A 121,896-nucleotide genomic window follows, 5' to 3' on the forward strand; every position below is an offset into this window, starting at 1 on the left:
AGCGCGATGCAACATCTGCGGCCCATCTATCACCTGCTGTTCTAACACACAACGATGGAGACAGCGATGGAGAGCGCGATGCAACATCTGTGGCCCATCTGTCACCTGCTGTTCTAACACACAACGATGGAGACAGCGATGGAGAGCGCGATGCAACATCTGCGGCCCATCTATCACCTGCTGTTCTAACACACAGCGATGGAGACAGCGATGGAGAGCGCGATGCAACATCTGTGGCCCATCTGTCACCTGCTGTTCTAACACACAACGATGGAGACAGCGATGGAGAGCGCGATGCAACATCTGCGGCCCATCTGTCACCTGCTGTTCTAACACACAACGATGGAGACAGCGATGGAGAGCGCGATGCAACATCTGTGGCCCATCTGTCACCTGCTGTTCTAACACACAACGATGGAGACAGCGATGGAGAGCGCGATGCAACATCTGCGGCCCATCTATCACCTGCTGTTCTAACACACAACGATGGAGACAGCGATGGAGAGCGCGATGCAACATCTGTGGCCCATCTGTCACCTGCTGTTCTAACACACAACGATGGAGACAGCGATGGAGAGCGCGATGCAACATCTGCGGCCCATCTATCACCTGCTGTTCTAACACACAGCGATGGAGACAGCGATGGAGAGCGCGATGCAACATCTGTGGCCCATCTGTCACCTGCTGTTCTAACACACAGCGATGGAGAGTGCGATGCAACATCTGCGGCCCATCTATCACCTGCTGTTCTAACACACAGCGATGGAGACAGCGATGGAGAGCGCGATGCAACATCTGTGGCCCATCTGTCACCTGCTGTTCTAACACACAACGATGGAGACAGCGATGGAGAGCGCGATGCAACATCTGCGGCCCATCTGTCACCTGCTGTTCTAACACACAACGATGGAGACAGCGATGGAGAGCGCGATGCAACATCTGTGGCCCATCTGTCACCTGCTGTTCTAACACACAACGATGGAGACAGCGATGGAGAGCGCAATGCAACATCTGCGGCCCATCTGTCACCTGCTGTTCTAACACACAGCGATGGAGAGCGCGATGCAACATCTGTGGCCCATCTGTCACCTGCTGTTCTAACACACAACGATGGAGACAGCGATGGAGAGCGCGATGCAACATCTGCGGCCCATCTGTCACCTGCTGTTCTAACACACAGCGATGGAGAGCGCAATGCAACATCTGCGGCCCATCTGTCACCTGTTGTTCTAACACACAGCGATGGAGAGCGCGATGCAACATCTGTGGCCCATCTGTCACCTGCTGTTCTAACACACAACGATGGAGACAGCGATGGAGAGCGCGATGCAACATCTGCGGCCCATCTATCACCTGCTGTTCTAACACACAACGATGGAGACAGCGATGGAGAGCGCGATGCAACATCTGTGGCCCATCTGTCACCTGCTGTTCTAACACACAACGATGGAGACAGCGATGGAGAGCGCGATGCAACATCTGTGGCCCATCTGTCACCTGCTGTTCTAACACACAACGATGGAGAGCGCGATGCAACATCTGCGGCCCATCTGTCACCTGCTGTTCTAACACACAGCGATGGAGAGCGCAATGCAACATCTGCGGCCCATCTGTCACCTGTTGTTCTAACACACAGCGATGGAGAGCGCGATACAACATCTGTGGCCCATCTGTCACCTGCTGTTCTAACACACAACGATGGAGACAGCGATGGAGAGCGCGATGCAACATCTGCGGCCCATCTATCACCTGCTGTTCTAACACACAACGATGGAGAGCGCGATAGAGACAACGATGGATACGGCCATGGAGAGCGCGATGTAGAAGCAGCATCTGCGGACCAACCGCAACATCAAAAGAAGCCATATAGAAGCACAAGGCCAGGACCCAAGTCCTTTACAATGTACATATCCACACGTAAATGGAGAAAGATAAGGCCTTTGCCGGGTAGCAGAAAATTGCAAAAATCATGGACACATGTCATTTATGAAAAATTTCGGAAAACAAATCCCTGCTGCACACTTGTTTTTAAATACCAGCACTTAAAGGTCACTCACAGTCGTAAGTATCGGTGCCCATTTATGACAGTTAATGCATCATGTTCCTTCAAAACTTGCAATGCGCATTATATTTTCCGTATTACACACAAACCATTGGGCTGTGACAAAAAAAATTCCAATTCAGGTGACAAGAATTGGTAAGGTAACACATTTGAAACCGGAGATAAGGTCCCGGCCAGCTAGTTACCAGAAGAGAGGCAAGATTGCCAAAGAAGTGGTACAAGGAGTAAGTAATGTGTACTACAAAAATCTCAGGGAAACACCAGTTCCTGAGTTGATGGCTGGAAACATCACTAGAAGTTTAAATAAAAACATACTCAAAGTAATTTCTAGTGAAATTAAAAAAAGCTGCAGACTGCATGATGATGTGATCCTGGAGTTGATGTTGACACAGAAAATTATGAAAGACACAGATCTGTCATACAGATTTTGGCCAGGATATGTCCAACATCTGCAAGTGGATCCATTTGGAGGGCATCTTTACACTGAGACAGGACTGGACATCCTTGTACAACATCTCAGAAAAGGAAATCCTGTTACCCTGTATTTGGATGATACTGGAGGGGTTGTGAGTCGAGTTCCAAGTCAGGCAAAGAGAGTGCTGTACTACAGCATCAACCTACCAGGACATGGAAAAGACAAGCCTCCTCTTCCTGTGTCTGAAATGATAACAAATGACCACACAATCCCAAACATTTCTTTCTGGTTGCATCAGACTGTAACAAAGTTACGGAAACTCACTATCTACAACATACACCGGGTTGAAACCGACTTTAGTTGGGCACTCATCCAGAGTGTCCTATTGTCTTTCAACAAACAAGATATACATACCTACCTAAAGGACAGCTACAATTTAGTTACAGGAAACGACACCATGGCAGACTTCAGGAGACTAACTATTCTTCATCTATGTTCTGCCCATATAATTAAGGCAGTCCATGGAGCAATTGGCAGAAGAACAACAGACAAGGGCTTGAAAGAGTTCGCTACTCACTGTGTTGCACAACTAATGAACACCACAAGTCTGAAGACGGCATTAGACATTTTTGAGTGCATGTGCCATGTCTTTTACACCAAATCAAACACACAGTGTGTAAATCAGTTTCTTCAAAAACTCCATGACCACATTCGTGGAACAGAAATTCCACAAGACGCTCTGGATGAGAAGCAGGCAGTGGATGACTACATCCCTCCAGAGGCAAACACAATATTGGCCAGGTCACCATTTACAAAAGAGTTTACTACTGTGCTTGACGCTGTCATGTCTATTCAAGATCCTGCGGAAGAAACAGAAATTGACAGTAACAAATATCATTGTCCAGGGATCCTAGATATACTGATGAAAGACTATGATATGCCAATTTTTCCACTCTGGTCAGGGATAATGCTTGGTGATTTGAAAAGATTCAAAGACAGAGAGTTTATCAGAGATGACCTACAGAAAACACATGACACAAACTGTCATGCTGAAAACTGGTTCTGTATTGTCAAAGACAAAATCCTACAGAAAAAACTGTACCATCACCCAGCAACATTCATACAACAAATGTATGCATCATTGCAGGGAAGGTACAGAGAACACATCCTGCAACATGACCTTCCAGACAGAATGTTACAGAAGCGTTTAAATGTGAAACAACACAGTTTGGAGGACTTTGAGGAAAAATGGGCCAAGAAGAATGTGTGTGACCGAAAAGAAAAAAACCCAAGTACTTTCATACCCCAGAAGTTATACCTTCTCCTAAAGAAAAGGTGAGTAGTATGGCCATTAATAAAGATTACATACATGACCATACAAAAACAATGTATTATTATAAGTATTTCTAATATTAACAAAAAAGTGAATTGTTACACATTGCATCACATCCTTAATTTCTGCCTGTCCTCGTAGGCATCAAAAGATTCTGTCAGAAAGCCAAAGTCGACAGTAAAGAAGACTGACAATGTCAGAGTTGTGTCTGACACTCCCCAGGTAAGACTAAGTCAACTTAAGGCAAATTCAAGGCCATGACAACTTTTTAAAGTGTATAAATACCCTAACATTAGTAAAGTTTTTCACAACAACATGCAAATGTTGCCTCTCTTCTGTTTTCTCATCATAGACATCAAAAGCTCCTGTCGGACGGCCAAAGTCGACCGTAAAGAAGACTGACAATGTCAGAGTTGTGTCTGACACTCCCCAGGTAAGACTAAGTCAACTTAAGGCAAATTCAAGGCCATGACAACTTTTTAAAGTGTATAAATACCCTAACATTAGTAAAGTTTTTCATTATCTTCTGTTTTCTCATCATAGACATCAAAAGCTCCTGTCGGACGGCCAAAGTCGACAGTAAAGAAGACTGACAATGTCAGAGTTGTGTCTGACACTCCCCAGGTAAGACGCTGTCAACTTAAAGGTATAGTGGAGGATCTTTCCGAATTTTAGATAAGACCCGCCCTCTCAACTTTTTGAATAAGTTTGATTGATTTACCAGAATGATTGACAATTAGGAGGACCAATAGTATAGGTGATCCACCCGGAAGTAAAAAATCCTCCACTATACCTTTTAAGGCAAATTAAAGGCCACGACAACTTTTTAAAGTGTATAAATACTCTAACATTAGTAAAGTTTTTCACAACAACATGCAAATGTTGATTATCTTCTGTTTTCTCATCATAGACATCAAAAGCTCCTGTCGGACAGCCAAAGTCCAGAAAGCCAGAAACGGACATTGTCACTGAGGCCACAAGTCATGTACGTAATGAGGACAGGGACGGACTGACAATCTGTGCGTTCTGGAAAAGTCCAGAACGGCCGTCCAACCGAAGGCCGTCGGCACAAAAAAAAAAAGTCTATCAAAGCAATATGAACCGTCAACAGCAGGGGCACTAATATGATCACTTATATGCTACGTGTAAAAAACAACAACTGAGGAAGAAGAGTCGGCCTATAGCCACTGACAGAAAGTTAGTTTTATAAGGCTGCACTTTTAAATTTGCTTACATTATATTTGAATAGCAGTGGTCTCCAACCTGGTGCCTGTGAGTTGCCCGCTAAACATTCTACAAATAGCCCTAACTTGCCGTCGGAGTTCCAGACTTCGGAATTTTTTTTATAATTTTGCGACCTTTTCAACTAAACGTTTCAATTTGAACTTTTGCCTCTACAAAATTACCCAACTCTTTTTGATTATACGCTGTCATTTGCGTTGCGTATGTGAAACATCAAATGGCAAACGCTCAAAAAGCGGAACAATGATCTGAGCAGCGCATTATTAGCTCGGGCCAAAAAACAGATCGCGGCCAAAGCAGCTGTGCGGGCTGATCTCGATCACGCGAACATTAGGCTATTACACAGAGCTGCGCGATCAACTGAGAACGAAGCATTTAAATTCAGCGCAGAATTCTCTATCTATATCTCTATTATAAACCCACAAATGACTATGTGATTTAAGATTGTAAAAAGCCAGATGAAACATCGCTGATATTCTCAACATATTGACGCAAAAAAAAAAAAAACAGGCGAAACATTGTTCCGAGAACAAACCAGTTAGAAGACATTTCACACCAAAACTTATGAATTAACTTTAGTAAAACAAACTTTTTTGGCAGAAATGTGCCTGTAGGCCCTATTCATATTAAAAATCCTGTTATATTAATATAGTAATATATTAAATGTAGCCTAATGCAGTAATGTTTTGTTTAGAAGTTATGGCAGTTTATTTATTTATTTTTTTCATTTATATTTATACTAAATGTTTGGGCTACTGTTTTTGATAACACATACAATAGGTTTATAGAAAATCAACAACAAAAAAAAATCAATCATGAATATTTTCATAATTTTTCAGGAATTGTTTTTTTTTTTTTTTTACGCTTGTAAGTCTGAACCAGAATATCAAGATATTTTATTATTTCCCATATGATGGTGAAAAGTAAAAAAGCTTCGCCATGTTATGTATAATAAATATTGGAGTATAACAAATAAAAATTCCTTCTAGATTATTTTATCCCTTGAGGTATGGCCCTCGCACACAAAAAGGTTGGAGACCCCTGGTATATAACTATATGTTTTATAATTACAAGTTTGTGTAATTTGGGGTTACTGTGACATTTCATTATTTGTATTTTATGGCATTACATTTTTTGTTTTTATTTAAAGGCTGAGGCTTCATTAATAAACACAACCCCAATTATCATCATTGGTTTTGAGATGTTACTTGCTGTGAATACCTTGTCTGATAGGCTACAGTATTGTGGCATATAGTATCAGGACATCCTGGCTATAGTGCAGTGTGCACGTCACACATGGCTAGAGGCGAATGGTCGGATGATGGGCCTATTTGGGAGAAAGTCCAGGGCTGTTTTTTAGCCCCAGTCCGTCCCTGCATGAGGACATTATACAGGTAAAACATAAAAAATGTGCATGTTATATTATGTGTATGTGTGAATGTACTTCTGTTAAGGGTTAATTCCACTAACATGAAAATGTAGTTGTCAACTTAAAATCCCTGTCTATGTTCCCTGTAACTGTTATTACCTCCGGCCGACACCGCTGATGTGTTTGTTTGAAACATTCACTGTTTAACACAAAACAACTTGATTACATCTCTGCATAAAAAAATAATATAAAAATACGGATCAATTATTGTCACTATAAGTATATACAAATACATTTTATTCAGCTTTGTACTTCTAGACATTAATAAATACATGATGTGTGGTTGTGGAACTTAGTATAAAGTAAGCAATACTTTATACAAAGTCTTTATAAAGTTAACTGTCTGTACTGTATGTGTTCATGAAAATGGACACAAAGTAAAACCAGCACAAAGGAATTTATTGGTGTGCAGTGAATCTTGATTCTTTTTCTCTCCAATCTAATTTTTATAGGCTTTTTGGAATCCGAAAGACAGCGAAGTTGTGGTTGCAGTAATTCAATCAATTGACAATGATGTCTCTTACACACTCCGTCTGACTGAATTCAAAAGCCTGAAACCACACAACTGGTTGAAAGGGGAGGTAATCATATGTCTACAGTACCAAACATTGATATACTCCAGTTACATAAATAAGGATTTAAATTAACCACCACTAAATGCCAAAATGGTATATTTTAACAAACATTTTAGGATGCATTTTAATATTTGTACTGGTAGAGTTTCATGTGAAACAACGCATGAAGCTATTTGTGTACTTGAAAGGACAATATACAGTATACAGAAAGTGATTAATCTTATAATTAAAATTACATGTTTGATGCATACTGTGCATTTATATATTCATGTTAATATAATGTTAAACAGTAACTATACTGTGCATGAAGTTTTACTATCACTACTGGTAGGCTAATGAGTAAAGATATTGACAAATATTAGTTTATTTGTTATAATACATTTTATTTTATTTAATAATTGCAGATTATTGAAAGTTACATCCAATCACTGTTGAATTCACAACCAAATGGAAGACATTTTTTCTTATTGAGCCACTACTCTGCCGGTGTGGTTGTGTTTGGGGAGACGTCTGAATTGCCAAGGCACAGTTTCCGAAAGGTTAGACTTTACAGTTGTTATTTAGTGCAAAATTAAAAAGTCAGAAAGACAAGTTTAATAATATTACATCTTGTTTACAGGTCAACTTTGACAAATATGATGCCATGATTGGCTTCATGCAAGTGCATAAAAACCACTGGAAATTTCTGGTGTGTAAAACCATTTCCAAATCATAGTTAATTACTTATGTACATAGACAAACTAACTAACTGTTAAACTAACCAAACTAAATGTTTTTACAGTATCTCGATAAGAAATTGAAGAAAGTCTTTGTGGTGGATCCCCAAGGGATAGATGAAGAAGAAGAATCTAAACTTGCTGCTGCAAGATTCAGGTATTGTATTATAATATTTCTCTCTTTTTTATGATCACACAGTACATTATTAAGTAGTGTTATTATCAACTCAGGGTTTTTCCTACATTGAATTTTTTTTGGCGGCCGCCAAAACGATTTTTTGTCCCGCCAAAGCCTTATTCGATCTGTACTTGGGTTTTGTGAGTGAAGCAGGCTACTGACGGAGTGAGGAGAGAACGATCACAGCGCCGCAACCGCGCGGATATGCATCGCGATGCGGACGTGGACGATTCTGAATCGATTCACAAATGTCAAAAAATCAAATCTTTAAAAAAAACGTAATATTGACGAAACGCAAAAGGCGGAACTCTAGCGGACGTGCAGTGCGCGTGCACCCAGCAAACACAGAACGTTGGCACAACGTAGCCAACCTTCTAACAACGTTTTAACAACATGGCCAAAAGGTTGCTATAACTACGTTGTGTGGTGAAGTTGTTACAGCGTTGTCACAATAGGCCTTTTTCACACTTCCGGGTTTAGTGTTTCCGGTGCTCACCGACGCAGGGTAAACTTACTTCCGGTGACTATAACAATGGCCGAGTCCAAAAATAAGTGTTGCTGTAGCGTCCCTCAGTGTAGCAATTCTAGGCAAAAACAACCTTATTTAAGTTTTCACGGGTATCCTTTGAACGAAGACCTAAAAAAGAAATGGGTCATCGCTATTAAACGTGATGAAGGGTCTACGTTCGTCATTCGGAGAGGCAGCACGTATGTCTGCAGTCAGCATTTTACCGCTGACGACTACATTCCAGGAAGTTCGCGGCTGAAGGTTGGTGCCATTCCCAGTCGTTTCCCTTGGAACAATTTCTATGTACTCCCTCAAAGACTATCAGCTTTTGAGAGATCTGCCGTTCGACTTGGCGCGGATGTACGTGTTCGGGAGCAGCCGGTGGTCACAGAAGATGCACCCAATGAATCCAGTCATATTGAGGAACATGACTACGCGGCACGCCCACCTGCCGGTAAGCACTTATGTTGACTTTTGCTTGTGTATTTCGGTGATATATATACACACACACAGTCTACACAGTCTACACACACATATACATATATATATATATATATATATATATATACATATATGTATATGTATATGTGTGTGTGTGTGTATATATATATATTATATATGTATATGTATCCATATGTGTGTGTGTGTGTGTGTGTATATATATATATATATATATATATATATATATATATATATATATGCATATGTATGCATATGTGTGTGTGTGTGTGTGTATATATATATATATATGTATATGTATGCATATGTGTGTGTGTGTATATATATATATATATATATATATATATATATATATATATATATATATATGTATATATATATATACACACACACACACACACAAATATACGTAATTAGTTGCTAACTATACTATTTTACATTTTTATAGGTGCATTAGATGAGGCTCTGCAGTACATTGGAGAGCTGGAGGCTAAACTGCAGAAAATGTCACTGGAGAAACAAACAACAATGAGCAGATTTTGTGTTTCTGATCACACAATTAAATACTACACGAAGTTTCCCTCACAGGAAGTTTTCCAGGTGTTCTGGGAATCTGTTTGTCCGTCTGCCAGCAATCTTGTGTACTGGACTAAGGCACAGAGGATGGGACAGGAAGCATCCCCAAGCCCTAGCCCTGCACGGAAGATCCAGCTCATAGATGAACTGTTCATGTATTCCTGTCGGGTAGCTGCTGGACTGAGGGAACAAGTAATCGCTGACATTTTCGGGGTAAGCGTGGCCACAGTGAGTAGGGCCATTATCACCTGGGCTAACTACCTGTTCTTTGTGTTGGGTTCAGTACCCATTTGGATGTCCAGGCAACAAATATGCTTCTCCATGCCAGAGAAGTACAGTTTGTTCTGTCCAAACCTGCGAGTCATCCTGGATTGCACAGAAATCCGCTGTGAGAGCCCCACATCTCTGACACTCCACTCAGAGATCTTCTCCAGCTACAAGAGCACTACAACATTTAAAGGTCTGGTTGGAGTAGCTCCGTGTGGTGCAATGACTTTCATCTCCCAGCTTTACACAGGTTCAATCTCCGACAAAGAGATCACAAAGAAGTCCGGCATTTTGGACCTGCTTGAACCTGGAGATGACGTCATGGCAGACAAGGGGTTCACAATCGAGGATATGCTCTCCAGTGTTGGTGCTAGACTGATCATTCCACCTTTCAAACGTGCTAAGCAGTTCAGCAAACAGGACTGTGATAAAACACAGGCCATTGCACGCCTCAGAATTCTGGTGGAAAGGGTCATTCGAAGGGTCAAGGAAAACCACATTTTTGATTCTGTTGTGCCACTCACTTTGTCAGGAAGCATCAACCAGATCTGGCATAATTGCTGTTTTATGATTAATTACCAGGGACCAATGTTTCTTGAGCAGTGAATGTATAGTATAATAGTATGTATAATAAATATTAGATATTTACACTGACAGTGTGATTGTTACAATAGTAATGGAATTGTCAGTCAGCAGTCAACAAAGCTGACTTCATTCCAGCCTTTGCATCCCATTCTACTCTCAGTATCCTGGGCTTGACTGAGACCTGGATTCGTCCTGAAGACTCAGCAACCCCCGCTGCTCTCTCTAGCAATTTCTCCTTTTCTCACTCCCCTCGCCAGTCTGGGAGGGGTGGCGGGACAGGGCTTCTCGTTTCCAACAATTGGAAATACTCAGCGCTCTCTTCTCTATGCAACAACAATTCATTTGAATATCATGCTATCACACTTACAACTCCCAGTAAGATCCATATTGTAGTCATTTATCGCCCCCCAGGTCAGCTGGGTAACTTCGTAGAGGAGCTGGATGTGCTGCTGTCCTCTTTCCCTGAGGACGGCACCCCACTTCTAGTCTTCGGTGACTTCAACATTCATCTCGAAAAACCACATGCAACAGACTTCACCTCTCTACTAGCCTCCTTCGATCTCAAACGACACATCACCACAGGTACTCACAAATCAGGCAACCAACTGGACCTGGTTTACACACGCAACTGCATCACAGACAACATTTTGGTGAGGCCTCTCCATGTTTCAGATCATTTCCTCATCACCTTCAGTCTACAACTCGCTACCCCTGCGCCACCAACCCCACCACCAGTCACCCTCAGGCGAAACCTACGCTCACTTTCCCCCTCCCAACTCTCCTCTGCCGTGTCTTCTTCTCTTCCCCCACCCTCACAATTCTCATCTCTGGATGTGAATACTGCAACGGATACCCTATGCTCCACACTAACCTCTACTCTAGACAAAATCTGCCCTCTCTCCTCCAGGCCAGCACGCGCTACTCCTTCTAACCCCTGGCTATCTGAGGTTCTTCGTGAACACCGGACCGAACTCAGGGCAGTGGAGAGGAAATGGCGCAAATCAAAAGACTCATCTGACCTGAGTATGTATAAATCTCTCCTCTCGTCCTTTTCTGCTGATGTTCATGCTGCAAAATCTTCTTATTTCCACAACAAGATCAACAGCTCCTCCAACGCACGACTACTCTTCAAGACATTCAACTCACTCCTCTGTCCACCTCCACCACCACCCTCCTCCTCCTTAACTGCCGATGATTTTGCAAACTTCTTCACCAACAAAACAACAACTATCAGCAGTCAATTCTCAGCTCCACACACACAGGAACCCAGACCGACCCCTTCCACAGCCAATACCCCTCTGTCCTCCTTTTCGCCGCTAACAGAGGAAGAAGTATCTACACTTCTCCTCTCCAGTCACCCTACCACCTGCCCTCTAGACCCCATCCCCTCACACCTTCTACAAGCCATCTCTCCCACACTTCTACCAGCACTCACACACATCATCAACTCATCCCTCCATACTGGCACCTTCCCTACAGCATTCAAGCAGGCTCGGGTCACTCCACTGCTTAAAAAACCAACGCTAAACACATCTTTTGTAGAGAATTACAGACCCATCTCTCTCCTACCATTCATTGCAAAAACACTTGAAAGAGCTGTTTTCAACCAAGTAACATCCTTCTTGTCTCTAAACAACCAGCTGGATGTCAACCAATCTGGCTTCAAGAAAGGGCATTCAACTGAGACTGCATTACTGTCGGTCACAGAAGCCCTACGGATTGCAAAAGCTGCTTCCAAATCTTCACTCCTCATTCTCCTTGATCTGTCTGCTGCCTTCGACACCGTGAACCATCAGATCCTTATGTCCAGCCTCTCATCACTGGGCATCACAGGAACTTCACTCGACTGGTTTGAATCCTATCTCACAGGTAGGTCCTTCAAAGTCGCATGGAGAGGCGAGGTATCCAGAGCACATCAACTGACCACAGGGGTTCCCCAGGGTTCAGTTCTTGGTCCCCTCCTCTTCTCCATCTACACTACATCACTGGGACACATCATACAGGCACATGGTTTCTCCTACCACTGCTATGCTGATGACACACAACTCTTCCTCTCATTTCGACCAGATGATCCCACAGTAGCTGCACGGGTCTCGAGCTGTCTGGCAGACATCTCCACATGGATGAAGGAACATCACCTGCAGCTCAACCTGGCAAAGACTGAGCTGCTCGTCCTCCCTGCCAATTCGTCTCTACAGCACGACTTCACCATCCAGCTTGATTCATCATCAATCACCCCATCAAGGTCGGTCAGAAATCTGGGAGTAACGTTTGATGACCAGCTGACCTTCACAGATCACATTTCAAAGACAGCTCGATCATGCAGGTTTGCGCTGCACAACATCAGGAAGATCAGGCCTTTCCTAACTGAGCACGCAACACAACTCCTCGTCCAGGCCCTGGTCATTTCTAGGCTTGACTACTGCAATGCTCTTCTGGCCGGACTTCCAGCATGTGCTACCAAACCTCTTCAGATGATCCAGAATGCTGCAGCTCGTCTTGTCTTCAACGAGCCCAAGAGGGCCCACGTCACCCCTCTGTTAATCTCTCTGCACTGGCTACCTCTCACTGCTCGCATCAAGTTCAAGGCATTGACGCTTGCTTACAGATCTATCACAGGCTCAGCTCCCTCCTACCTTCACTCACTCCTACGAGCCTACATCCCCACCAGACGCCTACGATCAATCAACAAGCGACGTCTCGTGGTTCCATCACAGAAAGCCACAAAATCACTTTCCAGATCATTCTCATTCACAGTTCCATGCTGGTGGAACACTCTCCCCACCCTCATCCGGAATGCTGAATCCCTGACAACATTCAAAAAACAGCTGAAAACCCATCTCTTCCATGAGCACCTAAACTCATAAAAAAAACAAAAAATAAAAAAAAAACAAAAAAAAAACAACATTTCCCTTAAAATCCCACTTATCATGCTTATGCTACTCTGAATAATGCCTGAACTTCGTATTCTGAACTTCGTATTCTGAACACTTCTTGCGTTGTTGTCTTTTGCCTCTTCATGATGACTCGCTTAATTTAGTCCTGATTTGTAAGTCGCTTTGGATAAAAGCGTCTGCTAAATGACTAAATGTTAATGTAAATGTAGTAGTGATAGACTTTCAATATTTAACATCATTAAATATCTTTTTACTTTTTTTTCTTTGTACTGTAGCATTTGATCAAATGTATATTGTCATTATTTATACTGTTTCCTGAAAATAATTTGACAGACACAATGAAATAGTTGACAACAAAATACTTTTTTTAATAAGAATTCATTAAAAAAAATGTCAACTCAGTTCTGCTGTTCATTGTTATTTCACACAATATAAATACATATACAATTAATAAATGTGTATGCATACATATAATCAGATATATTACACAAGATCAAATTCAAAATATAAGCATGTATTCACCATTATGTACATAAATATATATACAATTGTAAGAATAAATCCACAGGTCATGTACTATAATATGAACAGAAACTGTCCATTTATACCACTGAAAGATACACATCCATGTAAACACTATAATAGTACAAGTCTAGCTTGTCTTTCATTGATGCTATGAAGGCATCATCTCGCCAGATCCTCTGTATTGTGAAATCTGATTTTGTGTCAGTCACAAAGTCACACCACTGTAGACCAGTCACTGCAAGCTGGCCTTGAACCTGCCAGTAGTACTTGTGGGTCTCTTTGAGTTTGGCTTGTCCTCTTTGCAGTTTAATAAATGGAACCTGGGCAATGTTATCAGCAGATGTGCTTTTTACCTCCACTAGGCCAAATTGGAAGGTTTCAGATGGATCATGCACTCGTCCATCAGGACTGGCTCCTAGATGTGGTGCTTCTGGATTGATAATAAACCCACATGGTAGGACACTAACACTGGCTGTCTCAGAATATTTTCTCAAAATATCTGGCTCAAGTTCAAGGCCGCGTTTCATAGCACTTGTCTGCCTCGTGCCTTTGATGATTCTTACCGCTAATGACTGACCAGATGAATCCCCAACTACATGACAAACCTCCCTGAACCTGCTTGCAGTAACCCTTGATTGCCGCATTTTTCCCCAAGCAGTGCATTTTGACTGTAGTCTTGTGGCCTCTTCAATCTGACAAGCGGAACAATGGGTAACCTGTATAGACTCCAGATGAAGTGATTGATGGTGTGTGGGCACATATTTAAAATTACAGCCAAACTGATAGCCAAGCACAGGTAGTGGGGGGAAATTAACAACAGGAACATCTGCAGCTATAGGGGGACATTGGTATGAAAGTGGACTACCACGAGGTACAGGACCAAACTGTGAGGGGACCAACTCTATTTTTGACATGCCCTCTAGTATGTGTGCCAGCAAAGGCCGGGGATGGATCTGACTCAGTTTTGTACCAGAAGCCAAGACATCAGGATCTGGAAGGGGACCTAAAGAAATTAATACAAACTATTAGTCTTGAACACATTAAGTTGTAGCTGAGTACACGTGTACACATACAGTGTTGTGTATTACCTGTGTAAGCCCTGTATAGGGTAGACTTGATTCCAGTCTTCCCAGCTGACTTTGGCTTCAGGACAACAAGTTCACTCACTGCCTCTGGATGGACTCCCTTAGTATAAAACAAACAAATGCAGTGTTAAAGTATTCTGGAAACGCTTTATAATAAGGTTATATACATTGACATTAGATTATGCATTTAGTCAATATAAAATAATAATGAGTAATAACAGTAAACAGATTGTATTAATCTTGGGTGATGTTAATTTATACCTTTGTTACTTAATCTGCACTCTTGTGCATTATTAGTCCATAATGCTTTGATGTTAACATGTACTTAGGCTACTTGTTTGTTTGAGTTGATACTATAGTGTTCTTACAAATTGCAGAAAAGAAAAAAAATACATGCCTGTGTTCTTGGACGATGCCATCTCTGTGGCTCACTCGTGCAGGCCAGTGGTGGTGGGACAGACTGTAAATTCAGCTGCACATAGTGGGCCGTCTGATACACAAGTGCTGTCAGATGGTTGCACAACCCTTTACCAGCTGCACAGCTGCACATATAGGCAGAAATACAAACAATCTCTTCTGTATCCAATGACACCTGTTTGAGAAGACAAATAGTTTAGCTAATGAATTGTAATTTTATGCTGTGAGCTACATTAAAGGGATAGTTCACTTCAAAATGTAAATTAATACCGAAAAAGTTTATGTTGTCCTCATAGTATCTGTTACCATATTTGTCAACACCCACTAAGGCTCCTGTCTTGATATCATCACATTTCAATTATGTCTTGAATCCCATTGACTTCCATAGTAGGAAAGAAAAAAATACTATGGAAGTCAATGGGACCAGTAAACGGTTTGGTTACTGAAATTCTTCAAAATATCTTCCTTTGTGTTCAGCAGAAGAAAGAAATTCATACAGGTTTGAGACAACTTTAGGGTGAGTATATGATAACAGAATTTTCATTTTGAAGTGAACTATCCCTTTAAGTGCTGTTAATTGAAAGCTGCAAACAGCAGCAAAAGCAAGAAATACAGCTGTAGTCTGCAACCGCAGAAGCAATGAAAGAGACATAACTAAAAACCAACAAGGAAAACCTTAAGACAGGTGAAACTAAAATAAAGGGAAATAAAAATCTGCAACCGCAGTAACTTGATATCAGAACGATCTGACTAACTCATATAAGCCAACAGGCATATTAAATATAACCTCAAGTGTGTGGGGCTCCTCATTTTTCCTCATAGACCGAAAACATCTAGCTCTCACTACCACCTTGCGATCAACAACATTAGAAACTGAACACATAAAAATGGTTAGCAATTAGCATTCATAATGTTGCAAGTGCTAGCGCCAGAAAGTTGTCAACTTACCTTGATAATTGTGAATAAAATCCTCAACGAAGAATTTATAGCCCTTGCTCAGTCTTGCTTCTTTAACTGTTGAATGCCGCCCAACAATTCTGTCAACATCCTCAAATCTGAGTCGTGGCAGTGTCGAGAGAGAAGTTGTGAAATACCGCTCCATGTTCACTCTGTATGAAAACACCGTAGTTTCACCTCTGGCGGAAATCCGTTTACCCGGCGTGACGTAGTTTCCGGTTGCGTGTGAAAAAGGCCTATGTTGACATTAAACCATCGTTCAGGGCCATTGCTTAAAAGGTTGTGCCTAGGGTGTCTTGACAACCACTGGACTAGATAATGTACTCGTCACTGCCCTGAAGCGGGAAAATCAGCCTTTTAAATTCCAACCACCTGTTGTTGGGCTCATTGTGTTCTCATTCATCATCGAGCAAGGATACGTGAGTATTGCGTTTAGCCTACCTCAGCTATCAAACACAACCTACAGCTTTAATTTCTAATGTGATTAATGAAGCATCGCTCGCACTGTTTAGTTTTTCCGCAATTTATTAGTCTCATTCGTTTCTTTGCTCCTCTGGATTTGTGGATGTTTCCCCGGTGACACCTGCTCGGCTACTGTCTGCCATACAGACCCGGTTTTGTTCATTAAATGTTCTGATCTGCCTTTGCTTTTCATGTTTTATTTATTATACTTAAAATAAATGTGTATTCGTTTATTTCTTTCTTTTTTTCACAAATGTATGACTTTTGGAAGTGCAATTTGATTATATGCAATTTTAATAAAGTTGAATTAACGAAACCTTCTGTCATTTTTACTCTTCAAAGTGTAGGCTACACTTGCAGGTGTTGATAGCCCCATTAAATAATATAGATAAACAATAAACGATAAAAAGTATATAATTATCTAACAAAATACACCATATAAAAATATTGTCAGAACGTCGTCTCTCAGTTGCTGAATGTCGCGCAATAACGTTGCTACAGCCCTGTCACGTCTTACAATTCTACATTGTTACAATGTTGCGAGCACGTAGACAGCGACGTTGCCATAGCAGAAATGCAACGTGCCAGAGACGTTGCCACAACGTAAATGTGTTTGCTGGGCAGTCTGTGGCGCGCACATAACAGACTCGCGCACTTAACAGACGCATGATGGCTGAGCGCCAAATTCGAACGGCACCCTCTTCGTTAAAAGCTAGCGTATGAAAATTGGCAATTTCATTGTTACCTATTTAGTATTTTTTGTATGAAAGCTGCTTTCAGTATTTAGTTTTCACATCAATATACTGTAAACCGATCTGTTATACTTACGTTGTACTGCCCTGCAATATGTGCAATGCCAGTCACAAAAAGTTACATTTTGACTGTGCTCTCTGCAGATGTTCATTCACTTTTATAAGCTGTTTTTGATTGTGGTATACAGCAAACATTTCAAGTCGTAACTCTTTATTATTTAGTTGTGAATGTGAATAAGAGAGGCTTTGTATGTTACTACTTATTCAGAATATGCAAGTCCACAAGCATTATATGATAGCTTCTGGTACATAATTCTATATTTTTGAACGAAAACTGTTTGTGAATTTGCTACAGCAAAATGTTTTTTTGTCTGAAGGATTATATTGCTCATTGGAAATAACAAGAGGATGTTGGTTAGAAGTCTATTATTAAATGCTAGAGATTCAGAATATGCTGAAGTTTGTAATAATTTACTACAAGTATGCTGCTAGTACAGGCACACATTTATTTTCATGTTGGTTCTTTGCAATGTTCAAATCACTTCCATTTGTTTTATTAATAAAATTAATATAGGAAGATGTAAGTAAGTTCGTAATGGCTCATCATAAATACTTTGCTTCAAAAGTACCAAGTAAAAAATTACAAATAAATCGTTAATAATCGATAATCGTTACCCTCTGAATCGTAATCGAATCGAATCATGAGGTGCCAAGAGAATGAGAAAGTAAGTGTGCTTACCTCATTTAGCAAGAGTGTTTAGTAAAATTTAGCCTTAATAATCCACAGTATGTATAGGCCAATGACAATGTGTAGTAAATTACCTAAAAAATCACAAACTGTTTCTTTGTATTTATTTTAAATTTAACATTTATTGTCAATATTGGGCTTGCGGATCATGTGGGTACTAGGGTACTCTTTGCTGTGTGTGGATGACCATGTCGGTCAACCACCACCGAAGACCAATTTTGACCCAGGAAAAACCCTGACAGTTTAGTGAAATGATACCTGGTTTTAAATTCAATGACATACAATTCTCATACGCATGTAGAGAATACTTCAAAATGCGGCAGAAACTTCATGGTAAGACCGACTGTTTCTCAAAACAATTTGTGCAAATAGCAAAACACCATGGATTAGCCAAAAGCCAGTCTCTTGCTCATAATCCTTAGTTCGTCTCTCAAAAGTAAATATCTGTGTCAATGAACATGTCAGTGCCATCAGACAAGTCCTTGTGTACGGATAAGACAGTCAAATTGCTTAGTCATGTTGTTAATATAACAGTGTACTCTGGAGGGATAATACAATGTAAACTATGGCAACCATTGTGATGACAGTTACTGTATTGAAATTTACAAAGCTGCACTTCTGTATGTCATATATCCATTTGAAAAGTACAAATTTACACACTACGGTATGTGAGCTATTGATTGAAAGAGACTGGATAGGATTCACAGTTACACTTTTACTAGTGGTCAGGCAAAAAACAAACAAAAAAAAACATTACAATATTATTGTGATATAGAAAATAAACCGAAATAGGGGCACAAAGGCGAAAACACAACATTATCAAGGAAACCACAGGAAAGACCCCTTAGGCAGACCTATGCTTTTGCATGCAACAGCACTATGTGTATATACTTGAGGGTTGAAGTATATATTGAAGGTGCAACTTTGAGCTATTTCAGAGAAATGGTTTATCATTGGTTGATCTACATTATCTTCAACAGTGAAAGTCAAGATTCACCTGCAGAATTCATGGCACATTTACAAAAAGTATAATAGAAATGTGTAGAAAATATGCTTGTTTATGACAACTACTAGATCAACCATTTTGCATTTAATGACTTATACAATGAACTAATGACTAGATGTTTTGAGGGGGAGGACTATTGCACACATAAATATTTAATACATTTTAAGCAACATGGCATTAGCAACTGATAATGTAGGAAACCGCAGACAGTTGTACATAATCAATAGCATGACTGTACCAAAGCATTCACAACTTGTTCAAAAGAATGAGAAACTAGTTTTATAATATGAACAAGTGAATAGAGGATGTGGAGGTTGAACAAGTAGTTTTGAGAATTTCATTTCTGATCTGAGAAATGCACCAAAGCTGTGAAAAACTGTAAATAAAGATAAAATAGTTTCATTATTGTACATTGGATTACTATTTAATTAGATGTTTTCAAGTTGAAAATAATATTACTTTATTATTCATGTCGCAAGATTTTTTTTATTAAAGTTTATTTGTAAATGAATGTTCGACTTAATATAAAAGTATACAAAGTTTAATTGTCACAATTTTCCCTCACCAGATTCAGTGCAGCACATGCGAAAGGTGGTATCACTCTGTCTGTGTCAACATTACAAAAAGAGACATTCGAAAATGTAAGTATATTCTGTGGTTGTGTGCATTCTGTAGGTAAAAACTACAAACTCGCTTGAAATTGTACCTGTACAAAAAAATTGTTTACTCTTTTATGTTTTTTTTTTTTTTTTAAATGTTTTATGTTGTTTGATCAGTTTGTTCAATCTCCTCCAATTTGCATAAACACGAGTTCTGTCAAAATGGCTGTTGTCCTGAACAATTTTTTGGGGTGAAATCTCTGAATTTTAAATCAAACAGAATATATATATATTTTTTCATTTTTAGTTTAATATCAAGTCAGGTCAAGTACCCGTTATATATACAACACTTTTTACAATTCTGATTGTTTAAAGCAGATTTACTGTAAAATTCCTCGACTTAATGACACTGGTTTGATGTCTCTGTCTTGCTGCTGGACAAAGCTATTACAAAAAAAGTGTTAATTTTGAACATGCAATACCGATTTCCACCAGTAGGGGTAAAAATAGAGCAGTAGGGGTAAAGGGAGAGGTTGTGAAAGTTGTCCCCTGTCCTCCTCTTCTTAATGACCTTGGTTTGATGTCTCTGTCTAACTCATGGACAAAGCTATTACAAAAATAATGTTAATTTTGGACATGCAATACTGATTTCAGCCAGTAGGGGTAAAGGAGAGGTTGTTAAAGATGCCCACTGAGGCCCCCTACCGAACTGCACTGGTCTCATGTCAATAGGCCCTTTAAAATCAAAAAGCTATTACAAAAACACACCCTCTGCGTTTTCCTTAAAAACTAAGAAAAAGTGCACTTTCCCCACGGTCCCTTACTCGCATCTCCGTCAAGAGCGAGCTTTCCCGGCGAAACTCACATTGCGGCGGCTTTTGAGGGGCAGTGCTTATTATATAGAGCGAAAATACGGAAAATTAAGCTTGTGAAACATTGTTAGCCTTGCCTTTTTAGCGGCAATAGTGTTTCAATTTTTTTTGGCCAAGTCGTTTAGGAGGTATTGCCATTTTTCAGCGAATGTCTGGGGAATATCGAAAACAAAACTAACTTTACCCTGCTAACAAAGCGACTTACAAGTTAAAATGGTTTTGTAAAAGCAGTGGATGATTACAACTTAATTGTTTATCAAATGTAAAATACTGACATGAAAATCGACAGCCTAATATTAACGAATAGCCTAACATTTTCTAGAGTTAAATATCACAAATGTGTAAGTTTAATTAAGAAAAAATTATATTTACAACACAAGACAACATTGTATTATGTTCACTGGTTTAAGTTCACTGTTCACTGTTCACTGTTGAGCTGTTCGCGGGAGTTGACCTGGTATTCTTGTCGTCTGTGTTCTCTTAATATAATATCGGTGCTATCCACCTTCACTAGGTCAGAGTCAGGGAAATAATACAATGCATTTGGAAAAGACATGATTCCTGCTGTTGAAGTATCTGTAGGCTATAGTTGGAAATGGAATACACGACACGTACAGTAGGCCTTTCCGTTGCCCCGCCTGCCAAACCATTGCGGCAACTTGTACTTTGAAATGGCGTTGTACAATTACCTGCATGATTGGTTTGAAAAGCTTGGCTCTGATTGGTCTAAATGAATGCACTGCAAAAAAATTTTGAATTTGAATTTGAATTTGAATTTGACGCATGGTGTTAACCGGCACCGGAATCTGTTGGGGAAAAACCATTTGGCAAAGAAGTGAATAAATACCAGTGTTGGGGAGTAGTTAACTACAAGTAGCGACGCTACTAACTTAACTACATTTTTCAGTAGCTTGGCAGTAGCTCAGTTGCTTTTTAAACAGTGTAGCTTTTCCAGTTGCTAACTACTTTTTGCAGCAAGTAGCGGTGTAGCGCGAGCAAAAGCTACATTGCGTTTTGTCGAGCCTGCGCGAATCAGCGCGATGCAAGGATATTCTTCTTGTTAGATTACAAACTAATTATTTGCCATTACCGCCACCATGCGTGTTTAATCACGCATCTTGCGGCTAACGGTTCACTTACGTACAGAAGTGGGTTGACACACCCATTTTATCCATGATGGAGCAAGACGGCAGATTTGGAGGATGGAGAAACAACTAACGTTAATTACCCATGGCCTTATTTGTCCAAGTTCATGTCTCTCAAAGAAACGACAAGTAAAGGTTACACTTTTGTATGCAATCTTTTTAAGAAAATGTTCTACATGCAATTTACGTTGGATGTATATTTTGTTCTTGCAATGTTGTATTTGTTGCAATTTTGCACTTTTGACAAACAGTCTGAGATATTTGAGTGTTGTGTGTAATAAAACAATACTCTTTGAAATCATAATTGTATTGCATTGTTTTAAACACTAAATATTTTACTTAAAACATTCCTCAGACACTTATTTAGTTATTTATAATTTACGTTGTTCAAAAAAATCAAAAGTAGTTTCAATGTAGCTAGCTACTTTTTGATAGTAACTTGTAGTGTAGCTAACTACTTTTCCAAAAGGGTAGCTTGACTGTAGTTTAACTACTTCAACTTACGAGTAGCTTGTAGCTTGTCAAACTACAGTTTCAGAGTAGCTTCCCCAACACTGATAAATACAAAGAAATGAAGAAATACAAATCTTTCCTAAATACACAAGATGAAGAGATTCCGAGACCGACAGAAAAATGCCGCTTTAAGAAGCTGGTTACAGAAAATAAAGAGGTAATATGAATTTTATTTTGAATTGCTGTGTTAAGCATTTAATTTTCCTGCACTGTTTCAATACAACATTATTAAAGATTTATTATTAGATGTGCATACTATTTCTGCAGTGGAAAGATTTCCAAACTTCCATTTCCAGAGTTAGATACAGAATATGGTGGGGAAGCAACGTGAAAAAAGGGCACCAAGCTTCTCGTCAGAGGAACTTGAAGTGTTGCTGGACGAGGTGAGCTTGCACAAGGTGACACTGTTTTCCAGCTTTCAGAATATCTCGTGCAACAGCAACAAAAAAGAGCAATTTAATTTAATTTAAAAATAAAATAAAATGTAATATAGCCACGTCAGGCAAAATGTCAAAAGGGCTTGCCGAATGAAAAAAAAATTAACATGGACTAAATGGCTCCGCAGCCAGCGCCATCTTTGATTCAATACAAGGACACGTTGGATCGCTGCCATGTAGTTGGTCGCTTACTGGACACCACCATGCTTAGCCATTTAGAGCCTAATTGTTTGCCAGATTTTAATTATCAAAAGTGATTGCCAATTTAAACGCTTTAATGACATTACGAAGTAGCCTAGGCTAATTACCACCATATTAGTTCTGATACCAAATAAAGTCAACTTCATAAATAGGCCTGTATCCATTGCAAACATATTTTATTATTAGTCTTAAAATGTCCATAACATAAAATCATTGTTGAGCCACAACATTGTCAACATACCATAGTTTAACTTGTACTGCGCTGCGTTGATTTCTAAAGACTGCTGCACAGTGGCGGCGACCAGCGTCTTGAGCTCAAACTACACTAAGAGAGAGCTTACGAATGGTCCAGACCAACCTTACGAAAGTGTGACTTACAGAGGATATACTTAGCGTACGAACGTGTCGGGAATCGTCCCATAATGTTAAGAGAGAGGTTAAGGAATAGGTTAAGAACTACAACTACTTAGCAATAACAATGTTTTGGGGAACCAGGCCCTGTTTGTTTATGTAGTTATTCATTTATTTATTATATTATTTTGTATTTATTTTCTTACCGTAGAAATTAGAGGAAGAAGAACTCCTTTACCCAGGAGCACCTATCTCCAGAGGACAGTCTACTTCTTTTGATGTCCTTCATTTTGAGACACAACCTCACAGGGACAGCTCTTGAAGACCTCCTCAAATTGTTTAATGAACATTTCCCAGGATCAGTACCAGCCACTTCTTACCTATTTCATAAAGCTTATGGGCAGTATGGACAATATGAATCACATTTTTACTGTTCTGGATGCACCAACTATATAGGTAAGGTTAATGGTCAGACACAATGTTCTGTATGTCACATGTTGTTTGATGCAGACACAAATTAAAAAAATGGGTCGTATTTTCTGGTTTTGAAATTATCTAGCCAAATTAAGGACATTCTGGAAAATCCTAAGAATACATTAGAAAGAAAAATGTCAACTAATGGCATTATTAATGACATACATTCAGGAATAGAGTATGAAAAACTAATCAGGAGTGGTAAAATTAGTGAAGAGGATGTGAGTTTACTGTGGAACTGTGATGGTATCCCAGTTTTAAAGAGCTCCAATTGTCAGCTATGGCCAATTCAGTGTCAGATCATTGAACTTGAAAAATAATATCTGCATACCATGTATTTGGTTTGGAGAGAAGAAACCCAATATGACAACTCTGTTAACTCCATTTGTTGATGAGCTTCAAGAACTGGAGCAAAATGGAACTAAATGGACAGACACACAGAGCCAGCAACATTCATCTAAAGTGCATGCACTGATCTGTAGTTCAGATTCAGGTGCTCGTCCACAAATTCGAAACACGAAACAGTTTAATGGCATACATGGCTGTGACTTTTGCTACCATAAAGGTGGGGGTTCATACTCTTATATAAGTCCTGAACCTCTTCTCAGATGTGAATCTGAGCATTTTCAACATGCTATGGCTGGTACTCTTAAGCAGCCTGTAATGGGAGTGAACTTTCAGATGGTCAATGGGTTTGTGCCTGAATACCAGCACAGTGTTTGCCTATGAGTAACACGGCAGCTAATGACATTATGGCCGGATTCCACTAACCATGATAAACCATGGTACATGGGCACAAAAACCGAAGAAATTGATAAGCAGTTACTAGCAATCCAGCCTCCAGTAGAGTTAACTAGAGTCCCACGTTCTGTAAAAGAACGCAAATATTGGAAGGCCTCAGAATGGAGATCTTTTCTTCTGTTCTATGCTTTACCAGTACTTTGTGGTGTTCTTTCTAAGAAATACTGGAACCATCTTTTCCTTCTTGTTTTTGGCATTTATACTTTGCTTCAAGAAAAGATACAAATGGTTGATATTGATAATGCCGAAAAAGCACTGAAGAAATTCGTTATGGAATTTCAGAAATTGTATGGCATGGAAAATATGTCATTTAACGTGCACTTGATGACACACATTACTAAGTGTGAGAAACTGGGGACCTCTGTGGGCTACATCCACATATTCTTTTGAATCTTTCAATGGCACACTCTTGAAGTTCTTTAATATACCACACATGTCCAACAACAGATTGTCAAGAGATTCCTCAAGTGGAGAGACCTCACTATCAAAGCAGACAAGTACATGAGGAATGCCAAAGACACAGTCTATTGTCACAGTCTACACAATCTACTTCATTGGACTGTGGTGTTCCGCAGGGATCCATTCTTGCGCCAATGTTATTTTCCCTATACATGCTACCACTAGGGTCTATTTTTCGCAAGTATGGTATTTCCTTTCACTTTTTTGCAGATGATACGCAAATTTATTTGCCTATGAGTAAATCATTGGATTCCCTTAAAGTCTGCTTACAGGAGGTAAAAACTTGGTTGTCAAATAATTTTTTACACTTAAATGAAAGCAAACCTGAGCTTGTCTGGTTTGGAGGTCCTGCCTTGAGTGATCTTCCTATTTTAGGAGAACTGTACCCCTATTGTACACCAGTGGTAAAAGATCTTGGGGTAATGTTGGATTCCTCCTTAAAGTTTGAAAAACAGATAAACTCAGTGGTGAAATCTGCTTTCTTTCATTTAAGACTTGTGGCAAAGGTGAAGCCGTTTCTAACTAAAAAAAGATTTAGAGATGTTGATCCATGCTTTTGTGTTTTCAAGACTTGATTATTGTAATTCATTATACACTGGTGTCTCCCAAGCATCTTTACGTCGGCTGCAAGCGGTACAAAATGCTGCCGCCAGACTTTTGACAGGGACCCGTAAATATGATCATATCTCTCCTGTTTTGGCCTCCCTGGGCTGGTTGACCATTCGAGATAGAGTTGATTTTAAAATGCTATTCTATGCCTATAAGAGCTTAAATGGACTAGCTCCATCATATCTTTCCGAACTTCTTGAGGTCCATAAGCCCTCTAGATCTTTAAGATCTGCTGAGAAAGGGATTTATTTTTTTTATTTCTTATTTTAGAATTGCTTGTACAGCACTTTGGTACAACTTGTTGTTGGAATCGTGCTTTATAAATAAAGAAAGAAAGACAGTCAAAAAAGTAAGCAAGAGACAGCTAAATCAACACAACTTTCAGGGATGGTTAGGGTTTTTGGTAATCCTCATCCAGTGACCATTTCAGTACGGCACATGCTTGCTATACAGGATCTTTTTGATGTCAGGGTACAGCAATGCTTGAATTATGAACGTTTTATGATCGATGGTGTCCTTTATCACACAGAAACTAACAAACGGCTACAAAAAAGAAACAACTCTGTAGTAGAGTTAACTGATGGCACATTATGCAAGATTCTGAGCATTGTGGCATTTAACTCTGAAAGTTGTAATGAACAAATGAGCTGTGTTTTGGTTAAGGAGCTTTGCAGGACTGCAAGACACCTTTGTAGGGATTCTGACCTTAGAATTTCTTCCAAGTTCATTCATGAGGTAAAAGAGTCAAACACTATTTATGCAGTGCATACGCAGTCTTTAAAAAGAAAATGTGTGATGATTGAGTTGAAAGACAAAATGTATGTCAAATAATATCGAAAGGGACTGAAATCATCACAGTTGAATTGCAATTCAATACTTTAATTAGTGAAGTTTTAATGAAATGCTTTCTAAACTGTTTTTTTTTTTTTATTCCTTTTTGCTATTCATGTGTAAGCTTTGGTAAAATGTAAGAATTAAGCTTTAGAACGTTTTAATTTTATACTAGGCCTATGTATATTTTTTATATTGATGTGTGGAAGTACTGGTATTCACATTCAGGTTTTAAGTGGATTGTTCAAACTGCCTATTGTCATTACTGCACTAGTACTGAAAGATAAAATGTTATAATTAATAATAACTAATTAATGCACAATATTTGATATATATGTTTTTAAAGTGCAATTAAATGTTATTAATTATTTTTCAAAACTACAAAAAATAAACAAAAAAAATCTGATTTAATACTCCCAGATAATAAGTGCATTACTTAGTTATTTAAATTGTATTGCTTATCATAATTATAGCAAATAAATTGATTTAAAACAATGAACAGTTACACATAAAACACAATATAAAGTGTGAAATAAATATGCGTGCAGTTTTGCCAAAAGCATGGTAGTTTTAGCTATATTTCTTAAAAGCTTAACTTAGCACATATTTGTAATTACAGTAGGCAATAATTCTAGCCTTTGTAGAAATATATTAAAATTAATTTCAATACATGTTTAATTCACTTCATGTTAGGACTTGCATTTTTTAAGCTTTGCCACACAAAAGAAATGTGTTGATGTGTTATTTAAATATATTAAAATGTTAAAAATGTAATTCACAATATTTTTACAAACCATGCAGGGGTCGTATTCACAAAGAATTTTAAGGCTAAAAGTAGCTCCTAACTGGCGAATTTAGGAGCAACTCCTAAAAATAATGGGCGTGTCACTCGTAACTTTAGGACTCCTAATTTTTTTGACTAAGAGTAATTCACGAAGCATTTTAGCCCTAAAAGTAGCACCTAAGCCTGGGACAGCTTAAAGGGGTGGTTCAGGATTTTCGACATCGGACCTCATTTTCAAGTGAGCCTGGTTGTTATTCATCAGTGGAGACAGTTTTCAAAAAAATTCATCCAGTCCTTACTTTTGGATAGTTCGCCGGTGCTAGGCTAGCGCGAGTCAACGGTACACGTTAGCCTGCCATTAAAAACAGTTTTACCCACTCCGCAGTACACAAAAAGCAAATAAATTATAACGCCAGACCATCGATGTAAATGTCTATTGAGAGAATAATGTTAGAAATCAAAGTATTCTTGTATCTCAATTATCGCATTACATTTACAGGAACTAGTTTCCCAGCAGCGGCGGAATTTTACTTTGCTCCGGTTAGTAGTACTGCGGCGAAAAGTAAACACAGAACATAAGCGCACTACAGTCGGTAGCTTACGTCTAGCTAGCTAGTATTAGTAGCAGCATTCTCCAGCGATATTCAACATAATTTTAAACTAATAAATTGGCAAAATGGTAATTCGGTGTGCCTTTCGAAATTGTAAAAATAAACAAAATATAGATGGTCAACAAAAAGTTTCCACAAATTACCAATCAGAGATCAAGAAAGAAGACAACTGTGGCTTCTTGCAGCAGGCTTGGACAACGAGACACTGGCAGAGACTACTATACAAAAGTTGCGCATTTGTAGTGATCATTTTACACCAGAAGATTTTGTAAAACCTCGAAATCCAAATTTTAATTAAACAATTAACGTTACTGACAAGAAATGCTGTTCCAGCCATCTTTCAAGATGCACCACCAACAGCGACAGATGAACAGGTAATATTTTTTGTTAGGTTACTATAGCTATCTAATGAAGCTAGTCCCTTTCATAACTGATAGAATAACAATGACAACGTTAGTGGAGATAACCTTACAGTTCAATGCATTGTGGAGAGTGACAATAGTGTAACTAACGATATAGTTAATTTATAAATTGGTTCAACAGTCTGTAAAACATTGTAGGCCTATTGTCTTTACAATCCACTAAAGTTGTTTATTTGTCTTTATGTTGTATGGAGCAATACATTATATTTATATAAGTTATTGTTGTTGTTATTTGTAAAGGAAATACAGGATTTGTGCACTGTACCACAGTCCACCCCTAAAAAGGACTCCTCTAGACCAGAGTCAACTGAGTGTTCTGGTGCACTCTATTTTGCCTTCCGTCCTCTCCGACATTTGAGCCAAATTGAGGTATTTGTGTGAATTTATAGGAGTGTGTCATTCATATTGTAATCTTTGACAACAATTGTATTATAATGACGTTCATGTATTTTGTATAGAAGAACCAATAGTGCAGCATCAGCACAGAGAGTGAACTCAAATAAATACTAATAGTTGTATGACATGTATGACTTCCATTACATAGCTTTACATGCTTTGATTACACTGATGACAAGGATTATACGCTCTTATAAAAGGACAGTGCAGTATCTTTTAATATTTAACAATTAGTGTTCTGAATAGTGTAAGAAAAATAATCAGTTTCAGTTACTTTCATTACTTATCGCCCACCTCTACTTGCATATTTATTTGTTTTTTGTTGTTTATAAAGGAAAAGAAAGCTATAACTGAAGATGACAACCTACTGGACCTGAGTGGGAGCTCAGTTGAAGCCCCATCAAGTCACCCAGTTGACACCTCCTTTGTTCCACTGAGCAGCACCACTAGCTCCTCCAAGTCCGACATATCCTCCGCTGTAGGAGCCAATAACTGGTCAGAAAAAAAATGGATTGTCAACGAGTCCAGGCTAATGCAGCTCTTCACAACATGCCACCAGTGTGGTTTTTTAATTGAAGAGGAAGACAAGAAAGTGACCACTGCTGGGACGTGCATAGACATCAAGTGGAGCTGTTTAAATGGACACTCAGGGGAACGGGAGTCATGTCCTCAACTGTGTGGAATGCCAGAAAACAACCTGCTGGTTGCCTCATCCATCCTGTTCACAGGTTCAACTTACACAGAAATCTTTAATTGGGCTGAGCTACTGAATCTCCAAATTCCAAAGAAGACAACATTTTACTCCCTGCAGTCCACCTACCTCATACCAGTGATTGAGTACGCATACCAAGACCATCACAAAGAGATAATGAGAAATCTACAACTACAGACAATTGTTGGAGGTATTTCAATCTGCGGTGATGGTCGTTCAGATTCACCAGGATTTAGTGCCAAGTACACTACATACAGTTTCATGAGTGATGAAACAAAGGAAATCATCATGGTTGAGTTAGTTCAGGTAAATACCCAGCAATTTATATAATGCTTGTACTCTCATTGCAGTTGTATGCATTTATACTGATTGTCATTATAAAGGTAACAGAGGCAACCAGTTCACCAGCCATGGAGACACTGGGGTTTCGGAGGTGTCTGGAGCGTTTGCTTCAGGCAGGAGTTGTAGTGGATACCATCACCACAGACCGCTCTCCTTCTATCAGGAAGCTTATGAGAGAGACCTACTCTGACATCCAGCATCAGTTTGACCCCTGGCATGTTGCAAAAGGTAAGCTTTTTACTAATTGTAATCAGACTATGTAGAAGCATCCCCCACCCCCTCCTCTCTCATCCCTTCCCTCATTGGGCTTTTATTCATTAGGACTGAAGAAGAAGTTGACTGCGGCTGCTAAAAATAAGAAAAACAATGATCTGCTGCCTTAAGAGCTGCCTCTTAACCCTTAAAAGAGGTCTTAAGGTCAAAATTGTTAGGAGTACGGACGAGGACTTTTAAGAGGCTTAAGAGTTTCTTTAGCAGAGGAGAAAATGGCAGAAAGACGAAGAGGGAGAAGAAATGTGTTGCAGACAATGGATGACAGTGAGTTAATAAGATGCTATAGATTAGATCGTGCAGGGATCATGTCTGTGACTGATCTTATTAGAGACGCGCTAACATCTCCGACACAGCACAGAAATGCCATAGCGCCAGAAATTAAAGTAATCACTACATTACGATGTTGGGCTTTCTCGCCCTTCTTGGTTTTGATTCCATGTTTGATTCATTAAAACCAACATTCAAACCACCACTTAAATAGACATGCCAGCAATCAGTGTAATTGGAAAGAGTAGAACAATTTTTATCATTCTAAGCCAATCAAATACCTTATAGGAAATTAACAGCATGGTAAATAAAAAAAGGATTTATATACACATATAGGCTATAATGTGTGTGTGTGTGTGTGTGTGTGTGCGTGTGTGTGTGTGTGTGAGAGAACGGTCAAATAGGTCAAATAGGAAAAATTACGCATGTAATTTCAAAGTGAAGGCGTAGAATAGACCCTATACTTAAAATCACTTTTTTTTTCCTTCTTGGACAACCAACCAATCACAGTCTTCAAAAGATTGTGTCATACATAGCAACGGGGTCAACCCCTCAAGTACACTCAGAAGAGGCTACACTTCAGCTACAACTCTATGAAGGCACGTACCCTACTCTCTGTGATGGACCACAACGAGAATGTTGGCCGCCAGCAAGCAACAACTACTGATGGTAAGCCTACACATAATACATAACTGCACAACTCTAAGCCATCAGTAATTGATTATGTAACAATTACATTGTAAATTTGGTATGTTTATATTGCTGTGCATTTTTACAATTACTCCCTCAAGGAACTCCAAGATACAATTTGGTCTTTCCGAAACAAACAAAAAGATGGCTTGCAAGGAAGAGATACGAGACAACCAGGCAGACATTCAGGAAGGATCTTGTGGAGCGGGTCCTGGAAAGGCGCCTGGATCCTACTGTGAAGTTTGCAGATCCTAATTCTTCTATCAAGCAACCAGCTACTATATCAAAAAACATAGCTGACACTCCAAGACCGGACAAAGATGAAATTATTTCACAGCATGTCTCCCGATTTTCAATTACAAGCAGAAAATAAAACTGTAGCTTAGTGTGGTGCAAAATACTGTTCAAACATTTGTAAAAAGACAAAAGGTCATCATCAAACTTCTTTTTATTGAACCATTGATGTTACTGTAATTGTATTACTGTCAGGCATTACAACACTTTGTCTAAATTTACTCTTAGGTGTAATTGTTTATAATAAATAATAATAATAATAATAATATAATATTATTACAAAGTAAAATTAAAGAAAGTAACATAACAAATGTATGTGTATGTATGTGTTATTTCTGTTTGATATAAAGGATTTGGTTTATTGCAAAAATGTGGTGCAGTGGCAAATGTTTTCTAGCTGCCTACAGTAGTAATTTGTTCAGAACAATCGCAGAGCATCTTGTGCTTCCCCGAATCCAACATATTGCCCGGTGTCTGAAGGGTATTTGTTTCAAATGCTGGTCACTACACAGGATGGAAGAACACGTCGGTTGCCTCTTCCCAGCTGTGTTCCTTTCAACCCCCACTCGAGAACAATTCGGTAAGCCACCAATCGGTACTGCCTAAAATAATAAGGGGGGGGGGGGGGGGGGGGGGGGGGGGCACAGTGTTGAGACGCTACAGTATATATCATTTAATTATGTAATAATTAATTACATAAATAAGAACTAGGCAACAAGTAATTACATTGAGTTTGGATTGGACAAATTACACTTACAACATTGACAACTGGCCGTTGGGTCCAGCAGGTCCGGGTCTTTTTTTCCTATTTACTTTATCAAATGAGAAGAACGTTTCGAGTACTCCTCGAGTTAGAAGGGGTGGGAAGTCCGGGTGCTCTGTTACACACATTGGTCTGTCTCGGGCGGCGCTGTGCCCAGACACATCTAAGTCTTGGAAGCTAGTGTCCAGATCCAGTTCTGTCATCTGTGGGATAACTAAGTCCCACTTCCCTGCAGCAAAAACACTCGTCTTCAGTAGGCAATTGTAAACATTTTCTGCACTGACACCACCAGTCTCCCGATGTTCTGTCCCGGTTCTCTACGGCATCTTCTGTCTCTAGTCTCTCTACAGACATTCTTTCTCTTTCTGCCCTTTTTGCATCCATCTCGAGTAATTCTTCGTCTGTGTATTCCGGCTCAAACATATACGGTTCGTTGAATAAAACACATTCCTCGTCTTCATCGTCTCCAAAGTCTGAAACATTGTCATAGCTTTCAAACGTGGCCATAGTCCTATGTAGATATAGCCTACTCTGTAACTTTAGTGATGAGTGTCAGCGGCAGGTAAATACACTTGCGTGACTGTTATGTGGACCGGCTCTCTCGGTTTCCTAGGTAACCAAATATAACTCCGCCGCTGCTGTAGACTGCTTATAAACACAGGGAACAAATTATAACTAATGCAATGTGATGAAAGGGTAGTTTGATTTCTAACATTATTCTCTCAACAGACATTTACATCGATGGTCTGGCGTTATAATTTATTTGCTTTTTGTGTACTGTGGAGTGGGTAAAACTGTTTTTAATGGCAGGCTAACGTGTACCGTTGACTCGCGCTAGCCTAGCACCGGCGAACTATCCAAAAGTAAGGACTGGATGAATTTTTTTGAAAACTGTCTCCACTGATGAATAACAACCAGGCTCACTTGAAAATGAGGTCCGATGTCGAAAATCCTGAACCACCCCTGGAGTCGAGAGGACTCCTAACTCACTAAGACCTGTTCACAAACCGCTTTTTGTGGCATTTCACGCTGCGATGTTTTGAAATGCGTACGCGGCGGCTACAGGAGCTTCCAATCGCGAGGGAACAATTTTGCATTGTAGGCATAGGGATGCAATAACGCCACCAACAAGAAGCAAAACTAGGCTACTCATTGCATGTAAACTAATTGTAACGTTTCATTGTGAATCAAATTAAAATGTTCTTCTCTTTGCAAACGTAGGCAGAGGCATATAGTGACAGATTAATTCAATAATGTTGCAAAGATATTGCATCAATCCATATGTTTCATTAGGCTACTAGGCTATTTGTTTTGCCTTACTCTTTATTCATTTAGGCTATTATTCAGTTATTCATCATCTTCCGTCCTTCGCACTACTTGTGAAGCGCACGCTTTCTCAGACCTGTCACTCATCATCGTAGGGGAGGGGTTTGGAATCATTCCCGCGTTACAATCATCAGCCAATCAAGGTGGTCACTTCAGTCAAGCTCGTGCATGAGTAATGACGTCATCCATAGCAACGAAGACTCACTCTTAGTTTAGGAGTTGTCATTTTTCTTTATTAAGAGTAGGTCTGAAAGGCGTTGTGAATAACTTAAGAGAAAACTCCTAGCTAAAATCTTTTAGTGCGATTTAGGAGTACTCCTAGTGGTAAGATAAAATGCTTTGTGAATACGGCCCCAGGGCTACAGCACATGCTATTACATAAATATTAAAAATAGATTGTAGGCCTATACAATAGTTATAAAAAAAGGTATGTATAACCAACTAAAATATTAATCGTTTTGCTATACACACAAAGTAAACATAAATCAACTTTAGTTACACAAGTATGTTTTCTGTAAATACACTAAAACTAAACTAAAAGTATACTTGTTTTTATCATATTTCTTAAAATTATAATTAAACATATATTTATTACAATGTATTTCTAATACAGTTTTAAGGAATATAGTTTAAATATGCTTGTGTTTAGCATATTTTTTAAAAGGTGAAATTAAGCATATATTTATTACCAATGCATTTGTAATACTTTTTTTTTAAATATAATTAAAATGTTTGTATTTAGCATATTTCTAAAAGGTGTAATTAAATATAATTATTACCAATGTACTCATAGTACATTTTATAGAAATATATTTAAAGTATGTTAGTTACTAGTATATTTATTAAAAATACAATTAAGCATATATTTATTACCAATGTACTTCAATTACACTTTTTAGAAATATTTTTAAAGTATACTTATCATTAGCATATTAAGTAAAAGTGTAATTAAGTATATATTTATTACAAATGTAATACTAATACAGTTTCTAGAAATATATTAAAAAGCTATTCAATGTATTTTAAGTTCACTTTAAATAAGCATGTTGGAAATACAAATGTATTATAATCATACTATTTGTATTTTAAATATATTATGAATACATTTAATACTACGTCTTTTCCACCTGGGTCATCTGACTCGTCTCCCCCTAACTGGTTTGCGGCCTGGTCCTCTCTCTGGTGCTCGTGTGCTCCCCTCTCCTCCTCTCCTCCATTGCTGCGGGCAGTCCCCTGCTCCTCTCCAGCTACATCCACCTGCGCGGCCTGCGCCTCCTCCGCTCCCTCCGGTGCGTGGGATAGCGATCTTCCTCCGGTGCGTGGGATAGCGATCTTCCTCCGGTGTGTGGGATAGCGATCTTCCTCCGGTGTGTGGGATAGCGATCTTCCTCCGGTGTGTGGGATAGCGATCTTCCTCCGGTGCTGGGTCCATCTTCAGTAGCAGCTGGTTTAAAAAATCCGGTGAGCTTTGGTATGCTCTTTAGTAGATCTTTTTCGCGCAACTCCTTCTTAATACGTTTTTTTCTTTTCTGGGCACCACTCTCAAATGTCCTCCCTGACATTTTCCACTTAATGTCACTCAATCATAGAAGGACACGGACACACCCCAAAACTAACTATAGACATTCTGATAGGTAAACAAGCCTATAGAGAGCCTAAGTCCCTCCCCTTCCGGCCGACCACCATAGGACCTTAGTTCGGAAAAATATTGTATGGTAGTCAATGGCGAGAGACAACAAATATTTTGATCTCGTTTGAATTGTGCCCTGATTTACACATATGATGTTTGTCAATTTAAAAGATGCATTTTAAAGTCAAGAAAGTCGCAGCTTGATGTAAAACTGCTGAGGTATAAGACTGTGAAAATACGTAATTACAAAGACTACAAACCCAGAAGGCGCACATGGGGACGTCATACCTTTTTTCTCAATGAATGAAGCTATCTTTACTGAAGCTAACGCCTGACATTTTTTCTATAGTCTTACATTATAATCGTAACGTAACACCGTCATGCCTGAGTGTTTTGAGCCAGAATACACACATACGAGCAACGGATCTTGTGACGTACATAATGGGAGACGAGAGATGTAGTTTATTGAGCGATTTTCACATAAAACTAAACGTTACTCTTCTGTTTTATGACAAACTGCGACTTTCTTGACTTTCATAATTACCTTTTAAATTGACAAACATCATATGTGTAATTCAGGGCAGAGTTCAGACGGAATAAAAAGATAAGTTGTCTCTCGCCATTGACTTCCATACATATTTTTTCCGAAATAAGGTCCCATGAGCCGGAAGCGGAGGGGCGGGACTTAGGCTCTCTATAGGCTATATTTCAACTTTATGCAAATGAGAAGCGATTTTCGCGAGCGACAACCAATAGAAAAGAAAGCCTTTCAGTGGAGCTCAGCTCCCGTCACCGTCTCGAGTGCAGTGCAGGCAAGACAGAAGAGTTCGAGGGCGATTTCACTGTTTTATATGATTTGACTGTAACCACAAACATGGATATAATAAAATGATGCATGGAAAAGAAACTGTCGACAGTCTCAGTGAGTTTAATTCATACATTTATAGTTTGAGTGTTGTAGTTTTATGATGCAAGTTTAGCACTGCTGCAGTTCATTTTACAGTTTCCCCTGCATTATGTTGACTAATAGGGACAAGAAAATATATTATTTGTCAAATTCGGATGACGTTTTAGTAATTTATGACAGTATGAGTGAGTTTAATTTGTAGATTGATCGATCGTTAATCTAGTATATGATTTAATCCACTGAACACTGCTGTGTGGTAATATAAAAACACTCTCCCAACAGCATACTGTTTCTTTTGAGCCTAATTCCTAGTCAAATTAAAATAATATAGTTGTATCACTTGTGATGGTGTTTTGTATAGATGTGGCCAGACGAGCGGTCTAACATTAGAGCGACAGCACTAACAACTCCCACAAGCGACTTCACAGTATAGAGACTAGCGACATATAGCGACAAAATCTGACAAGTTACAAAACAATATGTACTTTTCAGCTCATCATGAACCTGAACATGGGAGGCCCCTGGGCTTCAGGCCAGGTAAGCCCGTGCATTAATGCGTCCGTGCTCAGACAGCAATGTCGTATCAAGATTTTGTGGCAAGGAAGGCTCCTTATCAACTACTAAAAGGAGAGCAGCATATGTGAGCAGGAATTTTACAGTGGTTGCATCAGTGGAGTATTTTATTGGTAAAGAAAAAAAATCTAGTGCTGTATATGTTCCGTTAAATGCAATGCTCCAGAAAATGTTGAACAGGGCAGACATTTTAGACAAAGCTCTTCCACAACAGAAGCATGTGCCAGACTTAGACTTTACACAGATGAGTTTGAAGTGTCCAACCCTTTAAGGCAGGGTTTCTCAAACTCGGTCCTGGAGGGCCACTGTCCTGCACAGTTTAGCTCCAACCCTGATCAAACACACCTAGCTGTGAGTTTCTAGTGATCCCGAAGACATTGATTAGCTTGCTCAGGTGTGTTTGATCAGGGTTGGAGCTAAACTGTGCAGGACAGTGGCCCTCCAGGACCGAGTTTGAGAAACCCTGCTTTAAGGACATCAAAAAAGAAACACAAAATGAATGCAGTGTATTGGGTTGCTAGCTAATCTGCCACCAAAATACAGGTCTACACTCCATTCCATTCAGCTTGCTCTCTTATGTAAAGCATCTGATATAAAAGAATATGGCTATGCTAAAATTTTCCATTCTCTCATTCAAGATCTGGTTTATTTGGAGCAAAATGGCATATATGTTGAGAAGCTTGGAGCTTGTATCAAAGGCACAGTGTTATATATGGCTGCTGATAACTTGGGTGCTCATTCTTTGGCAGGATTCTTCAAAAGCTTTGTAGTGGACAAGTTCTGCAGGTTCTGCTTGGCGACGAGGAAAGACATCCAAGACACAGACGTCTCTTCAGGCACCTTTGAAGCCAGAACCAAAGAAAGTCACAACAAGCACGTACAGGAGGTACGTCAAGCTCCCACTTTAGCTAAACAGTATGGTGTGAAAGGAGAATGTGTGTTGACAGACAGTCTGGAGCACTTTCATGTTGTTAATGGGTACCCACCTGACATCCGGCATGACCTTTTGGAAGGCATTGTTCCTGTTGAGTTATCACTCTGCATTTCAGCCCTGATTTCTAAGAAATATTTCAGCTTAGAAACTTTAATGCCTTTAATGACTCAACAGACCAGCCTCAGCCTATTGCACATGGCTTCTCCACCAAAGCGACCATAGGTGGAAATGGCTGTGAGAACTGGGCTCTAATCAGACTCCTCCCACTTCTTATTGGCCATAAAGTACCTGAAGGAGACAATGCATGGGACATTTTGTTGCTCCTTAAAGACATTGTTGGTGTTGGTGGTAACAACAAAGCACACTGAAGAGCCAATACATTTTCTTGATTGCAAAGTGTCTGAACACAGGGAACTGCTGCAAACTACATTCCCTGATTTCAGATTATGTCCAAAACACCACTTCATTGAGCATTACCCTCAGATGATTAAGACATTTGGTCCACTTTCAGATGTCTGGACAATGCACTTTGAGGGAAAGCATACATTTTTTTAAACAAGTCATTCGTAATGCTCACAATTTCAGAAATGTAGCTCTTACACTGGCTGTAAAGCATCAAAAAAAATGATGGCTTACTTTTCAGACTCGAGCTCATTTTTCAAGCCCTCAGTTGAAATGGACAAGGTTACTACTTCGTCGATCACGTCTTACCCTGATAATATCCAACATATTTTCTGCCAGAGAGTTCCTCAGCTTCCATCAGTTGCATCTTCAGTCTCTGTAGATGGAATAAGATATTGTGCTGATATGATGCTGTCTGTTGGTTCATGCTCAGGCCTCCCTAAATTCAAACAGATCAAAAAGATTGTGGCAATCAACTCGGAGATCCTCTTTGTGTGCAAAGAGATGACTGCATGGTACCATGAGCATCTCAGATCGTTTGAGCTCTGTGAAAGCACTAACCCTTCTCTGTCTGTGGTGCAGCAAAATGAGCTCAATGATGTTTTTCCTCTTCCAGCATACAGATTTGGAGATGATTTAATAGTGACACTCACACGCTATATTCTGTGTTAAACAGCCATAAGTGTGACAGATGCAGTAATTCCTAGTCTAAAGTGTCACATTTCAGTTTTTTTTTTAAATATATACTAGACCTGTCAGAAATATTTATGCAATATTACCATCCCCTATACCTCATTTTGCTCATTAATTTCATACTTATGTTGATAAGGACATGCATATTTATAATGAACTTTTTTTCTTTTTAAAGTGATGGCAGACCAGAAGATGACACTGAGGGTCATTCTCACTGAGGGAGATATAAGAAAGGTCACCCTGAATAGGAGGCCTGCTACAGTGGAGGAATTGATCAGCAATATTAGAGAATTGCTGGGACTAGATTACAACTGCAGTCTGCAATACAAAGATCCTGATTTTGATTATGAACTCTGCAATCTGTCAGATATTGCAGATCTTCCTGAAAAACCTACAATCAAAGTAATCCCTGTTCTTGAGCTGGTACCTGTCTCAGCATCTGCAGAAAGCTTGGATGACAGCCACAGTACAGGGGATACAGAGATAATCTCACAATCATCCCAGGAGCGACAAACACAGTGGCCAGAGCTAATTGTTCAGTTGATGTGGAGTATAGACTGAGGCAAGCAAATCTGCCTTATCTTAGGGATGGAACACACCTTAAAGTAAGAAAAGATCTTAAACACGATGTCCTTGAAAGATTGGCAGAGAGCATGTATGGCTTCACAGCATACCCAAACAATGCTCAGTTTGAGAGTGTTGCGGCAGCACAGATAGGCAAGCACCCCTGTCTCCAGGAAAAAGGCTCAACCAGTCGCTGTTCTGGTGGGAAGAACAGTTTAAAATATAAAATTGCTAACTACAGATCAAAGCTCAGGCAATCAGGATGTCTTGATGTTGTGGTAAATGCTGGTAAGCATGGAGGGCATTCAACCCCAGGAGAACCAGCTAACAAAAATATAAAGAAGGCAACTTTCCAGATGGATGTGATCGGACAGGCCTTGAGGATGCACGCAAAGTCTTGGTGGATGAAATGCAGAAAAGAACGCCAAATGGACGACTTGTGAAAGATAAGATGGACCTTATGTTTGCTCTAAGAAGAAAAGAGGTGGTGGAGTCCGAGTCTCCATAAGACCATTTGACCATCTTCTGACCATCATATGACCATCTTGGCCATAAGCCAAATGGTGGAACGCTGGCCTGCTCTTTTTACAGAAGATCAGGTATGTTCAAGAGTATTATAACTTATCTATCTTTCTATTATTATTTGATTTCATTGTTTAGTGTCATTTGCACATCCTTATGCTCTCTCAGATGTACGTATATGACTTACTTTCTTCAGATGAACACAAACAAATATTTTTTATTCAATATGAATTTGGAACTAGTTCCTGTCTTTGTGGCTTAAACTTTGTTTTTTGTTTAATTGCCATACCATTGTTTCCCCATTATTGCAGAGTGTCTGACTTATACACAGACATATCATATGATGATCTGGACAGAACTGTAGCAGAAATCCAGAACCTCTACCCCAACTCTGGCTACCGTATGATGCATGGCCACTTGAGCTCAAGACGTGTTAAAGTACAAGGTAACCCAGATAGCAAGGTGACATTGATTAAATGTTGAAATTCCATCAGAATCATAATTGTGGTTGAGGTTGAAAATTCAATGCTAAATAATATTGGATCAATGTTGAAAAATCAATGCTAAAATAATACTGGAACAATGTTGATAATTCAATGTTTTTCAGTGTTGAAAAGACAAACATTGAATCAATGTTGATTTTTGGTCAGCTTAAATTTCTCCACTGGTTGCCTAGACAATCCTAACATTGGTTGCCAACCACCAATCAGATCAAAGCGTGGCATAACGGTCAACAGATTTCAAGCGCGAAACAGACAGATGAAGCATTCGGGCAACGACAGAGTGATTTTTAGAGGTAAGTTAATCTTAAATCTCTAATCTTTCATTTCTCATTTTTATTTATCTATATTTCTTACAACTTGTTTGCTTTTCCTGGGTGAGTCGGAATTAACTGCTATGTTAAATTTATTAGTAACATGAACACAAACCAACGGCCGGGATTTTCCCTAATAATATATTGAATTTCAATTGGTCTTTTACCAAATGTCATCGTGGGTAAAACCAACAGTGGGTAAATTGTTCATTTTCATTCTAGGGGGAAATAACCCTTAAAGGTAGGGGGTATGTGATTCTCTTTTTTGTCCATTTTTTCAAAATCACTTGAAATCCTATTCCTAACCCACTTACAGCCACTTAGAAGCACTGAAATGAAAATTAAGCAATTTAATCATCTGTGGAACGGGCAGGACTCGAAAAACTCCAGCCAATCATTTCCAAGACCACCTAGAATCATTGGACAGTAAGTTCGTCAATCAAACGGTCGTACCATCCCCCCCTCCCCCATCCCCCTCGCGTGCGTGACCCCTTCGTGCGCATACTCACGGTGTTAGCAGGTAAATGGTGACGTCAGGCAAAAACTCCAACCTACGCTAGCCTGGCTCGCTCTCGCGCATCTGAGTTTTCCATGTTCTTCGAATGGGTGGAGTCAGGGCCAGTGTTGGAGGAAAGAAGGTAGGACCATTTGAGTTGTATATTTTCAAAATCTGCCGGCCGTTTTGCAAACCCCATACCCTACCTTTAAGTCAAAAAGGGCGCAAAGAAGCGGGAGTTCATAGTTGGGCACGCAAATGGGAGACGACGGGCACGACGGCTAATATAATTTTTGTATTCCAATAATAACTAGCTATTTATTTATTTTTATCCATGATGATATAGCGTTTCCACGACTTCCAAAAATGGGTAAAAATATAGAAATAACAGCTGTAATAGGGTCTATACAAAAAAGTCACTTGTGACTTCAAAGCTTGGGACAGAATCATTCCTATAGAAATGTGTAAATAATTTGTTTATAGTAATCAAGTAGTCCGCTTACCGTGTTCATAATGTGTGTGTTTGGTGTGTGTGTGTACATGCACTTGCTGTGCGCAGTTACGTGCCATGTGATGTTTTCCTCTACTCGCACTGCTGTGGTCTACAGAGTTATTTTGCCCTCCTGCCATCCCAGATCTCTCACAGCAGCAGGTAGGCCTACTCTGTTACGTGAGTGCAGAGTAATGCTTTAACCTTGACCATTCAGCAGGAGAGGTGTAGGTGTAGCTTATATTATTTTATATTACATGCTATTACTTTAGTAAGAGATAGTAATCTGCATAAAACATAAAGAAAACACATTTGGTTATAACAATCATCCGCTTATAGTGATTTGGCCCAGACAGATGTGAGATAAGCGGTTTCCACTGTACTGTCCTAAACAGTGCATCTCTGAAACAAGTTTAGACAAACACCAGGTAGGAAAAATGCCAGATTAAAGATTACTTTTAGGCACATCTACTTCATTTCAAATGTGCAGCTGATAGACAGGAAAATAGAGGCCAAACAGGGAGCGAATGATGTGTGACACAGGTCCTGATGTCTCTATAAAGTCAATGAATTACCTGACAGGGCAATTTGTGTCCATAAACATGAAATGCTGGTACGGCCAAAGAGATGTTGTGTGGTGTGCCCTTCCCTGATTTCTGATTGAACACAGTATGGCATCATTTTGAGTAAATGTGTCAAGGTCTTTTCTCAAAACAATAATTCAGTTTTACACAGAAAAAAGAAAGTACTTACATGCAAATGTGAGACAACAACACAGGCAATGTCATAGACTACTCGCAGGTGTATGTTCCTGTCCTCACATCTTCGAAGTAGCTCATCGATGACATACTATAGGCTAATCTATTTCAACACAAATGTGAATGATGACACTTTTTGCTGAGGAACAGTAAAAAATAATTATACAAACAATCTCCAGCATCAAATTCAATACCTAAATAATCAATAAGGGCACTCAAAATGATCCAAAATGTTTTCAATTTTTCTTATAATAGTGAAGATTATGGAAGGGTGGTAAAGTTCAAATTTTGTAATGTTTTGGAATCTCCCATATACATTCCATGAGGTTCATATTTGGTGACTGAAAAAAAGAAATAATAATTTGGCTTATGTTAGGGTTATGCTATTCTAAGCATTTTATGAATAGGTAGAATCAAACAGGGTAATTATCATTCTGGAACACTGGGTCAATAGTCAGAGATGTCAGTCACTACTGTGGCATAGACTTGCCGTTCTCCTTGGCTCATGTTGACAAACATTAGGGGCATTTCATGACGACAAGAGGCTCCAAACACTCCTGTAACGTCAAGTTTCTTTGCTTGTTTTTGTGACCTCAGCACGTTGCCAGCCTTGAAGTTACTGCAGTCCTAAAGATTTAAGGAAAACAGATTTATGGGAGGAATAATGATCTTTTTTCACAAGTTTAATTAATATTTCATGGACTCAGTCCATGAAATTCTGCAACTATGACTAACCTCGTGAGGCTTTGAGCTGTCAAGATGTGATAGCAGGAATTCCTCTACATCCTCTTCATCAACAAACATGCGGGTTCATGTAATGGCTCAACCACACTTGTACCGGAGCTTTGCTTCCTCACAAGGCCAAAGCTGGCATCCAATGTGACAATCATATCTCCATCCACCTGGAAAACAAACACTTACAGTAATACTGGTTTTGTATCTGCACCAGGTTTATACATTTATACTATTACTATCTTATTATAATACTATATACAAAAATTAACTAAGTTTGCAGATATTAATTCTATGCCATTAGGTTAATCAAACAAGAACCCCGGTGGAACTAGAACAAACCTTTGGACACGCTGGGCATATGGTTCCATCATCTAATTGTGGGCAAATATCGACCAAACTTCTTTGTCGGAAGTGGTGATGCCTAAAATGGGATATGGATTCTCCCACCAGGGCTCTGTAGAGTGTGTTAACCTCGGGTATAAGCAGCAGTCAGGGGAAACATGACTGTTTCGTATACTTACATCTGGTGATGGTGGTTTACTCAGAAGTTGTTATTTTATAGGAAAATATGAAAGAATACTTTTGCATGTACAATCCTAGATGGTTCCATAAATGTTTCCTTTTAGTTGTGATAATGATGTAGTACAATCAAGGAAGAAGGTGTAATTTATCAGAAGAAGGTGTAATTTTCACGTCAATATGGACTCATCAGTCTTCCATGACAGTAACTGAAATTTTCACTTGACAGACAAGACTTCAAACTATTTTCCAGCACAGGGTGTTGCAAAAGCCCTCCACAGAAACCTGACACTCCAGTGACAGACACACAGAAGCTCTAGCAGAGGATGGAGAAGCTGTCTGGGGCTTGTCGACTGTTGCTGGCCAGAGCTCATACCTTAGCAGAGTGCAGGTTTCTGGTTCACACACACACATATTGACTGTGGCGGTGCAGAGCCGTCCTGCCAAATATAAAGAGAGAAATAACATAAAAACATAACCTAGTACTACTGTACTACCATATCAGTATAGACTAAATCACTTGAGTGTGTCTGTCACCTATAACTTAATGTTTGTAATTATTGGAATCAGCAAACAATTTTTTTTCAAAATTGTATCACAAATTTGATTAATTCCTTATAGGAAATCATTAATCCACATGTAATAGGATTGAATTCCTTAACCTGTCAAGAAAATTAAATACATTAAGATTTTGTATCAGGTAAAATGACAAACCTGTGCTGACAATGACCTTCATGCCCCTTGTGTACACAGCATGGGTGCCATGGCCTTCAGGTAAATATAGGAATAACCCCAGGGAGGACGGCTCATAGTAGACATTCTGGAAGAAAAATTGATAGCTCTAATGTTTTTAAAACAACAAACTCGTGACACTAACAGTTGATACTGCATGCATAGTGCTAAAACAATTTGAAGTATCTAATGAATCAGTGAGTTTGCTGTCTGTATGCAAGTATAGCAATAGCAATGTAAGACTGCATGCTATTGTTCTTACATTCCACTTTTCAGGAAGATGTAGTGAATTTCTGCGAGTCCTCTTCAGGCAAACCTCACAAAACACTGCAGTGGCGCTGCACTCAATGCACCTATAATCAGCATGTTCTCGGCAGACAACACACTGGGTAGTGATTGGTGCTGAACATTCAAATGACACCTTAAGCATGTCATCCTTGACTGCATCCCAGGCATGAAGCTCTCTCTTCTTTGCCTTACTGTATGCACTCTCAGAACAGCTTGGTGTCGCATCATCAGGTTCAGCCTGTTGAGATGTAATAGAAGGGTCGGAAGGGTGTGTGTGTTTGGAGTTGGGCAGGGGAAGACCTTGACTAAGGTAAGAAACCTTTGCAGGACCAGCGATAGTCCTCCTCACCACCTTAATCTTAACGCTCCTGAAACGTGTGGTCTTCTTAAGTGCTTTTCCCATATCTGAAATCAAAATATTTGGCGATTATTACATAAAGCAAAGTGCAACCCGTACTTCTTATCACAGCCTAAAAGACAGAAACACATCAGTGAACATGGGATGCAGTCAGATGAGGGATATTTTATAAAAAAAAAAAGTATTGCATCACAATAAGTGTATTGTGATTGTCAAACCATTTTAGTAACTAAACTGAATTTTATTAGGTAGATATTAGGTAGGCTACACAAGATAGGCATTCATTTTTCTCAAGAAAAAAACAACTCACCTAATGCTGTAAACATACAGAGAGCCCTATTAGCTGGCAGTATTATTTAAGGTTAAAAATAAATCAAATTAAATATAATGTGTTTTTTATTATAACAACAACTTTATTTAATGATATAAGTAAAAATATAATAAATATGGGTAGTGTGCAGTAATTAACCTGTAATATAGTACACACATATTTAGCAAAATACTCTCTATAGCTCTCTTTTTCTAGCCAACTAACGTGCTGGCTTTCCTGAGGTAAATGTTATGTGACATAATTGTTCTCCAGCTGTTTTATTGACCCCTTTGTTTGATTGATTGGTCGATATTATGTATGAGGAATATACATTTCGGTAAGTTGTAACTGTTACTGTATCTTTCAACAGTGTTCATTCGTGTTTATTTACTATTAGCTAGAGATGATCGGTTCACGTGCCGATCTGTGGCGTCACATTTACAAGCGCCAAAACGGTATTTATTGTTTGAATTTCGTAATAAAATTGACAGAATCTGAGAGCTGAGATTTTTTCTATATCATAAGTACCTGCTCTGTCTAGTCTGTCAGTCTCCGTGTCCTCTTTGCTTCGCGATTTTTCTGTGAAAATGGATGTGTAGCGTGTGAAAAGTGTCACTTGCGTGTGTCTCACAGTGAATGCGTGAGAGTTGGCAGCTCTGTTTTATGTATTGTTTTCCCTTATTGGCTAATTAATTGCAGTTTAAATGCTCAGTTTTATCATTTTAATGGTCTTACCTGAAAATATCAAGCTAGAAATATCGCAACTTTGCCGCCCGCGTCATCCAGTAGATTTCCAGATAACCGTCGAGCTGGATTCCTGTGGGACTGGATCTGGAGTCTTCTGTATTTGTCGGTTAACCATGTGGATGGATGATAACAGCCTTCTGGAGGCCCCCTTCTGGCCCATATCTATAAGCTGATAACCACTGATAACGCCCATTCAATCGAGTGATAACGTTCGAATCGGGTGGTCTTGCAGGCCCGGTAGCGACGATTTATCCCAAACTTCACCACCAAAGCTACATCAACAACCAGTTTGTTGGCCAAGACAGAAAAGGATCCAGTTATGTGGACCAAAGACTGTGAGAAGGCATTTACCTTGCTAAAAGAAGAGATGTGCTCCAGTCCAGTCCTTCAGAGTCCAGACTTTTCCAAACGATTACTGGTGCAAGTCAATGCCACAAATAAAGTAACAGGGATGGCACTGGCCTGAAGGAGAAGATAAACCAGTAACCTACCTCAGTAAGAAGCTATTACCCACAGAAACCAGCCATTGAAACAGAATCTCTGGCAATCAAGTGGTCCGTGGAAGCCGTCCGATATTACGTCTTGGCCGAGAGTTTGATTTGGAGACTGACCATTGGGCTGTAAGGTAAACCGGACAATTTAGCTCAAAGGGAACTATTCATTAATTTATAGATAATTTTGAAAGAGTCACTTACTTTACGGCTGAGCAAATGACTCTTCCAGCGTTCACCTGAACAATATCCAAACTATAGTGAAAATACTATTTATTAGCAAGGTAACATAGATCAGCAGTTTAAGACATTAAATTCATAAGCACATAACACAAGAACCCTTCTCTTTAAAATACAAAGACTTTATTAATTATACTGACACATAGAACTAATACCTTACACAAACACACACACACACTTTCATACGAGTTGCAGAAAGAAAGAAAGCGAGGAAAGAATGAGTTTTAAGAGGGAGATGGTGAAATCCCAAGTTTCTCACAATAATATGCACTTATAAGACATGACCGAAACTAACCATCAATCATTAATTTAACCCTTCTATCGTTTCTTAGGCGGGTTATTACATTTTATATCAGCACCAGTTCAGCTAAGAGTCTGGAGGCTTCTTGCATTTGTCTTTGCTTTGGGGATTTCCTTTTGTTGGCCATTAGAAAAGGGGGTTTCCCGGGTTCATTGGTTGGTTGGCGGTCTCTTCATGTCTGGATAGATGTCTTGGGCGGCCAATCACGTGGTGTGTTGGCGGATGGATGGAAAGTCTTTGACGTTGCTGTCGAATCGTTGACTGAAACTTGGCAGCAAAACCTAACTTAGAACCGAGACTCTCAACAGAAAAGAAAAGAAAAGAAACTAAGTAAAGAAAAGTGAGACGAGAGCAGATGGATGGCTTGAAAGAAATTGTTTAACATGTTCTTCTGATCTTGATCTGAACTCGTTTGCCTGCTCATATAAAAAAAAAAAAGTTTAGTCATGATTTCTTATAAGGATACGATATATTTTACACAGATTTCAATCAAGCCAGCTTCTGAATTATGAGCATATGATCATACTGATAGGAAAAACGAAAATCTCACAGCAACAAAACTAGACTAAAATGACCAGATATTTATTTGACAAAAACTTGATTAAACAAAAACAGGACAAGGTTGACTAAATGTGATAAAAACTAAAAACATTTGATACAGGACTAAGACACTACAAGCCAGACGATGCTCTGCACTGTCATAATTCACACTTCACTCTTTATAGTGACTTGAATTCTGCTGATCACGAATCGGATAATTGCCCAAGTACAATCAGCCAGACTTGATCAGCGATACCGGATCGAGAAAGCAAAAGACGACATTGAAGGAAGCGCCTCATCAGACAAACACAAGAGTGCTTAGACATTTACATCACATTTAAACCAATTAAAACTTCCTTTAAGCAAGTACGGCACATGCGTTTCACTTCACCAGAGCAGGCGTACTGAAACATGCATGATGTGACGTAAATACCTGATGTCGTCACCCACTCTAACCGTAGGCATATTCAAGTCACGACTGAAACAATGTTCACCTGTGCATTCTCTCACTGAAGAGGACATCAAATAATTCAGTGCACGTTCTTTTATTTGTTATTTCTCCATTTACATTGTAGCATTTCACAGCAAGACAGAAGATTATCTGATGTATTGAACAACTGAATAAATTTAATTTCACAAACATTTGTTGGTGGCATAAAAAAGTGCCAAGACAAGGGTATCTGCAAGTATGATGGCTGAACAAGAACAAGATTTCACTTTCCCTCAGAGTAAATGTACAGGTGATTTTAAATCTCTTGGCAGACTTAGAATATTAAAGTTTCTTAAGAGAAAAGGTTTGCAAAGGACGTTTCAAGTCTCTCTGATAGGCGTCACACACTCTGAAAGGCTCCTCTCCAGTGTTCATTTTCATGTGAATCTCAAGGGTTGCTTATGTTGAGTCACTCCACAATAAAGGCACATGAATGAATTCTCATGTGGTCCTTAAAGAGTCCTTTAAGTGAAAAACTCTTTCCACACTTCTCACACGTGGACAGCTTCTCTCCGGTGTGAATTCTCATGTGAATCTGTAGATTTTCTTTTCGTGAGAAGCTCTTCCCACACAGATTGCAGGTGAACGAGTTTTCTCCAGTGTGAAGTTTCATGTGAATATTAAGGTTTGATTTTTGATTAAAACTCTTTCCACACTGTTGGCAGGTGAATGGGGTTTCCCCAGTGTGATCTCTCATGTGGACGTCAAGGCTTGATTTACGAATGAAACTGTTCCCACACTGTTGGCAGGTGAACGGCTTCTCTCCAGTGTGAATTCTCATGTGGACTTCAAGGTTTGATTTTCGAGCGAAACTTTTTCCACACTGTTGGCAGGTGAGATCACTTCTAGGTTTTGTCTTCACAGCTCTTTTTCGTGAGGAAACCTTTTTTGTCATTGAGCAACTAAAAGATTTTTCTCCAGTTTCGAAATCATGATCTTTCTCATACTGATTTTTAACTTCAAATTCCTCCAGTTCTTGACTCTCGTCTTTCAGCTGCATTGGGTCTAAAGCAAAACAAAAACAAATACAAAGTTAACCCTAGTTTAAAGGGACATAGCAGCAAAACATCAAACCCAACAAAGGCCAAAGGTTTACACCAGGTATTAAGAAGTGATAAACATTTAATATACACATTTAGATTAAATATGCCACTCTCACCAATGGAGTTAAACGCTGAAATTTCCTGAAATCATTATCCAGAAGTTACAACATCATATGAATTTAAATAGAAATATTGATGAGAATATGATATTAACAGAATATGATGCAGACCTGCCAACCTGTACGCATTTTGCGTTGTAGATTCGCATTTTGACATCAAAATACGGTGAAATACGATTTGTCTCTTTAAACTACGCGAAAAGCAGGTGACTGCTTTGAGTTCACTCGTTGACGTGCAGTAGCCGTCTCAGGCTAACATTGATGGTAGTAGGCTAAAACAGCGGAGCAGCCACAAGCATGCTGGAAAATCAAACTAAAGAAGAAGAGTTGGACCAATCACAGCGTCGGGTTCCTTCCTCTTAAATGCCAAGCGGGGATATCGGCTACTGATTATACTGATAGCAAAACGAAAGCATCAAATGCAAGTCTTATTCCTCTCTCATTCCCGTTTAGTTTGGTTGGTTTCCCCAAGGGAGGACGGTGCTTGCAAAGGTAAACGGGTTTGATGTAGAAAGGTGAAATTGTGAAATGAATGAATTTAATAAAAAAAATATTCTTGAAAAAGAATTATAGGAATCGAATAGTAGGCCAATTTTGGAACAATATGTGAGGCGATCTGGGAAAACCCACCACATGGTGAAATCTTACCTATTACAGTATTTATTATTTTATTATCTCATCCGCAACCGCATCACAAAACTCATCATCCGCACCAACGTTTTTTTTTAACCAAATTTCAAAGCTGCACCCCCGCCATCCGCTGATTGTTTTGCGGTCTATGGACGATGCAATGCTCTGCTGATGCGAGCCGCAAGAAAGCCCTTGTCTGTTCTAGAAAGGATGCAGCAAAGATATTTAATGCTAATGTATGAGGCCTACGCTGAGTTTCATTCATTTACGATGAGATGCGCTCTAGTTCACAATGCAATGCAAAGTGAACGTGGCGCGCCGGCGCCTCCATGTCACGGTTATTATATTGTCTGCTATACTTTTTATTTATTAAATACATGCAATTGGTTGATGAAACATTTATTAAAATGAAGATACAATTTGTACAAAACGAAATTCGCTTTAAAGAAATGCTTTCTACAAAGCAAAACTTAATGAAGCGGTAAAAACCATGTCTCACGATATATTGCGCATCTTATGATCCTTTCTTTTATTACAATTGTTTTTGAGCTAAAATGTAATACACATCATATATACACACTGTATATGTTTCTTTTATCAAACATGTTTGGGGCCAGTCAAGGGGTAATTAAACTGCACGAGTTATCGGTAATGATACGTTGTTTATTATTGCAAATGTTTATTGCTAATGTTTATTATTGCAAATGTTTTTCATTTGTTTAATAAATCTCATAATGATGGCACATCACTATATCATAGTCATAGCTTTTATTTCTATCTCAAATGATTGGCGGTCGCCGGTCGTTCAGGGGGCACTTGGCAAAGAATCAAATACAGTTGGAAACGACGTAGACCATTAATAACACAGACTGTTAACAATTGTTTTTAATTAGTATTTAAACATTCTCTATGATAAAAAATGTTTGTACAAAACACGGTTTTGGCGGTTATAGAGTTCTAATGATGGTGTTCAACTATAACCGTCGGTCTCACGGTTATATACTAACCGTCACACCCCTACAAACAATAAATGTTTTGTGATTCATTTTACATTAATTTACAAATAAATACATCATAAATTGTTTTGTAGAGAAGCTTATTTTCATAAATGAACTTTTTTTTTTTTTAAAGATGGGCTTAAATGGTACAGTGCCACAAAACGCATGCAAACTAGAGCCAACACAAGCTAACCTTGAATGAAAAAAACGTAATATTTCTCAATGTGGGCACAATGAAGATTACTATGATACTTAGTCCACAATATATTTAAGCTCCATGCATGTATTTGTAAACATATCTTACATTTTTAAAGGAAAACATTGTCTTTTTTCACCATTACTCACTGTGGAACAATTTAAGCCCACCTTATGCGTTTCAATGAGGAATCCCTCTAATTGCAAACTTTGATACATTTTCTGAAAGTGTTTAATGATAACATTTCTTTCTTTACTAACCTTTCAACCTTACCTACTACCTTAATTTACAACTATGTTTAGATAGGCCATCAAATTACACACATTCAGTCAAACGAGATAGAGCTCGTTTTGTCCTAAAGCCCCTTATGTATAACCGGGCATAATTCGGGAGACAAGCCGAGTTAAAGGATCACGCCGACTTTTAGGGACTTTAGCTTATTCACCGTATCCCCCAGAGTTAGAAAAGTCCATACATACCCTTCTCATCTCCGTGCGTGCCGTAACTCTGTCTGACGCACCCACCGCTAGCCTAGCTTAGCACAAAGACTGGAGGTAAATGGCTCCAGCTAGCATACTGCTCCCAATAAGTGACAAAATAACGCCAACATTTTCCTATTTACAAGTTGTGATTTGTATAGGGAATCACTCCGCAGAAGTAGCAGTGCTTCGCCTTCTGAGAATATAGTTCCCAGTATGTATACGTAGGGCTGGATGGTTAATCGAAAAGTAATCGAAACCGAAATTCAGAGCCTATAACCGACGTAATTTTACCAAGACGGTTATTTCGGTTATTTCCCTCTGTGTGCTAATGTACTTTCCCCTTAAAACATATTACCGCGTGTGTAGTCACGTGACTCCGCCCGTGAACGCGCGTCTATTTCGCTTCAAACTCGCTTACGCGCGCGAATGGATTCAAAATGTTTAATAAATATAAGCGTAGAACTAGATGCGATAGACGCGAATTTGACGCTCTATTCGCGTTTGGTGTGAACGCAGCATAATGAACAGGCTGCGATGTCAAGATTGCAATGCTGGAATGTGTGTGTGTGTCAGAGAGAGAGAGAGAGGCATGGGCGCGATCTAACAGTGGAAACATAAAAACATCATTCGTCATTATAACATCAACGTCAATTTGTACATACAGGACATCATTAAAACTGCAAAGTGTTTAGCCTACTTTTATTTGTGTAAAACATTGTGCTTTTGTCAAACTAAACTCTTGTCAAACTGTAACCTACAACTGTCACCCAACCAAAATCACACACACACTGTAAATTTTTTTAATAAAATTATCAAAAAGCAAAAATGATCTCATCTTTTGTACATTCATCATATTGCATTGGTTTTCATTTCTTGCCATAAAACAACATCTTTTTATTTTTAAGTTAGGCCTACACATTCTACATTGATTAAAAAATAAAATCAAATGTATTTTTAATGGTACTATTATTTTATACAGAAATTAATGATTTATAATTCAGATGAGAAGTTATTAAAGTTAATTAAAATTTTAAGGAAACAAATATATTGATCTGAAATATAGCTAATTAATTTTAAATTCATTCAGGTTACCAAACATATCTTAAGGCCTTTTGAATAAAGGGTGGCAGTCTTTCATTATCAGCTGTTGTTGTGGACTATATACTGGAGAAGTATTTGTTCTCCATTTGAGTGAGATGTTTTTATGTGGCTAATTGAGCAAAGTGCTTCCATATATTTTATTATTAGTAGTATAAGTTCAAGAATAAAATAAAGATATCGGATTGATATCGGTATCGGCAAATAGCCAAAGCTGCGGTATCGGTGAAAAAGTGGTATCGGGACATCCCTAAATCTTTCATTAGAAAAAATACGAACGTATTTACAGTATAAGCCTTGCCAGTGACATAGGAATTTTTTTTTATAAATAATCGTTCAATAATCGTAATCGAGATAACTTGTTTGATTAATTGCGATTATGATTTTAGCCAAAATCGTCCAGCCCTATGTATACGGATCTCTAATGTGACCACTCCTACGCGCGCACGAGCAATTCACATGCTAATCGTCCATGTGAAGGAACGCAGACCTGTAAACGCCCTCATAACCTCTAAATAAAGCATCAGACTTCATCATTCCTCTGCTTTCATAGAGTCTGGAAGACACGCTGCAAGTTTACCTTGGTGTGGCGAGCAGGACGAGGTCGAGGGTGGACGGCGCGTCGCGCATGTGTCGCTCATCAGTAATCACGGCATCGGCCTCCCTCGACCTCGTCCTGCTCGCCACACTTGGGTTTACCTCAGAATAAGAAGAACGCGATTAAAGATAAGAACGATTTTTAGGGTAAGAAAAAATGTATTCTTACAAATATAATATAAATTACCCTTCATGGCTTTATTTATACAAATACATATTATTGTTAGATACTATATGGGGTTTAATGTTACACAGAATAATAGTTTTGTTTAGGCTACTTGCATATTACTTTACTAATTTAATGTGCTACATATCATAGTAATGAATGCCCAACACGGAAGTAGGAGTTTCTCAGAGGCTCCTGAAGCAGCATTAGTATTAGTCTGATCATGTGACCTCAACAAACATGTCTGTCCACATGTAGCATTGTCTGAATAAGGGCCGAATGAAACTAACCTGTTTGTTGCTCGGTATCTTCATGTTTCACGCTGAACACTTCTTCGATCTTCAGGTCTTCACTTTCCTGTTTAATCAACGCCATCTTTATGATCGTGGATCTCAGATGCTTCTCCAGGAGTTTTCTTCTCTGAGTGCGTCTCAATCAGCTGTAGTTCAGTAGACAGACTGAGAGTTAATGGACTTAAATAAACTGATTAGACTAAAAACATTGAGAACTACAACTTTATAAAAGAATAAAATTATTCTTACACTTCTTATAATTTATAGACTAAATTAAATGGATAAAACTTTCATGAAAATATTGCAGTTGGTTTGTACAAGTGTGTTCCGTCTCGTCACCGGCGTTGCTCACGGCACAAGTTTAAACTACAACTTTTCAAGCGCCAACGCAGGCATCAACCAATCAAATAGCCTGTGCAAACAATTGACTCATCCCTAAGCTTTGATAAACAGGTACATTCTGTTAGGAATAGCTGTTATCAGCTTAGATTGATTTCTAAGCTAAACCCCTTTCTTAGTATTAAAGATCTGGAGGTCGTCGTTCATGCTTTTATTACGTCAAGACTGGACCACTGCTACTCTCTCTATGCAGGGATCGGTCAACGTCAATAACCCCTCCTGCAGCTGGTGCAGAATTCAAGTCTTCTGACTGGCACTAAAAAAGGGATTTTTACTCCAGTATTATCCTCTTCATTGGCTGCTGGTTCAGTACAGGATCGATTATAAGATTTTATTAATGATTTTTAAAGCACTGAATAACATGTCCCCAAATTACATTGCTGACCTTTTAGGGTCTTGCATATCAGGTAGGACATTAAGATCAATGAACCAATTTTTGCTGGCTGTCCCTTATTGTAAGAAGCAGTCAAAGGGTGACCGAACTTTTTCAGTTGTGGCTCCCAAGTTGTGGGACAGTCTTTCCCCTTCATATCCGACAAGCTCCAACAACAGAGATGTTTAAGTCTCAGTTGAAAACAAATCTTTTTAAGGTTTAGGGTATTCTGTTTTTTGAAGTAATAACTTACTTTTATTTACTTTTTTTCTCTCTCTCTCTCTTCTATACTGATCTCACTATACAGTTGTGTGAGGGTGCATGTCTAAGAGTGTGTAGTCATGCCTTAATTTGCTAGGCTTGGTAAATGTTTTTTATGTATGTTTTAATTATAACCGTGAAGCACTTTGGGCAACAACGTTGCTATTAAATGTGCTATATAAATAAATAAAAGTTGAGGGTGAAATACCCTAGTGCATACGTTAGCCAACTGCGTTCAGCGATTACTGATGAGCGTCCCACCGGCCTCGTATCTTACATGAACGGAGGAGCGACGACAGTGAAGGACAAGAGAGGGCCAGGCCTGGGCTTTATGTTGTGTTTTGTTTATGTTTTATTATGTGTGTGCGGCAGTCGTCCGTGAGGGGCTGCCGTCTTTACTTTCGCTTTGCGTTTATTTATTTGTATTTATTTGAACGTTCGCAAGTTCCCGCCTGTCTTATTCCTTCCTTCCTCTGAACATTGCTTTGCTTTTAATGTTGTAAACTGGTGTTTTCATATTATTTAAATTATTAGCATAATTTTGACCTTTTACTGCTATTTAAGTCGGTCGCACACAAGATGAGAAGCGGCTAATGAAGCACCCTTCTGAGGCCTAAATTGACGAATGGGACACCCTACGGTCTCACGGACTTAACGGGCACGCGGCCGCCATTGTAAGTCCACAAGACTGAAAGTGTGCCATTTGGGACAGGGCCATAGGTGGGCATTATATGCAAATGTATTTTCTAGTGAGGTAGAACCGTAAAGCAGAAGGATTCGATACACAAACGATTCATTAAAACAATTCTTTTTTTGAGGGAGAAAATAACTTTATTTATCGTGCACTTTTTACTTTATTGCAGAACGTTTAGGCCACTTTCACAAACAGCTCTATTACACTGCACTTTAAAAACAGAATATAATGGACTCATTGAAACAAATTAGGTTAAATATACCAAGAGGGTTACCAACGGTTATGTTTAGGGTTAATATTCATTTTCAGTTACGATTTACTGTTTCAATTGCTTACATTTATGAACACAAACACAGAATTGAACAGTAAGTGCTATAAAACTGCTAGTACAAACTCAACTAGTGTTTTAGAAATGCGGTCCTGAAACTGCAGGCTCTGGTATTGCAGGATCATGAACTCTTTTCAAGAGCTGCGAAACACTCAGTGAATCATTCTGATGTGCATTTGGTTCAATTGACTCAGTTTCTCCATGACAACTTTTACCAGAGACTGAATTCGTGTTTAAATTGATTCACGATAAAGAATCAATTTAATGTTTCTGCAACTTTATGTTTATGTGATGTTTATTTATTTATTTCGTGTTTGAACTGATTCACGATAAAGAGGGCGATATCAGACACACCTTTTCTGTTACTCATGTGTGTTTACTCACAGAAATAACGCTCATGAAAGTTTCATATAAAGCATTATATCACATTAAATAAAAAATTCGCAGTGCTTGTTAAACCAGCAAAATGGTCTGAAGGGACTAATGTTTAATGAAAACATTAAATGTCTTAAAAACACAAACCTTTCTTCAGCAGATTCTCAACAGACGCAGAATAGCGCGGCGCAGCCTTATGACGTCACAGCACCACACCAAAATAAAAGTCCTGGTCACAGGCTAAAATCACTAAAGTGCATGGAAATTTAGGCTAAAAACACAAGAAGTAAAGACGTGAAATACATGTTTAAATACATACTGTCCATTGATGTTAACAATATAAAACAAAGACAGACTGATTACTGATTGTTTAATGTAAGTTTATTATTTGATTTGGTAAGGTCAAATCAGTCCGCACTAACTGATGTAGAGCAGTGTTTTCCAAGCTGTGATACAGGTCATTCCTGGTATCCTTTTGAGCATCATAACATTTAGAAAATCAACCTCAGTTTTTAAAATAACTTGTTTAATAGGGAGATGTTAAATAGTTGAAAATGATTTATTTGAAGCTGGGGTAAATAACTTTAAGCATTTATTTAACAAAATGGTAATGCTTTAGATTACAGCCCGCAAAGTACTCCAGAAGTAAAACAAATTTACAGTTTACCTTTCAGTAATTAGAATGTACTATAAAAAACGTATGTGTAGGAATAAGGGAACAATATATAAAAAAGGGGAATAAACAGGTAACAATCGGGAAAATATAAACGTTTTCTCGTCATAAGGACACAGAAGCTCCATCTGAAGTGGTATTTAGACATATTTACATTGACTGTTTGCAGCTCATGGGTAAATAATGTATGAATCTTTTAAATATATATTTTTTTAATTTAGAAATATGTAAAAACTAAAAGTTTGGTATTTTAAATACAAACAGTCTATGTAAAGTGTAAATATGAAAAGAAATGAAAATAGAAAAATAAAACCGCCAGTAGGTGGCGGCAAGTCTTAATGTGTGTCATTTTTTCAATCGTTCAAAACGCAGGTTCATTCAAGAATCACCGTTGCTTGGAGATGCGCAATCGTTCTGGTGTGGCTTTGTTTGAAACACTTTTCACAGATTAGAGCAAAAACAGATATTGTGGCTAAACTGTTGTCACCTAATATCAACTTGTTTATTGGACTTTTGTACAAGATCAGTATCACAGTTGCAATCATGCCAATATTCTGAGAAACAGGAATCTTCTCGTGTGGTATTGCTAAACTATATATTAGGCTTGCTGTGACTGTTGGTTACTGTTGTTCAACCGCAACACCGGTTACACCACTTGCCCACCGGGGCACCCGTGGTTCAGTTAGTGAACAGACACTACACTTAAAGACTGAATGCATCTGCTCAATTCAGCATGAGCCGAACTAGAGTCGCTACACAGATCTGATCTGTCAGCAGTAATTATAATAATAAATATTATTATTATAAATAGCAATTTCACCTCACTTTGCCTCACTCTTGACTGACAAGACTATAATCAAAGATTTGGTTTCAAAGCGAAATTTAAAAGCACCTATTTACGTGAGTTTGACATTGTACTGTTTTGTTTTTGTGTTTTTCATTAAGAATAAGCAGACGGGAATGAAGATCCTCACACCGGGGCTGACGGGACTGATGGCCACTTTAGTGGAGCTGATGAGAATGGAGATGACCACTTCAGCAGAGCAGACGGGACTGAAGATCTCCATGGTGGAGCAGGCAGAGCTGAACAACCAACGCAAATCAGGGGGAACTGGGTTCCACCACTGAAGCACAAGACCACCAAGACTGATCAGGTCAAACTGTCACTAAGAGCACAGGGTTCTGGGTCGGTGTTAAAACAGGCAGAGAGTTAATGGCCTCTGTGGCCATAACAGGGCAGGACATTCAGGAGTGATGTCTATAGCCGCTTTCCGACCAAGTAGTTCTAGGAACTGTCCACTTCTAAACAGTTCTAAGAACTACTCTCCCCCAAACTCGGTTTTGCTGTTTGCGTTCGCACTGGCCAAGTGGCCATAGGAACTGGTAGGAGGGGTAAGGGAGTGACGCAAGCACGGTGACTTTTATTTTGACGGCGCGACGGACCTTTATTTTGGCGGCGCTGAGAACGCCAGAGCAAACAATGCTCGCATTCTCTGTGTTTATTAGTTAGCGATCTGTCTAACAGTACAGTTTAATATCTTATTAGATAGAACTGTTATAGAAAGTAGACAGTATATGAAAAAAGGTTATTAGCCTATGCCGTGTGGTTGATGTCCAGTGTTGCTAGCTGGGCAGATAAACATAATCATGTTTGGCTTGGTCCCCTCAAAGTTGCGTTGGATTTTCTCTTCAGCATAAAGGTTTAGAGACCCATCTATCACTGTTTTCCATGTTTGTATAGTTAGTTTATGGAGTAAATATATAGGCTATAATCTGTGTGTTTACATTCTAGCTGTTTTAAAAATGGCGGGTGCTGGTGTTCCGCGTGCGTTCGGTCAATCAGCGTACACTAACGTCATGGGTAGTTCCTATAGTGCTGGTTTAGACCCTACTCTGAAGTAGGACCCAAATTAGTTCCTACAAATGGAGTTCCTAGAACTAAAATCGTTCCTAGTTCCTGCGGTGCGAACACGCCGACATCCGGGTACTTTAGCCAATAGTTCTAGGAACTGTGAAAAGGTTCCTCCGGTCGGAAAGCGGCTAATGACAAGACAAGCAGAGTCTTCAATCGCGGCCTTCATGGCTGAAATTAGGGAACTAAGGACGGCTTCTCTGGCCAAGAGGAGACAGGCAGGGAGCTCTAGAACGACGTCCGTGGTTGTAACAAGACAGGCAGGGAGTTCAGCAGCCCTTTAGTACGGCCTCCGAAGCACAAGAGAAGCTGCACCAATAGCCGGAAGTGGCTGGAGCACCACAGGTGTAAGAACTGCTCATCCGCCAAGTTAGGGAAAGAGAAAAGGGTTATGACCTGTGCTCTGAAGGGGGTGGGGTTCACTTTAGGCACAGAACCGAGCATTGGCTTAAGTCAAGTCACATGCATAGTGCTTTTTACAATACAGATTGTTTCAAAGCAGCTTTACAGAGATAACAGGAAAACAATGCAAGAAATGTTGTTTCTGACAGGGGTCCCCAACTTGTGTCTAGATTTTGGACAGAGTTCTGTCGACAGCTGGCGGCGACTGCGAGTCTATCCTCCGGGTATCACCCGCACACTAGCGGTCAGGCCGAACGTGCTAACCAGGGTTTGGAGAGGGTCTTGCACTGTGTGGCCTTGGAGTTCCAGATCCATGGTCAAGTACGCACTTATAACTCCCTCCTGGTCCCGTCTACGGGTTTGCGTCCCTTCCAGTGCGCTTTAGGCTACCAGCTCCCCTCGCAAGGACGCCGTTGTTCCATCCACGCATGCGTTTATTCAGAGATGCCTCCGTACGAGGAGGATCGCCAGAGAAGCCCTCACTCGGACTGGCGACAGGGACAAGGTGTCGGCGGCCCGTCATGGTACCACTTCATGTGTGTGTGATCAAAAGGACTTGTTTTCTTCCTAAAACATCCCTCTCAGACTTCCCTCAGGTAAACTGGGACACAAATTTGTTGGACCGTTTTCTATCACTAAGGTGCTCAGTCCGGTGTCGGTTTCCGGTCTCGGTTTCCGGTCTCCAAGATCAAGCCATCATTCGGTCCCCAGACCCACTGGCCCTTTCCTTGCTGTTCTCTAGGTCTCATCTCGCTTCCCGTCCCGTGTGGGTAATCGTGGGTGACCTCCAAAGCCCGTGTCCACTGAACTCTGGAGCTCCCACACTTCTAGTTATTTCTGTTCACGTGTGTCTCTTACTTTGGAGGTTGTGTTACCCAAAGTTTAATAAACACTGTTCACTTTACCTCTGCATTTGAGTCCTCTGTTCACCGTTCCTGACAAAAGCTTTGGGAATACTTCAGTAACTTTTCACACCAAAAAAATTGAATAAATGACAAGTCTAGTTATTCAAGTCCTGACCTATTTGGCCAGTCTCTTCTAGAAAACTCCCATCAGTCAAAACAAAATCCATAAAAACAATGGATAATGTCCTGGCAGAAAATAACCAGGAAGTTTTTCGTTCAGATTACGGACATTTCCTTCAATTCAAAAACGTAAAATCCTGTAGAATTACAGTACATCCTCTATACCAGGGGTTTTCAAAGTGTGTGGGCCAAACTAATAATTAATTGAAAGTTTAACTATTATATTTAAAACATTATTTACAAATTCCTAAAAAATAACAGACAAAAATAATAGACAAATATTCTTCATCCAGAAGGCCGTAACTCTGAATCCGTTGCATTTTGGCAAGCCCGCCAGTACACTCATACCTATTAATACAATGGTGCGGTTTCTGAGACCATCAGATTCAAAGCCTTCAGTTTCAGGGCTTAAACCCAAAAGATGATGATATGATGATCAGTGTTTGAGTTAAGGATTTATGTGCACAGGACCAGCGGATGAACGTTTGTCAGGAGATTCTGGCTAATGACAGCATGAGACCTGCACAACTTTGGCGACACCAAGAATGCCGAGGTAGCAGGAAAACAGCCAGAGTTTTCCATAGAAGACTTCAATCCTTTTCAAGGTCAGAAATAAATTGTGGGAGATTGTTAAATTAAATGCAAAAGCCACTGAAGCGTCATATCGTGTTGCATTGCGTATTGCCAAGGCAGGCCAAGCACATACCATTGGAGAGACTTTTATGGTTAATTAAGACCGATTCTGTTGACCTCAGACATGGCACAGGACGTGAAGCTTGAACATGTTTACCACATCTATTCATTTCTGTAACTCATAAAACATTAAAATGTATGTTTAAACTATTAAAACTAGTGTAGGAAATAGCAAATGTAAAATATATTATAGGATTTAAATGATCATTTTGCCTCAAACGTAGCACATTTGGTATGGAAAATGTACACATATATATATATATATATACAGAAATACATTGCCATTTTACATAGCCATTTTGAATATTAGATTTCAAATTGAATATTGCTATTCATACTCCCAACCGTAGGCATATTCAAGTCACGACTGAAACCATACGTTTACTTGTGCATTCTCTCACTGAAGAGGAATAAAATAATTCAGTGCAATGTTCATTATTTTATTCAGTTAATGCCCTTTTATTTGCAATTTCTCCATTTACATTGTGGCATTTCACAGCAAAACAAGTTTATCTAACATTTTGATTCGGATGTACTGAACAATCAAATAAATTACATATATTAAAAATTAATTTTACAACGATTTTCTGGTGGCATTTAAAATTGCCAAGTGTATCTGCAAGCGTGATGAAAAACAAAAACAAATCTGACCCTGAGCAAGATTAAATCACTTTCCTCCAGAGTAAATTTACAGGTGATTTTTGATATTACTTTTTTTTCCTCTTGGCAGACTTAGAACATTTAGGTTTCTTTCCAGAATGAGTTTGCATATGATGTTTCAAGTCTCTTTGTTTTGTGAAACTCGTGTCACACTGAGGACACGCAAAAGGCTTCTTTCTAGTGTGATGATTTATGTGACTCTTAAGGCTTGCTTTGCTTGAGCATGTCACTCCACAGTGAAGACACATGTGAGGCTTCTCTCCGCTGTGTGTTTTTGCATGGTTCTTAAGGTGTTTACTGTCTTTGAAGCTCCTTCCACACCGATGGGATTTCTCTCTTGAGTGAATCCTCATGTGGATTTCAAGAGTTTGTTTACATCTGAAACTCTTCTCACACTGATCACATGTGAACGGCTTCTCTCCGGTGTGAATGCTCATGTGAAACTGTAGGTTTCCTTTTAGTGTGAAGTTCTTCCCACACAGATCACATGTGAACGGCTTCTCTCCGGTGTGAAGTTTCATGTGAATCTGTAGGTTTCCTTTTAGTGTGAAGTTCTTCCCACACAGATTGCAGGTGAAAGGCTTCTCTCCGGTGTGAAGTTTCACATGGACATTAAGGTTCCCTTTTTGAGTGAATTTTTTCCCACACTGTTGGCAGGTGAATGGGGCCTCTCCAGTGTGATCTCTCATGTGGATATTGAGGCTTGATTTTTGAGTGAAACTCTTTCCACACTGTTGGCATATGAACGGCTTCTCTCCAGTGTGAACTCTCATGTGGACTTCAAGGTTTCGTTTTTGACTGAAAATCTTTTTACACTGCAGGCAGGTGAACGGCTTCTCTCCAGTGTGAATTCTCATGTGGGCATCAAGGCTTGATTTTCGAGTTAAACGTTTTCCACACTGTTGGCAGGTGAAATCACTTCTAGGTTTTGTCTTCACAGCTCTTTTTTGTGAAGAAACCTTTTTTGTAATTGAGCAACTAACAGACTTTTCTGTAGTTTTGAAATCATGATCTTTCTCATTCTGATTTTTTACTTCAAATTCCTCCGGTTCTTGACTCTCGTCTTTCAGCTGCATTGGGTCTAAAGAAAAGCAAAAACAAATACAAGTTAACCCTAGTTTAATGGCACACAGCAAAACATCAAACCCAACAAAGGCCTTGTTTACACCAGGTATTAAGAAGTGTTCTGGTCGATCAGATCAGAAGTAAATAAGGGAGAAACATACAAGTTTACGCCTGGGGCCTTACGCATAAACAGTGTAAAACAAAGTTTAAATAATTCTGTTTACTTCACTTCCAGTATAAGAGTACGCACACCGTCTAGAGCAGGGCTATTCAATTAGCTTCATTCGAGGGCCGGATTATTAAATTTAGTCTATTTATTGAAAGATTATTTATTATTTATTTAAACATAACAGTATCAATAAATAAGCTTAAGTTAATCTAAAAAAAAGTATTGTATTTATTTTGAAATGTGTAACCCAACAGTATGCAGATTTTACAGCTGTGTACACTTTTCCTTGGAACAAACATATGAATTACATACAAGATCATAGCTTGTATAATTACTCCGAAGGACTCGGTCGGTTCTCTGACTGCCAGAATTGGCTACGGCGCTCAATGTACACCCTAAGGGCCTGGACCGTGTGCTTACTCATCCTCAGTAAAAGGAGAGCAGAGAGCGGTATGACTTGTGCTCTAAAGGGCATGGAAAGCACTTTAGGCACATAGCCCCTTCTTTATCTAATGATGACTTTACTAACATTAGGCCCAAAATCGAGGCAAGATGCTTCCTCTGAACGAACCAGCAAATCGCCAACTCACTTGACCGATGCTACATTTAGCAGAAGAGGCTAAATGTGTTCATCTCTCGGGAAAGACATGAAGTTTCCCATCAAGCGGCTATAGATGGAGGCTCCACAACTCGGGTTGGGGATGCCAAACTGTCCCTCCCGCTTGGGAGAGGAGGTCCACCAATGTAACTGAGCATGGTGCTGCTGATAGTGGCTGAACCATCCCGGGGAACCACGACTGGTTCTGCCAGTGTGGTGCCATGAGTGAAACCGAGCATCGAGCTGATACAGATAGGGCGATTTCCAGGGGACCAGGGCTTTGATGCAACCGTGGGTCACCCTGAAAATGAGACGGCCCTGATGCCACACTCAAGGTAGGACACCTTTAACAAGTGTTGTAGCGACAACCCCAAGTGAACTACTTGACTGACTTGTAGTCAAGACCGCCTAAACCAAGACCAAGACACTACCAAGACCAGTGGGTATCGAGACCAAGACAAGACCAAGACCAAGACAGACCAAGTCAAGACCAAGACCGAGACCAAGTCGAGACCGGAGGGAAAAAAAAATAGACTAGTGTTGAAGCTAAGCAATATGATTTCAAGAACAGCAGCATACTAGGGTTCAGCCGCAGTTTACATTCAATACATATTAGATGGTATTACTTCAACTACACAAGCAGAACAATACAGAGACAGACCATGTCATGTGTGTGACTGTGAGCTCACTGTAAATGTTTTTGCAGGGTGAGATCAACTATGTGTAGCAATTGCATGACGGCTGTTACTGCACTATTAGAGGATTGAGACTCCCTTAACTTTTGTGTACTGTTGAGGACTGACATGACTGGTACTGACTGGTTCATCTGACAAAACATCAAACACCTCCAACACCATCTTGCTCCTCCAACAACTGTCTAAAGAATGAGAAATATGTAACCAATTGAAATTATACTTTCAACATAACATCAAATTAAAGATACGCAATTATAAACTTGGATTAGGCCTAATGTTTAGTCAACACAACGGAGATATGCAGATGATATTTAAAAGACCATTTATTTAGTCTAACACCATCTTAAATACAATACTGTAATCAAACAACACACACACACACACACACACACAGAGATATCAAAAGACACAAATTCATCTAAGCAAATGCCTGCTGATTTCGGAGTCTCCAAATTAATCCATTCTGCAACTTTTAAATACATAATAAAATGTTTAAAAACAAAATTATAGGCTTAAGTGCAGGATCCGAAAGTTGGTCGTTTTGTCGCTATGGTTACACACACACACACACACACCGTTGGCGGTGCGCTCAAAGTCATCTGTCAGTTGTGCAGTTACCCAAAATCTCCTGAATGAAGTTAAAACCCATCATGTCACTGATATGTGTTTTTTAAATCAAGTGATCAAAGTGCTCGTTGCCGCTGCGATCAGTGGCGCGGATACAGTGTTTTCTTGTATATTGGGCGCACACGCCGCACTGTCTTCACTTGGACGCGCGCTTCAATCCGTTCCGTTGCGGATAATAATGTTGCATTATCGAACGTTGTGTCGTCGTGGATATTGTAGTAGCCTATTGTATTGCTAAATCCCCGACCACTATGTCGGTCTGAGACAGCGAGACCTAGACAAGACCGAGAGGTCCGAGACCAAGACAAGACCAAGACCAAAGACCGTCAAGGCCGTGACAAGACCAAGACCACGTAAAAGTGGTCTCGAGACCGGTCTCGAGACATACATCACTATGAACTACTGAGGAGGCTGCTAACATGAGGCCCAATAGCTTCTGAAACTTTTTTAGGGGAAGGCTGTCCACGACTCCGAATGACGCCGCCAACCTCTGAATTCTCAGAGAGCACTCCGGTGAAATCCAGGCCCGCATTTGGCCAGAGTCGAGGACTGCCCCAAGAATGGGATTTGTTGGCTGGGGGACAGTGAGCTTTTGCTTAGGTTGATCCTTAACGCCAGACTTTTCAAGAAGCTGAGGAGCAGAGATCTCTGCATGCATAGTTTCTCCTTCGATTGGGCTAAAAGCAACCAAGCTACAGTCGAGGTAGATACAGATGTATACTCCCATCTGTCTCAGTGGGGAGAGCAACACATCCACGTATTTCGTAAATGTGCGAGGAGCTAAGGACAGTGGTGGGACTGCAGATTGGTAAGACTCGTGAATCTCAAGAAAGGACTGTGATGTGGGGCTATCTGGATATGAAAGTAATTGTCCTTCAGATCCACTGATAAAAACTAATCCCCTGGGCAAATCTGCGAGAGGATTTGTTTCAAAGTTAAAGGATAATTCCGGTATTTAGCACTTTGAGTCTCTTTTCTGGTTTGTTTTGGATGAACTAGAGTGGTGGACACAGAAATGTTGACGATGGGTCCTGTCTCGACTTTTTGACTATTTTAGAATTGCCCATGACCGCTTTAGACTGGGAGTCTATGGCCATGCACAAACATGTCCTTAAAACAACCCTTAACGTTCATTTTCAAAACTGTGCAACTCATCGAGTGGTTAGTGGTGTTCGTTAATTGGTATGTTCTGTGATTTTTAAAGAGCATTTTTTGATTTAAAGTTGTAATTATTCAGTGATCATACATTAACAACTCATTTTTACCCCAAATTTATTATTATATGGGTAATTATGATTTTTTGGAACATTAAAATTCATTGTATGACCATTAAAACCTATTAAAAATTAATAAAATGCATATTTTTTGGTTAAACTGAACTGAGTTTGAATACTGTGGGAATGGCAGTGGTTTTTTTTTTCTCTGTTTACAAACAACGTCTGGTTTAGCAGGGTCACAGACCACAGCAGCTGTGTTGCTGTGAGGAGACTGAATAGGGAGGTTGTGTGGTTGTATTCAGAGCAAATTGGAAAAATTACAGTGCATTATGGCCAAGTCAGTGCTTTATGAGGCAGGGAGGGTGAACAGAGACAACATTTTGTCTTGCTGTTGCAGGTTTTCCTGAAATGGAGGATTTTTTAGCTGATGAGAATGTGAAAATCCCCATTCATTGTACAACTGCTGAATGTGACAGCATATACTTTATGTATGATATTGATGGGGTTGTTGTACAGCTGAAGGAGTTGTATGGTGTGCATGGTCGTGTTCACTATCTGTTCCTGCCGGAATTTCATCCTCATATGATGAATGAACATTATGACATCTTGAGGAAGCACTTCAAACTGAGCAACCTTACTCAGAAATATGTGAGTGCACTGCACAATTGCACTGGTTGGACGCTGGGCCATGTTGAGGGGGGCTATTTTATGAACATTTCTGTTGTTCCAGAAAGCAATGGGACAATAGACAATATGTTCATTGATAAATATGTAGCCAAGTGTAAGACTGCTGAAATATTAAATGCAGTTTTACTGGAGTTCAAGTCCGCACTGCGTGCAATGGCTCCTCGCAACGTGGATCGTCCATCCATAATGAAGGCGAATTTCCATGACCTGTCCCACTTTAACGTTCTTGCTGGGGACCAGGGCTTCTTGTTCAGTTTACTGCAAAAGTGCATTAACCAGATAAGTGAGGGGTTGAACATCTCAAGGGCACTTCGGGGGATTTTAAAAAGATTTAATAACGTAAAAAATGGTACTCGCTGTAAATCAAGAAAGAGAGATTTAAACAAAAAGACTATGTTGAGCTGTATAACAATGATTAGTTTTCTCTCTATGAATATATCCAAACAGTTGCTCACCAGCCAAATAAAACACATAATATATTAAGGCGCCTTTGGTGTTTCCATGGTTTCTACAGAATAAAACGAGGGTATGATGTCATTGATAGGCGACACACGAACACGGTCCGTGTCCTTATTAAAACTGCTTATTTCTCTGGATTTAAACATTCTTAGAAACATTTGGGATGATGTAAGTACACAAATCAACAAAATATATAACATTGTTCTAGTGGTTTTTGGATATTTTAATCCAAAAATCTAACATAGTGTGCCTTTAATGTGCTACATGTCGTAATATTGAATGTCCAACATGGAAGTAGGAGTTTCTCAGAGGCTCTTGAAGCAGCATTAGCATTAGTCTGATCATGTGACCTCAACAAACATGTCTGTCCACATGAGGCGACCCGGTCCATGTCAAATAAAACCGCTTTAATTAGGACACTCATTTGACATTCTTCAGAAATATCATTCATTTCTGTAGAGGCCGACATTTTAATAAGGATAAAAAGAAGAGAATGAAACTAACCTGTTTGTTGTTCAGCATCTTTGGGTTTCAAGCTGTACACTTCTACAATCTTTATGTCTTCACTCTCCTGTTTAAAAAACGCCATCTTTTATAATCACGAGGATCTCGGATGCTTCTCCTGGAGTTTTCCTGTGTGTTTGGACAAATTGTCAAGAAAGAAAAATAAATCCACAGTGAATCTCTGAGTGCGTCTCAATCAGCTCTAGTTCAGTAGTTCAGCGCACTGGTGAGGGAGTCAGTCAGACTGAGAGTTAATGGACTTAAACTATGAATTTACCTCTTTTCACATAAACCATGAATTAATGGACTTAAACTTCCTCCCTTCCATATGTAAAGTGCTTTGAGGTCTCAGAAAAAGCACTATATGAATGTAACGAATTATTATTATTAAACTGATTAGACAAAAAAAAAAAAATACAATTATAATGACACTTCATACGATTTATAGACTAAAATAAATTGATTAAACTTTCAATAAATGTGACCCGTGCTGGCAAAAGGAGTCGGAATGAACAAATTTTAAAACATTTGTTATTGTTATTTTTTCATTATTTCATTTTCTATTAAAAAACCTTCAAAATGATAAAGAATGACTGAATTACACCTGTCTGAAGTCGATAGAGACAGCAAAGTCAATTTTGAGAAAAATCGAGTTTTCTGACGGTTCCTGAACAGAGTCACACCAAATTTCAAAACCAATATCTATAGGAAACAAATATATACTCGACTTTTTCCCCCCATGATACCACAACTGTTTGATTACCATTTACTTTTTTACTATTACTATTTTATTTAACAGACAGCTTAAGACCTACTGTACCACACAGATCTTATATAATGTTACAGATCAGATGTTTTTTCCCAACAGTTAGGCCTAAACGTTCCCTTAAGACATAACAGATAATGTTTGCGTGAGACAGATATTTTGAAATACTGTAATTCTGTGTGTGGAGTACGCGTATATCGGGATCACGCGTGTCTGAGAGTCTTTGTGAGCGCACTTCGGATGTGTCTGTCAGTGTGAGTAAGATCGTTTTGTTTACATTTGAAAGTCACATTTCACTGGTTCAGACTCACGCCATTGAGAATTCACTATAAATATTCACAAAGTAGGAATACTGCGCTTTACAACGATACCAAACTTGAGCTGAGGGGAAGCGCCAGTCGAGAAGCGACATTTCTCATGGACAAAGGAAAGGTACTCCTCTCCGAAAACACACAAATAAAGATACTTGTAGATGTTTAACTGCTATTTGGAGCATTGGGATGAGGGATTAATCAACTAATTTCTGTGAAAACCTCAAAATCGACAAATTCACTTGTTTTACCTGTAGCTCGAAATTAGCCCGTGCGCATTCCGGCTCATTTAACTAGCACAGGTCACACATAGATAAACCTTTCATGAAAACATTGCAGTTGGTTTGTAAAAGTGTGTTTGTGTTTTCGCTGCATTTACAGCATTTCGACCAGCAGATGAAGGTCACAGTCGTGTCATCCTGCAATACCAGAGTCTGCAGTTTCAGTTTTATCTTTCCACATTAAGCCCAAAGTATACTTCGTTTTCTACACGTACTCTAGCGTATGTGTACAGTCGAACGCATGGTCTTTCAGAGTATACTGCATTTGATAGTGTGAGTGAACACAGGCGGTCGACATGCGCTTAAAGTATACTTTTTTTCACTAGGGTGTACTTCACTTCACGCATGTTCCAAAAAAAATATACTTTATTGTATATGAAATATATTCACTAGTACATTGCAAATTTACTAACAAAAATTGTAGGCTACTATATTTAAATATATTTAAAGTATATTTGCATCACGCTTTTACCTATTTTCACAATACAACTTTTAACACGCTTTAAAATAAAATTTAAAATGTATTTTAGAAAAATATACTTGAAGTGAAAATTCTGTTTATTTTTAAATGTGTATTTATTTGCACTTTATTTAAAATACATTTTAGCTATATTAATTTTAATATATAATTGACTGTATGTGCTCTAGTGGCAGTTTTTGAGACATTATTATCACTCATAACTTCTGGAGAGAAATAGCGCAGACACTGGACAAAGATGAAAGTTTCCAGAGCGCACGTGTCGACCGCCTGTGTTCACACACACTATCAAATGCAGTATACTTTGAAAGACCATGCGTTCGACTGTACACATACGCTAGAGTACGTTTTCAAAGACATTTTTTAAGAATATGTCATTTTTGGGGGAACTATCCCTTTAAGTCGGTCGCACACGATGAGAAGCACAGCGGCTAATGAAACACAAATCTCACTCCAAAATTGTCCTGGCCTTCACTCGCTAACTTCCCTCCATCTCGTTCACTCGGATGTACGTCATTGCTTACGTCATTGCTTACGTTGCACGAGTGCCCACTACTGGCGGAAGCTTTGCAATCGGCTGAACTGGAACGTGCTGAAGCCCTTGATCACTTAGAATCCACTATGGGGTTGTTTTTTTTGTTTTTGTTTTTTACAAAATTGTTTAAAGCTACAATATGCAAGATTTTTTTGCCGCTAGAGGGCGCTACATTACAAACAACAACGGCGTAGCTTGATGACGATGTGAAGGAGCGTGGAATGATGGGAACTGTTGTTTTAAACTCCACCGTGGATGTAAATCAGTCAGACGGGAATCGTTCATGGATGAGGCTAAGTTCTTTTTTTATAATGACATGCTTTTTGTGGCGAGGGGGGCGTGGTTCAGCGCGGTCTGTAATGGGAGAGAGAAGAGACGAGCAAGTAGGTCAAGTGCAAATGACGAACACCTGTGTCTTATTGCAGTGATCGGCAGAGAGACCGCTTTTAAGCCGCGCGCTGGAAGGAGAGAGAGACTGGAGAGAAAATTGGACGCAGAGAAAGAAAACCGGTGGATCCGAGCTCTCATTTTTGAACTGTTTTGTGCCGTCGCGGTTGCCACGCTGAATGCGCGTTGTGCGCGACTTTTGTTTGTTTTGCTTTATTTTAATAAAGTACGAGTCCCAGTCACGCCGACCCCTGTCTTCTTCCTTCCTGACTCTTGAACCTCATCACACTTTTATTTCATTAAAATGAATTAACCGCAAGAAAAGTAAGGTTTAATACTACATTGGTTATCATAGATGTTACTGTATGTCGAATTCATTGTTGTGATAACGCGGCGCAGTTTTACGTGTTCTAAACAATTGTTGTAAAAGTACATTTGAACATACCCACATCATTTGCCAAAATACTTATTAATCTTTATGTATAACACATGCTATATTTATTTACATGGCCATAAACACCAGACGTGATAAACAATGTCAATAAACTAAACACAAATCTAAAGCAATAATACTTCCCTTACATAAACATAACTATTACCGAATGCTACATTTGGAAAATATAAAATTAAGCATGCTTTGTCGACAGAACCAGCTGCAATCGGTAAAGAATGTTCCATAACGACTGCACGAAACAAGCTAACGTTTGTTGCTTGATAGACGCTACAACTACAACTTCCGCATTTGTCCAGGACCCCACGCAGTACGAGCGGAAACCGAGGGTAACGCGGATATGACGCCATTGACTGGCGACTCCCAGCTCCCCCCTGCTCTAACGCCCCGTTTCCTTGGTTAAAATCTCAATTTTCTCACGATTTAAAAATAGTTGGAAACATTTGGGATATTGTAAGTAATCACCTTAACAAAATATATAACACTGGCCTTGAGATTATGGGATATTTTAATGCAAAATTCTTGCATATTGTACCTTTAATGCAGCATTCTATATGTATATAGATGTGTTTGAGTTGTTGAATTAATAAAATAAAAAAAATTATATCATAGAGTTGTTTGTGGTGGGGTAAATTAAACGCAATATGCATTGACGTCAGAATCGTGTCATTGTGGTATATGGAGCTGCCTGAAGTGTACATAGACATAGAGTAAAAGTTCCAGTCCAAAATTGTCCTTCCCTTCACTCGCTAACTTCCCTCCGTCTTGTTCACTCGGATGTACGTCATTGCTTACGTTGCACGAGTGGAAGCTTTGCAGCTGTGGAGTTGATTTATTATTTACATTTTTTTTCCCCTTTAAGAATTTGTTTAATGCAGCATCCAAATGTATATATGTGTGTTTGGGTTGTTTTAAACTAAAAAAATAATAATTAATATGTCATAGAGTTGTTTGTTGTGGTGGTGATTAGACGAGATATGTGGTACTGCATTGTGAGACATATAGGTGCCTGAAGTGTACATATGAAGTAGACTCGCTCCCTCTGTCAAAATCAAAAGTCTGTCCATATAAACTTCCCTCGCCCACTACACCAGGTGGAACGCACTTCAAATGGCGGCAGGGATCTCCCCCGAGGGGAAGTGCTTAGGGAAGTTCGCAAGTGCGTGTCTAAAAGTGGACTGGAACGCAGCCATAGACAGTAATCGCTTATTTGCCTTTCTTTCCATCAAAACTTAATTTTAAACCAGAATATATGGGTTCACATAATTATACATATATATCAATAGGGTTACAGTTATGTTTTTGATAAGGAGAAAATATAAATTAAATTGAATCAATTAAAAGAGTAAATCGTTACTGAAAATAAATAAGACAAATACAGTAAGTGCTATAAAACTGCTAGTACTAAAAACGAGTGTCATATACGCTCTGGTATTGCAGGATCATTAACACATTATGCCTATTTGAAAACTTTAAATGCTTAAAAACACAAACCTTTCTTCAGCAGATTCATAACAGACTCAGCGTAGCGCGGCGCAGCCTTATGACGTCACAGCAACACACCAAAATAAAAGTCCTGGTCACAGGCTAAAATCACTGAAGTGCATAGAAATGTAGACTATATACAAAAACACATACAAGAAATAACGTGAAATACATGTTAAAATACCTGCTGTATTGTAAAAACATAAAACAGAGATAGACTGATCGTTTAATGTAAGTTTATTCATTTATTTGTTTCCCAAAACTGTGATACAGGTCATTCCTGGTATCCTGTTGAACATCATAACATTTAGAAAATCAACCTCAGTTTTTAAAATACCTTGTGCAATCACTATAGGGAGAATAGATCACATAAATAACTTAATAGTAACGCTTTAGATTACAGCCGGCAAAATACTGCATAAGTAAAACAAATGTACAGCGTACCTTTCAGTAATTATAACGTACCTTTTTAGAACTTACATGTAGGAATAAGGGAACAATATGTACAGTTTTGGGATAGAGATGTAAGAAGATGAGAGGAAAAATAATGTCAATGCTTTTGCGTTCCCATGAAAAACGCTTGCAAAAAAACGCAAAAGGATTGACAAATAATTTTTCTTCCCATCTCATTTTTTTTCTTATCTCACCTCATTTAATTTTTTTGGGATGCTGTTTGAGAAGAGTGTGTGTGTGTGTGTGTGTGTGTGTGTGTGTGTTTGTGTCAAGTCAAGTCACCTTTATTTATATAGCGCTTTTTACAATACAGATTGCATCAAAGCAGCTTCACAGTGATAACATGAAAATAATACAACAAAGTTTGTTTCTAGATGAAAATTGCGTCATCGTCCACCTTAAGTAAGGCAGATCAATAATATTGTTGAATATTAAATGTTATATAACTAACAATGAATAAATTGTATTTAATTTTGACTCGTAGTAAATAGACACAAATTATAAACCATCAAAATGTAACAAATTAATGTTTATCTCTGGTTTGTTGAACAATTTACGGCGGTTACATGGCCTGACGTGAATTTAATCCAATAGTGAAAAGTATACGTCGTTACTATTTCATTGTAGATCATCTTAAAATGAATAACCAGCATTGAACCATTTACTAATTAAAAATAACCTAATAAATGATCAATATTGTTTTTAATAAATTTCTTTATACATTGCCTGAGTCTCAGCTCTTCAGTAGGCATCAGAGTTGAGGCGTCATATCAGCTATGTATTCTATGGGGCGAGAATAAATATAGAGCTGCGTATCATCAGCATAAGAGTGAAAACTAATGCCATGCTTCCTAATGATATCTCCCAAGGGTAGCATGTACAGAGGGAACAGCAACGGTCCTAGTACTGAGCCAAAATTGTCCTGCCCTTCACCCGCTAACTTCCCTCCGTCTCGTTCACTCAGTGCCCACTACTGGCGGAAGCTCTGCAGTCGAATCAGCTGTGGAGTTGATTTATTATTTACATTTGTTTCCCCTTTAAGAATTTGTTTAATGCAGCATCCAAATGTATATATGTGTGTTTGGGTTGTTTTAAATAAAAAAAATTATAATTAATTAATATATCACAGAGTTGTTTGTTGTGGTGGTGATTAGACGAAATATGTGGTGATGTCACAATCGTACTGCATTGTGGGACATAGGGGTGCCTGAAGTGTACATATGAAGTAGACTCGCTCCCTCTGTCAAAATCAAGGGAGTGAGGGTCTGTCCATATAAACGTCCCTGGTCCACTACACCAGGTGGAACGCACTTCAAAATGGCGGCAGGGATCTCCCCCGAGGGGAAGTGCTTAGGGAAGTTGGCAAGTGCGTGTCTAAAAGTGGACTGGAACGCAGCCATAGACAGTAATCGCTTATTTGCCTTTCTTTCCATCAAAACTTCATTTTAAACCAGAATATATGGGTTCACATAATTATACAAATTAGGTTAAATATATCAATAGGGTTACGGTTATGTTTTTGATGAGGAGAAAATATTAATAACATTTTAAATTGAATCAATTAAAACAGTAAATCGTTACTGAAAATGAATAAGACAAATACAGTAACGTAGACTAACCATGTTCCGTACACCTTTCACCTTTCACCGCACGTCAGCGGCCACTCCTCTGTTGCTGAGAGCCAGACAAGCTTGTGTGAGTGCTCATTCTCTGGAGAAATTCCCATTGGAGGATCTATTCTTTGATTGATGTCTTTTGGACCAATAGTATTTGAGAAGAGTGGGGTAAAGTCCCTCCTCCCCCGGGTTCGGATACTCACAGACGTTAATGGTGTTCTGTACAGAGCGCATACCTTGATTTCAACTGCAAAAATTTACTTTAAAATGATCATTTGTGAGGATATTATTGAAATCTATAAGAAAGGTGAGTAAATTTTTTGTTTGTTAAAACTACTTTGTTATATCATTTTTAAAATGTCTCAAAAATGATGGCCATCAAAGCCAATTAAATGCATGGTCCGAGGAGAATGAGTGGAGAGTTGGTGAAGTGTCCTGGTGAGTTGCTATCATTTAGCAACGTAGCAATGAGCACTGGAGCTAGTCTACGAGCAGCAGTGCACAATAACGACACATTTATTTATTTTTTACTGTCATTGAATAGCACAGAGTGAAAAATCAACGTTTTCTTTATATCTATTGGCAGTGATCATGACGTTAGTTCAGAAAAGTACCGGTAACCTTTGTCATAGTGTCGTAGTACTGGTAAACTTTGTCTTTGTCATCTAGAAATAGAAGGCATCATGCTAGCTATATGGGCGTTTCTAAGCGTTTATCTCTTCTTCCGGTGAAAATGTTGTTGCAAACGTAGCCGCCGCGTGTCTGTCGCTGTGTTTGGCAGGTGCTTGTGTGGGCGGTGCCGTCCCATGGAAACTGCGTTGGAAAGCTTGTGCTGTAGGGAAGTGAGTGCGCTTTGGTCACTGGTCGAGGAGCTCACCCCGCAACCAGATGTGACGTGCCTGACTCAGCATCCAGGATTTGAGGCATGCTGCCTGAATCCGTTTGTGCTGAAGATAGCATACACCCATTTCAGGCAGGATCATGGTCCCCTTCAAGCCAGCACACACGAGTATGTTAATTGTTTACTTTTTACACAAAGTCTTATGAACCAACTTAAACAGTTATAGGTGACTAGAGATGTGTTGTATAGACAGTGAACATGTTTCCAACATACTCATCCCACTGCATACAGGCAGGCTATACGCTGGGCATATGGAGTTCTTGGCAGGCATATAAGGAAGCCTCTACCCTCCTGTCTGGTTTCAGCTGTCAGGCAACAATTTCATAGTGGTGACGAGACCTATCATGGCTTTCAATGGCCTCGTTTGGATGAAAATGAATAAAAACCATATTGGCATGTACAACATTAATTACGTATTTTTCAGTTCAAGATTTAAGTCATGCTTGTTCTGTTGTGATCGCTTAACCGCCCTTAAAATGTAACAATACACAGAACACGTGAATTCCAATAAAAACAGTTTATTAGTTTATCCCAAGTAATTACAGAGTACATTACAGAAGAGAGAGACCGGTTGGAAGTCCTGATAAAATAAACAAATCTGAAAAGACTCAAGACTCAAAATTACCTTGCAATAGTGTGGTCTTACCTGCGGGTCAGCTGATGGTTTGCTCTCTCTCTCTCTCTCACACACACACACACACACAAATACATGCATACATACATGCAGTGATATCAAAAGCACATAGAGCAGACACATAGTGACCCAAGACAAAAGCGCACACCAGGTACAGTGATTGGTAAATTATGTTGTTAATCTAAATTAGATAAAAGAAATTTCATGCAAACAAAAGAAAAAGAAAACCACAGCACACAGACAGAGCCCTTGTAAAACCACATGGAGCACACAGAGTAGGCACAACAGCGGCAAGGTCCCACCACCAGCTACAATTAATGGTTCTTACAAAGACAAAAAAGGAATGATCTTGTGCAAACAGCGAAGTAAAAAACCAAAGCAATAAATAGCACACAAAGACAAAACAAAACATGCGGCATGCAGAAAACCACCACCAAATGAACAGACAGGAAGGAATAAAACTACTACAATTAAAACAACTAAATGATTGGACCTGTCTGGGAAAATTTTTTAATAAAAATGTTAATTAGATTTGTTGTAGCGTGACTGCTGGGCTTGATAGAGGCTGATGGCCTCCTCCTTAGGAATTTGTTCGAATGATTTGGCGATGGGGGCGGGTGCACAGGCTGACAGATTGGCGGCGCTAACCTCTTGAAGAGCCTTTGGTGATTGTGTGTAGCTCTCCTGAAGGACCTCGATTAATGAAGTTGCATAACCTGCAGACATAATAATAATGATAAAATACTGTTTAAAGATTGCTGTCACTGATCAGATGTCTCATTCGCCATGTCAAAATATGATACAACTGCATGACACGGCTTACCGTATGAGGCCTTCTCTTTGATGGGACGCACTACATAGGCACCTTTTCTAAACCGTGGGTATCGCACGCAAAACTTCTCCGTTCCATCGCTTCTTCGTGCTGTCTCTCTGTTTGCATTGAAGTTATAATGTAGTGCCGCTAAGAGAAGCCTACAGGATAACAAATTTGAAAACACCTTTGAAACAAAAATCTTGTGTATGTATGATAAAATACTGCATTATGTATTCCATTGCACAGCACTGACCTGCTATACATGCCCAGGTATGAAAATCCAGTGTGCTTGGGCACGAAGTGTAGGATGAGGGAGTGGAAGGCTTCAAGGGAGAAAGTCTGGTGCTGTGGAGACAGCTGTCTCACATCCTTCAGTAAGGACGTCTTTGTGACAATGCTTTCCAGTTTTATTGCTCCCATTGAGCCTGCAAAGACCAAGATATGTAGGCAGACAGATAGAGAGATAGACAGACAGATTTTTGTTTTCAATGGAAACACACATGAGATTATCCTGCATAGGAATTATAGAGCATGCATAATACTACATACTGTGTACTGTACCTGGTTCCAGCCACTCTTTATCACGTTGATCCCCCTCCAGAGGGGAATGAGCGCAACTGGAAAAGGCAGGGGTGTCATGGTCGTGGATGTCCTGGATATGATTGACCAAGCTTCTCCATTTGGCCTCCATCACAGCTGGGTTGCCATCTGGGGTTGAGGCTGCAGTCCAGTAAAGATGGTTTACTATAGCTGGCCTCCACAACTGCAGGTGGTCACACTGCCTGTCTTTTGAGGCTGTATCCAAGGCCTTCCCCAGACCTGGTTTAGACAAATGGTATTAATTGAAATGCAATAACAAAAACTGCTTCAAGGTTCCAACAATGGATACATACTTTTCCCAACGTGCCACACATCAAAATAATGCCGTGTTCCCTCAGGGCACAGCTCTTCTCTCACCCATTTGGCAACCTAAAGAGTAGAAAGCAAACTTTGTGGATGCTTGCACTGTCTGGCCATCAGTGCATCAGCAAAAGTACAAACATCCAACCTTAGTGCAATTCATAAATCTACATTCTACATCTATATTGTATTTACCTGGCGATGTCTGTCTGTGATAAGGGTTGACAAATGCAGGTCCTGCCTCCTTCAGCAAGCTGATGCTGCGCTTGAGCCCCTCAAGCTCACACCAAGAGCTGTTGGGGACCTCTGAGCTCTGCAACATGACATAACAGTGTAAGTGTAGAATGTTTGTGGTGGTGAAGGAGGCGTGAAGGAACCAGAGGGTTGCTATTCCAAGCATTATAATACACTGTACAGGATTCAAAGTTAGGACAGACATGATAAAGCCCTATGCATGGTTGTACTAGTGGAAAAGTGCTATATAAGTTGCAGTCCACAGACTTAATTTCTTTGTCGTATAACATCAGGCTTACCTGAACAAGTTGCACATCCACCACCTTGTTCACTCTCTCCTCTTTCAACGAGTATGAGCCGTACTTTGCAGAGTGCCCTGGAGAATCTGACCTGGGGATAATTACAAATTTGAATTATGTTTCAAGTTTTTATTAACCAGTGTCTGTAAAGACAATCCACCTGCAATATAGAATCCAGGTTGTATGTAAAATTAAGTAATGCCATAGAATAAACAATTCTGCTTTACCTGCAGTCACCAGCAACAACTAGGCCTCCATCCATTGCCCTGAGGTCACTCAGATTCTTGGCCTGATCGTTCTGCCAGGCCTGAATGATGACAGGGATCGTGTAATGGTGCTGATGATGAAAGTAGGTGCTCACGCTGATGCACTGAAGGCCAAACAGGGTCATCATTCGCAATGTCTGGGAGGCCAAACATCCAGTAAAATGAATGGCCCCACTTAAAAGGAGGTTGCAGGCTGGCATATTCCTGTGTAGGATCGGCTGGCTGGGTGGGTGGGGGTGTCATTCAAACTACCAGATACACAAAAATGAAAATTCAAAGTTGGTCTATGTTGGTTTTAAATTATCTCACTTTTGTGGGGGTGACAAGTTTGAGATGGCTCCTCCTCACACAATTCCTCCTCATCCTCATCAGACATCTGGTCTTCTGGCACCCATGATGAATCACTGATGATGACAGAGGGATCCTCTTCTTCATCAGTTTGTTCAGGACTAGTGAGGGGGGTGGAAGTTTGCATCCTGAAAGTCGTTTGAGTCCCCACACTGACCATCTTGGGCTTTAGGTTCACCTGCACAGCTGTGGCAGAGGCAGTAAACATACCCACATATATGACAATCATGGCAAATCTAAGAGGTTATGTTTTGGTGTAGGCTATGTTTTAATTTCATCAACGTGTATGGAAATGTCCTGCATGCATAGAATTTGGCAACGTATGTTTTAGACAGCATATCAACCACTCAAACATTGAATCATCCCAGAAATACCCAAGATTTACCGTGAGACATTCCAGGGGGCTTCAAATTACATTGTGTCCCTGTGTCACAAGTGGAGGAGGAGGGCAAGGGGTCATCTATCATAGCACCGACACTGTCCGCGGTCTCCTGCGTCGAGGCATCTGTCAACATCTTGCGCAAAGAAATCCAAAATGGTCAGCAACACGATCACGGTTAAATACATATGAAAGAAAACCGTACTAGTCAATTTCCATCCACTTTAAATCAAGCAGCTAAATCAAACACACACACACACTGTTGTGAAAGTTGCTTGATTATCACCAGTGATCCAAACACTAACTTTAGTCAAGGCGCTAACTAGCTAAATATGACAAGCTTCTGGACATTGCACTTTTATTTTGGTTCATATTCATGAATCACGAAATGTGCTTTTCTGATGTCAGACTGATCATGACTGTAGTGGAGGGGAAACACGGTATGTAGTATACACAGAGCTAGCTAACGTAAACATTAGCATGAGGCTAACCGTAGCCAGCTCTCGCTTGCGGCGGGCGGCACCGATGTTAGTGCTTCTCGGTCTTGGGGCAGGGCAGGCAGAGAGGTGCGTGTGCACAGACGGCACGGCGGTCGGAATAAGCAGTACCTGGCTCAGCCTCTTCAGCCCAAGAGAAACCATCCTGATATCCCCTGGGTCGTAATCCTCCTCCCTGAAATGCGCGCTGCAGATCTTCGAGTTTGTGGTGACGGAGGTCATTGAAAAATTTGCCCGCCTAACACGGACAAATTGTACCCACTGTCTGAGGGTTGCCTTGTCCTTCACAGGGAAGCCATGGACCCTGTGTCCTGTTTGGGTGGAGTTTTTACACCCAGCACAAACACAGTAGTTCACCATTGTCAATCTACCTACTATATATTTCTATCTATTTATCTATCTAGCTGCTAGCTATCTATGCTAACGTTATGCTATCTGGCTGTCTGCCTATCTATCTATCTATATCTATCTATCTATCTGTCTGTCTATATCTATGTATTTATCTAAAATCTGCGCTATCTGAATACTCTCGTCTACTAATTGTCTCTCTAGTCACTCTCAATGCTCTCAAGGCGGGCTTTGGTAAATTCTCTCCCCAAGGTGACGTAATGCAATGCATTGTGGGGGAAAGGAGAATCGTTGCAAACCGCTGTAAGATAGTACCTACGTTTTCGTATTATATTCCGTTTTGTGATACCCAACAACATAAAATACAATGGATAACAGTTTAAATGTTTATTACCAACAAGCAAATTGCACAAATTCGTTGAAAAATTAACCCTGCAACACGGCCTTTAAGTAAATTAGCCTACTGCTTAATAAGCTAGACGACACCGCGAGTATGGTTAGGCATGATTGTGTCGTGATTGCGTTAATTATGGCACGTGAGTTAAGCATGAACCATGTGAAACGTTATAAAACAACTTGACCATATCTTTCTGAGGAACAAGAAGGAGGGGAAACAATTTGCATTTGTTTAAACATTTTAATAATTGAAAGTAACTAATTAATGGGCAAACCGTGAACTTAAAAATAAAATGATTAGGATACAGCGTGTTTGTGCGCGTGTGTGAGTGTTGTAACGTGTGTGTGCACCATTTACATTTAACACTAAACTGATTAAAAAAAGAATATTTGAAACTATTTACATTGTGTGTACATGTGGACAAACAACATTTATGGCAAAACCACTCAACGTCTGGCACTTCCTCCACCCCTGCGCACTCAACGTGGAACCAAAGATGTCAAAGGTCACACTGCACCCATTCATCAATGGCCCCATCTCCTGAGCCAGGTGGGACCGCCCTACTGCAGACAGCCCAGTGTTCCCCATCTTCCTCAGTGGGAGGTGGTGCCTGTTTCTTCTGCCTTTTGGCCTCCTGCCCTTGTCTTTTTTGCCTCCTTCTTCTTTGCCATATCTTCCTTGCGCTTTCTCTTCTTTTCTTCCTTCTCTTTCTCCTCTGCTTCTTTCTGCTCCAGCAGTCGAACATACCCATCACTTGTGATGACGCGGGCTGGCAGCGGAAGGCGACGCTTCACCTTCTCCCTCCTGTCCAAGGCTGGGCTCATGAGGACATTAGCCAGGCTTTCTGGAATGACCCCTGCTGCTACCAGGTAATTTCTGGGAATCCCCCTTTTACAGGTGGGACAAGGTGTGGAGGGAGTGGCTGATGTCTGTGTGTCAGTAGTGGGATCGCTGTATGTGTGTGTGGGAGTGACAGGTGCACCGGATGGCGTGGCTGAGGGAGTGACGGGAGCGATGGATGGCGTGGCTGAGGGAGTGACGGGAGCGATCGATGGCGGAGTGACGGGAGCGATGGATGGCCTGGCGTCAGCAGATGGGAGCACTCTCACCACCTAAGACAATAAAGCATATTTAAAACTCATTAGCACACCACAAAAAATGCAAGTAACTATTGTTGCTTTCGTCAACGAAAATTATGACTAAATATCGTCGTCAACGAACCTTTATCACCTGATGAAAACGAGACGAGACGCAACGTAAATGCTGTTCATGTTACGATGACTATAATCAAATGTATAATGCAATATTGTTGACGAATAAAATCGAGACTAAATGTGGTTTACAAAATAAAAACTATGCTAAAATGTCTCTTCATTTTCGTTGACCAAAACGAGACGAGACGAAATGTTATGACGTTATTTCGTCTCGTTTAGTCGCGTTATTATTATTATTTTGCAGTATTTCTGTTTCCCGTGGCTCACTTCAGCGGCTGCATCAGGTCGCACTGCGTGCCAAATGCTGCGTTTGCAGTGCGTAACTGATCCACGGCTGGACCACAAGCACATACTCACTATTTTTATTTCAAATCCAGAAGTTATCAGCTACTTTTATTTAAAAAAAAAGTTTTGTCAGCATTGCGATTCTTTTTGTACACATATACAGTACACTCCTTAATAGACGTAATTCAATTTTAAGCACAATTTAAACAACGTGTTGTTCAATGCATTACTTTTATATAGATTTAGAAGCAAGTGGTAAAATATTTAGCCATGTACTTATATTAAAATCGCAAACATTTCAAATTAAAACTTAAAATTGACAAAAACAGCCGACTCTCGTGCCTTTTCTTTTGCATTTAAATTTTAATACAATAAATCTTGGATGTCACAAAGAACTTGTTTTTCAACCTCAACGAATGAGACGAGTGTTACTTTTGCTATTTTTCCATAGTGGTACACTATATTGACTGGGTTAAATAGAATTGCATTACTAAAAAGAGACTAAAATAAAATTTTCATTGACTAAAACTAGACTAAAATAGTCATGGATAATTCTGACTAAAATAAGACTAAAATGCTCAGACTTTTAGTCGACTGAAACTTGACTAGACTAAAAAGAGTATGAACGTGACTAAAATTAATAAAAAACTAAAATGACTGCTTGAAAATTAAAACAGGCCGCCAAAAACAACACTACAAGTAACTTAGAGGATGAATTATCATTGTATTAATGTTAAGATTACCTGGCTTGTGTCCACAGCCCCCCTGGACAGAGGAAAGATGCCTGCCTTCCGGAAGCCAGCCTTGATGTTGTGTGCAGTGACAGCGGTGGGGTAGACAGTTTTTAGCAGGGAAGAAAACTGCTTCTTCCCCACCACAAGATCCCCTCGCACTAGACCCATCCTGGACGCCATGTTGGAAAAACCAGTCTTAAGGGGATTAAAGACAGCAATATCTAGGGGCTGTAGGATGTGTGTGGTGTGGGCAGGGAGGCAGAGGATTTCAATTGTATTTTCCCTGCAGTACATGATTACGTCTCTTGAGACATGTGTCTCGTGTTGGTCCATGATTAAAATGATTGGTCTTTCCTCCGGAGCATACTGCACAAAATGCCTCAGCCATTTAAGAAACAGCTCAGAGTCCATGTACCCCTTCTCCTGGATGCCGTAGAGAGCGTTGGGCGGCCCGTCCAGCCTGTATGCGTTCTTCGGGAGGCAGCCGGGGTAGATGATGAAGGGTGGGATGCTGTCCCCGGCTGCACTCACGCAGCAGTGCACTGTGATGTGCTTCCTGGTGGTCTGCTGCTGCTGGTAGACATGCTTCCTCCCAGTCTGGCAGAGCACCTTCTCCCTTGACCTAAGCTTGTCCCCAAAGCCAGTTTCGTCACAGTTGAAGACGAGATGGGGCTTGTTCTCTAAACTGTGACGGATGTACAAGGCTTCATATAACTGAAAGAACCCTTCAATGGCCTCTGGAGTAGCACCGTGGACTCTTGCTCTGTCAAGGGAATCGGCTGTACGGGAGGTGAGTTCTGGATGGCGGGCCTTAAATCTGGACCACCAGACATCACTCGGCCCCTTCTCCAGATTGACAGTGGTACTGTCCGCTCTGCCGCTCTCTTTTATGATGCCACTAGCCAGCACTTTCACCACAGCTCTTGTGACTGGGAAGCCGTGGTCTGCCATCCAAAATATAAAAGAAATCAGTGCATCTTCTTCTGCAGGCGTCAGGGCCGAATTAGGATGAGGGTTCAGTGTGTATTTCTTCTTTCTGTAGTCCTGCAGGGTGGTGTGTGGGATGCCATACTTTTTGGACGTCTGCCTCAAGCTAGCTCCTGCTCTCACTTCCTCAACTGCCTTTCTTAGCACTTCCTTTGTATACTGCTTTTTCTTGCCTGACATTTCCTCACTTTCCCTTGTCTTGCTTATTTTCCTATGAAATGAACATGCTGTATGTTTTGTTACAACTAAAACTGTTTACTGTATGTAAGTGCTATAAAACTGCTAGTACTAAAAACGAGTGTCATACACGCTCTGGTATTGGAGGATCATTAACAGATTATGTCTATTTGAAAACTTTAAATGCTTAAAACACAAACCTTTCTTCAGCAGATTCACAACAGAGGCAGAGTAGCGCGGCGCAGCCTTATGATGTCACAGCAACACACCAAAATAAAAGTCCTGGTCACAGGCTAAAATCACTAAAGTGCATAGACATTTAGACTATATACAAGAAATGACGTGAAATACATGTTAAAATACCTGCTGTATGGTAACAACATAAAAAAGAGATAGACTAATCGTTTAATGTAAGTTTATTAATTTATTTGTTATGGTCAAATCAGTCCACACTAACTGATGTAGAGCAGTGTTTCCCAAAACTGTGATACAGGTAATTCCTGGTATCATGTTGAACATTATAACATTTAGAAAATCAACCTCAGTTTTTAAAATAACTTGTGCAATCACTATTGGGAGAATAGATCACATAAATAACTTTTAAGTATTTATGAAACAAAATAGTAACGCTTTAGATTACAGCCGGCAAAATACTGCATAAGTAAAACAAATGTACAGCGTACCTTTCAGTAATTATAACGTACCTTTTAAGAACTTACATGTAGGAATAAGGGAATAATATGTACAGTTTGGGGAAAAGAGATGTAACAACCAGGAAAATGTAAAAAATATTTATACAGGAAATATTTTAGTACGGTAGCCCTAAAAGGCCATAGATTATAATTTTTTGATTTCTTGTTTTCTTGTGATCACGACATAATAAGAGTGGTTTTCTACGGAGCGCCTAAGGGGACATGGTGGTGGGAAAAAAATATGAGATGAGAGGAAAAATAATGTCAATGCTTTTGCGTTCCCCTGAAAAACGTTTGCGAAAAAACGCAACAGAATTGCCAAATAATTTTTTTTCCCATCTCATTTAATTTACCTTTAGGGATTCCATAGTTTTCTCGTTATCACAAGTTAATTTTCTCATGACCTCGACATTACAAAAGTTGTTTGATTCTGAAACTAATGCTCCAGGATTCCACTGTTGCTATAGTAACGGGCTTTCACACGCATCTGATTGACAGATAAACCATGCCACATGTTGTGGATATTTCAGGAAAAAGTTTACTTAATAATAAAGTCTACAATAAATAAATAAATAAATAAACAGATAGTGTTATCAATCATGGATGCCAGATCACTATTCTGAAATATTTTAGTGCTGCTTGGATTCAACCCACTTTATTTTACTCATTCGTTTGAAATAAAATTACATTACATAATTTGTTTGTGATTTTTATTGGTCATGTAGGATAGGTTGTGACTGATACCATGTGCGTTACGCTGGCTATATATCCTTCTAGCAATGCTCTTCCATCAAAAAGAGGTGCAATACTCCAGTTCACAAAAAACTAAACTTTAATCCAGTTGATATAACTACAAGCTTGGGATGCTTTTGAGAAGAGTGTGTGTGTGTGTCAAGTCACCTTTATTTATATAACGCTTTTTACAATACAGATTGCATCAAAGCAGCTTCACATTGATAACATGAAAATAATACAACAAAGTTCACCCTAATGGCTCGTTTCCACTGAGCAGCACGGTACGGGACAGTACGGTACGGTTCGGGTCTGTTAACCATGATCTGGCTAGCGTTTCCACTGCCAACAGTACCCTTACTTGATAGGCGTGGTGTTTCGATCTACGTCATTTCCGCGCGAAGAAGAACATAGTAAACTACAATGGATGACATACAGCAGATCTTGTTCTTGCTCCTCGACATGTTTGTCACTAGAAGACAAGCGCCGACATTAGGCTTTTCTCAATATCAAGTACGCAAAGTTTGTACTTGCCATGTGCGACTCCTACATGCAAATGGTACAGCGCGTTCTTAAAAGCGTCGCTGATACACCGGTTATCTCTGTTACTCTGTATGTACATTTTAAGCAACAATAAAACGAAATATGTTATAAAACACCACTCTGCCTCTTTTCGTTTTCATTTAAATAAATTAAACATTATAGGGACACAAATGTGGTTCATGCGCAACGCATATTGATTATTCACTGCACGTTATACGTTATTCTATTTATAACAAAACAAAATTTAAAACACAACCCTAACTTTACCGCTTTTCGTAAAAAAAAATAATAATTACACATATTCCAGGCAATATATGCATTTGTACAAATGTTGCAATAAATATCAGTGATAATCTTGTAATAAAAAATTACAAGAAACCATATTTCTTTTTGTAAAATTTCAGTTTTATCAATAATAGCCAATATAAAAGTTTAAGTAAAAGGTACAAGAAGCTATACAATAAGAAATAAAGCAAACAATTCAGTCAAATATCCAAATGCAGCGCTCTAACATTACAACAGTAAAGTTAAATACAAATAGCCTATAATATGAAACTAAACTTAGCCCTCAGCCAAAACGATTGACAGGGAACTCATTATATATTCACGAGACCAAAGATTGCCCGTTGGGTCTACACAAGACAAATTATATCTCATGTTTAACCACTACCGTCGGAGTCAGCGGCGAACGTCAGAAGAACTAGCCGAGGAAAGGCTCATCCAGCCGGGAAACATGAGCGCCGAGCGCCCGCTGATCGCATGGATCTCACAACCGGGGGAAAAAAAATCATCTTTATAAATAAACCACAGATTTGAGCTTTAAACAACTACATTCTCACCTGAAAAACTCTTAAAATTACATTTCGTGACACAGTAACAGTAGTATTATATTAAACTGTATTAAAAAAATGGCGCTTCTTATGTTGTCATTCCCCTTGTAGCACGCCCAAGTGACGATTCTCTGTCAACCAATCAACGTCCTGCAGTGAGTCTAACTCCACCTTTTAGTACCGTACCACTGTTCTAGGTACCCCAATGGAAGGGTACCTAAAAAGTGGTACGGTACGGTTCGGCATTTTGGTACCATTCACAACTTTTGATAGTAGAAACGCAAATAAATGCTAACCATTCCGTACCGTACCGTACCGTACCGTACCGCTCAGTGGAAACGAGCCATAAGTTTGGCAGATCAATAATATTGTTGAATATTAAATGTCCACAACTAAGCAAGCCGAAAGCAAAGTGCAACAGTGACAAGCAACCAAAACTCCATCAGTGACAGAATGGAGAAATAAACCTTAGGAGAACCCAGACTCAGTCGCTCAGTTCTCCTCTGGCCAACGAGCAAACAGTGTATGATTATAATTCAGGCAGCATTACACACTGTTAATTATTTGACTGTAAATTTACAATAAATTGCAGGTTACCAGTTGCATGACTTTCACAGTAAGTTACTGTAGCATTTTTACAGTAAATTATTGTGAAATGACAACTGTATACTGTGTCTTCACAGTAATTATGCCGTCAAATTACTGTGATTTAGCAGTAAGCTGCTGTAGAATTACTGTATTTAACTGTGAAATTACAGGTGGTGTCTATCGTATTACTGTAATTTAGCCGTAAGCTGCTGTAGAATTACTGTATTTAACTGTGAAATTACAGGTGTGTCTATTGTATTACTGTAATTTAGCCGTAAGCAGCTGTAGAATTAATGTATTTAACTGTGAAATTAGTTATTGTCTATGTATTACTGTCATTTAGCCGTAAGCAGCTGTAGAATTAATGTATTTAACTGTGGAATTAGTTATTGTCTATGTATTACTGTCATTTAGCAGTAAGCTGCTGTAGAATTACTGTGAATGTCTATTACAGTGATTTAGCATAAATGATGGACCAAACAAAACTGATAAAAACAGTGATTTAACTTTTATTTTTTAGAAGTAAAATACTATTTAATTACAGGAATAAAACACTGGGTAACAGGAATGTGTGTCAAAAGAGAAAGAAGGAGAGAGAGAAGAGAGAGAGAGAGTGAGGGAGAGAGAGAGATGGAAGAAAAGACAAAAAGGTGGGAAAATAGAGGGTTGCAGGTGTCTTGCTCCTTCCCTTGCAGCTGGCACCTGCGTAGTGTGGGTTCTGTCCACTATTGTCACGGAATGGATGAATGTGAGACGAGGATTCAAATGCAGAGGAAATGTATTAGACACTGGCAGACAAGATACAAAAACTCCGGTAGCAAGCAGGAAGGAAGGAAGGAAGGAAGGAAGGAAACACCAGGAACAGGTAACTTGGACAACGAACCAGCACAGGACTACAAACACAGGGAGGCTAAATAGGGGAACAAACAAAGGAGGGTAACGAGAAAGACAGGTGGGACAAATTAACCAATAATCAGATAACAAGATGGGAGGGGCTAGACAATAGACAGGAGAGCACATGGCACAAAACAACAAAACACCCATGTGCAGCACAAGACAAGACAGGCATGTGACATTACCCCCTCGCTACGGAGCGGCTACCAGACGCTCCATAAGACCAGGGCGGGACGGGAGGGACAGAACAGGGAGGGACGGGAGGGACGAGGACGGGACAGGGGAAACAAAACATCTGGGACGCCAGAGCGGCCCACAGGGTTCGGGAGGCCAGGGCGGAAACCTTCCCTCGGGCGGCCACGGCGGAGACGACCCCTCGGGCGGCCACGGCACTGGAACAGACACCGGCTCAGGAACTGGAACAGACACCGGCTCAGGAACTGGAACAGACACCGGCTCAGGAACTGGAACAGACACCGGCTCAGGAACTGGAACAGACACCGGCTCAGGAACTGGAACAGACACCGGCTCAGGAACTGGAACAGACACCGGCTCAGGAACTGGAACAGACACCACCGGCTCAGGAACAGGTACCACCGGCTCAGGAACAGGTACCACCGGCTCAGGAACAGACACCACCAGCTCAGGAACTGGAACCGACACCGGAACTGGAACCGACACCGCCGGCTCAGGAACTGGAACCGACACCGCCGGCTCAGGAACAGACACCGACACCGCCGGCTCAGGAACAGACACCGCCACCGCCGGCTCAGGAACAGACACCGCCGGCTCGGCGAAGACACAGGCTCGGCAGACGTGACGTGAACAGGCTCGGCGGCGGCCATCTTGTCCGAAGACACAGGCTCGGCAGACGTGACGTGAACAGGCTCGGCGGCGGCCATCTTGTCCGAAGACACAGGCTCGGCAGACGTGACGTGAACAGGCTCGGCGGCGGCTATCTTGTCCGAAGACACAGGCTCGGCAGACGTGACGTGAACAGTCTCTGGATCGGCAGACGTGCCAGGTCCCTGGGGTGGCGCCGGCAGGGCGAGCAGCTTGGGCGGGGCCAGCAGGGCGAGCAGCTCGGGCAGAGCTGGACGCCTGGTCGGCCCGCTATGGATGGCAGTAACCTCCGGGATGGTCTCTGGGTTAGGAGCCACCGGACAAGTTGTTGTGGAGGGGTTTCTCCTCCTCCGTCTCCGGACCACCGGACTCGAGATCACCAGACTCGGGACCACCGGAACTGGGACCACCGGAACTGGGACCACCGGACTCGGGACCACCGGACTCGGGACCACCGGAACTGGGACCACCGGACTCGGGACCACCGGAACTGGGACCACCTCCCTGGCAATTCTCTCCCGATCGTGAATGAGACCATCCACCATCGTCCCAAAACTGACCCAATCGAATGCTTCTCGCTGCTGAGTCCTCATGTGGTCCACCGGAACTGGGACCACCGGACTCGGGACCACCAGAACTGGGACCACCGGACTTGGGAACACCTCTCTGACAATTCTCTCCCGATCGTGAATGAGACCATCCACCATCGCCCCAAAACTGACCCAATCGAATGCTTCTCTCTGCTGAGTCCTCATGTGGCTGGTTTGTTCTGTCACGGAATGGATGAATGTGAGACGAGGATTCAAATGCAGAGGAAATGTATTAGACACTGGCAGACAAGATACAAAAACTCCGGTAGAAGGAAGGAAGGAAGGAAGGAAGGAAGGAAGGAAGGAAGGAAGGAAGGAAGGAAGGAAGGAAGGAAGGAAGGAAGGAAGGAAGGAAGGAAGGAAGGAAGGAAGGAAGGAAGGAACAGGAACAGGTAACTTGGACAACGAACCAGCACAGGACTACAAACACAGGGAGGCTAAATAGGGGAACAAACAAAGGAGGGTAACGAGAAAGACAGGTGGGACAAATTAACCAATAATCAGATAACAAGATGGGAGGGGCTAGACAATAGACAGGAGAGCACATGGCACAAAACAACAAAACACCCATGTGCAGCACAAGACAAGACAGGCATGTGACAACTATATACAAAAAATAAGAAAGGCAAAAAGTTTAAGTTACTCTGTGGGGGACTGGCTCCCTGTAAGTATGGTACTCGCATTGTAACCCTAATCCTAAAATGTCTACAATTTAAGTAATTTCAACTATTTTAAAAAAATCATGTGAATAAGTACTATATCAATTAATATTAAATCAACAAACCAGAGGACTCTAATCACTCCTGTTAATTTTACTCAGTCCTATTATTTTTCACATGAGTAACAGGACTGAAAGTAACATGATTGAGGTTAAGCAAAAATTGCATGATAAATTGCATAGTAATGCAACTCAGTAGCAAGTAATGTAATGTAAATTTACACTTAAAACTATTGTAAAGTACTGTAAATTTAGGCATGTTAAATTCATATAAACGTAAAAACAATGAATTTTACACATTTATTTTGCAGTCTGTCTAAACTCTACATTGAACTAGGAGACACTATAGAACACATTAAAGGGATAATTCACCCAAAAAATCTTTGGAACACAAATTAAGATATTTTAAGGAATCCAAGAGCTTTCTGTATCCTCAATGGACAGCAATTTTATTTACTTTCAAGGCCCGGAAAGGTAGTAAAGATTGTTAAAATAGTCCATATGTCTACAGTGGTTAAACCTTAATGTTATGAAGCAACGAGAATACTTTTACTGCGCAGAAACAAAACAAAACAAAATACCGAATTTTTTCCTTTCTGCGTCAGTATCAGATGCTATTCACGTGATGTGTTCTCGATCATGCATGTGATTGCATTGCGCACAAAAAAAGTATTCTCGTCGCATCATAACATTGAGGTTGAACCACTGTAGTCACATGGACTATTTTAACGATGGTTTTACTACCTTTCTCGGACTTGAAAGTGGTTATAACATTGCAGTCTATAGGCGGGATCAGAAAGCTCTCTGATTTCTTAAAATCTTCTTAATTTGTGTAGAACAAAATTCTTGTGTTTGGAACATCATGAGGGGGTGTAATTAATGACAGATTTTTCAATTTTGGGTGAACTAACCCTTTAATAGCTTCAGTAAACTTCTTACTGCATAACTACATCTAGCTTAAAGGAACACACCAACTTTTTGGGACTTTAGCTTATTCACCGTATCCCCCAGAGTTAGATAAGTCCATACATACTCCTCCATGCGTGCCATAACTCTGTCTGACGCACCCACCGCTAGCCTAGCACAAAGACTGGAGATAAATGGCGTCAGCTAGCATACTGCTCCCAATAAGTGACAAAATAACGCCAACATTTTCCTCTTTACATGTTGTGATTTGTATAGTCACAGTGTGTACAAATAATAAGGTCACATGAGACACAGCCATCTTCTAACCGTACACATACTGGGAACTATATTCTCAGAAGGCGAAGCACTGCTATTCTGCAGAGTGATTTACTCCAACTCTGAGCAAACTCTCTGCTCCTCACCACGGGGCTTCTCAGACGCTGCGAGCAAATTACTCCGCCCAAGTAGCAGTGCTTCGCCTTCTGAGAATATAGTTCCCAGTATGTATACGGTTAGAAGATGGCTGTGTCTCATGTGACCTTGTTTTATGTAAAAGGTATGTATGGACTTATCTAACTCTGGGGGATACTGTGAATAAGCTCAAGTCCCAAAAAGTCAGCATGTTCCTTAAACAGATACAGTGTTTTGTTAGTCCATTCTGAAGTTGGAACACAGCTTACATTAGATTGACATCCATTCGAAGTCAATGAGCTTCCTGATCAGAGTGCAGACTTGCTGGTTCATGTGACCTCTCTGCCTCTTAGATTTTGTGCCCGTCTCTGGGTTGATGCCCAAGAAGCACCTTGGGTGAATGCCCAAGAAGCACTGGGTCAGTTCCCAGTCACCACCTTCAGCCAAACTAAAGTTAGCTCAGTTTTAACAAGGTGACATTACTGTAATTCAGAAAGAAAATATTTTTCATGGAACTGAACTGAAAAACATTTCCATCACAAACACAGTCAAGAATAGACCTTCAACAAAGTAGAGGTGTGTGATTTACTTAGGTAAAGCATTCGGGGGGGGGGGGGGGGGGGGGGGGGGATTCATCACCGTTTGGCTGCTGTGGTCCTGAGTGGATTGCAAAACACAATACATCCAAACATTCCTTGTTTAACCCACCAAATAAAAAGCAAGCCCTCAAGTACAAGTACAATATCAAGTACAATATTAATGTAGTTATTACCTTTGGATAAATTCCAGAGTACAAGCAGCTTCTTCAGCATACTTCAAATTAAAATAGTAGTAGCTGGAAAAAATAGCAGCCAGACCAGATGTAAAGTCAAGGTGAGGTCCCATGACCACTTGACCCTCCAACGATAGCATCCATGCCCGTGGTTTCATTATGTCACCTGAAACAAAACCAGATACACTCATCATGGACAACTGTTCAGTAAAGGAATCAAATTATAATCTTTTTTTTTTTTAAATTAGAGTAAAAAGAGTTGTGGCATATTCTAACTACTGTGTGTTACATTGCTTTAAAAGAAAATGTCAATACATTCCAAATGTTGAACAGTAAATAAAGTTGCAGGTGTACAGTATAATTCAAAACACCACATACCTTATCACTTAAAAGTTTCTTTTGGATATTAAAAATCTGTCCTTTTCATAATAGATATTTATTTTAGTTTTTTAAACCCAAGAGAATTGCAATTTAAACTTTTAAATTTAACAATTTAAAAGTCGTTCAATTGGGGAGTGATTTCGCAGGTCGTTTATGTTGACTTCAGTGAGAGAGCCAACATTTTTGTTTACATTTAGATCCTTAAATGAAATTAATACATGAGCATCATACTCAAAACACTACTCACTCTCAGGTTATCTTTTTAACAGATTTTTTTTGTATATAAAGGGACTATATGGAACTTTGTTTGTGGTGCTCAAAGTGCAAAAAAAACACATTTGAAAAACTCAACAGCAATGTCTCTTTCCAGAAATCATGACCTGGTTTACTTAAGATAATCTAGACCTAATCTAGACAACAAATCTGTGGATGACTTGACAAAATACATTCAAAATGAGGAAGTCATCAACATTACCTTGAACAATCAAGCGAGGGGTGCTTGGTAGCATCACAGTCCCTTCTACATCAGTGGCTGTGGCACAAGGCTGCAAAAATAAGAGTAGAATAAGATTCAACTGTTAATAATCTGTAGCTATAGTCAATTTGCGAACAAATCTTCCCTTGGCCCCCTATAAGGCAGTACACATTTGGTAAAGTTTAGAATGTGATCATGACAATGTGACTGGTTTCTTTGGATTGATGAGCAGTTGGCACCTGTATGAATGGTGAAGTGTAGTGTGAAGCGCTTTGTGTGGTCAGAAAACTAGAAAGATGCAATGTAAGTACAGTCCTATTACCATTTACAAAAAACAATAGACCTAATGCTTATGTTAATGTGAGAGTGAAAATATACTTACATCAACATCAAGCACAATAGCATCCTTGGGCTCTTTGAAGTACGCCATCAGAAGGAGAAGAAGGCATGAAGCCTTGTCTGAAGCCTCCGGTTCAAAACAAGCCAAAACATCTTTCACGCCTTGATGACAGTTGACTTCTTGGCAGAATGGTGTTGAATTTGTTCTCCAGGGCCTCTCGAAACTTCACGAGGATGGAGACGTCGGTCAGAAGAGTAAAGTGTGAACATATACCTGAAGATAATGGAGTAGAAGTGCTGCTGAATCTTTGTTGTAATTATATACAGGTGCTCTTTGGATGCTTCAGGTACATTGTGTGTGTTGCATGGGTGGAATATAGCCTCAAAAACGAGTGAGTGGATTTTTGCCAGTATAGGCTCCTTGTTCTCACTCTGCTGTTCAAACAACTTATAACAGTGAATTTTGCATAATAGGACCGCTTTAACTCATTGTAACAAAACAAAAGAAAGATATTGTGGACAATGACCCTTAAGAAAGACCTGTGTTTGTCGCAACCCGTTAGTCTGTTACATACTGTACATACTGCCATGTAAAATAAGGGAATTTTTATAGCTTTGGATTGTTTTTGAAAGAGATGTGCATTTTACATTTCGGATGATTGAGACTATACTCCACCCATGCAATGAGCCATGTGCTTCACAAGATGAAATAGGGAAAAAATACCTCTTGGTGAAAAGAGAAAAGGCCATTCCTCCTTAACAACTGCAATGGCTGGCGCAGGTACACTATTAAGATAGCGTCGCTGGATGATATAGGTCTTCTCCATCAGAGGTTCAGCTCTCTCAGCACCACTCATGCCTTCCTCTGAGTAGATGTTAAGGAGATGACTTTTGATGCCATCTAATGATTCCTCAGTTTCGCCAAATGGAACTTCCTCAGGACACCACCTTACACAGCCATACTGATCTACAGGGCCTCTTGTCATGCCTCTGCCTTCATCTGGTACCTGACTGTGCGTCCTCTCTCTGCGTCGTCTCGCTAGAGTATTGTTCCTGGTTTTATATTCCACCCTAGTTTTTATTTGCTGCAGAAAAGAATGACAACCATCTCCAAGGATGTCTCCATTTTTTGCAACGTCAGCAAAACATTTCGGATGGCTCCTTACAATGCTTCGAGCAATGTTGTGACACATTGTTCTGTTTGGGTTAGGGTCATGATCCAACATCTGATCAACCACTGCCCTAACCATATCTTTTCTATCACTTGGTGATGGTCTTGTTTTATTTGTTAGTGCCTTTCGAATAGCTGCTGGCATCCTATCCCAGTTGACCTCGAAGGCTACATGCCATGGTCTGCCAAGTGGCAAGGATGGAGACGAAATGGTGTCTTGAGTGCATGGGAAGTTGGAAGGAGTGTTTAAGGAGCTGGGGACAACGGTTGGAGTGACAGGAACCAGTTCCAGTTGAACTATTGCGAGTCCTACAAATAAGAGAACAGATTATTACATGAAGGGAGAGAGAAAGTACTCCATCTGTGTTTGATTATCGCTCTGAATCCGATCTGGTGTAGTCTTTGACAAAAAATGTATTTTCTGATAATTGCTCATGTTTTTTTTTATGAAACTTAGCAGCGAAATCCTCAATTCCCTAAAACTCCACTAATATTTCCTTTGTCCACTAATAATTTTTGACACACAGGGTCTTTGTTTTGATTAATTTAATTTATTATTCATAAAGATTAAATATGACAATTAACTTTAGTATTTATTGTTATGTGTTGTATAATCGCCAATAAAAAAAAAATACTTTGGGCAAGACATTTTTTACTTTGGGCGAGTAGATTTCTAACCCACTCGACCGACCGAGTAGATGCTATATTCATGCTATATTTACACTTATGTAATGCTGCCTTTCTTCAAAAAAAAATTTTTAACTTAATTTTATGCATTATATTATATTTTAACCTTATTTTTATTCTATTCATTTTTATTCAACTTTAGATTATTCAACTTTACAATGGGAATGTATCAAAAATATAGTTACCTTTAAAGCCATTCAGTAACTTTCGACACTGAATAGGTCGAAGGTATTTCTCGATATCCTTTTCTTGAACTAAAGCAAGGTCTTCCTGGTTTTCCACACCAAGCTCTTGCAACCCATTCAGCAGTGAAGTCAGAGTATCTTCAGATAGACCAGGTATGAATGACAGCACCACTTCTTTCATCATTACTTCATCCATTTTCTGAAAAGAGAGTCTGAGCAGACATACAAACAATTCCATTTGTCAAATTACTATAGTTATATTAGGGTGACCAAACGTCCTGTTTTCCCAGGACATGTCCTGTTTTCACGTCCTATCCTGGCTGTTTTTTATAAAGTTATGAATGTCCTGGTTTTAATATTTTAAATGACCAATCAAATCAAAGCAGGCAGACTTCATGTTCACAGAATTTTATCAGCGTGACTCGACGCTTCAGTTTACGTTCAAGTGCGAGATAAGATGTAAGTAGCTAACAGCGTAAAAAAACAACAAAAAAAACAAAAACAAATGTAAATTCACAGATGATTTACCGAGAAAATTCCTGTGTTTTCGTTTCGGTCGGGATCCGTGTAAAGCAGAATGCATGAATTGCAAAGCTGGTACGTACGTGTCAGTGTCAAATAAAGGTGCTAGCGACCTAGAAGCCCACATAAAGAAACTATAGGCTACAAGAGAACATCAGGAGGATTGAAATTGTTTTTTTACTGAAATAGTGTAGTAGATTTTTTTCTTTTAGTAGTAGATTTTTAACCTATGGCCATGAAAAGAAATAGTGTGACGTTAAAGGTGTTAAAAGCTAAACTTTAAAAAAAAAATAGTATTCTATTGCTGCCAAACATTGAATGGAAAGGATGTATTACTTTATGTGTTAAAGTTCAATAACATAGTTGCAAGGTTGTGAATGCATTTGTCAAGTATTTTTGATGCATTCACCCCAACCACGCCCCCACCCCTTAACCACGCCCCCGCCCCTTAACCACGCCTCCCCAACCACGCCCCCGCCCCTAACCACACCCCGCCCCTAACCACGCCTCCCCAACCACGCCCCCACCCCGTAACCACGCCTGCCGAAACCACGCCCCACCCATCAACCACGCCCCCGTCCTCTTTTCTGAAAACTAAAATATGGTTACCCTAAGTTATAAACACAATGTTTGAGCTTTATTACTGCAACAGACTGTACCTAAAAGAGTGGAACTATATATAACTCATCATAACTCAATCATTCCTGACCAAACTAAAAGTTTCCAAGTTTACTGCAATTTTCAGTCACACTGTCCATTTTCCATGTTGATTACAAACAAATTAGGTTTACTCACACTTTACTGTTACATGTACAAGTTGTCCATTTCCACAACAGATATCAAAGAACACTATCCCTTTCCACTATATATACTAACTGGGGGGAATACAATTAAACTATTTACACCTAAAAACACATTTAGTAAGCAAAAAATTGTCTCAAGTAATTGACAAAAGGAAGGTATGAATTGAATCTGGATGTAATGAACTAGGATATTTAAGAAACAAATAACAGTTGTTTAGACAAAATATACTATTGAAATAGTTGGATTTAATACAGACAGGGATGGTATCAGTTTCTTTTTTTTTCTTTTTTTTTTTACCACACCTAAAAACCACCAGCTCTGGGCATCTAAACTTTAACTGTGTGATGAATTATAAAATAATGACTTTAAGCTTAAACAAGCTTAAAATATGAACAGTTTTACAATCAATTCTTTTTTTTTTTCTTTTTTTTTTTTTATCACTGTGATGAGATCATGTACTACAGAACATTTGGTAGTAAAGCAGAACCTCTGCCATAGCTTAAAAAAAATTTATTAAAAGGAACACTCAATAAGTTTACATCTTGTGTGTGCATTTCTACCTGCTTGCTCCACTCGTCACATTAATTTCAGCTACCTCTGTCAAGTGCCAGTTCAAACTGCTTCTGGAAAAGAATGGTGGAGAGCAATTAGTGATATATCATACACTTTGTATGATGGAAGAGGATAATAGTCAAGCAAATCCTTTTGCTCGATGCAAACATAATCCTCTTGGGCTGTTCCTAATTCACAATAGACACCCATGTCGCTCAGCTTCACAAAAGTATGTTTCTGAGTCACAAACTGCACAGACTCATTAAGAGCAATGATAAGATGAATCTTTCCAACAGAAAGTTCTCCATCAGTACTCTCAAGCAAAACACACATCCCCTTTCGGTATACTGTGCCTTTCACTGTGACTTCATTGCAAGCTACTGCAGACTGTGACTCAAGCTACTGATGCCCTGATCCTGTCGTTGTAATCACTCACATAAAACTCTGTACCCTTATCAACATGCACATCAGAAGGAAAGAGTCTGCCTGCACTCAGGTAGGCTTGCAATAGTTGGTGTCTTTCTGCAAGAGTTTTGCACAGATTCTTAAAGTTGTGCAATTTCCTAGCACACTGCTTGAAGAAGGTGTGTTTGCTCTCAAACCGTAACGTCCACAGGCGTATAAGTGGGCCAAAGTGAAGAATCAGCACTGGGTAATGGCACAAATAGTGATGCTTTGGTTTTAACGGACTGGCAGGGAAAAGCCTTTGACGACTGAAGATATATTCTTCAATAAGGACTTTAAGATATGCCACTTGGCCTGCTGTAATGGCTGGTGCACAAACAAGCTCCACAATCTCTCTCAGCTGCAGAATGAGTCGCCATACTTCATTTTCAGAAGGATCTTTAATTCTGTCACCCACAAAAAGAGGTAGCAACCTCAGAAAGCACCAATTTTGAACTGCATGTCCACTTAATCGTTCACTACCAGGAGACATGTCTGCTGGTTTGCTGCTGGCATCATTTCCTTGATATTTGAATTGATTTTTACATCTGTTTAATTGTAAGTAGGTAAAGTGCTTCTCCTGAACCAAGTGACCAACAAACAAGGCAAGGTCATATGACACAATACCCTCAAACAAGTCATGCCCCAGACATGGCGGGAGCCCTGGCTGGCAAACATGGAAATAATTAAGCTGGTTAAAAGGAGAGTCCATCTTGATGCCGCATACTGTGGCAGTAGCACTGGTGTCTAAACCTTGCAAATGACTTTGATAGGATTGTGCAGTTCTTGAAGTCCCACACGTGTGTGGTTCATTCATAAATGCATTTCTGTCGATCTCACAGTAGCGGCAGAAATGGGTTGCCCGACTAAAGTTTTCGACAAATCCCCCAATGCAATGTGATCCCAGGTTGTCTCCTGAAATGGCAACTAAAGCTCCTTTTACAACTCTGCCATCATTTGTCAAAATACCTCCTTCCTCTAGAAGTTTGAGGTCACTGATCAATGGTTCAAAAACTTTGTGCATGCCAAAGTATTTAAAATCTTTCTCCCTACATAGGAGGACAAGTTGCATGTGGTCTATTGTGGATCTATTGTGAGGCAAAATGTCAGTCAGGGTCATGTAAACAGCTAAAACCTTGTGTTTTTTTTTTTCCTGAATCAAGTGGATTCACAACCTCAAAAGCATCTTGATATAGGATCACACCAACAGAGGAAGGCTCTGTTTTCAACAGCTGATTGCCCTTAAATCCCTCTCCATCTCTCACATCCTGAATTATATTTTCAGTAGCTGGTTGCAAATGTGTGGCGACATATTGTTCTCTTACAGACTCACTTTTGAACTGTGTTGCTAACGTCTCATGGATAGGAATATACTGGGAAAAGCACTCGTTACCATTTTCATCACTGCCCAAAAGAAAAGGCACAGGCTCAACATAGTTGAAACTTTTTTTTAAAAAGCTCTTCCTTTTTTGGTCTGTACTCAAAATGTCCCTGTTACACATCTTAAGAAGATCTTCCCTGTTCATTTCATCAATGATGTTGCTTATAGTGTCCTCTTGGATTCCAATTTCTTTCAGTTTCTTACTTAAGATCATAAGGGAATGTGAGAAGCCAATTTCATGGGCATTTTGAAAGTCCTCAATGATTGTCTGTATAGTACTGGCTGGTAGCAATAACTTTCCTTGTAATTTAAGATACAGAAGCGCAAGGTTTTGCAAATAGAGAGTTTCATCTACAGCAAATTGCCCCTCTGGCTCATTATCATCCACAACAGAAGTATCAGAACATGGCTGACTATGCAGACTACTAGGCTCAGCAGGATCGGACACATCTAACAAGGTGTGATCTAGATTTTTGTGTTTCCTTGAAAAATGTGAGGCTAAAGTGGATGCAACTGTAAAGCTGCAATCACAACCTCTGACTGGGCATTTGATTTCTAATCCCTCATGTATGTGTGATTTCAAATGCTTGATGAGGGAGCTTAAGGTGTCACATGTAACTGTACAAAACGGAGCAACACATTTTAAGGGAGTCTCAAATTGCTTGCAAGGTCGCACAGATGATCCAAGCCCTTTATGCTCTCTATACATATGAGTTTTCAAAATATTTGCTTTGCGATACATCCTAGAGCATTCAGGCACACCGCAATTGTACTTAAAGTTAGGAGCATTGCTATGCAGCTTTGAGTGCTGAATAAACTCAATAACAGTCTCAGACACATGTTCACACAAACTGAATTTACAGTTGAACATTGTGTTCTTCAGTTAAGAAAAACTAATTTTAGAAATAATAGAAATAGCAATTTTGGATGTAGCTAGCAGATTGCCCTTATAACACCAACATACTGTATTTGGATCACCCACACCTAAATTACTAAACACTACTGGACCACATAAAAAGTAATGAACAATATATACACATTAGTTAAAGATAAATGTGAAAATATAGAATCTACTAAGGACTACTCAGGTTATTAACTTTAAAATGAACAGTGTGTAGCTAGAAAGCTACTTCACCACCCTGTAGTGACAGTCACTACTGTTGTAAGGTAGGCTAAAGTTACTAGAAACGATTAAACGAAAATTACCAGATGACGATTAAAAGACAATAATTACAAACGTATATCCTACAGATACAAATCACTGCAATTACTTTGGACTGTCTAGTTATAACCATAGACTGTGGTTATAACCAACATTAATATTCTTGCAAAACACAGATGAGTGCACCTTGGTCTAACAGCGGGAAAACTGCCGCGCAAAACATTTATTTTGGCAGTGGAAAATTCCAGAGACAAGATTATAAAAAAAAAAAAAAAAGAATATTGACATGCGCACTTCATTTTTCTGTTGAGGAGACAGACAACGGTTGCTCCGTTTCACACACACAGCAGGGAAGAAAATTATTATAAAGATACTAATTTGAGATGAATTTAATCCACCTTTGCCCAAATCCACAACACCATAATTTGTCTAGTTGATAATAACTGTCAAAATACCCACATTAAGGCCACATCTTACCTTATAACTGTATTTCTCGTCGGTCAACGTAGTAAAATGCTGTGGGAAAAGAGAGAACGCTGTTAGAGTAAGTTAACTAAGATAAGCTTTAAGCAAAGCTAAAGTTAAATGTTGGACGGTGTCTCTAACCAGTTACCAACTTAATACGGTATAATTAACACTACAACCAACGTCTGTTCGTTCAAATTTGCGCGCTTAAACCTAAACGCGAGTCTGCTCCAGCTAAGTTACAAAAACATGACAACAGAACCTACAACTAACGCTAATTTGGTTCATACTTTTAATAACATGCACTATCATATAAAAAACAGTCATCAAATTGATAAAGTTTGACATTTAAACACTTACCGCTGAATCCACCGAATGAGATCAGAGAGCTCTGATGACGCTGACGCAGTTGCCACTCGAAAAAGACGGAATTCACAGTAGTTTCTTGTAAAAGCCCCGCGCCTGCATTATTTTCACAGTAAAAGTCTAAATACGGTATTATATTGTGAATTATCACAGTTAAAGCCTGTGAAGTGGTAATAATGTCATTAACTGTGAAATATTACAGTTATATCTTGTGAAATCCTGGAAATATTTTACAGTGCAGGTCAGAGCTCAGATTGGATCGGAACAATCAGAATATTATCCAGTTCCATTGGTTAGCGATCGGAGTCGGAGGAGGGCAGATCATTTAGTAAGGTAGCTGAGAAGTTCAGGATTCCTGTTGCTCCACTGGCCCGATATGTGAAGAAAGGCGAGAGCTTGCTGATGAGGGCCAGGCCTGCTGCCCTCGGTAGGGTACAAGGGCTGCAATACAGTTCTTACTAATGACTAGGAGCTCAGCCTGGTGTCTTATATCAGGACAGTAATAGCCTAGTATGGTAACCCCCCCCATACAAATCCATAACAGATGTTTTTCTGCACATACATTTTCTGTAGGCTGAAGGTATTTTTCAACAGCCTTCAACTTCAAATCATGAAATAATTAAATTATACATGGGATATCTTATAAAAGTACAACTGCATTATCAACTCATTTTGTTTTTCTTTATCGTTGTAGATTCGCAAATTGGCTTTTGAATTGGCCAATGTTTACAGATTGCCTTTTCCACAGCGGTGGACTAAAAACGACAAGGCAAGTGCAAGTTGCGGAGGCACCCCGTTCTCTCCATCAGAAGGCCTCAGGCTACAAGTCTGTACAGATCAGCAAACTTTAATGAAGTGAATGTGGGGTCTAGACAACTGTCTACAGCAGACATGGATTTCAGGTAAAGGATATCTGGAATGTGGAAGAGATGGGGCTCGTGACTGTCCAGAAACCTGGCTTTCTTGTTGCGATGAAGGGGGAAAGATGAGTGGGAAGCATCACATCAGCTGAGGGTGGGGTTCTTGTTACCATGGCACTGGCAGGGAATGCTCTTGGTAACATTATCCCCGCCTCGTTTCGTCTTTCCCCAGAAGAAATACCTTCCGCATTTCATTCGTTGTAGCCCAGAGTGGTCTATCGGCACAGCCAATGGCAGTGGCTGGATGATGGAGAAGGACTTTGTTGTCTTCTTGCAGCATCTTGTACACTACACCCGGGCAACAGAGGAGAGCAAAGTCTTGCTGCTGTTGGATAATCACAGCTCCTATATCTCAATAGAAGCTATAAATCTCTGTAGGGCCAATGGTGTGGTTATGCTTTCATTTCCACCACACTGCACTCACCATCTGCAGCCGCTGGACAAGTCTGTCTACGGTCCGCTAAAGAGGCTCTTCAGCGAGGAGATGGACAAGTGGCACCGTGAGAATCCTGGACGAACTTTTTTCCGACGTGATCAGAAGAACCAGTTATTATCGACCATATAATCAACCCATTCAATTCTAGCCAAATCAAATCCTGCCACAGTGTTGGTGCCACAGACGATTCTTACTGAGGAAAACGTTATGGGAGTGTGATGGCCGACAACGTGGCCACACAGCAAGGCGGTAACTAAACCACACACACAGATATGCATCCTTCTCTTTTGTTTGTTTGTTATTTTGGTTGTCCTTTAGTACATTTCATAATTAAATATTTTGTTGCAGATCACCCTGTATTTATATACATTTCATAATTAAATATTTTGTTGCAGATCACCCTGTATATATATACATTTCATAATAAAGACAGATTTGGTTCATTTTACCCACTTTATTTCTAATTTACACTTTTACCATACATGACTAGGTTGGGTGCACACTTTCTAGTTATTAGTGGTATATTGTGTTAACATTTATTTATTTTGAGTTTAAGTTGCCTACATGTGGAAAGCAGAGGTTTGACGCTGTCTGGGCAAAACGCTGCACTTCGGTGGAGGTCTGTTCTAATAAAGGACCGGCTGGCGTCATTGGCCGCCATTTTGTTCCAGTGGTTGAATCCATGTTGCAGATTAGCGTTATTAGGGTTGTTTGTTTATTTGTTTATTTTTGTTTATTATAATTATGTATATAACTAATTTGTTTATGACTCATTTCTTTATTTTTTTGTGGATGAATTACTTTATTCATTCTAACTGTGTTTAATTGATGTTTGTTGTTCCCTATGTGTGTGTAATGGACTAGTCCTTGGTGTATATAAGTTTCCCCGTGTGTGGCATTTGGAGGCCATGTTTTCTTTGTTTAGTTTGTTTGTTTGATTACTGTTTTAGTTTGATTTTCTTTAGTTTACCATTTTTTTGGGCCCAGACCTGATTTTATTTTCAGTCAGTTTTTCAAGTTACTTAATTTGTAACTTTATTTTTGCATTTAATAAATCATTTTTGGTTGGAAATCCTGTGTCCTTTGCCCTTGACTGCTTGGTCCCTCACAGTGAGGGAGAAGCAGATTTAGACATAGGACCATGATAGCCATCTCTCTGTGGGGGAGATGTATATAACATTTATATACATGGGTGTCTGTAAATATCTGTGAGTTACATCGTCCTTTTAAATTTTACCATCAACAGGGTGAGTGCTGAGGTTGAGGGTCTCTCCACCGGTGCAACACTCTCTGGGTATCGGCTCTCCATTTCACTGGCAATGTCCCTTATATTTCTTGATTTTCTTTTTAAGAGAGTGAAAGCCAAGGAAAACTGCAAGGGTCTTTTTGGTGCCAGTGTTCTACGGCTCTGCGGCTTCTCTAGCCAATCAGAAAGCTTGTTACATCCATCCCACTACAGCAAATTTGCATTGTTTCACGACATTTCACCAGCGCAAGACCCAAAGTGTCACGTAAAGGTTAAATGGAGAGAGGCTAAACGACTACGCTGAATGAATAGCTTATAGAAAAGGGACAAAACAGGGAACAAAAATGCCATTTAAATGCCTGATTAAAACATATATTTGTAATTTAATTTGTGAATCCAATTATTTCTCTTTTTCAACTGCAGTTTCAAATGCAATTCGAAATTCCACTATTTATGAAAGTGTTAATGTATGTTTAAATGATGTACTTATTGAGTGTTTTATGTTGTTTTTGTAAATCCCTTTTTATTTTGAACCATTTATTGATGGATTAATAGGTCATTTATAAATTCTTAAATTTATAATTCCTCCTTTTATTGCCCATTAAAATATAAAATAATGAATTGCCTGCAATTTATTCTTCTATTCTATTCTATTTATTCTATACTTTGCAGTCTATTCATAGAATAACAAATTTATCAATGCCTATTTTTATTGTACAATTAGTTATTTAATAAAATGCTTTATTACAATATCCGATGGCACTTGTGGATCTCCATACTAGATTAGGGTTAGAAATCTAAAACCTGGCCTGCGCTGAAAGCTTGAAATAGTCTTCTGCACTAAACAGGTGGCAGATTTCCAACCACGTCCTCAGTCTAGGCAAAACTAAGGTCATCTACACCGTTTATTACTCCAGTAAACTGCAGTCCAGCCATGAGCGAGTCCATCAGGTCATTACTGAGTGACCATTAGCTTTCTGAACTAATTCTTTCACAAGCTTCATAGTGGCATATCATATGCTTATATTTTTATCGTTTTCATACACTCCAAGCTCAGGCACCCAGCTGACAGTTTTTATCTGAAGCAAAAGTAGGACAATTGTTTCACTTTTGATAAAAATGCTAGTTATTAAATGCTAGTTAAATGAGGTAAGTCCAACGTCTGCAACTGCTTCTTTTACGCCTCCACCATAGAGCTCAGGAAACCTCAGTCTGAAACCTGAACATGTGGGCTAAATAAACTGCTATGACTCTGCTAGCCCTGAAACAGCTGATGTCTATGAGCAACTGACTCACATTTTTGAAGATTTTTTCTTGACCTTATGCATCTTTTGGAACAGCAATACCTACTTTCAAAGCACACGGTCCAGGTATGTATGAGTGGACCAAACTGTAAAGTCAGCAGATCTTCCCCTCCGCCTTGGAGAGAAGGGATCGATCTCGGTAAGTTCTCCTGATGAAGCTGAAGGGCATTGTCACCCTAACCCTGATTCAAGCCCACGAGTCGGCAGTACATCTTCCTGATCGATCTTCCAATTCAACCAGTTTGTCACGGAGATTCATTAACTCTTGCTGGTGCATATTAACATCTTGTTTAACCACACACATATTCGTTTGCATTCATAGTGTCCGTCCGAGCTTGCAATGTTTTACCGAGTTCGGATAGGCGTGCAAAATCCTGTCTCAGTTTGTTAATCACTGAGTTCGAGGATTCAATCATGTTCTGTAAACGGTGGATTTCACCAGAAAGTACTGAGCCAATCTGACCTACTTGGTGAGCCTCTCCTCCTGCTCTGGCAAAACCATTCAAATGTCTGCGTCTTTGCATTTCTTTTTCTTTGTTGTCTCATCTTGAGACGTTTTATTCTTCACGGATATTGATCCAGACATTTTCAGGAATGATTTCTGAATGTAAGGAGATTATCCTGAATTTTCTGACGTTTGGGATGGAGCGCACATCTCTCGTACCCAGCCACCAGAAGTCTCACAGCATTGTTTAAGCAATTCATTTAAGCTTAAATAAACTTCTACAGTCCATGAAGGACACACAGTACATGCGTTTTCCCCCAGACTGTATATTTAAAACTTTCCTTGCTATAGTCATTAAATGTAGAGATAAGAATGCCTGTATAAATAAATAAATCTCAATGGGTCACACTTGTAAGTAAACCATCAGATTGAAGGATGAATCTCACAAAACTGTATTTTCTGCAAGCTTTTTTTCAAGGTAAATTTAGGTGTCTTTCCAAAAATGACAATTGGACACAAAAGGACACAAAATAACCAAATGATATAAGGAGTCCATATAATTCATAGATTTATGCACACCAAAGTACCCGTGGAAAAAAAAGAGAAAAATTGACATCTTCACATTGTCAAAAATGTATATTTTAAGTAGGCCTAAGCATGTTGTGCTTGGAGTTAGTTGTTTTATTTGTGATAATAACGCAATGAAACATGAATTATGCAGACATAATTTTTGTCCAGGCTGTCATACAAAGAAATTATGAACACACGCAAAAACAAGATACAGCCAAGTTGAGCCAACTAAATATTAAAAACTGATTATGTTGTAGTCAATGTAGGCTTTTTCCTGTCAGGTTTTTGTTTTACTAGTAAAATAAAACCCGTAGATGTAGTTTGCTTTTTTTCCCGCCAAAATAATTCTGTCAGATAAGTACCTCAACCAAGTTTAGTTTAATTTTGTTCTTCCTTAATATTTAAAATATTTAAAAATATATAAAATATTTTCCTTGTTATTTTTGTTATTTTGTAGGGTCATAAAAAAAGATATTTCCCCTCTGGATGTCATTTTTGGCCACTGACTGCAGTGTGTGTGAGTGTATATATATATATATATATATATATATATATGCATTTTTGACAGCAGCGAGTGAAAGGGACTTTTATTTTGGCGAAATTCTGGCGATTTGACGTCATATGTCTGCGTCGCTTTCCTGCAAGTGTTGTGTTTGGCCTGAAAAAAGGTTTGTTTTAAAGCATTTATATCAACACAAAAACCGCTAAACCATTTGATTAGTTTTTACAAGCAATGCAAAATTAATGATTTATGAACGAAACATTGTAATTATTTATTTGAACATAACGGACGATGTAAGTGCACGTTTGTAATTTGTTTACTAGGACTAGATATTACAGTCCTAATAAATCAGAAAAGGTGCGTCCTATTTCGTTCCACATATAGTCAATAATTTGATCGTAAACACGAATTCGGCAGCTGGCAAGTAGTAAAGGAGAAACGGATGTTTTCTTTTTTTACTCCGAGTCAATTGAATCAATCGCTCCGCAAAACGATTCACTGAACGATTCGCTCGAACTGCCTAAAACTGTGTAAATGCAACGAGAATACAAACACAAACATGTAATGACAACTTTTATAAACAAATGTTTTCATGAAAGCGTAATCTATACAATGTAGTCTACTAATAATTAGGCTAACTATAATTTATACATCATAAATGCCTAAATACTTAGTGTCAATTTCATTTACTCTTTTATTAATTTTCACTGCTTGTTTTGAGTGATTTTTGTCTAGTCAGTTTATTTAAGTCCATTAACTCTCACTCTGACTGACTCCCTCACCAGTGCGCTGAACTACTGAACTAGAGCTGATTGAGACGCACTCAGAGATTTACTGTGGATTTATTTTTCTTTCTGATAATTATTCTCATCTTAAACATGATCAATTGTCCAAACACACAGGAAAACTCCTGGAGAAGCATCTGAGATCCACCACACTATTATAAAGATGGCGTTTATTAAACAGGAGAGTGAAGACATAAAGATTGAAGAAGTGTTCAGCGTGAAATATGAAGATACTGAGGAACAAACAGGTTAGTTTCACTCGGTCCTTATTAAAATGATCAACAGAAATGAATGATATTTTTTGAAGAATGTCATATGAGTGTCCTAATTAAAGCGGGTTTATTTGACATGGAGCGGGTCTTCTCATGTGGACAGACATGTTTGTTGAGATCACATGACCAGACAAATGCTAATGCTGCTTATTACGACATGTAGAACATTAAATTAGAAAAATATGGAAGTAGCCTAAACAAAACCAGTATTCTGTGTAACATTAAAGGGTTAGTTCACCCAAAAATGAAAATTCTGTCAGTAATTACTCACCCTCATGTTGTTTCAACCCCGTAAGACCTTCGTTCATCTTCGGAACACAAATTAAGATATTTTTGATTAAATCTGAGAGCTGGATCACTCCTCCATAGGCTTCTAAGACACTATAACTTGCTGGCCCAGAAAATGTATTTAAGACATTGTTAATATAGTCCAAGTGACTACAGTGGCTCAATCTTAAGTTTATAAAGCGACGAGAATACTTTTTGTGTGAAAAAAAAATAAAAAAAAATAACGACTTTATTCCACTATTCATTTCCTTCTCTCTGGGCCTCGATTGAGTTCACGAAGTGTTTTAGCGCAGCGCGTCTGTGTTGCACGTCACACGCATCACACACATGACCAGCGTCGGCCAATAGTGAGCCTACGTGTATTGATGTGCAACACAGACGCGCTGCGCTAAAACACTACATGAACTCACTCGAGGTCCAGAGAGAAGGAAATGAATAGTAGAATAAATGTTATTTTTTTGCACACAAAAAGTATTCTCGTCGCTTTATAAACTTAAGATTGAGCCACTGGAGTCACTTGGACTATATTAACGATGTCTTTAATAACTTTTCTGGGCCAGCAAGTTTCAGTCCCTTAGAAGTCTATGGAGGAGTGAGCGAGCTCTCAGATTTCATCAAAAATATCTTAATTTGTGTTCCGAAGATGAACGAAGGTCTTACGGGGTTGGAACAACATGAGGGTGAGTAATTACTGACAGAATTTTCATTTTTGGGTGAACTAACCCTTTAAACCTAAAGTCTCTTCTAACAACCCAGTTTTTCCATCAGAAATTTTCCATCAGAAGTTGATTTAGGATCAATGTTTCTTCTCCTGAACTCCAGCACATGTGTGTCTCAGAGAGATTGAGACTAGCTCGTATATGATGCTGTTTATAGCTAGGCCTAAATAATACTAGTGTTATAATGACAAATATTTATAACGAAAATAATGCAATTACTGTTTAATGACTGATAGGATTTTTTTTTTGGCCTGTAGGCCTATATTTTCTTAATTCACTCCATTGGCAGGTGTTTTTGTACATGTTTGTCCTCCTGCATTCAGTCAAGAGCAGTAAGTGTTTTTTTTGTTTGTTTTGTTGTCGTTTGTTGTTTGATTAACATTAAAAACACAGACAGCAGCAGGAATATTAGGCTGAGCTCATGCACAGATCCAATATACAGTTACACATGCATTTTATTTCTCAACTGTTTATGTTTACTTAAGACATAACCAACTATGTTTATGAGGCGGACGGACATTTTAACAATATTGTGTGAATATGTCTGTTTCAAGTGCAAGAAGATGCAAAAGTATTCACGCGCTGTCTGAGATGCGGCTTTCTGGATGCACGCTTCGGATATCTGCGCGTGCAAAAGTTCTCACACAGCGCACGAGTAACGAATTGAGTTCTCTTTCACGTCTTCTTGCACTTGATAATATAAATTGGCAAGGCTTAAAAATGCAAATGATAAACTTTGGTGACGATGCAGCACTGGCCCGATCGCACCAGTGACAGTTCTGTCTACTGTCATTTCATTTCACATACGATCGCTGCAGTTAGCTAATGACAACGAGTCGACAATCCAATTTTTTTTTCTCATTCATATATAATAACAAAATACCCAACAGGCTCAACCCAGCTTGTGACTGATTCACTCAAAAACACTGAATCATTCATGAATGCAACGGCTCTGCTGTGCAAATGTTCATTGCTGAAATGGAACGAAAACACTCAATATTGTGCTTAAAATGTTACTTGAACAGCATTTCTATATCACATTTAAAAATGTAGGTCAGTGTAAAGTTTAACTCGCCTACCCCACTTTCCTCTCATATCACATGGATGAGTGATGAACATTTGTGATAAACTACTGAAAGAAACAAACAGTGACTATCCATCTTAAAAAAGAAAAGAAAAAAAAAAGCAGCATACATTTCTATCACGCGAAACAAGTAAGGAATAATTAACGACAGGCCGCTGAATTATTAGAAAAATAATGCACACCCGAGGTGGTAATGCGGTCGCGAAGCGGAGTGGCTGTTACACCTCGGGTGTGCATTATTTTTCTAATAATTCAACGGCCTGAAGTCAATTATTCCGCTTATACTACAGTTACCACACCTCGAAACATTGTTCAGATTATGTATTTCAAGACGTTTGTAAAGTTTTTGTCATTAAAACACTCTTGTATGTAGGACTAATTTCTTACACATCTAATCCCATGACTCTGTTGCTATTTCCAAAACGTCATTTTAGAGTTAGTAACGGAGGTTTGAGCCACTGATAGCAGACCAATGCTGGGGACACACGACTAGGGCTGGGTACCGAGTTCGATACTTTTTAAGTACCGACCGAATTGCCTCGATACTATTGAGTATCGAAAAATGACTTGTTTTTCGGTACCAGATTTCGATACCTAAGGGGTTAACTTGTCAACGTCAGTGCTCAAACAAATACATATGAAATGCACAACGACACAACTAAAGTCGCTCACGCACATACACGCAAACTCTACACACACGAGACGCGCGGAACTCTCCGCGCACAAAGGCCTACTCATATGAGACGCGAGCACACACACACACAAACTCGCGCACATACTCAATGAGACGCGAGCACACACACACACACTCTCTGCGCACATACTCATATGAGACGCGAGCACACACACACACACAATACCCTAAAGATGTGGAAAAGTCGATCAAAAGTGTGGCTACATTTCTCCAGGCTCGATGCCAACACCGCGCGATGTAGTATTTGCGGTAAAATAATCGCTGCAAAGACAGTGCACGGCCACGGAGTAAACATAATACAGAAAGTTGCTTCGCCTTCGACTGGTAAATGAAGAGGTAGCCTACCTTGTTGATCTCTCTGACAGTGTTTATATTAAAATAATAACCTACTGAATGTACACTGCCATTCAAAAATGTGTTGGTTAGTCAGAATTTTTTTTAGTGAGGATGCATTAAAGTGATCAAAAATGACCTTAAAACGTGTGTAATGTTACAAAAGATTTCTGTTTCAAATAAATGCTGTTCTTTTGATATTTGTATTCATCAAAGAATCATGAAAAAATTTATCATAGTTTCCAAAATATTAAGCAGCAAACTGTTTTCATATTTCTGGAGGATCATTTGACACTGAAGTAATGATTTTGAAAATTCAGCTTTGACGTCACAGGAATACATTACATTCTGAAATATATTCAAATAAGATTTTAAATTGTAATACTATTTCACAATGTTACAAGTTTTACTGTATTTTTGATTAAACAAATTCAGCTTTGGTGAGCATGAGCTCTTTATAAATAAAAAAATTTGTTCCTTTGTGCACTGGCTAAGGAGAATGAGTCAAACTGAAAAAATAAAACCAAAGTTTTTCTGAGGCAATGTGTTATGTAATATTGTTAAAATGGATTTCATAAAATTGGTATCGGAAAAAGTATCGTTCAGGAACCGGTATCGAAATCAAGGTATCGGTATTGGTATCGAAATTTTTTTAACGATACCCAGCCCTACACACGACTAGCTGACACATTCTCTGACTGTTTTCATCGCAGCATATTTTAAACACCGACTTTGAACACAGACTGAACGCGCTGAACACGCGCTTGGGCATGATCAGTCATCAAATTACATTCATAACCGGCCTTAAAGTGTGTCCTCGGCTCGGCTTTATGCAGTTATTAGAGAGAGATGTTGCAATAATGAGACAGAAAAGCATGTGCGTCAATATTATTATTTATTTATTAATTCAATTCGTTTTAATTAATTCGTTCATTCTTTTTTTTTTCTATTATTGACAGATGACAGTAGACTACCCAAATAAATGAAAAAAAACCTCACTGTAATATACTGAATTATTAGCATTATTACAAGGTTATTATTTTAACCCTTTAACGTGCATTGTAACCGTGCGGTTGACCTTTTTTCGCGAATTCCTGTAATTAAAACTCGCCAAACCCCATTTTTAGCTGTTTGTTCTTCTTCCTCTCACTGAATAGAATGTGTAATGGCAATTATATCCACTGGGTGGCAATGTTGTAATAAAATATTTGTTGCTGAGACGAGCTGAATCTGAACCGGAAGTGTATTGTCGTGACCTCTCTTCAAACAATGGCTGCCAGTGACGCTAAAATTTAAGGTAAGATATTTTTTGGTTGGATTTCATGTTCTAGACTTCCTAATGATTATATTTTTGTTGAATGGAAGAAACGTGATGATAAGATGTATCTCTGTTACCTTAGAAAAGTTGTGTGACCGCTCGGTTGAGTTGCCCAGTTAGGGTAAACTGAACTGGACGCTAGCTAAATTAGCACAGCAACGCGATCGTGACTCAGTATAATACACCCTGCAGGATCATACGGCCTATTTCTTTGCTAGACTATATGTATTTTACCTAGGGGTGTGCGATATGACGATTTTTGATCGTGGACGATTAAAATGTCTCCACGATCTGCTTTTGAAGAAATTTCGTAGTATCGTGCATCTATCAGTTGCTGTTCTGGCGCCTCTGTCCCAACATACTGAACAACGCGACGTAACTTATATTCACATAAAATGTTAACGCAGCGGAACGGGACACTGCAGTTCACAATTTGCATGTGCTTTAATGCCTTGTCGGTTAAACATTTAATTCGCGTGCTGATGCGCTGTTCTAACGTGTGCGTTTCTCAGCGCCTACACGTGAAGCTCACATGCACTAAAAGCTGGTCTAAGTTATTATTGTGCTAATAATGCACAGTGCTGGTAGTGCTGGTCACAGTCTTATTGTGCTAATACTGTTAAATACACACAAGGTTTACACAAACAAAGTCAGTTATGTTTATAGTGAAAGCAAACTTGAGAAAATTGAGAGAAAATCTGCTTGTCACATGCGTGTATATTAGACGCGTCGTGCGCAGCTCTTAAAGAGACAGTAGCCTAATAGTAAACACGCTGCCGCTTGTCCTTAAAGGGATAGTTCACCCAAAAATACAAATGATCTCATTATTTACGCACTCTAATGTTGTTCCAAACCTGTATTAATTTCCTTCTAATATTTTTCTAATATTAATATTTTGATGAATGTGGCTATCCAAACAGTAGCTGGTCCCCATTTACTTCCATAGGAGAAATATATACTATGGAAGTAAGTCACTGGGGTACATCAACTGTTTGGTTACCCATATTCTTCCAAATAACTTTTATTTTCAACAGAAGAAAGAAACTTATTTGAGTTTAAAACAACTTGAGAGAGTAAATTATGACAATTTGAATTTTTAGGAGAACTATCCCTTTAATGTTAATAAAACAACAAAATGCAAAGAGAAAATCACTCACTGCTCTTGACTGATAACTGTAATAGTAGCTTTAATAAGTATCAATGTATAATTTATACAGTGAAGTCTGTTTTGTTTTGTTTTCATATTTGTTCATTTAATTACTTTCTTCAATGCTACTGTTAAATACACCTACTGTAGCTGAAAACATAAAGCACTGTTTATTTAATTTGTATATTAAGTTGTGTATGTGTAATGTGTATCTTTGATCTTAATATTTATAACAAAGAAAATAATGACAACATTTTTTATCTTCGGCCCTGTCTGCCATTCTTTTTTATTTTATATTTTGTTACCTAAGGCTTTGTTTTTAAAATATGGACATTAGTTTGGCTGTAATGCTCAGTCACAAAATAGTAAAACCAACATAAAAAAAAAAAATTGTGATAAAATCGTGAATCGTGATTTTCCTGAAAAAAAAATCGTGATATGATATTTTTGCCATATCGCCCATTTTACCCTTATTTATACGGCCTGTGGTTTTACCTTCAGATTCTAAATTTAATACTGTTTACTCTTTACATATTATGAAGTGAACCATTAGTCCTACTCATTATTTCTGCAATAGCCATCGTAGCTGAGGCTTATTGACTAACGCTACGTTATGCATTGAATAGCTACAACTACAGCTGTCTAGATGGGTATAAACATTACATTTTCTGTTCAATAATCTGACAAACATAACACGATAATGAGACTGTAATTGAATTGATGGTTGGACATTTTTGGCTTTATTTAGCACAGTAAACTTACCTTATCAGTCACACTTCAACATTTTCTGTCTCTTGTTATGTAATTTCATGGTTGTGTTATCCGATTTTTCATACATAGTACACATTTATATTATTTATTAGCATATGCAATTTTTTCTTAACAAATTAAAATAAATCACAATGTGCCTGTATGTTGGGAGAACAGTTTATCAATATGACAATTGTGCATTTATTATGGATAGATGTACCTGATGCACTGATTACTCAAGACACAGTTTGCGACCCTACACTGTACAGTAATGTTTATTATGTTCCATCTCTTTCAGACATAATGGACTGCCATACATTTTATGGACCCCCCAGATCTACCTCTAGCACTATTGCACTTTTACCCGCTGATCCATGTGACTCAGAAGTGGAAGAGCTCAGTGATCCAGACGATGGAGATAGTGAAGATTTTGTCCCTCCACGCAGTATAGATTTACCGCCCCCTTCAAAGAAATTGAGGAATAGAAACAGGCTTTTTGAGGTATCTTCAGACCTCAATCAAACTCCCTCCCCTCCTGCAAAGTCCAGAAAGACCAAATGGGTCAAAAAGGACATTCCAATCTTCACTCTGCCCGAGCCTGTCTTCGAGCTTCCAGAGTTGGTCCAGACGCCGTTTTTGTATTTTAAGAAGCTCTTTACTGACCAGATGATTGTGCACATAACTGAGCATACCAACCTGTACTCAGTTCAACAGACCGGGACATCCATCAACACCACAGCTGCTGAAATTGAGGTTTTCTTGTCAGTTTTGCTCTACATGGGTGTTTTTGACTTTCCCTCTTTGGAAGATTACTGGGCCTGTGAGTCACGCTTCCCACCAGTGGCTGATACCATGTCAGTGAAGCGCTTCAAAGTGCTCCGAAGATATGTCCACTTCAATGATAACTTCCAGACGGAGGGCTGCCCTGACCGTTTCCATAAGATACGCCCTCTTTTTGACATGTTCAGAGAACAATGCCTCCTTATTCCACCTACCAACAGGCAGAGTGTTGATGAAGTTATGGTGGCTTACAAGGGCACCAGAGCTGGCAAACTCAGGCAGTACATTCAGAACAAGCCGGATAAGTGGGGGTTTAAGATCTTCTGTCGGGGCAGCTACTCTGGCATCATCCACGACTTCATATTGTACCAAGGGGCCACAACATTCTTCAACATTCAAGAGGAAGAGCATGCACATCTGGGCTTGGAAGACCTCCTCCTTGGCGCCAAGGTTGTCTCAATTCTCTGCAACACTATCGTACACAAAGAGGCGACTGTGGTGTTCTACGACAACTTCTTTACCAGCTTCAACTTGGTAAAGACGCTGCACACCAACCTGGGACTGAGAAGTGTGGGTACCGTCAGGGTAAATCGCACAGGTAATGCACTTTCAGTAAATATGTTAAACATGTTAGTTACACAATCACAATCAAATCAAACCATGCATGCACATACATTTTTTTTCTTCTGATGCAGATATACTGTATACATGCCTTCCATTTGTTATAGAAATTATATTAATGTTATTGTGATACATACTGTACTCACAAAAACAAATTTCCATATCTTTCAGGTGGTGCAACATTGATGAGTGATAAGGAGATGGTGAAACGAGGCCGAGGTGTTGTTGATTTCTGTTCATCAGAGGGAGTCGTTGCAGTAAAGTGGTTCGACAACAAGTGTGTCACCTTGCTGAGCAATGCTTATGGGGTGGAGCCACTGTCTTCAGTGAAGAGATACACAAAGGAGGCGCAACAGAAGGTCGACGTCCCCTGCCCATCCATCGTCCTGGCATACAATCAAGCCATGGGGGGCATTGATCTCTCCGATATGCTTGTGCACCTCTATAAAACACCAATGAAGTCCCGGCGCTGGTACCTGCCATTGTTTGGGTACATCATCGATGTGAGCGTTGTGAATGCATGGCTAGTCTACAAAAGGGACTGCAGCATTCTCAAACAGAAACCGATGCCCTTGAAGAAGTTCCGTCTGTCGGTGGCAGCTACGTTGAAGGGAGCTGACAAGGTACCTGCCAGGGTTGACCGACCCCCAGGTTCAAAGCACAAGCCACAAGTCCGTCGCCCCAACCCCCGAGTTCTCCACCCCACCCAGGAAGTCCGATATGATGGCGTTGGACACTGGCCTAAATATGGAACTCAGAGAGGGAGGTGCAACTTGTGCAAAAGTGGAGTGTCGCGTTGGCGATGTTCCAAATGTGGAGATGGGAAGTTGTTCCTTTGTTTGAACAACAAAAACCAGTGCTTTGTTGCATATCACCAGAGATGAGTTAAGAGTAAGCCAAGGATGAGACCTATGCACGCACACACACACACTTGATATTATTACTACATTGACTAATCACCCTTTATAATTTTTTATATGATTTTACAAGTTGCATTTTAGTATTTTGATTTCACATTTAAGCCTGTTTTATGCTTCTGCGTCGAATCGACGGCGTACCCCCGCAGACCCCTCTGCGTCGCCGCGAACCCCTCTCCAACCCCTCCGCCGTAGCTCGACGTGCACCTCCAAAAAATTGTAACTACGCGTCGAGGCGACGCAGACCGCAAGGGCTGTGATTGGTGTATGAGAGCAGAGAGCAAGACTGAACATTTGCATCCTCGTGATTCAGTGCACTTTTGTAAATATTTGTAAATAGTTAATTTTCTTAGATAATGTTTTATATTACGGTTAACTTATATTGTGTTTCAGTTTTATATTGTGTGTTTCTTGTACCTATTACTCTTATATTTTTTTTATTGTACTTAAACCTTTGCCCTTTGTTCTTGGCGTGCTTTTTTACTCAATGCACATTAATAGATCAACGGTTGTTTTGAAAAAAAGTTTATTTACATTTGTTGTTCAACGTCGATTAGCTCCAGCTGCAACAACCATAGACGGGCAACAACACTCTCTCTCTTTCGCTCGCCATTGTCGGAAATGAAAAAGCGGAACCAGCGCACGGAACTAGCAAAGAGATTCGCGAACCACACCCCCCCTAGCGTTCTGCCGGTGAAATGCACCGCGATGCAATGCAACCCGACGCAGAAGCATAATGAGGCCTTTAGAGTAATTCAAGGATGAGAAGTTGTTTGAACAGAAAACTGTTCTTTGTTACGGATCACCTATCGAATCAAAAGATATGTGCTATATTTCTATTTTATTACATTGCCAATTTGTCTATACCATACATCTTGTCAAATATTGTTACCAGAGATTTTTTTATTTTATTTATAGTATATTTTTTTAATTATTTGCTTAGTTATCATAATTCTTTATTTAGTTTTGTATTTGTTTGTTACATTTCTTGATTTCTATTATGTTTACTGTTGCACTTTACAATGTTTTTATTCTATGTGTTATAAGAAGAACATGTTTTTAAAATAAATTGATGATATTGTTAACATTCTACTGTCTGTAATGTTTTTATATGACTTTTATATAACTTCAGATGCACACAAGAAAAAAATCCATGAATGCCTAATACTAGTTACTTCATGCTGAGAATTACCCTACCTGGGCAAGTCAACCGGCTGGTTGACGTGTGTATCTGCTTCCTGATTGGGTCATTAAAAAAAAAAAAAAAACACTGAAAAGTTGCTACATGTGGACTAAGGAACACCATTTAATCAAAAAATATTTTTTTGAATATTTATTTCTTAGTGTGACTGATAAAGGGTTAAAACACAGGAAATCAATAACAGTCTTCAAGGGAAGAGTTCACCTCACTGTAATATACTTAATTATTATCATTATTACAAGGTTATTATTTTAAGAGCTCAGGATTAGAACATGTATTTTATGTCTTTACACTAAACATTTGTGCTGGCAAAAGTGCTTGAAATTCCTGAAAAATGACAGAAAACACCTATTCCAGTAGTCTAATTGCAGTAGGCTTTGTGCCATTAAACTGGTGTTAACTTGCATTTGTCTTTTTTCACTTTAGGCTTGATGGTGCCAAAAGAGGAACTTAAAACTGAAAAGAGTCAAGAATTGAATAATGTTGAAGAGAAAGATGAGAAACGTGATTTCATGATCGGAGGAAATCTATCCACACAGACTGTCACCTGCCATCAGTGTGGAAAGAGTTTCAGTCAAACACAAAGCCTTAAACTCCATATGAGCATTCACGCTGGAGAGAGACTTTTTACCTGCAAACAATGTGGAAAAAGTTTCAATCGAAAAGGAAACCTTATGGTCCACATGAGACTTCACACTGGAGAGAGTCCTTTCACCTGCCAACAGTGTGGAATCAGTTTCACTCAAAAAGGAAACCTTAATGTCCACATGAGAATTCACACTGGAGAAAAGCCTTATACTTGCTCTCACTGTGGACAGAGTTTTACACATAAAAAAACCCTTAATTCTCACATAAGAATGCACACAGGAGAAAAGCTGTTTGCATGTGATCAGTGTGGAAAGCGCTTCTCAACAGAAAAAAGCCTTAGATTTCATATAAACATTCACACTGGAGATAAACCATTCCCATGTGATCAGTGTGGAAAGAGTTTCACACATAAAGTGAACCTTAAGGTCCACATGAGACTTCACACTGGAGAAAAGCCTTATACTTGCTCTCACTGTGGACAGAGTTTTACACACAAAAAATCCCTTAAAACCCACATTAATAATTTACACTGGAGAAAAGTGTTTGCATGTGATCAGTGTGGAAAGCGCTTCACAACAGAATTAAGTCTTAGATATCATTCAAACATTCACATATCCTTCACTTCTTTATATTTTGCTTGAGGCATTTTAATTTTGTTGGTCATATGCACATATGAACTCTTCTGGCCACATCGACCATCTCGGGCCTCCAATTTTGATTGTATAAAGGCTTCACTCCATTCCAAATATTGATAAACTGAAAATCAAATTATTAGTTAAACTTCTGTCTTGCTGTGACATACCATAATGTAACTGAATTATTATACATACAAAAAAAAAAAAAAACTGAATGAAATAAAGAACATTGCACAGCATTACTTGCTTCATTTTTAGTGAGAGAATGCACTGGTAATCTGTTAATCTGGACTTGATTATGGCTATTGTTGGGGTTATCTGATGACACCTGTAATGCCTAGTTCACACTACACAACTTTAAACGTCGGCAAATCGCTGTGCTGTTTAGACTACATGACTTGCTCTGGAGTCTTGAAGTCGTTGTGGTGTTCACACTATGTGACACTACGTAAATGATCTGCAACAGGGGGTTACACACTACACGAGCTGACAACAACTCTGTCACCCAACGACTCTATCCGGTTCCAAAACCACATTTTGTCACGAAAACATGCGCAAGAAGTGGAATGGGAAATGGCAAAAAAAAAAAAGAATATGGGTGAAAGGATGAATAAGCACCAGGCAGCAGGGATTGTCTGTCAGAGAGAGTTGGAGGTGAGTAAAACATTATAATGAAAAAGCAGCTGCCTGTTGTGGTTTGGCAACGATGCTTACCAATACAAAAGGCTTTTGTAATGTCATAACAAGCTGATCATTGGCTGTTGCTCGTCGCGACACGTGACACCACAGGCTATCGAGTCGGCCAACAGCTCCAGATATTTGGCGTCGGCGATGTGTCAGCGAGCGTTTTTGATGCGTCATTAAGTATTTCACACTTAAAGATTGGCGAGCGCGGATCTGTAAGCAAATTTCCCTTCCTGCACTTCTTGCATCTAATCTACAGTCAACTTCTTATACTTCTGTCGATTGCCCAGTGGTAAAACACTCGTTGAGGATTTGGATCCAATTCAGGAAATCATTTGATTTTAGGGATCCCTCTCTTCTTAGCCCTGTGTTCCGTAATCATTTTTTTTCACCTTCAATGCAGGATGGTTCATTCAAGAGTTGGTCTAACAAGGGGATAAAATGTTTCAAAGATCTATTTGTGAATAATGTATTCGCTTCTTTTGAGGAATTGGTATTACATTTTGGTCTTACAAAGTCAAATTTTTTTAGATTCTTGCAAGTAAGACATTACGTTAAGTCACTTGTACCAGACTTTCCATTGATGCCTTCTGAAAATCCTTTGGATAGTTTCCTTTCATGTAATGTAATAGCTAAAGGCTCAATTGCTATTATTTATAATTTAATGATGAATCTGGCATCTTCATCAAGAGCTTGGGAGGAAGACCTTGATAGACCACTCTCCGAAGACACATGGAACTGTGTTCTTAAACAGGTCCACTCATCATCAATATGTGCTCGGCATTCGCTTATACAGTTCAAAGTAGTACACAGAGCTCATATACTGTATCCAAAGTTAAACTAGCTCAAATGTTTCCTGGTACTAACCCTATGTGCAATAGATGTCAATGTGCTGAGGGAACGTTAATTCACACGTTCTGGACATGCCCCAAATTAGAGCATTACTGGCGATCCGTATTTCTCACCCTTTCTGCGGTCCTTCCGCACAGATTAGAGCCAGAACCTCTGGTGGCATTATTTGGAGTCGCTCCAGAGGAGATATGGTTGTCAGCATCAATGTGTAAGGTCCTTGCTTTCTCTTCCCTGATCGCACGTAGAGCAATATTATTAAAGTGGAAAGACCCCTTGCCACCCACTCACACTCAATGGATCAAAGATATGATGTCTTGTCTCAGCCTTGAAAAAATTAGGTATTCGCTAAGAGGATCGGAAAAACAATTTTTTAAGCTGTGGCGCTCTTTTATTGAATATGTTGATAAGTCTGTTTAATTAATGCCTCTACTATGGACACTATTATTATTTTATTCTGTATATATATTTTTTTCATTAATTTTATTTTATTTATTTATTATTATTATTATTATTATTTATTTATTTTTATTATTATTCTTTATGTAAGTATGTATTTGGTTGGAGGTTAATGTATGTGAGCATGTTTGTATGTATACTCTGTTGGATTTAATGGACAGTATGGACGCTGATCTAAGGGATGGGGGACTGTGAATGTGATTTATGTTGTTAAAAAAACAATAAAAACAAACTTAAAAAAAAAAAAAAAAAAGATTGGCGAGCGCGGATCTGCACGCGATTACAGCCCGACCGGTCGGCGAGCTCGTTAACTTGCAAATCGGGCTTAAATCGGGCTTAAAATCCTGTAGTTTGAATTAGCCATAAGTCTCACTGCTAATCCTGACTAACCACTAAACTTAGGGGGTTCTGCCTAGTACATAATAAAGTAGTATGCAATAATAACAACAATATATTCAATGTATATTAATTAAAATCATAAATGGATGCTCCATTATTGGGATCTTGGCCTACGTGCCTAAAGCCACACATACACTAACCATATTAAACCTGCCGATACAGCATTGCCAATTGTAAGTTGTCATCCCCTTGATTGTGCATGAGTGTCAATGCTGCGGTCTCATTTTAGAGAATGATACTACTTAGTAAACCTGAAAATGTAAGCTTAAATGTTTAAAAAAAAATTGTCCAAGAGATGACACAAATAGAGGAACTTCCTTAACCTTCATCAGCAGTGGAATCACTTGTCTGAAGTTTAAAATCATTGGTTACCCGTAAGCCAATCACATAACGTTTGGTTATGACGTGCCGGCTCAGCCGCATCGAACTTCCACAGTAAACACATGTATGATGCGAAAACAAAACCATCAAGCGAAATACCGGAGTGAACATGGCTGTGAACGACTTTTGCAGATTATGTGAAGTAAATCTACGCATCCACGGTACAATCAGCGTCTACGTCACGGCTCTCAGCCCGCCCTCTGTTCGTTGATTGGCCGGCTGTTTTGAGGCCGGAGGAAAACTGGGAGATAGGTCGCTATCTCAGACTGAGTACAGAAGCGAACTGAAATTGAGCGGAAGTAAGAAGTCTGACGTAGTCAGGCTAAGCAAATTTATGAATGTCATAATTATAGCTTTTCTAAGATCGGACATTACCAGCCTCACCATTGCACCTTTCCTCACTCTTTCTAATCTCTACCTCCCCTTCCGGGTGGCCCGTATATGTCCCAGGAAGTTCATCGGTTCATGCAGGGCTGCCCGGACTGCAATTTCCAAATCTCCTCGCCACCTGTCCATCACAAACTCCTTCCTCAGCCCGTTCCTCGTTGCCCCCAGTCACACCTAGGACTGGACTTCATCCCTGATCTTGCGGCATCAGGTG

The 121,896-nt window shown here is 39.5% G+C and overlaps 6 protein-coding genes, 1 long non-coding RNA gene and 1 pseudogene across 12 annotated transcripts; 2 read left to right on the forward strand and 6 right to left on the reverse strand.

Annotated features, from left to right (window-relative positions):
- Positions 1–8,407: 8,407 nt before the first annotated feature.
- Positions 8,408–10,430, forward strand: LOC311297782 (uncharacterized protein). Its single transcript, XM_084420217.1, has 2 exons — positions 8,408–8,912; positions 9,366–10,430. Exons 1-2 carry the CDS (start codon positions 8,483–8,485, stop codon positions 10,364–10,366), a joined length of 1,431 nt encoding a protein of 476 aa, XP_084276343.1. The 5' UTR covers positions 8,408–8,482; the 3' UTR covers positions 10,367–10,430.
- Positions 10,431–14,655: 4,225 nt separating this feature from the next.
- LOC311298101 lies at positions 14,656–16,460 on the reverse strand. Its single transcript, XR_014628907.1, has 4 exons — positions 16,218–16,460; positions 15,250–15,444; positions 14,856–14,952; positions 14,656–14,770 (listed from the first exon to the last, which is right to left on the reverse strand). It is a non-coding gene; the product is annotated as an uncharacterized lncRNA (long non-coding RNA).
- A 31,479-nt stretch (positions 16,461–47,939) lies between these two features.
- LOC311298547 (uncharacterized protein) lies at positions 47,940–56,178 on the reverse strand. Of its 2 annotated transcripts, none has more exons than XM_084421567.1 (3): positions 56,100–56,178; positions 53,520–53,687; positions 47,940–48,905 (listed from the first exon to the last, which is right to left on the reverse strand). In XM_084421567.1, exons 2-3 carry the CDS (start codon positions 53,602–53,604, stop codon positions 48,310–48,312), a joined length of 681 nt encoding a protein of 226 aa, XP_084277693.1. In that variant the 5' UTR covers positions 53,605–53,687; positions 56,100–56,178; the 3' UTR covers positions 47,940–48,309. The 2 variants fall into 2 exon arrangements, with proteins under 2 accessions (XP_084277693.1, XP_084277694.1); XM_084421568.1 differs by having other exon boundaries at positions 53,520–53,668; positions 56,100–56,166.
- A 4,925-nt stretch (positions 56,179–61,103) lies between these two features.
- LOC311298546 (uncharacterized protein) lies at positions 61,104–72,143 on the reverse strand. The gene is made up of 3 exons (XM_084421566.1): positions 72,042–72,143; positions 67,339–67,467; positions 61,104–62,398 (listed from the first exon to the last, which is right to left on the reverse strand). Exons 2-3 carry the CDS (start codon positions 67,421–67,423, stop codon positions 61,365–61,367), a joined length of 1,119 nt encoding a protein of 372 aa, XP_084277692.1. The 5' UTR covers positions 67,424–67,467; positions 72,042–72,143; the 3' UTR covers positions 61,104–61,364.
- A 3,361-nt stretch (positions 72,144–75,504) lies between these two features.
- On the reverse strand, positions 75,505–83,790 carry LOC311298800 (uncharacterized protein). 2 transcript variants are annotated; one of them, XM_084422058.1, is made up of 11 exons: positions 83,716–83,790; positions 78,883–79,012; positions 78,498–78,683; positions 78,111–78,397; positions 77,884–77,974; positions 77,546–77,663; positions 77,344–77,419; positions 77,012–77,269; positions 76,704–76,875; positions 76,460–76,608; positions 75,505–76,352 (listed from the first exon to the last, which is right to left on the reverse strand). In XM_084422058.1, exons 8-11 carry the CDS (start codon positions 77,139–77,141, stop codon positions 76,159–76,161), a joined length of 645 nt encoding a protein of 214 aa, XP_084278184.1. In that variant the 5' UTR covers positions 77,142–77,269; positions 77,344–77,419; positions 77,546–77,663; positions 77,884–77,974; positions 78,111–78,397; positions 78,498–78,683; positions 78,883–79,012; positions 83,716–83,790; the 3' UTR covers positions 75,505–76,158. The 2 variants fall into 2 exon arrangements, 1 of the variants encoding a protein (XP_084278184.1); XR_014628999.1 differs by lacking the exons at positions 78,883–79,012; positions 83,716–83,790 and having other exon boundaries at positions 78,500–78,634.
- Positions 80,342–83,772, reverse strand: LOC311298799 (uncharacterized protein). Its single transcript, XM_084422057.1, has 2 exons — positions 82,361–83,772; positions 80,342–81,230 (listed from the first exon to the last, which is right to left on the reverse strand). The coding sequence occupies exons 1-2, from the start codon at positions 83,516–83,518 to the stop codon at positions 80,712–80,714; spliced, it is 1,677 nt and encodes a 558-aa protein (XP_084278183.1). The 5' UTR covers positions 83,519–83,772; the 3' UTR covers positions 80,342–80,711.
- Positions 83,791–87,447: 3,657 nt separating the features above from the next.
- Positions 87,448–101,280, reverse strand: LOC311299014 (annotated as a pseudogene). Its single transcript, XR_014630310.1, has 10 exons — positions 100,963–101,280; positions 100,615–100,653; positions 97,159–97,221; positions 95,273–95,484; positions 93,954–94,709; positions 93,273–93,503; positions 92,891–92,960; positions 92,035–92,200; positions 91,532–91,653; positions 87,448–87,625 (listed from the first exon to the last, which is right to left on the reverse strand). The product of XR_014630310.1 is annotated as an uncharacterized misc_RNA (transcript).
- A 5,205-nt stretch (positions 101,281–106,485) lies between these two features.
- LOC311298384 (piggyBac transposable element-derived protein 3-like) lies at positions 106,486–119,075 on the forward strand. 3 transcript variants are annotated; one of them, XM_084421234.1, is made up of 5 exons: positions 106,486–106,557; positions 107,294–107,424; positions 114,080–115,159; positions 115,354–116,073; positions 117,727–119,075. In XM_084421234.1, the coding sequence occupies exons 1-4, from the start codon at positions 106,511–106,513 to the stop codon at positions 116,064–116,066; spliced, it is 1,971 nt and encodes a 656-aa protein (XP_084277360.1). In that variant the 5' UTR covers positions 106,486–106,510; the 3' UTR covers positions 116,067–116,073; positions 117,727–119,075. The 3 variants fall into 3 exon arrangements, with proteins under 3 accessions (XP_084277360.1, XP_084277359.1, XP_084277361.1); XM_084421233.1 differs by lacking the exon at positions 117,727–119,075 and having other exon boundaries at positions 115,354–117,720; XM_084421235.1 differs by lacking the exons at positions 106,486–106,557; positions 107,294–107,424; positions 117,727–119,075 and adding an exon at positions 110,347–111,863 and having other exon boundaries at positions 115,354–117,720.
- Positions 119,076–121,896: the final 2,821 nt, after the last annotated feature.

Source organism: Rutilus rutilus, assembly GCF_951802725.1.
Source record: "Rutilus rutilus genome assembly, chromosome: 10".
NCBI lineage: Eukaryota > Metazoa > Chordata > Actinopteri > Cypriniformes > Leuciscidae > Rutilus > Rutilus rutilus.

Bases quoted from the DNA above. Each gene is read 5' to 3' on its own strand.
- LOC311297782 (XM_084420217.1), top strand. From the start codon at position 8,483: ATGGCCGAGTCCAAAAATAAGTGTTGCTGTAGCGTCCCTCAGTGTAGC. The intron at 8,913-9,365 runs GTAAGCACTTAT...ACATTTTTATAG, and splicing joins CGCGGCACGCCCACCTGCCG to GTGCATTAGATGAGGCTCTG.
- LOC311298547 (XM_084421567.1), bottom strand. From the start codon at position 53,604: ATGGCGTTGATTAAACAGGAAAGTGAAGACCTGAAGATCGAAGAAGTG. The intron at 48,906-53,519 runs GTTAGTTTCATT...GTTTTGCTTTAG, and splicing joins AGATACCGAGCAACAAACAG to ACCCAATGCAGCTGAAAGAC.
- LOC311298546 (XM_084421566.1), bottom strand. From the start codon at position 67,423: ATGGCGTTTTTTAAACAGGAGAGTGAAGACATAAAGATTGTAGAAGTG. The intron at 62,399-67,338 runs GTTAGTTTCATT...GCTTTTCTTTAG, and splicing joins AGATGCTGAACAACAAACAG to ACCCAATGCAGCTGAAAGAC.
- LOC311298800 (XM_084422058.1), bottom strand. From the start codon at position 77,141: ATGGAGGCCAAATGGAGAAGCTTGGTCAATCATATCCAGGACATCCAC. The intron at 76,876-77,011 runs GTACAGTACACA...TGGTCTTTGCAG, and splicing joins TAAAGAGTGGCTGGAACCAG to GCTCAATGGGAGCAATAAAA. The intron at 76,353-76,459 runs GTAAGCCGTGTC...TTATGTCTGCAG, and splicing joins CAAAGAGAAGGCCTCATACG to GTTATGCAACTTCATTAATC.
- LOC311298799 (XM_084422057.1), bottom strand. From the start codon at position 83,518: ATGTCAGGCAAGAAAAAGCAGTATACAAAGGAAGTGCTAAGAAAGGCA. The intron at 81,231-82,360 runs GTAATCTTAACA...TTATTGTCTTAG, and splicing joins GGGCTGTGGACACAAGCCAG to GTGGTGAGAGTGCTCCCATC.
- LOC311298384 (XM_084421234.1), top strand. From the start codon at position 106,511: ATGTCTGCGTCGCTTTCCTGCAAGTGTTGTGTTTGGCCTGAAAAAAG. The intron at 106,558-107,293 runs GTTTGTTTTAAA...CCAAACACACAG, and splicing joins TGTGTTTGGCCTGAAAAAAG to GAAAACTCCTGGAGAAGCAT. The intron at 115,160-115,353 runs GTAATGCACTTT...CATATCTTTCAG, and splicing joins CGTCAGGGTAAATCGCACAG to GTGGTGCAACATTGATGAGT.